Source organism: Mustela erminea, chromosome 13 (assembly GCF_009829155.1).
Source record: "Mustela erminea isolate mMusErm1 chromosome 13, mMusErm1.Pri, whole genome shotgun sequence".
NCBI classification, from domain to species: Eukaryota; Metazoa; Chordata; class Mammalia; order Carnivora; family Mustelidae; genus Mustela; species Mustela erminea.
In genome coordinates, this window is record NC_045626.1 from 39656730 (window position 1) to 39800908 (window position 144179).

Below are 144179 nucleotides of genomic sequence, written 5' to 3' on the forward strand. Positions count from 1 at the left end.
GAAGAGAGGTGCACAGGGAGAGGGAGAGGGAGGGGGAAGAATCTCAAGCAAACTCCACGCTGGACACAGAACCCAATGTGGGGCTCAATCTCACCACCCTGAGATCATGACCTGAGTCAAAACCAAGAGTGTGACGCTTAACTGACTGAGCCACCCAGACACCCCATTTGGTCATTCTATTTTTTAATATCAGTATAATTAACATAAGTGTTATTTCACTTCAGATATATAATATAGTGATTCAACCATTCTATACATTAGCCAGTGATCATTACAGTAAGTGCACTCTGAATCCCCTTCCCCTCTTTCACCCATCCCCCAACCACCTCCCCTCTGGTAACCACCAGTGTTGTTCTCTATAGTTAAGAATCTCTTTCTCGATTTGTCTTTGTGTGTTTGTTTTGTTTCTTAAATTCCACCTATGAGTGAATTCATACGGTATTTTCTTTCTCTGGCTGATTTTTTTCACTTACCATTGTACTGTCTAGATCCATCCATGTTGTCACAAATGGCAAGAACTCATTCCTTCTTATGGCCAAGTAGTATTCTGTTGGATCTATATACCTCATTTTCTTTATCCATTCATCTATTGATGGACACTTGGGTTGCTTCCGTATCTTGACTATTGTAAATAATGCTGCAATAAACATAGGGGTACATATATCTTTTCAAATCAATGTTTTTGTATTCTTTGGGTAAACACCCAGCAGTGGAATTACTGGATCACATGGTAGTTCTATTTTTAATTTTTGAGGAACCTACAGCAATGGCTGCCGGGGTTTGCATTCCCACCTACCATGCACCTGCTGCAGGCCACAAAAGCCCAGAACTAAGATTCTAGTCTCCGGGCTCTAGGTGGGGTTTGGACGGTGGCTTCCAGATAAAGCCCCAGCCGTTGCTCCTCTTCATTCATCATCCACTCCTCAGGAACATCTGAATTTAAAAATACTGTGTTTAAAATAGCATGCGATTCTTGTTATTTGTTTTGTGATCTTGTTATAATTGTGTGATAAATCTATTGGCTTTAATACATTGGAATATTTACATACATACAATAGCCACGGATTATTTGGATCATTTTTTAAAAATAAAATAAGGGGACCTGAGTGGCCGCGTTGGTTAAGCATCTGACCCCTGGTTTTAGCTCAGGTCGTGATCTCGGGGTCCTGGGGTTGAGCTCCGATTCAGGCTGCACACTCAGGGCAGAGCCTGCTTGAGATTCTCCCCTCCCTCTCTCGTTTGGGCACATGCTGCTCTCTCTCTCAAATAATAAATAAATCTTTAACAGACAAAAAAAAAAAAAAAATAGACCACCACCTAAATCTCTCATCATACCCAAACCAGCATATACTGTATAATCTCAGAAGTTCAGCTGCACCAAGTCACTGCCCTCTTCAAAGACCTTTAGTGCCTCCAGGTTCAAGGACAGATGTTTGGCTTGGCTTCTAGGGAGTCCTCTGCTCTTCGCATCTCCCTCTCTGCCTTATCTCCTGCCACACCCTCCATGACCTTTGTTCCATCCACTCTTCTCTTTTTACTGTCCTCTGAGCACACCTTCCCGAGCCTGTTCTTGGCCCCCCGCTCTAAGAACAGACCCCTCCCTGCCCCTTATTATCTAGATGTGATTCACGTTCCAAAGTCCAGGTCAATGGCACTCTCCTGTGAATGTTTCAACATCAAAGAAGTGATCTCTCCCTGATCTGGGATTCTACAGCATTTATTTCTGCCATTCTTCATTCAGTATGGTTTTATGGACATGTCGTCTTTTCCCACTAAGTTACAAGTTTCTTGAAAGCAAGATGATACAGTAACATTTGCCCTATCTAAAGGCATTGTTCTTAGCCCAGTGTGTGTGTCTGGGGAAAGGTGATTTTGCTAAAATTTAATTTTGATTTGTTAGGTACTAAACAAAAGCTATGTTTTAAGTAGTATACAAATGGTTTACTATAACATTTCCTTTTAATTACTCCAGTAATTCCCTATTTTCATGCGGTTCAGGCTTATCTTTTGAATTCTTTTTGGGCAGGTTGGGTTTGTAATGTACCTACTCTGTGCACAGTACTGGAAATAGGAGTTCAGACGGCATGTTTGCCCTCCACAACTTTGCCTTCCGGTCATCAGTTTCATGGTATTCTTATTTTTACTAAAATTTCGCATTCCTCTTAGAACAACTGGTGTTCAAATCACTAGAAGGCCATGTGGACATGGTATCAGTTTGGATCAAAGCTGAGGAAGATGGGACACCTGGGTGGCTCAGTCAGTTAAGCCACTGCCTTCAGCTCAGGTCATGATCCCAGTGTCTTGGAATCGAGTCCCACATCAGGCTCCTTGCTCGGCAGGGAGCCTGCTTCTCTCTCTGCCTCTGCCTGCTTGTACTCTCTCTCTCGCTCTCTGACAAATAAATAATGATAAATAAAATCTTTTTTAAAATGTGCATTTCTTTAGTCAACCTTAAAACAACAACAACAACAATAACAACAAACCCTGAGGAAGAGATCCTGAGTCTCCTGGACCCTTGGATGTGGTAGGTTTGCTCTGAGAAGAGGCAGAGAAGTGGGCATTCTCTTTTCTCTTGTTGCTTTTTACCCATCTACACTATGTTGACTAGTGTGTGATTCTCCGCACCATGACCCTCTCTGACCTCTACACTGTGCTGAATTTTTGCCCTGCTGCTAAGTCTGCACCTTCTTTTCCCTGGATGCTTTAGCTATGTTTTCCTTCAGTTCAGTTTAGTAAACATACATTGAGCACCTACTGCATGCAAGGAAGGATAGAAACCACTGGTTCCCTGATTTATCAGTGTATGTTATATATTTTTATAACACATGAGACATATTTATATATAACTATATGCACATTTATGAAAGTGTATTTTCTTAAGCAGGGTAGAGTAACATAATATAAGAGGGTTAAGTTCAAAAGTAAATTCATTAGGTGAAAATCCAATAAAAGCACAATTACCTTCAGGAAATCCTTAAATAGTCTATGAAAGCGTGAGGTACATGGTAGAAAGGAAGTGAGGGCCACCTGAAGATGGCCAAGTCGGGCATGAAACATCCCAGACTCACTAAGGGGCTTCTTGAGAGTAAGGGGGACTCAATGTGCATTTGTGAGACTGCGTCTGGGTGTGTACGTGTGTGCTGGCCTGTGATTCCAGGGAAGACAAAATTATAAAGATGTACGCAGTAAGGACTACAATCTCTTTCTCTCTTCTGATTTTGAATTGCTCCACTCTACCTGCCCTCCCTTCACTCCAGAGTGCTCCGAGGCGTTGGGTCTGCGAGTTTGATCCGGAATGTCCTGGTTCTAAGCTGCCACCTTGTGGCTGTTCTGTGTCTGTGCATCCGCCGGCCTTAGCCAGCGCGCGCAATTGGATGCCGTGCCTCCTACCTCCTGCCTTTTGTCACTACAGCGAAATCCATCTGGCATTTAGGAGCAGTGTGTTACTTATGTGACAGATAAAAAGTAGAACAAAAAACATGGAGGACATGGGGAGTTAGAGAGAAGGGGGTTGGGGTAAATTGGAAGGGGAGGTGAATCATGAGAGACTATGGACTCTGAAAAACAATCTGAGGGGTTTGAAGTGGCGGTGGGGGGGGCGAGGGGGAGTGGGAGGTCGGGGTACCAGGTGGTGGGTATTAGAGAGGGCACGGATTGCATGGAGCACTAGGTATGGTGAAAAAATAATGATACGGTTATGCTGAAAATAAATAAATGGGAAAAAAAGTGCATGAGAATAAAAGTTACTAAAAGAAAAAAAAAAAAAAAAGTAGAAATATGTGCTTCCTTCCCCCCAGAGCTGCCAGTTTTCCTGTCACAGAATCATGAGCGTGTGTTACAATACTTTTATATCTTTCAGGACCACAGCTTGCCCATGACTTAGGAGTCTACACATAAGTATCATTGTCCTTATTCCCAGCTGCCCTGTTATCTTTCTTCTATAATAGTGGCATCCCACAAGCAATGACAACTTCCTTTCCCAGGCGTTGGCTGAGCGCTTCTGAGCTGCGGCCTTGCGCTCCCAGCCTTGTGAAGAGACACTCTGGGCAGGGGGACAGTCGCGGGAATGCAATCCCCTACACCCGGGGGCTGGGGAAGAGTCCTGGACTCTCTCTAAAGGGGTCAGTGATGTCTTCATAGAAGAATCTAGGCTGAGGGTAAGCCAGGAGGTCACGGAGGTGGGGAGAGGTTAGGCAGTCCAGGCCGAGGGAAGGAAGACCACCCACAGCCCATGTCTGGGACTTCAGTCCCAGAGTTTTGACTCTTGAGTGCCCGAGTAGCGCTCCAGAATCTTGCCTGTCACACGCTGGTTTAAACTTCTTAGGGAAACTGCCCCTCCTGCCTATTTTCTAACGAAATCTTACACTGAACCATAGCAGATCCTGAGATACATAGTTTGACCAACCAACTGCATTACCCAATGCTTGTTTTCTCTTTCCTTAATATAATTTTCCCGTTGCAAAATGATTGGGTGTCAAGCAACAACCACCCACCCACTGAAACTGGACTGGAAACCAGCTGAGACTAATGTCTGCAGAAAGTGGCTGCAAAATGCGCTTCTGGTACTTAGTAGGGGAGGGTAAAAGAGAGAAGAGAAAGGTCTCGCTCTCTCTTTGACCCGTCGTAGATGCCCACAAATTGGCTCAGGGAAGGAGCACCCTTTCTGGGCACCAACCCAGAAAGCCTTGGAGACTATAAGGAGGCCGCACATTGTAGCAAGTATTGCCTATATAGTCAGGAATTAATATCCCACGGAAATAGAAATACGGTTCAACTGTATGAAAGTGTTGAGAGATTCGTGCATTATAAATCCATGCAGAGTCGTTGCTGGATTAGCCGCAGTGCGTATTTCATCGGCCATAAAAATCTGCCATCCCCCGTCATGTGGGGAGGTCTGAGAAACCTTCTGAAGTTTGCAAAGAGTTTGCAATGCTGGAAAGGACTGGAAGAACTAGTGTAAATCTTTACCCTGTTTTCTTCCCCCTCCCCCAAATATTTATTTATTTGAGAGAGAGTGAGAGAGAGCATGATGGGGGGAGAAGGTCAGAGGGAGAAGCAGACTCCCCAAGGAGCTGGGAGTTGGATGCGGACTCGATCCCAGGACTCTGGGATCATGACCTGAGCAAAAGGCAGTCGCTTAACCAACTGAGCCACCCTGTTTTGAACTGGTTTCAACTGAATCTCTTCTCTGGGACATAATCAAACCCTGCGAGTTTGTGCCTTTACCCCGAAAAGCTTATCACAGTTGCAGTGCGGGACTTGCGTCAGTATTTAATGTCTGTCTCTCACCTGCTGCTCTAAAATGTCAGAGGGGCAGGACTGTGTCTTTCTACTCCCAACTGTCTGCCAGCGTGCAGGACACATCCTGGCCTATATGAGTCGCTCATTAAATATAAATTGTTCACTAAACAAGTAAGTACAATATGTTTTAAAGTCCTGAGTCTTGGTCCTGGGAGATAATTATAAAGAAGGTACGTAAAAATATATCATTTTAGGGCCTTGGTGGTTGCTAAGTCCTTGAAGGGGAGACCCAGAGTTGTAGAAGAAAGAGAATATGGACTAAATGGAGTTAAGTGTATTCCCCTAGACAATGAAACTCAAGGGACATTAATCTTTTGTGAACAGCCAGTGTGTTGGAAAGAGCATTGGATTAAGAACTAGGGACAAGATTCTAGTCCTTGCTCTACCTACCGTCAAGCTGGAATATAATCCTGGACTGTCACCCAAACTCATCTACCATGACTCAGATTCCTCATCTGTGAAGTGGGAATGATATTTGCCCTATCTGCACCATCGTTGTGAACCTCAAGCAAGACAGTGGGCCCCAAAGTACATTAAAATTGTAAGTATTTAATAAGCACAGGGGTGGTATTTTTAAACTATTTTTCTTTTTTTTTCCCATTTTATTTTATTTTTTTATTTCATTTTTTAATTTATTTTCAGTGTTCCAAAATTCATTGTTTATGCACCACACCCATGTGGTGTTCCATGCAATACCTGCCTTCCATAATGCCCACCACCAGGCTCACCCAACCCCCACCCGCCTCCCCTCCAAAACCCTCAGTTTGTTTCTCAGAGTCCACAGTCTCTCGTGGTTTGTCTTCCCCTCCGATTTTTTTAAAACTGTTTTTCTTTCATGATTCTCCTCTTCACCATCTCCTAATACATAATTTATTCTTTATCTTTCCTTTTCCAAGGTTTAACTTCAGGGTTTTTCTCAAGTCTCTTCATAAAATGCTTTCTATAGTTTTTCTGGATATCATCTTTTTAAAAAAAATCTTATTTGCATTTATTTTATGCAAGATTTATTCCCAGGCTGGAAGTTTTTGGTTCTTCAGTTTCTTCTGGGATAACTTTTTTCTTCTGTGCAACCTCCTCTTCTGGCTTAGGAACAATCTGCTCTTTTCAGGAAGGAGCAACTCAGTGTGGCAGGGAGGGCTCATGTGTGGGTTCATCCGGCCACAAGCCCTGTAAGTTCAACACCACACCTTGGGGGCTTTGTTTACCTGAATGTGCTCAATGACCAGAGTATCTTCATCTAACCCTTTTAAGTGCAGCATTACTCTCTGCATTTTTAAGCCTGTGCAGTAACAATTCAGCCCTCTTGTGGGGCCCCTGACCCTGTCTGTGTCCTGCCCCTCTGTTTGGCCTGGGGTGCACCTGTCAGCTCCACCACTACAGCAATGGCGTGGCACGTATTGTTTCTGCTAAGTGACATCCTTCAGATACTTGGTGGCTTTTCAGATATGCATACCCTGGATGGCCTTGGCAGCTTTACGTGTGTTCTTAGAGTGGCCCTGAAGATTTGAACCTCTCGCTTGCATGATTTCGCAGGGTTTTCTGAGTCAAGTGAACAGCAGACCATTTTCAGAGATTACCTCAGGGAAGAGCTGGATATTGTCTATTACATTTTTATTGATCGTGCATCTTAATCATTATCTAAAATGCATGCAAGGGGTGCCTGGGTGGCTCAGTGGGTTGAAGCCTCTGCCTTCAGCTCAGGTCATGATCCCAGGGTCCTGGGATTGAGCCCCACATGGGGCTCTCTGCTCAGCAGGGAGCCTGCTTCCCCTCCCCCCCACCTGCCTCTCTGCCTACTTGTGATCTGTCTGTCAAATGAATAAATAAAATCTTTAAAAAAATAAATAAAATAAAATGAATCCAATTTCTTAAAGTCTCCATCCATCTCAACATCTTAGTCCCTCAACAAAGGGAGAGCACATCCATTTCTCTCTACTGTCACGAAAGAGTTCAACAAACACGTATTCACTGCCCACACCGTGTGTTAGGTGTTGGCAATGCCACGTGAGGATCATAATCAAAAATTTCAGTCTAGTTTGGTGCAGTGTTTGAAGATGTACTTATTTGAGAGAGTGAGAGCACGAGCACGTGCACATGAGTGGGGGGACAGGCAGAAAATTTTAAGCAAACTCCACATGGAGCCTGACAAGGGGCTCAATCTTACGACTCTGAGATCAGAGCCTGAGCTGAAACCAGGAGTCAGATGCTTAACCAACTGCACTACCCAGCCGTCCCCAGTGCAGTGATTCTTAACCCTGGCAGTATATTAGAATCATGTGGGCCTTCCCCCAAACCAAATAAATCAAAATTTCTAGAGATGGCACCTGGAATGCTTGTTTATGCGAAGTTTTTCAGGTGATCTTATTGAGCAGGCAGTGTTAAAAAACAACTGGTCTAGTTGGGAAGGAGACTGAATACAAATTAATTGTGATGTTTTGTTAGGGGTACAAACAGATTAATTACAAATTAATCTCTAATCCAGACCTCTGATACAGTAACTTAGAAGTTAGGGTCAGCAATCTGTGTTTTAACAAGACCTCTAGGTGATTCCTATGCAGCCCAAATTGTAAGAACCGCTGAAGTAAACCTGGGCATGAGGAGGAGAGAGCTAGCATGAGCTCAAGATGCCTGCAAGAAAACTAGGAACGCTGAGCAGGTATCGGAGACATGGGTCTGGTGCTCAGAGGAGAGGGGCGGATGAAAATTCGAGACTGGTTAACAAAGATGGTACCTGAAACCTGTACAAATGTGATCACTGAGGTACAAAAATGAGATGCTTGATTAGGGATTAAGTCTGTAATGAGAGAAGAGAAGGGACAGGACTGAGCCTTTCCTGAATAAAGTAAGTACTATCTCTGAGACTGCCGTCCAGGAAATAAGGGACGTTTCAACACGAAGGTTCTCAGGATACAAATCTGACTTCCATCTTTTCTGCTAAGGAAAATATTTACCATAAACATGGTTAATAGAGAATGGAAGCTCGAGATACCGGAGTACAAGTAAACAGCTACTTCGTGTGAACTCCTCTAATTCCAGATAAACTGCACCTCGGTTTAAGAGTGACAATCCCAGGGTGCCTGGGTGGCTGAGTGGGTTAAAGCCTCTGCCTTTGGCTCAAGTCATGATCCCAGGGAACTGGGATTGAGCCCCACATCGGGCTCTCTGCTTGGCAGGAAGCTTGCTTCCCCCCTTCTCTGTGTCTGCCTCTCTGCCTACTTGTGATGGATGTCTGTTGAATAAATAAATAAATAAATCTTAAAAAAAAAAAAAAAACACAATACAGTGACAACCCCATGATAATGGTTGAGAGCCTCCCACATGAAAGCTTCACATCCAGACTCAGACAAGAATGAAAGGAGTGCCTGTGCTTAGAGGATCTCCTGATGCTAAGGTTTGCCTGAACCTAACTCACACCACAGCATACTCGTGCTTCATCACTTCTTTTCTTGCTCTGGGTCTGCTTCTATGACTAGAAGCATCTCCATACCCCAACCAGTTCATTTTAGTTTATCTCTACCCTCTTGGCTCAGTGCTTTTGACCTGGTCACCCACGAACTGACCTCTGGCTTCACCTCAAGATTTTGATTTTTGGACCTGGCTCCACAGATAACCTAAGACACACGCACAACCCAGAGGGAGAAGGTGGGCTGAATATCAGTCTATGATGGTTATGACACTAACGACTTTTAAATTTGTGATGTTATGATAGATCTATGGCAAATAATCCTTGAGCGATAATAAAGGCAAAATAAGAGACAAGTAAACCAGTAATTTCCAGGTTTATTTTCTTTTTAAAAGCAGTATCTATGCCCGACCCGGGGCTTGAACTCACTAACTCCAGATGAAGTCACATGCTTCACTGAATGGGCCAAGTGCCCCCAGTAAGTCCCAGGTTTCGAATAACAAAGACACAGCCTCCATCGATTTCATGTGCACATTTCCACCCCTGGATTAAATGATGTGATATCTTAAACCCAATTCAAACTGCTATAAAACAAATATAACTTTTGTTGTATTATAGCTTTAACAAACCCCAGATCAACTTGCCTCCTTAACATATTCGGCCATACCACATAACCACCAGCAAGGTCATTTATCAGGAATATGAAAGCAGTAAGCCTGCAGATAGAATCTTCCCTTCTATTTAAACATGCTTCCACTGAGAAGTGTTATATTCATACCACAAGCCCTCAATAAGCACCACTCAGGACCCAAGAAACCCTACCTAGATCAAACGGCTCCCAAATTTTGTGCAAGAAATACTTCTTCAGAATCAGAATGTCCTCCCTAATATTCAAGTCCTAAGTAACAAATGGAAGATACAAAAACTTCCAACTCTATTGAAATAATACACCTATGATGACTGAAGACCAAACAACATTCCACATGTAGTCCCCTTTAAGCATTCCTGATAGAATTTTCCAAAGAGAAATTGCCAGTGAGAGTTAAGTTGCTTGACAAAATTCTAGAGCAGCTAGCTTGTAAGCAATTAGAAAAGAAAATAGTAATTAAAGGACCCACTGTATATTCACTAAGTCAAATTGAACTAAATACATTTATTTCATATTTTAGCACATTTAATGGACTGGTAGATGAAGAATTGTTAGTCTTGTGAACAATATGCAAGAGCTGGAGACTAGAATGTTTAAGCGTATTCATAAGTGGCTTGATAACTGTACTCAATTAGTAATAGATGAAATCTGACTAAAGCAGTCTTTAATGATTTGCTCCTGGGCTGCTTTGGTTGTGTGCAGTAGGGTCAAGGCCTTGTTTATCCAATTTGCAAATGAGTCTTGGAGTGATAGCTAATGTGTTGAATGCCAAAATTAAAATTCAAAATACGAAAGTAGCAACAAGCCAAAACTACAAAAAGAAAAAAGAAAATTTACTAGTCATAAACGGATAGTCCTAAATTATGAAAAACATTTTAGAGGTTATAACTGATACTAATTGCTATGAATGCTCATATACTCTTGAACAGTTTTGGTGAAAATATGGTTTCTAATACAATGCATATAATAGGGGTGCCTGCGTGGCTCAGTCCATTTAGCATCCATTCAGCTCAGATGATGATCCCGGTGTCCTAGGATCAGTCCTGCATCAGCCTCGCCGCTCAGCGGGAAGTCTGTTTCTCCCTCTGACCCTCCCCCTTCTCATGCTCTTTCTCTCTCACACTCTGTCAAATAAATAGAAGTTGTTTTTTTTTTTAATTAAAGATGACAAGTTTTGGTGAGGATATGGAGAAAAGGATGCCTTTGTGCACTGTTAGTGGGAATTGCTAAAGCAGTATAGTCATTATGAAAAACATTATGGAGTTTTCTCAAAAAATTAAAAATATAACTGTCACATAATCCAGAAATTCCATTTCTGGGTATATATCCAGAGGAAATAAAATCAGGATCTCAAAAATATATCTGCACTCCCATTTCACTGGAGCATTTCTAATAGCCAAGACATGGAACAACCTAAGTGTGGAAACACACACACACACACACACACACACACACACACAGTTACTCAGCCACCAAAAATGGAAATCTTGCCATTTCCAACAACATGTATAGAAGTTGAGGGCATTACGCTAAGTGAAATAGGTCAGAGAACGACATATACTGTATGATCTTACTTCTATGTGGAATCTAAAAAACAAAAACCAAACTCATAAATTGAGAACAGACTGGTGGTTGCGAAGAGATGAGGGAGATGGGCAAAAATGGGTGAAGGTGATCTAACAGTACAAACTTCCAGTTATAAAACGAGCAAGTCATGGCAATGTAATGTACAGTATGGTGACTATAGTTAATAATACTGTGCTGTATATATGAAAGTTGCTAAAAGAATAAATCTTAAGTTCTCATCACAAGAAAAAAAATTTGCAACTATGTGATGGACGTTAACCAGACTTATTGTGGTGAACATTTCACAATATAAATATTTAATGACTATGTTGTACACTTGAAACTAATGTTATGTCAATTTTATCTCAATTAAAAAGACACAAAATCAGAAGTAGTAATTTTGTTATTTTTGATCAGATTAAAATGTAGAATTATGAAATTATTTTGTGGAGATCCCTTAGATGGGATGTCATCAGGCCAGAGCCTGAAAACATTCTGGAAAATCTCAGTAGCTCAGAAAGTGCTCCTCTTGGCTCCACAGCACTAACTTCACAGACTTAATCTTTTTTTTTTTTTTTTTTTTTGCTAAGCCATACTTTCTATTCAGCTTAATCTTCCCCATAAATTGCCAGAGTTCTGCAGCTTGCCAACTAAAGACAGCTTAAATTTCAAAAATCAGGGTGCAAAAAAGCAAAAAAAAAAAAAAAAAAAGCTTTCTTGGGAACTTTAATTTGCCTAATCTGGTATAAATTACTTGTTTTTCTGTGGTATCCCTAAAGCACCTTCTTGAAGTATCCAAACTGCAAAAAGCGCCAGCTAGTACACAAGAATGAACTTTTCCACAACAAACAGGTAGACAATGAAGCATGTTGGATTAAAAGATTTTTACTTTACATATAGTTTTTAAAAGAAACAATACAATTTGCTTAAGGATGTTACTTTAGTAAGATGTTTGTTAGAAGGGCTTTTTGGTTTTTGGTTCTTTTTTGTTTTTAAGGAATAAACTTATATTAGGAAACATCTTGATTAGATTCCAGGTGAAGGAATAGCCAGTCATAGGTGGGAAGTATGTCTGTCAGTTCTACAAGAGCATTTTCTACGACTATGTTAATACAGCCCAACTACATAAATGTTTAGAAAATTACTGTTTTCATATATTTAGGATCATATGCTATGGCAGAATTTTTTTTACACCAATAATTGGGAGTGTCATGGGGACCCGAGACCAAGAAGGCTGAGAACTGTTGGTCTAATGGACCTAAAATTACTTTATAAACAAAAAAAATGCTCTTAAGGTGCAATATATCAATTCTATCTAGAAAGAGAACAATGAAATTAGCATAAAGTAATGTCAACACTGATGAATATTTCAAAAAGTTCAGAAAAACTAAACCCTTTAAGACTACTGAATAACCAAACATATATAAGCTATTAAAGTAATTTAATAATATTACAAAATAAATTTTCTTCTAGACAGTGGTTTCTTCATGTTAATTATTGGCTAAAAACTAGGCATGTTAAAAATAAAATGGGTCATAATGCTCAAAGTGAGGACTATAAACACTGCTATACAACATCTGAAAGTTGAGAGTAAATCGCAAGTTATCATTACAAGGGGGTTAAACCCCCCATTTTTCTGTACGTATAGATAGGTGTTAACTAAACTTACTGTGGTAATCATTTCACGATACTGGCCAATCAGTAATTATGCTATACACCTTCTACAGTGTTGTATGTCAATTTTATCACAATAAAATGGGGGGGCTGAATAAATTTCTCATCAATAAATCCTGGGCATACATTACTTAGTATGATTATCCCCTGATTATTCTTCATAATGATTATTCTAAAAGACATACTGTTTTTATTTAGAAAGCCTCATTGTCTATTGAGTGTTTGTACATCTTGGAAACAAACACAATGTGTCAAATCTTCCTGCAAAAGTTGAGGATAACAAAAACTAATAACCCTTTAGGATCTATACTGGGAAAGGAGGAAAACATTACTTGACTTTCCTGGCAGGACTGATTGAGAGACCGGACAGATATAAGCATAATTGGTAGATTTGGACTGAATACACGGGAACAGTAAAGATAACAAGCACTTTGTGTGTTAGCACACTGAATCCTCACAACCCACAGAAGTGAGAGGCTAAGTAATTTGTCCAAAACCATGTTAAGTGTCAACCTGCAGGATCATCAAAAACATTCTAACCCAAGAAATTAGGCTTCTTTTGTATCCTCTGTAACCCCCCTTTAGTTTCTGTTGGTGCATTACGCAATTCCCAGGAAATAGAATGCTTTGTAAAATCCGCTGCCTACAAATGCTCTGCAAAGAGAACATCCTACATGCAGCTTCGGAAAAAGGTCAAATAAGAGCTGTGGAAGGCCACTGCCTCCTCTCTTTACCTGTCTTTCCCGTTATAGTGGGGCAGGGCGGGGCGGTGGGCCAGTTTTCAGTTTTTACCTAGATCGGCTCCTGTGAGTGCCAGCATTCATGAAAAGAACCATTTGCAATGTATCTAACAATTCACAAAAGCTACTGTTCAGCTTTTTTTTCTGGACAAAAGAAAAGTTACTGTAGGCAGCAGCTGATGTACATACGAAAACCTCAAAACAATGTTAAGCAAAAATAGCCAGATATAATTTTTACTGTCCTTCCTTATAAAAAGTATAAAAGCAGGCAAAACAACCTGTGGTATTAAAAGTTTGTGATGGTAACGAGTTATGACTGCAAGTAGAAATAAGGGGATTTACGGGATTCTAGTGATGTTTTTCTTGACCTAAGTTCTGATTACTAAGGCCACTGTTCACTTTGTGCACATTATCATGCATTATTTTGCCACACTGACAGATAATTTCTTTCATTCACCTTTCCTGTGTTTCTTCTCCCTCTCCATAGAATAGCTGTAATTCATCTGATTGGGTCTAATCCATATCCACTCCCAGGCCCTGCTCATTTTGAATTCTGTAATCATATGTCCTTGACCATTATACTCTCAAGAATTCCTATTAACATAGGAAACTGTATGGTATAGCGAATGCAAGTTTGCCAGGTAACTACATAATGGAATACACACATTTATCTTTCTCATTTCAAGGGTGGGAGTGTGGCAACGGTCACCTCAGCCCCAGGATTGGACAACTGCTGTCAGATTAGAGGGGGAATGCAGGTGGGAATACTCATTTTTAGAGGATCCTGTATTCTTTTAATTTCTTAACATTAACTCCTTCCCATTCCACGCTTTTTTCGAATTGTACTGCATAATCAGAAAATTATATTGACACTAAATGGTATCATGGAATGAGTACTTTATTCATATTTCTATCATCAGTTTTATACTACATGTATTTACATGTTCTCTGGGTCACAAAGGCTAAAATGTCATCAGCTCCTCAAAAGGTTTATTCTTTTGAGCAGCAGCCGTAACAGATTTCCATAAAAGTTATGATTCAATGAAGATTATAGTTAATACTTCTTAAGCAACCCAAAAGGTATATGACATTGTATTTGGCAAGATGTTCTTAAAACCCTGGTATCATACTTAAGGGCAACTTCTCCATATAAAAGTGTTTATTAACCAGTTAACTAGCTTTCTGCCTGGTTGCTAACAGGACTTGAAAATCTTGCGGCATAAACACTTGACAAATAACCTTATAAATTGATTAACATTTGAAATGAAGATAGAATAGGTTTATAAAGTTAAATGCAACATATAGCATCAGCATGTGGTAGCTTTCTCCTATCCACTTTTTCAAGAGCAAAATAATGAGTTATCTCCTACATGTCTTCCAGGGTGAGTTATGAGAATTAAATGCTATCGTGTTTGCCTCTAGACAAAATTTTAATTAGACACACAAGTAGGAGAAAACCACTTTTAATTGAAAAATAAAGCAATACATCTCAAATAAGACTCTGTTTAACAACATAAACTGTAACTTGCTGAGGGAAATCGCCTTCCTAGAAGTGGTATTGTGAAATTTGGGTATCAGCAATCAATAGTTTCCCTCCTTTATTTTGACTCAGCTATAGGCATATTAAAAATAAGGACTTCCTCATTAATTTAAACTGTAAATCTGTAAAGCTTGTCCCTATTCCTAACCCACTGACAAAAGGTGAGATTAAACAAACATTTCCATACTGAGGAGTTCCCAGGTAATAGCAAATAGGCAATATTTTCCTTAAGAAAAGTTTATAGGAAAGACACACAAGACTATTATTGATATTTAACTAATCCACAAACTTCCAAACACAATTTCATCAAGATGATCTCTACTACAATTTTCCTTTAAAGAAGTTCTCAAATCTCAGAATGGTTTAAAACTTGATATACTGGAAGTATTAACTTTGAAAGAAAGTAGTAAAGTTATTGCTTTAAACTGGAAAAACCTATGGTCAAAAATCTTTTTAAAAAGAGTTCATTAAACAGCTATTCTTACAATTACACTCATGTAACTGCAGAGAAAATGTTCAAGCACATAGTAAACATCACTCTTTCGAATGACAGAACAAAGGCATATGCTTATCAAGATGTATGGCTTTTTTGGTGATTGTTATTACTACCATAGTCATTGTTTGACTGAAAAAGGTTCTTACAAAACTCCACTTTCAAAATTAACATTTTTATTAAATCAAGTTAAAAAAAATGTTCACTGTAGAAAAGTCAACAAGGGTTTTAACAAAACCAAAATATACCCTTTTCATACAATATATGTATATATTAGCAGCAAACTACTTCTGAGATTTTCTTTTATGTTCTTTTAGTTATTTTAAAGAAAGCATAAACAATGCATATTAGTATGGAATGTCAGCTAATACACACTTCCTCTTTCATTCTGTGATTTAGGCCTTCTAGTACAAATTATTTTATGATTCTTATTAATAAATACTAAGAACAAACCCAGTGTTGACTAAGAAGTAGTGAAACAGAGTGGCTGGTGGCATCCATCTCATTACTTCATAGTCATGCATTATCTTTGAGAGTAACAAATGAGCACCATATAAACAAGGTAATTATGTGTGTAAATTCAACTTTAAGGTGTAACAGTAGCCAACTAAACCACTTAGCATTTGGCCATTGCTTTTTAAAAATTTGGTGATATAAAAAATTTTAATCAAATCAGATATTCAATCCCATATTGCTTGTCCATTTTTAAAATCTTAATAGAAATTCTGTATATAACCTGACAAATTGCATGCATATGTTGTGTGTGTAAATACACATAAAAAAGTATATGCATATATACATACACATCTTTAGCTTTGAATGAGTTTCTAAACTGAAATGAAACCAAACCTCTCATTTAAACATACCTGTAGAATATGATATCACCAACTGGAGTTTCTAATCAAAGTTTCATCTTAGCAAAAGAGAAATACTGGCTAGAAAATTCTGAGGACAAAGAGCCATAATTTGGCTTAATATACTTTAGGCTTACAAATTAGTCGGCCAAACAAGATTTGAAATCACCAACCTCCCACCTAAGAAATAAATTTTTCTCTTAGTACTTCCTTCTAAGGCAAAAAGAAAATACCTTTACGATGAACTTTCACTTTTTAAAGAGTTATAATTATTAAAGAAATCTCACTAGTCTTCAAAAATACTAAACATTATATAAATACAATTTTCTTATAGTTGGATTCTTCAGCTAGAATCTGTATTAAAAAAGTTTCCTTTGGATTGTTTCATTTAGCACTTCAAGTCTCCATTCTGCAACTCTGGTAACTGGCTCAGATTTAGTAGGTTTCTATCAATCACATCTTTCAGAGTGTGCTACTGTGTGTTACCTGTATACAAGAACGTCCATGGGAGGAACTGCACCAAATTCCAAAAGCAATGTAAGGAAAAATTTAAGACTGTATAATATAAAAAAAGAGAAGTATAACATGGAATCCCTTTTGTCCATTTCAATATTTTTAAAGATAATGTCCTAACTTTCATTTTTAACTTATCAAAAAGATGAAGTTTTCAGATGGCCCACCTTTATTTTTTAATTAAAAACCTAAATCAATAGACTGAATTACTTTTATTAATATACACGTCAAGTTACTGAAACGGTGACTTCATGTAGTTTTCCCCTTGAAGATGGCACTTGCAGGTACAAAGATGCAGAGATGTCTATAGCCTTCAGATGTTTACTTGAAAAGATTCTTCAACAGCAGTTTGATACTGGGTTTCCTCATCTAGCTGAAGATTCTAAAAACAATGACATTAACGTATCAATAGGAAAGATATACTCCACTACTCAATACTTTGCCCAATATATTAACACACTTAAAATGGTTTATGTTACAATATATACTATCCTTTAAAACATAAGATTTAAATGTCTGAACTTTAGTAATTAAGTTCAGTTGTAATTATTTAAATATAATTGATAAACAACAAATTAGGATCAGCAGAAAATGAAATTTGAAAGGTATAGTGCTTTAAGATGAGGTAGTTAATTAAAAGTACAGTTAAAGGTAACCCACAATTTTAAGTGATAATAAATGTGTCATCTCTAGAAAACAATGTCAAACTATCTAAAAAATTTAATTTTAAATAAGCATTTATTGAATTAAGAGAACTAAATAGCAACTTCTTAATCCTAACATGAAGCTAAAAACTATAGCTTCCTCAATCTTAGTTACACCAGCCTCCTTCACTTAATTCTACTTGCTGCTATCAGTTATGTTTTATGGGTTTGCTTTAAAATGGGCTTCCACTTGACAATCTCGAATAATTAAAATTACATACTCTTCTTTCGCAAAATAAAACTGGACAACTGATCAAAATAGATCACAATATCACAATAGATCAAAAGCGGTTTATAAAATATATTTTCATTTTTACAAATCATATTGTCCACAGTAAACTTTCTTAAAATGAGAATTTAAGAATCTGTATTTCATAAAAATGCTAAAATCATAAAAGTACACATGAATTTTACACATTTGAGGTGTTACTTTAAAACAATATAACTAAAAATGAAAATTCCACAAAATAAAAAAAAATTTATCGATAATGATATAATTTCAACACTGGAGAACAGAGAAAAAAATAAATTCTGTTCATGTCATTGTCAGAACTGCACATGCCTGTGCTTACCTAAACTGGAAAATAAGTATCAGCCATTCTTTATCAGGATTAATATTGAATTAGATATGGTTTTAATTCATTGCAGTTGAATAAAATGTAATTTCACAATAAAACAAAAAGTCATCTAATTTCTTTGAAAAATTATAATGACACATTTGGGAGGTAGAAAGTAACCCCATTTTTGCTTTAGGGATCTTTTTTATATAACTTCTCTCATGCCTGTTAAAGCTATCGTCTAAGACCAGAATCTACTCAATCTGGCTTTATTTAATAATTATGCTCCCTCATTTTTAACAAGGATGTGGGCACCTGGCTGGCTCAGTTGGTTGGGAGTCTGCATTTGACTCTGGTAATGATCCCATGGTCCCAGAGTCCTGGGATCAAGCCCCCTTTAAGGCTCCCTGTTCAGCAGGGAGCCTGCACCTCCCTCTCCTCCTGTCCCTCCCCGACCTTGTGATCTCTCTCGCTCTCTCAGTCACCCAATCTCTCAAATAAAATCTTTAAAAAAAATAATGTGTCTCATATGTAGATATGAAAAATCTATTATAATAAGCAACTTATACTACATGAGAACAACATTCTCCTCCCATCTGTTGCACCAGTTTCACTTCTCTAAACAGGTATAATTATCCCTTAAATCTAGACAGTTTTCACATAAATAGTCATTTTGTTCAATCTGGGGGTTTACTCATCTTACCTTAATTATCTCTCTAGTACAAGGAGGTAAACAGTAAATTTAACTTGTACCACTTCCACAAATATAGAACCAAAGTTCACCTATATTATATAAACAACCCTGGGGTGCCTGGGTGGCTCAGTCATTAGGCATCGCCTTTGGCTCAAGTCATGATCCCAGCATCTTGGGATCGAGCCCCATATGGGGTTCCCTGCTCAACAGGGAGCCTGCTTCTCCCCCTCTAGCTCTCCCATGCTTATGTTCCCTCTCTCAATATCACTCTCTGTAATAAAATCTTTTAAAATAATAATAAATAAATAAATAAATAATAAAAACAATAGCTTGTTAAAAACTCAAGTCTAGACTGAAAAAGTTAATTTAACTTGAATATTTACAGGGCATTTTCTTAAGCTTAAAGAATTTCACTTACCACAAATTCTCCATAATCAAACTGATGTCTTTGATTTAGATGACTAACGAAATTTCTAGTAATCTGGCTAGGATCTCCCCAAGGAAGAGACACACAAATAGGACATGTCTATGAGAAACAGAATGTTTTAAATATAATGAAAATATCCAAGCATACTAATTACTGGAAGTATTAAAACAACACAAGCTTATGTTACTGAAAATGTCTATATAAAAATCATTTCTGGGGTGCCTAGGTGGCTCAGTGGGTTAAGCTTCTGCCTTCAGATCAGGTCATGATCTCAGAGTCCTGGGATCGAGCCCCGCATCAGGCTCTCTGCTCAGTGGGGAGCCTGCTTCCCCCTCTCTCTCTGCTTACCTCTGCCTACCTGCGATCTCTGTCGAATAAATAAAATCTTTAAAAAAAAAATCACTTCTAAGGTCCAAATTTCAAGAAATCATCATTTCCTGACCAAAGTACCTCAGATAAAGTATAGTAATCTAACACAATAAAAAAGAGAGATACATTCTATTATTTATATCTCTGACCACAAAGATTTGTTTGAACAGAAACATCACAGTCAGCCTTTAATAATGCCACAGTTGCTATCATTAGCCAGCATGTAATCTCATTTGAACCACAAATAACTATAATCACTATTAGCTTAATTTTATTTATAAGTAAAATGAAAGTGAAGTAAACTTCAAATCATATCCTTAAGGTTTTAAATGAAGGACATGCTAAAAAGTGAATGGATGATACACTCGAATCAAGTAAGAAGAAACTTTTAACTGGACTCTAACCAAAGTTTGTGCTGTTTTGAAAATAATGCAGAACAAAAATTGGCCAATGCAATATAAAACAAATCAAGTATCTTAAATGTGAGATTTTTTTTCCTGAAGAGATCTTTGGCAATTGTATTTGTTTATTAACTGACTGTCCCCTAATGAATGAAGTAGGTGATGTGTCTCCCTTTGTGCTATGTAAGAGTTTAAGTGTAGTCTCAGTAGTTACTGAGGCATATCTTTCACAACTTTTCTAGCACTACCAACTAAATCTGCTTAGAAATACCTATAATCCTTATTTTATTTATTAAATGTTCTTTCTACTCTTATTTCTGAAGAAAATATATATCAAAATGTACAGCTGAAAAGGAAGTATCTCTTCCAGCTCAGTTTCTCCTGTACCATCCACAGCTGAAATCACTTACCTGTGTAACTCATGTTCCAAAAGAGGACTTGTAGGACCATTAACACAATGCTGGAATCCTGCAGTCCACTGTCTCCCTCATTCATCAAAAAGGTCTCCCCCTTTCTTACACAGCCTCAAAATGGCATCAAAAAGATATGTATGCATCAAAAAGAAAGTATGATTCTTTTCCTTCCGTGCTTTATGCATTCATATACTAGATTCTGCAAGGATACAATTAAAAACACCTACTGACTTCATTCTTATTTATAAATGCTTTCACCTACAACAGGTCCACCAGGCCAGATCCAGCTGCCTGAATCCTACAGATTAAGAGATTGAGAGGTCCCAGTAGAGGTTGGTTCTGCCATTCCTCAAATGAAAATCCCCAGTTCACCTTTCATGATTTCACTCTCCTCCAGCCTATTCTCTTACGTCACCCTTATAATAACCATCTCCCTTTCTATAAGTGAGTTAGTGGAATTTTAAATATCTTATTTTGCTTCTGGTCATCAATTTTTTGTTGACAAAAGTCTACCTTATTGATAATGCCCATTCCAAGTTTAAATCAACTACTTTCCCTTATACACATAAAGTAAAATGGAAGAGCATATTTAAACAGAAGACTGTCTTTAACATAGGTACTTACCACAGGAACTATCTGAAATAGGTGATTACTGTTACAATGATCCAGTAAACGCTGTCTGGTAAAATTTGATTCTTGACACAAGGGACACTTAAAAGTAGGATGCCCAGAAGAACTATAAAATAATTTTAAATGAAATGTACTTAAGGTGAAATCGTAACAAAAATGATGCTTTTCTATTCTTTGACCAATTATTTTAAGTTTCGTTTTTTAAAAGTATACTTATTATTCAAAGATTTCCTCATTTTGCAAAAACTATTTTCAGTAAATGATCTACAACAGATGTTCCCAAACAATCTCAGTTTACAGTACCCTTAAAATGTTTCAGGACATTTTTTCGTGGCGCCTTTAGCTTAAACGAAAACAAACCTAGCTGCCCGATATGTTAAGCAGTTACGTCCAAACAACTTAAATTTAGTCATTTGTGTAAGGCCAACAGATGTCTCTGTAACTCTCCTGAAAGTTGTAAACACCCTGTGGTGTCCCATATCTAGGACGTCAAAACTTTTTATTAAAAAGATTCCCATCAAGGTCAGATCCTTAGTCTATCCCAATCTTTAGGAATCTAACATCCAAAATTCATAGGAAAAGTGAAAAACAATAGTGTCAATCATCAGAACAATGAACATTTCAAAACATTTTGAGGATCATGCATCACTGAAGTTTAATACCTCAGAATTTCAGCAAGGGACAGTTTAATACTGACATCTCTACCTAAATTATGCATGGAAGAAACCGGACCACAGTAAAAGAGGAGATCTACACTATTCTAATTTAACGTGATCTGTAAAAGCATCTGTAGCATTTATTTAATTGCTAGTCTAGCATTATGCCTGATGATTTCATTTTATAAAAAAATTTTAGGGGTGCCTGGGTGGCTCAGTGGGTTAAAGCCTCTGCCTTTGGCTCATCTCAGGGTCCTGGGATTGAGCCCCACATTGGTCTCTCTGCTCAGCAGGAATCCTGCTTCCTCCTCTCACTCTGCCTGCCTCTCTGCCTACTTGTGATCTCTGTCTGTCAAGTAAATTAATTAATTAATTAATTAATTAAAAAATCTATTATAAAGTGACAGATATTATATACTAAAGTAGTAAAATTTTCAAAAGCTTACCTTGTATTCTCTTGATAAGTTTCTGTGTTATCAGATGTAGATGTTTCACTCCTATTACTTAAGAAGAATAGAGGGGGGGAAACGTTAATACCTCAAAAAAAAAAGCACATTACAGATTCACTAACTTGAATTGCTAATGAAATGACTAGTTTGAATTTTTTTAAAAGCCTGAACTTCAGGATGCCTGGGTGGCTCAGCCAGTTAAGCATCTAATTCTTGATTTTGGCTCAGGTCATGATCTCAGCATTATGAGACTGCGCCCCATATAGGTTCTGTGCTGAGCACGGACACTGCTAGAGATTCTCTCTCTCCCCCTCTTCACTCCCCCAACTCGCACATGCACACCCTCTTTTAAAAAAAAATAAAAGAAAAAAAAAAAAAGCCTGAACTTCAAATAGTTCTGAACTATGAAATAATTATAGCATTACTTTTTAAATAAATTCTGGTAAGAAAACTGCTTATTAAATCTTTACTTACATCCTTTTCAAATTAGCTTATGCAGTTACAAATATATAGAGAATATAGAATTTTGCAGAATTATCTTAAATTCCTAGCATGATAGTATTTCCCCAGGTTCTTCAGACTTTCAAAGAGACTCTTCCACCTAGACTACCTAGTTTTTTAAAGCTGAGGTAGAAGCAAGAATCTGTGAACTTTCTGACTTGTAACTAGAATGTGGTTTAAAGATGCAGCCTCCAAAGCAGAGTAGTTTTAAGAGAAGATTTAAATGTTCATTATGTTCTTATTTTCCAAAAAAGGAACTAGACTTTCCAACATTTAATATACAGAACAATTTGACATCTTCAGAGGGACCCTGTCCTGGAGCCAAATGTCATATGCAGTATTAGAGAAATCCAGAGGGATGAGTTGCTATGTTCCAAATGGGGACTGTCACTTATGCATTACAGAATATTATCAGAGTGGTCAATTTTATAGAAACAAATCCTTTTAATAGCAGAAACATTAACAGAAATGAGACAGGTAGTGGGCAAAGAACTGTACCATGCAGAAGTCTGCTTTTATATCTCAATACCAGAATTAAAAGAGTTGTTAAACCTAGAAAAATGCTTATTCATTTTTTATAAAAAACAAAACCGTTACTATACCAGCTGCCTAACAAATGTTCTTTTCTTTTTGAATTTTCCTTTTTTGATTTTTCATAATAGAGCTAATACAACAAGGTTTATTTGGTGTAGACACCCTCCCAAAGACTGTCCCTTCTATGAAAATAACCATGTTCTCTCTCCACACACATCTATCCAATGCTGAGCCAGCAAGCGAGCTTCCCAGTTTTCACACCCAAAGAGCAAACTAGTAAACCATTCTTTTCTGTACCTTTCCGGCAGATACTAATCTGTCTCTTCAGGTAAAGGTGGCATTTTAACAATGTGAAGACTAAACACCTTTTTAAAATAAACTCAAATTATGGAAACTGCATTTATTAAAGAGTTATTCTGAATTTGTCAATGAAAACAGTATGTGCCACCTATTTTTTAAAAATCTCATATCTGTATCTTTAAACTTGGTAACAGATTTTTCTAATTGTTTTTTTAAATCTTTTTAAAATCTTTCAAATAGGGGTGCCTGACTCGCTCAGTCGGTACATCATATGACTCTTAATCTCAGGGATCTGAGTTCAAGTCCCAAACTGGGCACTGAGCTTACTTAAAAAACTAAAAAATAAAAAACAAATAAAATCTTCCAAATAAATATAATCACTGGGTTTTGAATGTGTCCTTTAAAAACACTGTAACGACTTCTAGTTGGTTTATAAGAACAACTGTAACATCATTAGGGAAGATGAAAATTTCAACAAAGCTCTTTTGACATTTAATGAATGGAACTGAAAATTTTAGTAAGCTCAACCTGTGACATACTTCTTCTATTTGGATCTATAAGCTTTTGTATGGTAAATATCTTTTTCAGCCATGACAGTCAGCAAAATCAGTATCGCTGTAAAAAGAACTTAGTTTCAAATCTTTGATTATGTCATAGTGTTAAACTAAGATTTAAAAAATTTTAGGGGGCACCTGGGTGGCTTAGTCAGTTAAGCATCCAACTCTTGATTTTGGCTCAGGTCATGACTTTGGGGTAGTGAGACTGACCCCCTGCTTGAGATTCTCTCCTTTCCTCTCTTGCGTCTACCCCGCAACTCATGCACATGTGTGTGTGCTCTAAGTAAATCTTTTAAAAAAATTTCTAGAAAGTATAGTCAACAATACTAGTTTTAGTAAAAGTATTAATAAAACATTAATAAAAATATCTCATACCATTAAGCAAAATTTATTTTTAAAGTAACAATTTCATCTTTAGCTCACTTAAATTTTGCATGCTTTAAATGTACATAAAGTATTCGTACTGTAAAATACATGCATGTTTTTAATTATTTTATTTTTACTTTAAGATTTGTGTATTCATTTTAGAGTGAAAGAGAGAGGGTGAGTGAGAGTACAGGGAGAGGCAAAGGGAAAGAAGCAGTTTCCTGTTGAGCTAGGAACCTGATGCAGAGCTAGATCTCACAACCTGGAGACCATGACCTGAGCCAAAACCAAGAGTCAGACACTTAACCAGCTGAGCCACCCAGGTGCCCCAGATGCATAGTTTTAAAATAAACATACATGTACTAGGAATGCATTCTTTATTTTTTTCACTGATGGGGTATACAACCACAAAAGTGATTTAAAACATTTTAATATCAAATTTAATGCCCTTTTCAAATGCTTTCTCCCTTGCCTCTCCCATTACAGTTCTCTATTTTCCATTATAACTGTCATTATCATCACTCTAGCCCTTCCTAATCATCCTGTACCATGTCTGGGCTACTACTGGTAGCCTGTTCATTTACTCCAGAAATGCATGAATGGGTTCAACAACAGAAAATCTATTACTGGTACCATATTATCAATTAAAATTTTTAAAAGATCATTTCATTTGATGCAGAATAACCATTCAATAAGATGCAACCTCCATAATGAAAACAAAAACAAAAACAAAAAATCCTGATCGTTCACAATACTTCTAAAAATACAAATGCCTACACCTTAAGTACCAAAATATCTGGGAATTGTGTCAAATGTATATAAGTTTTAATTCCATAAAAGATTCCATTTTTTAAAAAAATTTTATTTGGGCGCCTGGGTGGCTCAGTGGGTTAAGCCGCTGCCTTCGGCTCAGGTCATGATCTCAGGGTCCTGGGATCAAGTCCCGCATCGGGCTCTCTGCTCAGCAGGGGGCCTGCTTCCCTTCCACTCTCTCTGTGATCTATTCCCTTCCTCTCTCCTACTGTGATCTCTCTCTGTCAATAAATAAATAAAATCTAAAAAATAAATAAATAAAAAATAAAAGATTTTTATTTATTTGACAGACAGAGATCACAAGTAGGCAGAGAGGCAGGCAGAGAGAGAGAGGAGGAAGCAGGCTCCCTGCTGAGCAGAGAGCCCGATGTGGGGTTCAATCCCAGGACCCTGAGATCATGACCTGAGCGGAAGGCAGAGGCTTCAACCCACTGAACCACCCAGGCGCCCCAAAAGATCCCATTTTGAACAGAACCATTTAATGGGGAAATCTTAAATTCAGAGTGATATCATTATGACACAGATAAAAAATACCTATGTTAAAAAACTACAGTAAACATAATACTTAATAATAAAATTTTAGATGCATTCCCACTTAAAATCAAGAACAAGAGAAAGGTGTCTCCTACTTAATATTGGATAGAGATCCTAGTTAATGCAATAAATTATGACATGAAGCACTAAGACATAAAATTACATTAAAAAAAAAATTTCCACATAGTAAGTCCAAGAGAATCTACAGGTAAATTATTTGGAACTATGAGAACTAATAAGTCAACAGTTGCTAATACAATCTTAACGTAAAAATCTGGACTATTCCTACGCACTAGTAATAATCACTTAGATTACAAAACAGGAAAAAACATCCATATGTATACAACAGAAGTTTTACTAGGAAAAGATACAACAAAACATATTTACACATGCTCTAAATGGAATTTTTCAGCACATTTTTTTAAAAAATGCTCTTTTAAAAAAAGAGATGGGGCACCTGGGTGGCTCAGTTGGTTAAGGGGTCTGCCTTCAGCTCAGGTCATGATCTCAGGGTCCTCAGATGGAGCTCCAGGGTGGGCTCCCTGCTTCTCCCTCTCCCTCCGTGCCACCTCCGCCCTCCACATTCCTGCCCTGTCTTTCTCAAATGAATTAAAATAAAACTTTAAAAAAAAAAAAGGGAGAGAGGGGTGCCTGGGTGACTCAGTGGGTTAAAGCCTCTGCCTTCAGCCCAGGTCACAGTCTCAGGGTCCTGGGATCCAGCCCTGAGTCAGGCTCTCTGCTCAGCAGGGAGCCTGCTTCCCCTCCTCTCTCTCTGCCTGCCTCTCTGCCTACTTGTGATCTCTCTTTCTGTCAAATAAAAAAATAAAATCTGTAAAAAAAAAAAAAAAAAAAAAGGGGGTGGTGGTGGTGGTGCCTGGGTGGCTCAGTCACTAAGCATCTGCCTTCAGCTCAGGTCATGATCCCATTGTCTGTGGATCGAGCCCCACATGGGGCTGCCTGCTCAGTGGGGAGCTTGCCTCTCCTTCTAGAGCTCCCCCACGCTTGTGTTCTTTCTCTTGCTATCTCTGTCAAATAAATAAACAAAAATCTTTTCTAAAAAATCACATTAAAAAAACTGGGGAAGACAAGCTGTTTCCCTGTTTAATGTAAACAGGGAAAGTCAGGATCATATGATGTCAGTTCCCTACAAATCTATGATTTCAATGAATTCAACCTCTATAATGCTTCTGATCAAAATCTCTACAGAGATTTTCAGGAGACTCAAAAGTCTGATTCTAAAATTTATGTGGAATATCAAGGGGACAAGAATAGTAGAAACAATTTTATAAGTAAACCAAGGAAGGAAATTTTCCTTACCTGACATTAAAACTTATTGTTGAAGCAATAATAATTAAGATAGCCTGATATCAGAGAAATAAGCAAATGAACAGAACAGAACAGAACACAGAGAGATGTGTAGGACTGAAATGGCACTGTAAATCTGTGAGGAAAAAATTGACCCACTGAATGGTACTGGACAAATGGCTAACCACATGGGGAAATTTTTTCTACCTCACATTATACATTCAAAATAAATGTGAAAAGCAGAGCTTTAAAATGTTCAAAGAAGAAAATATCTTATAACCTTGACATAGGAAAAAATTTCTCAACATGATACAAAATGCAAAAATCATTTAAAAAATTATATATATATATACATACAAATAAAAATAACACATTTTTGTTTGTCAAAAGATACTATAACAAGAGTAGCCAAAAACTGAGCAAAGACATTTGCAATCAGGAAATAAAAGCAAAAATAGACAAGTAGGACTACCTAACTTAAAAAGCTTCATCACAGCAAAGGAAACAACCGAAAGAGTGAAAAGATGACCTATGGAATGAGAGAATATATTTATAAACCACGTATCTGATAAAGGGTTAATCTTCAAAATATATAAGGAACTCCTACAACTTAACAGCAAAGAAACTACCAACCCTATTACAAAATAGGGGCTAAAAACTTGAATAATTCTCCAAAGATGAGATAGAAATGGCCAACAGGTATATAGAAAGATGCTCAAGGTCACTAATCAACAGGGAAATGCAAATCAAAATCACAACGAGCTGTCATCTCATACCTGTTATGACAGCTATTATCAAAAAAGCATATAAGACGAGTATTAGTGAGGGTGTGGGAAAAAACTGGAACCTATGTACACTGTAGGTGGGAACAAAAATGTTACCACCACTTTGGAAAACAGTAGGAAGGTTCCCCCTCAAAAAACAAACAAAACTACCATGATTCAGGATTCTTACTTGTGGGTATTTACCCAAAACAACTGAAATCAAGATCATGAAGAAATATTAGAGGGACGCCTGGGTGGCTCAGTTGGTTAAGCAGCTGCCTTCGGCTCGGGTCATGATGCCAGCGTCCTGGGATTGAGTCCCACATCGGGCTCCTTGCTCAGCAGGGAGCCTTCTTCTCCCTCTGCCTCTGCCTGCCATTCTGTCTGCCTGTGCTCGCTCTCTCCCCCTCTCTCTCTCTGATAAATAAATAAAATCTTTAAAAAAAAAAAAAAAAGAAATATTAGCATTCCCATGTTCACTGTGGGGCTATTCATAAAAGCCAGGAGGCAGAAACAATCTTGTGAATGTATAAAGACACAAAGATACGAATAGATAAAGAAAATGTGGCATATACATACAACTGATTTTTCAACCTTAAAGGAAATCCTGTAAATGAATGAATCCTGAAAATGACAACATGAATGAACCTTGAGAATGTTCTAAGTTAAATAAGCCAGTCACAGCACAAATATTCCATGATTTCACTTATATGAACTATGCAAAATAGTCAAACTCATAGAAGCAAAGAACAGAATTGTGGTTGCCAAAGACTAAGAGACAGTGAAATCAGGAGTTACTAATCAATATGTATAAAACATTAGTTATGCAAGACAGGTTCTAGAGATTTGTTGTACAACACTGTGACAATAGATAAGAACACTATATTATACACTTAAAAATCTGTTAAGAGGATAGCTAGCTAGCTCATGTTACGCATCCTTTCCAAAATTTAAAAAAAAAAAAGGAAAGGGGCCCCTGGCTGCTCAGTTGGAAGAGTGTACAAATTTTGATCTTGGGGTTGTGAGCCCCAAGTAAATAGAGATTACTTAAATAAATAAAACATTTTTAAAAAGGAAGAAAAAGAATTAAAATTATGTATGACTATGCCATTTAATGCTAAATTAAGTTGCAATATTCCTTAAAGCAAAATTTTCAAAATGCTTAAGTATCTCATTTCTAGTCTTTTAAAAATATGAAGAAAAATCCCAAAGTCTATACTTATGTGTTTTACAAAATGGCAAAAAAAAAAAATTTTTTTTTGAGGAAAAAAAAAAATTAAAAAAAATATATATATACTTGTAATACATGGAATAAAGGATTGGCATCTAAAATATATAAAGAATGTTTATAAATAAGGAAAAGTCACTTTACCTAATACTTATACCAGATTCCTTAATAAAGAGCTATTTAGCAGGGTGTCTGGAAGGCTCAGTTGGTTAAGCGTCGGAGTCTTGATTTTGGCTCAGGTCATGATCTCAGAGTCAAAAGATTGAGGCCTGCATTGGGCTCTTCACTTGACATGGAGCCTGCTTAAGATTCTTTCTCTCTCTCCCTTTCACTCTGCCCCCCTCCATGTCCCATATACATGTCCTCTCTCAAGAAAAAACAAACAAAAACGAAACCAAAGAAAGTTATTTAGCCACTTAAAATGTTCAACATCTTGGAAAGAAATCTGTTAGGAACAACCTAAGACTGCTTGTAACTTTCAGTCTTTCAGTCTCTCTGAAGGGCTGTATTGGACTAAACTATATGCACCTACTGATATCTACTGATTAATATTTTCAAAGAGTCAAAATTAGTAAGAAAAACCTACAACCAGACCAAACAATTTCCAAGGAAGATAAAATGTGTCTGGTATCTCAATGATTATATGCATCTTTCCTCCCTATCCTCCTCTTCCTCACTTCTAGTGGCTAAAGAAAACAGCATACACTCTTCTATGTTAAAACCAGAATTTTATTAGTATCAACTAGAGAGGGCCTTAAACAACCAGGACTGCTATATAATTATGACAAACTACCCCATACTAATGCAATAATTTTATTAAACATCCTCTAACATTTATTACTTTATAGTAAATAATTATACCCTGAATGATCTGACTGAAACTAGTGGGCTAGTTTATCTTGGATTATTCAACTGGAAGTTAAACTGTTTATATATAGAAAAGGGGACTGTGTTTTACTCATTCCTGTGTATTCTAGAACATGTAGAGTGTGCCCAGTAGTTTAAAAGTACAATAAATCTATGTTGAATTAATAAAACGATCAACGGATTTATTTTGAATTTTTTTTTTTTTTAAACTGCTGAGATAGGTACATGCAGACACCACTTTAAGAATTTCCACAGCCGGGCGCCTGGGTGGCTCACTGGGTTAAGCCTCTGCCTTCAGCTCAGGTCATGATCTCAGGGTTCTGGGATCAAGGCCCGCATCGGGCCCTCTGCTCAGTGGGGAGTCTGCTTCCCCCCCATCCACCGCCTGCCTCTCTGCCTACTTGTGATCTCTGTCAAATAAATAAATAAAATCTTAAAAAAAAAAAAAAAAAAGAATTTCCACAGCCATGAAGTTCAGAGTTTAAATCATCCATTTGTACTTACAAGGGAATACTGAAAACTGTATTCTGAGAAAACACCTGCTCTACTCTCTTAGGTAGTCCTTTGACTCTGCCACAAAGAGGTCTTATTAAAGCAATGAATTTTCATAAAATGCCACCAAATCCTGCTTAGCTGTTAATTACATGATTCTGTTCTTTTTTTTTTTTAAGATTTTATTTATTTATTTGACAGAGATCACAAGTAGGCAGAGAGGCTGGCAGACAGAGAGAGAGAGGGAAGCAGGCTCCCTGCTGAGCAGAGAGCCCGATGCGGAACTCGATCTCAGGACCCTGAGATCATGACCTGAGCCGAAGGCAGCGGCTTAACCCACTGAGCCACCTAGGCGCCCCATGATTCTGTTCTTAATCAGCAATATAAAATGTATCTGTTCTCCAGTAACTTGACAAAGAGTAAGACCTTAAATTCTCCAAACTGAGCTGTTTAAAAAAGCTTAGCTGCTAGCAATGATCTTCATGGAGAACTGCATGAATTTATAGATCCTCTCCATTCTACCAATACACCTAGATTAATTAATCCAGCATATCAGAGAAAAGACCCTGGAAGAAAAGTTTTAACAACAATAAGGCATTATCATATGCTACCTTGAAGGGGGCCTTTAAATTACAGCCCTATGTACCTTGTTTTGTATTTACCACAGGAAAGATGACGTTTAACCGCACAGTTTTCTTTAAGGGTGCTATAGGCAAAATCATTTCAGTATCATTTCTTTTCTTTTTTTTTTTTTTAAAGATTTTATTTATTTGACAGACAGAGATCACAAGTAGACAGAGAGGCAGGCAGAGAAAGAGGAGGAAGCAGGCTCCCTGAGGAGCAGAGAGCCCGATGCGGGGCTCGATCCCAGAACCCTGGGATCATGACCTGAGCGGAAGGCAGAGGCTTTAATCCACTGAGCCACCCCGGCATCCCTCAGTATCATTTCTTTTAGTATCAGGAATAGCTGTGTTTTTCATTAGAAACATTTTGTTTATAATATCACAGACAATGTTAATAACATAATGGATGTTTTCTTCTTTGTAGTAGCTACTTGGAGGCTATGAAACATAGTTGATAGGATATTACAATATATTTGGCTACTAACTGAAATCTTAATATGCTGGGTTATCTTCTGTCCCTCCAGATCTTCTGTCCTCCATTTTTCACCATGCTTTGTGTACTGAGAGACTAACCTGCATCAATAGGCTCCCCTCTCTGCTTTCCAGTTGGGTGCAGCCCAGCAGGCAATTGGGAGGGTAAAACAAGAGGAGAGTTAGGGTATTTATTTCCCAGACTCCTTCCTACCAAAACTGCCTCAGCTGGCTGCATTCCTCCGAGCTGCCCTCTCTATACAGCTCACTTTCTCCAAGTTCTGTTGTCTACTTCCTCCCCTCCCCTGCTTTCAGCAGACCCAGAGTACATCGCTAACTACTTGTGATTTCCAGCTGCTCACATAGTGTACCCAAACACCTTTGAAAATAGTCCCCTTACTAAATTCTCCTCAAAATACCTAATTTGAGCGCATTATCTCCCTCCTCTAGGCGGAGAGGAGATATGAAGCCTTACTCTGGCTTCATATCTTCCTACCTCCTACATTAAAAAACAAAAACAGGGCGCCTGGATGGCTCAGTGGGTTAAGCCGCTGCCTTCGGCTCAGGTCATGATCTCAGAGTCCTGGGATCGAGTCCCGCATCGGGCTCTCTGCTCAGCGGAGAGCCTGCTTCCCTCTCTCTCTCTCTCTGGCTGCCTCTCCGTCTACTTGTGATTTCTCTCTGTCAAATTAATAAATAAAATCTTTAAAAAAAAACAAAAAAAACAAACAACCTTCTTTTCCTTCCTTCACCAATTTCCTTACTAATAATTCATACACAAACCCAATTTTTCCCATTACAATTATAATTTTTCACAGGACATAAAAATGAATAAGACCAAGAAGTCCATTCTAGATTTTAAAAAGAAAGGCAGTAAACAAATAAATATATCAAGTCTTAGAGGACCTAGTTGGAGAATAAAGAAAGGGCATACCAAAAGGAAGAAATTCTAGAGGTCAGGGAAGATTTTACAGAGTGATTAACACTTGGTCTAAATCTTCAAAGAAAAGAAAAAGTCCACTGACTGGCAAAGTGTGGGTTAGGGTGGTGGGAAAAGGGACTACTACTTGTAAAAGTATGGAGGTGAGGGAATGATGAGAGTGATAATTAAAAACTACCCTTTTGGAGCACCTGGGTAGCTCCATTGGTTGGGGGACTGCCTTCAGCTCAGGTCATGATCCTGGAGTCCCAGGATCGAATCCCGCATCGGGCTCCCAGCTCCACAGTGAGTCTGCTTCTACCTCTGACCTTCTCCCCTCTCATGCTCTCTCTCATGCTCTCTCTCTCTCTCAAATGGATAAATAAAATCGTTAAAAAATAAAAAAATTAAAACTACCATTTACCAAGCAAGGTACGATTCAATATACTTTGCCTTTATTAACCTATTTAATGGCTCCCAACCCCGTAAGGTACTAATAGTATTATTACCATCCCCCCTTTTAAAACAGAGGAGAAAACTGAGATACAGTTTCTTGCCAAGATCATATAATTAGTAGACCCAGGTAGTTTGACTCCAACAGTTCATTTTTTAAAACTGCTAACTTATACTGCTTCTTAAGGATGGCGAGGAAATGGTACAAATAATTCAATGTAGCTAAGACATATGATATAATGATGGTTAGCCAAGAAAGAGAAAGGCTAAAAAATGCAAGGCAAGTTCCAGATCAGAAAGGGCTTTAGAATAAAGAATTCTGTCTGATAAAACAGTTGTTGGATCCTCTTGAGAATCTCAACATTCTTTCCCCAGAAAAACACACATACACAAAATATTTGGCAGTTTAGGTAGTTCAGAGTCCTTACTGGCCCATGCAATTCAGAATGAGAAGCACTGCTATGGAGTCACGCTATGGATTTCCAAGGTACAAGGAGTAAGGTATAAGGACAGGGAGAAAGAGATCAGAGTTGCACTTGTGAAATACCACTTTGGCAACAGCATATAGGACAGGTTAGAGGAGGACCACCAATAAAAAGACTACCGTAATAGTTCAAGTGAGAGATGATGAAGGCTCGAGCTAGGGAAGTGACAATAGTGTTAGAAGAAAAGCACAGATGAGGAATACTGCTATCAGTAATCAAACTGGATCTGAGAGGTAAAGGAGAAGGCAACAAGACTTCTGAGGAGAAACTCTGGTCCTTTAACAAGCAGTGATTACACAAATCATACATACCAGCAACTTTGCCAAGAACTGGAAATACAATGTTAAACAAGACAAACACCACCTCACACTTAAGAATAATCTATTCAGTTAATAAAAAATTGCTGAATAATTGCAATATAGCAGAGGTACAATAATAAAGAAAGCACAGGGATGAAGGAACCTGAGGAGACTTTTTTTTTTAATTACAAAACAGGAGTGACCCATTTCATCCAATGATGCTAAGTCAAGTAAAATGAGAATCTAAAAGAATTTTGCAGACTGGGCAATCAGAAAATTCCTAAAGACTAGACCAGTTTCATATGAGTAGAGAAGCCTACAGTACATAAGCCTAAGTACTTAAGAGCAGTTAATTACTGAAAATTAGCAACACATGAAATGAAATGCTACTGAAATAAAATCTTAAGATACTCTGCTTAATCCAGTCTCCTGGGAGCCTTTCCACACTACTGCCAATACTGCCTTTTCCTTACACAAAAACTATGTGTGTACTTGCTATTATTGAGTGTTTAAAAACTAAGTTAAAAATTAAGCACTTTATGTCTAGGGATACATGCATAGATGGTAATATTACAAAGAAAAGCAATGGAATGAATAACCTAAAAAGGAGGAGAGTGGCTACCTCTGGGAATATGGGATATAATATATAGGGCTATGGACTCTGAAAAACAATCTGAGAGGTATGAAGTGGCAGGGGGGTGGGAAGTTGGGGTACCAGGTGGTGGGTATTATAGAGGGCACGGATTGCATGGAGCACTGGGTGTGGTGAAAAAATAATGAATACTGTTTTTCTGAAAATAAATAAATTAATTTAATTAAAAAAAAAAGAATATGGGCTCACAAGGAGATTCTAAGACCCTAAAGAATGTTCTATTTTTCAATCTGGGTTATAGTGGTTAACTGGATATTTGTTTTAACACTATTTTAAAAATCATACATGTACATTTTGGTCACTACTCTGTGTAAAGTACATTTCATAGAAATGTTTAATACATACACATCAGAGACAATAAGATAAAGCAAACCAAGATCTAGTTTAAAAAGGGGAGGGGACTAAAATAGAACTAAGAATTTAGTAGTACCACATCTCACTTTTACATGACATCTTATTATGAGAATTAAAATTTTTAACAACTCTATTTCTCAGATAGCAAATAAAGATTTTAGTTGAAAGGGATTTTCTTTGGTTTTCAAGTAATTTCAGTTGCAAAAGAAAACAGGCTTCAACTCTGTTTTTTATTTAAAGAAATGTAGATTTTTTTCCTTAGAATTATTTTTAAATAAAACAAGCTTAAGTACATTATAAAGATGCTCTCCCAGATGCAATCTTACATGAGTTAAACAAGCTTGAAGACAAATGTTATAAATCTGTTACCTGGAAAAATACTTTAAACACACATACATACCCGCAAACAAAAAACACTTTATCATATAGTTCTCCAAACAATTCTACTTGAACTATAAAAATTCTCTTTTTATAAATAAATATTGCTTACCTGTTCCCTACTGAATCTTGAGAGATCTGAAAGTTTGGAATGATAGAGGAAACACCATATTCATCTTGATACTTCTTACAAGATTTGTAATGATGTCTCATGCGATAGAATTTAATCTGTAAATTATTGATCAAAATGTAATGTGACTTTTAATTTCAAACAGAAGTTGTAAGATTTGAGATATTGTCAACAGAAGAAAAGCAAGATAAACATAACCAACCAAATATTCCATTTAATTTAAGTAAATGATTTAATTCTTAAGAAGCTGAAAATAAGTAATAAGTTTCTGTCCATTAGATGCAGATGTGAACTCACTGCAAAAAAATATTAACAATAATTTTGTACTTGAAACTATGCTACTAATAATAGACCAAAAACGAGTAAATTAAAAGCAGTAATGGGTTTGCCTTATTGTACTGGGCATTTCTTTATTCTTTATTGCACTGAGAGAGTTAGAAAGTGCTTTTAAAAAAAAATTAGGTTCCCAGGTTAACACCTGGAACATTTTTCAGTTTCTCACAGAGAAGCAGAGCCTGAATCTCTCAAGTGTACTTTCTGGCTTCACTTCACTGCCCTGTCAGTTAACACCTCCCTCAAAGAGATGGAAAAGCAGATCTGACTTGTGTGAATGCATGAAAAAGCAACTGGTTTTGCTCACTGACTTTATTAGCTATTTGAAAAAGTGGCAGCAATAAATCCATAAATACATGGATATACTCAAAGCCTAACCACCCCTCACCACTTCTCTCCCTCTTCAAATGAACAGACTGGAGAATTAATGCCAGTTATTTGCCAACACCTGATTTTCTCACCTGTTCCTTAAAAATTAATTAGTTTTCCGCAAAATATTCTGTGATTTTTTTTTTTAGACACAAACACAAGTAAAGTGGGCAGCTAGAGAGCTCCTTGACTACATAAATCCATCTGGCCCATTTCTGTGTACAAAATTGCATTACTGATGCTGTTACCATCACAATTTGTACCAGAATGGGGTTTAAATGAGTTAAATGCCAGTTTGTTCATTTAGTTCATTTAGTAGGTAATCAATGAGCAATTACTTTGAGAAAAATACCATACTAAAAATTATGACAAATTCACAGACTGTATCTTTCAGTCTGTTCTCAATAAGTTTATGATCTATCAAGATCTATAACCAGGTTTTTTGGCCTTTCTACCCAACTTAAGTAACTTCTTTCTCTTCAAACCAGCACCTACCAAGAAAATTCAAATAGGAATTTGATTTTCAAAGTAGAGTAGAACCTTCATTTTCAAAGAAGAGCTATGTTGCATTTACTCTACCTGTTTTGCACAGCATCTGCAGCTACCAGAAAACTTCCTCATGATATTTTCAAGGTCTAAGGCCCGTTCAGGACATGCTCTCTCTCTTCTAGTCACATTTCCACGACAGAGGGGACAATGTATTCCGCTTTCTCTCATTGCAGTCAGGAAACATTTTCTACAGAAACTAAACCAAACATTTGTGACATGTTAACTACAGAAAAAAGACTTCATTTCTATGATTAAACACACTCAAGCAGTTATAGATATATATTCAAGCTAAATGAGTTAGGCTATTCATATGTACACAACCTGCGGAATTTTAAAAACTATACATGTATTTCTCGGAGTCTAAGGCTAATAATTGGGCTAAATAGGAATATAAAAGAAACTACACTCAATTATGCTTTAAACTTTTTAACATAATATATGAAAAGTAAGTATTAACATTACATAACATTATCAGAGGAAGTGTCCACAAAGGAATGACTGGCTTATCCTGTGTCATTTATTAGCAGTGTGATCTTAGGTAACACACTGAACAAAACTGGATCTCTATTTCCTCCCCTTATGAAATGAAAGAACAAACCACATCAGTTTTTGTCTCAAACTCATGTACTTTGAGATAGTCCACAAGATATGAATAGGTCTACCACCAAACAGTGCACAAAATGATTTGGGAAATTCTAGGATAAACCAGTTAAAGGTTTCTCCGCTAACGATAACATTAAGTAGTACCCAAACTTATGTTGTCAGGAAATATGAAAATTTCCCAAAACAGTGTGCAATGGAACAGAATCTGAGAAATATTTAAGGATCCTTCCAGCTCTGAATTTATGTCTAAACATTCTAATTAGAACCAAACTCACTAAAATCTTTATTTCCTCTCTCCTAACCCAATCAAATACCAAACTTGATCATTCTGCTGTTAAAAAAAAAAAAATTAGATAAATCATAGACATCTGCATTTGGGATCCAAAGTACATATAAATTTAATCCAATCCCCTATAAATGCAAATATTCAATCTTCCTCCTCTAACAAAAAGGGAAAGCTTGTAGTATAATAACAGATCATAGAAAATGAGTTTCCTAACTATGTAGCATTGAACAAGTCACATTTCCCCTCTACAATCAGCTTTCTCATTCATAATAAACCTATAGCTGAAACAGTTGTTCAAAGGATTAAAATGGGTAGTAAGTAAAATGCTTATCACAGTACTTTTGAGTTACAAAGTACTCCATAAATAGTAGCTAATATCAAACATGGCATTTGATATGATTACCAATTAAGACCAGAAGTTAAAATATTAAAAATATTCATCACAGTAAAAAAAATAATAATTCATCAAGAAAATGCAAAGTAAACATGGCTGAGATACCATCTTTCAGCTATCAAACTAAAAACTAGCTTTAAAAATAATAACCACTGTTAGAAGATATATAAAGAAATGAGTATTGTGTTTCTGGCTAACAATTTGTCAGTACTTATCAAAATCCTTAAAGAGAGGACATCCCGAAAGTCTGAGTGCCACTTTCAGCTTTAATAATTTCGGAAAGCATGAAAATTACAAAGTTACAAAACTATCATTTGTAAGTTCAATTATTAAAAATCTGAAATTTAATTGTCTATATATTTTGTAAATTTTGAATATTAAATGTTTAACTTAAATTCTTTGTTTTAGTCAGTGTTTGCATTCCATAATCAAAGGGACCGTAAAAGAGAAAAAAAAGAAAGATGAGTCAGAAAACACAAAAACAAAAAAAGCAAGACCAACTGGAGCAGTAGCCTCAACCATGAAAAGGTCTACAGTAAGGCAGGGGTAGAAGAAACCGAGGTTCTCTATTTCAGAGACACAGTTCTCAGTTTGACTGTGTATATAGGGAGCTTCCTATGTTAACAAATCCAACAGAATGTTATGACAATCGTGGGAAGATAAGAAAGATAAGCATTTCTATCCTAGAAGACTGAATAAAAGGTGACTGGATTCATCAAGTTAAGAAACATTGGAAGAGTTGGTTTGACAGAGGAAAGATGGGTGCAAGTTCAAAGTACCTACAAAAATCTCAATGCGTGATATCCAGTAAACAACTGCAAATACAGACCTTGAAATTAGGGAGAAAAATATGGAGAGCTGTTCAAGTGCCAAGAGCACTACAGAAACAATCTAGAGAAATATAAGCACTTACAGGAGTGTTCAGAGAGGAGGAGCCAAAGAAAAAGAAAGACTAAGTAATATTACAGAAGCCAAGTCTAATAAGCTATCAAAGAGAAATAACATAAAGATGAAAGTAAACTGTCACCAAACTATTAAGCTAAACTTTCTTCTTTAAATAAGGAATCAAAACCCATCAACAAAATTCACAACAGTAAAATTCATTACAAAGAAATAATCATGCATAAAAATGATGATACTTGAGTGAAAGAAATGAAGTAGAACACTATTGGAAGGTAAATTAGTCAAATACACTGGCTAATTTAACAATTAATTATAAATAAAACATAAACATAGAATATTAAAAGATCTTGAGCAACCAAGATGCACAAATGAACACTGTATTTAGACGGAAGAGATAAAATAAAGCAAAATTTCAAAGCCCACTCGCTGATTAAATAACTAAAATAGTAAAAATGTGGTAACACCACATACCAACCAGAGCTACTAAAATGAAAAAGGTAGAAAATACAAGTATTGAGAAGGATGTGAACCCACCCATTTGATCTATGATAATGCAAACTGATACAAAACCATTTGGAAACTGACAGTATCTACTATAAACCAGTAATTTCATTCTAAGTTTATACCCAACAGAACTGCATATATAATCAGAAGAAATTTCTAAGAAGTTCACAGCCACAATACCGGTAACAGCCAAAAGCTGAAAATTATACAAATGTCCATCAAAAGAAGAATGAATAAATTGTAGCATATTCATAAAATTAAAACTGTAAGATATTGTAATGAGAATGAATATGGATGAATGTAATGTTGAGTTAAAGAAGCCAGATGTTAAGGGTACAACTACATGCTTCTATTTTTATGAAGTATAAAACATGCTTAAATGTTGAATGGATTTTTACTAAAAAGTAGAAACAGTAATTTCAATTCACCACTTTCAAAATATTGGCAGTGGCTATAAAAATAAGACTTAAAGGCATAAAATATAGAAAAGCAAGAAATAAAAATTACTTTAGAAGATAAACTGTTTTGTTAGAAAATACTCAAATAGCCCCCAAAATAATAACACATAACAACTGTACAATACAAACTCTCCAAATAATAATTACATTACTAAAGATCGATAGTGTCAAAAAATGAAAAATATTCATATAAAAAACAAAAAAAATGTATTCAGTTAAAATTAGCTTTACTTTTAAATTTTTTTTAAATTTTATTTTAGGACTTTATTCAAAATGTAGACATAAATGAAGAAACAAAAATCTCTAGTGGAAACAAACAAAGTAATAAAGGCAAAGCAGGGTTTTATTAAAAAGATACTGAAACATCTTATACACTGGCAAGAATATATCTTAAAAAGCAAAAATGGGGGCACCTGGGTGGCTCAATGGGTTAAAGCCTCTGCCTTCAGCTCAGGTCATGATCTCAGGGTCCTGGGATCGAGCCCAGTGTCGGGCTCTGCTCAGGAAGGAGCTTGCTTCCCCCTCCCTCTCTGCCTGCCTCTCTGCCTACTACTTGTGATCTCTTGCTCTCTCTGTCAAATAAATAAATTCTAAAAAAGAAAGAAAAAAAGAAAAGAAAGAAAAGCAAAAATGATTGGGGTGCCTGCTGAGTCAATTCGTAGAGCACATGACTTAGTCTCAGGCTGTCAAGCCTCATGCATGGCACAGAATTTACTTAAAATTAAAAAAAAAAAACTTTAAGCAAAAATTATTAACAAAGGTGCAAAAGTGATTTAACAGAGGAAAAGACAAACTTCAATAAATGATGCTAGAGCTATTTGATGTCCATAGGCACAAAAATGAACCTCAATCTAAGTCTGCCACCTTATACAAAAATTAACTTGAAACAGGTTAGACAGCAGTAAACTGGGAAATTGGCATACAAAGATACACTCACTTTCTAATGCCCAGAAAAAGTGAGTATTACCTTATAGTACAACAGTTCTGATTAAAATTAAGGATTTGGGAATGGGGAAATTAGGTGGGATTATCCAGATGGGTTCTAAATGCCATCACAAGTATCTCTGTAAGAGAGGCAAAGGGAGATTTGACACAGACACCTGGGAGAAGGCCATGTTCAGATGAAAGGAGAGATTAGAATGGTGTGACCCCCAGGGCTTCAGAAGACCTTTGTCACACCTTGATTTGGGCCCAATGCAATTAGTTTCAGACTTCTACTCTCTAGAACTATGAGAAAATAAATTTCTGGGGACAGCTGGTTAAGCATCTGCCTTCAGCTCAGGTCATGATGCCAGGGTCCTGGGATTGAGTCCCACATCAGGCTCCTCACTCAGCCAGGAGCCTGCTTCTACCCCTGCTTAATGCTTTCCCTTTGTACTCTCCCTCTCTGGCAACTAAATAAATAAAATCTTAAAAAAAATAAAAAAAACTGAAGAAGAGAAATTTCTGTTGTTATAAGCCACCAAGGTTGTGCTTTGTTACAGCAGCCCTAGGAAACTAATACACAGAATTAAATGTAAAACATTAAACTACAAAACTTTTAGAAAAAAAAAAAAATAGAAAATATTCACAATCACAAAGTCAGATTTTCTATTTAGAATAGAAAATAGATTTTAAATAGAAAAAAATGATAAAGTAGACTTCATAAAAACTGAGAACATTTGCTAAGCAAAAGACTTTAGTAGATCACTAAAAGGATAAAAAGATAAACTATAGACTGGAAACATTTTGAACTCACCTAACAAAGGTACAGTTATCTACAATACGTAAGTAAGTCTCAAAGCTCAACAGTGAAAAAGTAAACAACCTAGGGGTGCCTGGGTGGCTCAGTCAACTGAGCTTCCTAGTCTTGATTTTGGCTCAGGTCGTGTATCTCAGGGTCCTGATATCAACCACCACAGGATGGGCTCCATGCTCAGTGGTGAGTCTGCCAGAGATTCTCTCTCCCTCCCTCTGTGCCCCTCCCCCCACTCACTGTCACTCACTCTCTCAAATGAATAAATCTTTTTTTAAAAAAGGCAATCTATGGGATGCCTGGGTGGCTCAGTCAGTTAATTATCTGTGTTTGGCCTGGGTCATGATCCCAGGGTCCTGGGTCCAAGTCCCACATCAGGCTCCCTGCTCAGTGGGGAGTCTACTTCTCCCTCTGCCTGCCACTCCCCCTGCTTGTGCACTCTCTCTCTCTCTGGCAAATAAATACGCAAAATATTTTAAAGAAATAAAAAATAAAAAGGCAAACTAATTAAAACATGGGCAAAAGATATGAGGAGACAAGATTTTACATTAAGACACTACAGATGATAAGTACACGAAAAGATGTTCAACATCATTAGCCTTTAGGGAAATACAATAAAATCATGAGTATCACTATACACCTACTGAAATGGCTAAAATTTTAAAATACAACATAAAATGCTGGTGAGGATATAAAGAAACTGGATCACTCATACAATGCTGGTGGGAGGGGCGCCTGGGTGGCTCAGTGGGTTAAAGCCTCTGCCTTCGGCTCGGGTCATGATCCCAGAGTCCTGGGATCGAGCCCTGCATCGGGCTCTCTGCTCCTCAGGGAGCCTGCTTCCCCCCTCTCTCTCTGCCTGCCTCTCTGCCTACTTGTGATCTCTGTCTGTCAAATAAATAAATAAAATCTTAAAAAAAAAAAAAAACCAATGCTGGTGGGAATGTAAAATGGTTCAGACACTATGGAAAATAGTTTGGCATTTAAAAAACAAAACAAAACAACATACAACTACCACATGACCCAATAATTGCATTCTTCAGCATTTATCCCAGAGAAACAAAGGCTTACTTTCACACAAAAACTTGTACCTGAATATTTATAGCAACTCTATTTGTAACGGTAAAAAACTGGCTATTCCAGACGTCCTTTGGTGGGTGAATGGTTAATTAAAGGTGGTACATTCATACCAGGCATACATGTATACTCAGCAAAAAGGAACAACTGATACACACAACAACCTGAATCTCCAAAAAATTATGCTGAGTGAAAAGAGAAATCCCAAAAGGTTTCATAGTATCTGATTACACTTACATAACATTACAGCACATAACATTCTTTTTTGGTAATAGCTCTATTGAGATATAATTCACGTACCATATAATCACCCATTTTGTACTAATATTTACAGACTTGTTCAATACATAAGATTCTTTTTTATTAATAAAGATTTTATTTATTTGACAAAAAGAGAGACAGTGAGAGAGGGAACGCGAGCAAGGGGAGTGGGAGAGGGAGAAGCAGGCTCCCAGCTGAGCAGGAAACCCACCATGGAGCTCCATCCCAGGATCCAGAGATCCTGACTTGAGACAAAGGCAGACGCTTAATGACCATCCAGGCACCCCAATACATAAGATTCTTGAAATGACAAAATTGTGGAAATAGAGAACACAAGAATGTTAGTGCTTGCCAAAGGTTAAGGAAGGGCGGGGCGACAGGAAGTGGGTGTAGCCCCTTTTGGCCACCCCAAAAGGGCTTTATGAAGGATCTTTGTGGTGATGGAAATGTTCAAAATCTTTACTCCACTGGAACAGATATTCTAATTATATTTATAAGATGTTACCATTGGGAGAAACTGGGTCACAGTACATAGGATTTCTGTATAATTCCTTACAACTATATGTGAACCTACAATGATTTCAAATAAATTATATAAACTTAAAATTATATAAAATTATATAAACTTAAAATTCAAATAAATTACATAAACTTAAATTATATAAACTTAAAAATTAAAAATTATATAAAAAAGAAAAATAAACCCATCCTACCAGACTTCTAAAAATTATGCCCATAGACTATAAAGCATACTACTAACTCAATAAAAATGTATTAAGTACTTACTACACAACAGACATCGGGCTTCTAATAGGCAACAGAAGTGACAAAATCCCTACCCCAAATGGTGCTTATAGCATTATGTGTACGCAGGTACTTGTAGCAGGATTTTGTGTATACACTATATCCCCCCTCAAAATGTAATAAGTAATATTAAAAACAGAAAAAATAATGAAAGGGAAAAATCTCCAATAATCAAATTATTTTAAGAATTCAAATATACTAAAGATAAATATCATATGATTTCACTCATGTGGAATTTAAGAAACAAATGAGCACTGGGGGAAAAAAAGGAGGAAACTAAGAAACAACCTTTTTTTAAAAAAGATTTTATTTATTTGACAGAGACAGACAGCAAGAGAAGGAACAGAAATAGGGGGAGTGGAGAGGGAGAAGCAGCCTTCCCGCCCAGCAGGGAGCTCGATGCAGGGGCTCGATCCCAGGACCCCGAGGGATCATAACCCGAGCCAAAGGCAGGTGCTTAATGACTAAGCCACCCAGGCACCCCAAGAAACAAACTCTTACCTACAGAGAACAACTGATAACTACTAAAGGGGAGGTTAGTGGGAGGATAGGTGATAAGGATTAAGGAGTGCACTTGTTGTGATGAGCACAGGACGTTGTATGAAGCATTGAATCACTGTAGTGTATATGTGAATCTAATATTACACTGTTACCTAAGTGGAATTTAAATAAAATCTAAACAAATAAATAAATTTTTTTTAATATATTCTTTATTTATTTGACAGACAGAGATCACAAGTAGAAGAGAGGCAGGCAGAGAGAGAGAAGGAAGCAGGCTCCCTGCTGAGCAGAAAGCCCAATCCAGGGCTTGATCCCAGGATCCTGGAATCATGACCTGAGCCGAAGGCAGAGGCAATAAATAAATTTTTAAAAAAGAATTCAAATATACTAAAAAGACTTTTTAAAACAATGGGAAAAAAATGCTTGAAGAAATACTGAAGTGAAATGAGTAAGAATGGCAAATTAAGATTCAAAGGCACACACATTAAATATTTCAGTAAACTCCAAGTAGGTACAAAATTGGAAAAAATTTTTAAGAGATTCAACAAATAAAATCGAGTATCATCATAAACTTAAAAAGAATCAACTATCTCAAATCTGAATATATAAAATATAATACACAAAAGCGAAGCATTAAATAGAAAACCATCTCCAATCTGAATGTATAAGATGATGTAATACACAAAAGGAAAGCCCTAAATAGAAAAAACAATGTAAAGCAATAAATATAAAATAATCACTAAAATATAGTCATAGAAATGATCACAATATACTTAGAGCACTCTGGGAATAGTAAAAATATAAAAACTTAATATAGAAAAATGCACAAAGCCTTGCCAGCGACCAAAAAAACAGATTTTAAAGTAACTTCTAGACACCATTTTGAGGGGTGCCTGGGTAGCTCATTTGGTTATGTGTCTGCCTTTGGCTCAGGTCATGACCCCAGGGTCCTGGGATACAGTCCCCCATCAGGCTCTCTGCTCAGCAGGAAGTCTGCTTCTCCCTCTCCCCTTCCCTCTGCTCCTGCCTGCTCTTTCCTTCTCTCTCAATAAAATCTTTTTTAAAAAACAGACACCTCGGGGCGCCTGGGTGGCTCAGTGGGTTAAAGCCTCTGCCTTCGGCTAGGGTTGTGATCCCAGGGTTCTGGGATCGAGCCCCACATCGGGCTCTCTGCTCAGCGGGGAACCTGCTTCCTCCTCTCTCTCTGCCTGCCTTTCTGCCTACTTGTGATCTCTGCCTATCAAATAAATAAATAAAGTCTTAAAAAAAAAAAGACACCATTTTGTACTTTCCTTTTTTTAAAAGATTTTATTTATTTATTTGGTACAAAGAGAGAGACAGCTCCTAGGAGAAGGGAGAAGGGACAGAGGGAGAGGGAAAAGCAGACTCTCTACTGAGCAGGGAGCCCCACAAGGGGCTCAATCTCAGGATCCTGAGATCATGAGCTGAGCAGAAGGCAAAGGCTTAACCCACTGAACCACCCAGTGCTCCTAGAAAAAAATGCTTAAAAATGCGGGGGGTGGCGGGGTGGCGGGGGGGGGGGGTGGCGCCTGGGTGGCTCAGTGGGTTAAGCCTCTGCCTTTGGCTCAGGTCATCATTTCAGGATCCTGGGGTCGAGCCCGGCATCGGGCTCTCTGCTCAGCAGGGAGGCTGCTTCCTCCTCTCTCTCTGCCTGCCTCTCCGCCTACTTGTGATCTCAGTCTGTCAAATAAATAAAATAAAATAATTTTTTTTAAAAAGTTGGCAAAGATGTCAGAATATAGATATACTTTAATCATACTAATGGCATTTTGCAAGTTACCCCAATTTTGTGCAAGAATTATAATTTATACAAATAACAGTAACTATTTATTGAGTACTCAAAATGTGGTAAGCAGAATTCAAGATACTTTACATTTATTACCTTGAATTCTTTAAAAATAATACTGTAAATATTTTAAATGGTCCTTTATTTTACAGTTGAGGAAACTAAGGCTTAAAAAATGAAAGGTTAAGAAGCCTGTAAGAGGGTGAAGGCTAAAAGATACTTCTTCATTAAAATACAAGGCCCTGTGCATTCCCCTCCACTTCAGGGTCTTTGCCTAGAATGTTCCCTCTCCCCAGAATTTTTTTACACAAACATACCCCTCCACAAATTAACACCAAACATCACTTAGATCTCAGAAATGGTCTTTAATTACCTATCCATCCACCCACCAACCTCCCTAGATCTGGTCTCCTTCTTATTCTCTCTCCCTCTCAAAACCCGTGAGTTTGTAATTACAAGTTTATCTGAGTGTTTATTTGAATTAAAATATGTCTTATCAACATCAGCTTCAAGGGGAGTTATCATATCTCTCTGTTCACCACTGTATGCCCAGCACTATAACACAGCTGAGCACCTAGGAGGCATTCATTAATATTGTTAAAGCAATGAATGTCAATCTACCTTAATCCCAAAACTGTTAAATCCCTTAACTCAAAAGACAGAATCCAGTTTTCAAATCAAAACCATAAGCACCTTCCATGTACAAAACACTCCCCTAGAGTTACAATCATCCTGTGTGACATAGCTGACAAATTCCCTGTATTTATTCTTTGACCCAGCAATTTCACACTTAAGAGAATTTATCTTACAGGAAAAACTCCCTGTGAGTTTTGCTATGTGAAATGGCATTTACACAAGTTTAATCACTGCAGCATTTGAAACAGCAAAAGACTAGAGATAACCTAATATTCATCAATATGAAATTGGATAAATAAAGATACATCAAACAGGGATGCCTGGGTGGCTCAGCCAGTTAAACATCTGCCTTGGGCTCAGGTCATGATCCCAGGATCCTGGAATCAAATCCCACATCAGGCTCTCTGCTTAGTGCAGAGCCTGTTTCTCCCCTCCCTCATCTTGTGCTCACATGCTCGCTCTCTCTGACAAATAAATAAAACCTTTAAAAAAACTGACACATCAAACCATGTAATACCAGAACACTAAATATGTTCCATGAAGTCAGTGATTTTTTATCTCATTTGTTGAATATTATAGCCCTAGCATCTACAATACTACTAGCTCATAATGGCCACTCGATGTTGGTTGAATAAATGAAGAAAACTACAACCAAAATATCTATACATGTACTGATATAGAATGATCTCCAAAATGACATGAAAATAGCATGGTACAAAAGAATGCATACAGAATGCTGTTCTTTCTGTGAAAAACAAAAAAATATATTTATAATCTCGTTTATATACACATCTCTGGAAGGATATGTAAGGTAATAGTGATTGTGGGAAAGAGATGATTATTTCCTATTGTACCTTTAAAACTGTGAATTACAATATTCTCTGTTCACAATAATGCCTTTGGTATTAAATGTCTGGACCAAAAAACTTGAAACAGATTCCTTTCCACTTATGATAAATCTAGCTTTTGGTGTTAGATATTATAGTTATCAAACTAACCATAATTTTACACTTGTATAGCTTTTGAAAACTGTAAAACAAGTAACAAGATTATTATTTTTCACAAACATTACCTAATTTGGTCCTTGCAACAATCCTGTGAATATATGTTGTTTCTACCCATTTTACAGACAAGAAAATAGGCTGAAAAGAAGTTAAACAACTTGAAGTAACACAGATAATAAGCTATGGCCTCCTAAGACAAACCCATCTATTCCTCTACTCAATACAAAATGTGTATAGTAGACTCCAGTAGGAAAAAGGAGACATCTGCTGCTGCCTTTATAGAGCTAACAGTGAGAAGGACATTAGTCAAATCATCTGATTCCAAAAATGTTATGATTATAAACTGTGAAGAGTGCAAAGGAGAATTACTGAGGTCTTTTGTCTCCAATTCTAGCATTTCTTCCTCTGTACTACCAAGCACCAAGTTTCCTCAAATACAAAACTTGCTTATTTCTCATCTCCCTTTGGCTAGACTGCTTGAATTTGCTAAATAGAACCTGTTTCAAAACAAAGTAGAAGGTGCAGGAAAAAGAGGCAAATCAAAATTACCACAATTATTTTGATGTATCAAGGCTTGCATCTTTAGGATAGTGCATTAGCCAGAAACAACTTGAAAGGTTATTTTTAAGTTTCCTTCAATTTTAAAATAACAGACACCAGATGAATTTCTATTCTTACTCACTCTCCTAACAAAAGGCGGATAAACAGACATTGGAAGAGAAAAACTTTCCCATCTATCACGTTCCTGAATTTAGTACTAATTAAAAATTTAGCATTTTTTTAATAGTTAAAATTTGTAAGGACAAATATACCAGACTATCACAGGAAAAAGTTATAGGCGCCTGGGTGACTGAATCAGTTAAGTGTCCAACCAGGTCATGATCTCAGGGTTGTGAGACTGAGCCCCAGTGGGCTCACACTAAGCATGGAGCCTGCTTGGGGTTCTCTCTCTCCCTCTCCCCCTCCCTTCTCCTGCGCGTGTGCACACTCTCTCTGTTAAAAAGAAAAAAAAGAAAGAAAAAGGTCATAAAACAGTACCTGTAATATCATCCCACCTAGTCGATCAAATATTAATAGGTACATGACAGAAAAATAAAGATACATAAATCAGTTAAACTCATCAGTCAACCAGCCAACCTTTAGAAAGGATACACCACATTGCTCACAGCTTCCATCAGGATGCTGTGACTGTGAGTTTCACTTCATTCCTTACATCTTTTTGCATTATGTCACTTTTTTTTTTTTTTAAGATTTTATTTATTTATTCGACAGAGAGAGATCACAAGCAGGCAGAGAGAGAGGAGGAAGCAGGCTCGCGGCTGAGCAGAGAGCCCGATGCGGGGCTCGATCCCAGGACCCTGGGATCATGACCTGAACCGAAGGCAGCGGCTTAACCCACTGAGCCACCCAGGCGCCCCTGCATTATGTCACTTTTATAAATAGAAAAATAAAACTTCTAATTTTGGAAAGAAAAAAGTTGCAATTATCAAAGTAAGTTTTTGGTATTCTTGAGAATGGGTTTTTTGGTTTCTTATACTACTAAAGAATAGTTGACATAAAATGTTATATGGTCTTAGGTATACAACATAATGATTGGATACATTACTCAGTGCCTACCACAATAAATATAGTCACCATCTGTCTCCACACAGTATTATTACATTATTATTGACTATATTCCCTATGCTGTACTTTTCAACCCCAGGACTTATTTTCTAACTAGAAGTTGTACCTCTTAATCCTCCCTACACTTATATCGGCCATCTCGCAACGGCAACCAGTTTGTTCTCTGTATCTATGGGTCTATTATTATTTATATGTACTTTTGTCTCTTAGATTCCACATGTAAGTAAAATCATATGGTATTTGTCTTTGTCTTATTTCATTTAGCATAATACCTCTAGGTCGATCCATATAGTCACAAATGGCAAGATCTTATCCTTTTTTATGGCTGAATAATACTATTTGTGTATTTTTATATACACAAATGTCTACATATACATACCTATAATGCAGACACACACACCTTATTTAAAAATCTAGCATGTTTTATCTTCCTAATCAAACAAACTTATGAAAAAAAAATCAGTTTGTCTTTGGGGCTTAAAACTAAGTCAACCTTGTTACACAAGTTAAGTAGCACAGTTGTTTCCTAATTATGTCATTTTATAAATATTTGTTAAGCAAATTTGGATAAAGTCTTAAAACACTTAAGAAAAAAGTCTGGAGCAGCATTTATTAAATCAGCAAGAACCTATCTGTTTGACTTTAAGAATTACAAGTCCACAGGAAAGAAGAAATTTTAAAAGTACGTATTTAGAGCATGACTACTCAAACAACAAGGTATCAATAAAGTTGTTAAAATGATAAGAAATGTGGGGTACCTGGGTGGCTCCGTTGGTTCAGCCTGTGCCTTAGGCTCAGGTCATGATCCCAGGGTCCTAGGATTAAGTCCTCCATCCCTACTCCCTTCTTAGCGGGAAGCCAGCTTCTCCTTCTCCTTCTGACCCTCCCCACCCCACATTCTCTAGTGCATGCATATGTGTTCATGCGCACTCTCTCTCTCTCAAATAAATAAAATTTTTAAAAATAAATAAAATAAAATGACAAGAAATATATACTGAAAATTTAGGAGTTGGACAACCCAAAGCAGGTGGATAGAGAATCATACAGTAAGTGCCTAGTAAGAAGTGATAGCTGATTTATATAGCTCATCTCATTTTTAAAGATGCCTCCTAACAGAGATGCCCCAAAACAGATCAGAGTCCATCTTTAAGGGGTGCCTGGGTGGCTTAGCTGGTTAAGCATCTGCCTTTGGCTGAGGTCATGATCCCAGGGTCTTGGAATCCAGCCCCACTTCAAGGTCCCTGCCTCACTGGGAGCCTGCCTCATTCCTCTCCCTCTGCTCTTCCATACCCCCTTGTTCTCTTGTCTTGCTCACTCTCTCTTTCAATAAATAAATTCTTTTATTTTTTAAGATTTTATTTATTTATTTGATAGAGATCACAAATAGGCAGAGAGGCAGGCAGAGAGAGAGGAGGAAGCAGGCTTCCTGCTGAGCAGAGAGCTCCATGCAGGCCTGAGCCGAAGGCAGAGGCTTTAACCCACGGAGCCACCCTGGTGCCCCTCAATAAACAAATTCGTTAAAAAAAAAAAAAAAAAAAAAAAAGATTCCATCTGCAAGGCATCAACTTATTACATGTAATTTTCATTGTGATGGAGCTTACTTTTAACCATGTACAAAAGTTATTCCCTTAACCACTCAAAACAGGAAAGAGGAGAGGTTTGGTTCAAGGAGACTTTGAAGATTACAAATGAAAACAGAGAAAGAAATACCTTTCGACTATGCCAGTTTGTACCTTCTTCTGAAACCTTGCTTTGACTACCTGGTCAACTTTAATATTCCCCCCTTTTTTTTTTAAAGATTTTATTTATTTATTAGAGAGAGAGCACATGAGCAGCGGAGAGGGAGAAGAACATGAGCAAAGGGAGAGGGAGAAGCAGGCTCCCTGTTGAGGGACCCTGGAATCATGATCTAAGCTGAAGGTAAACAGACTGACAGCCATCCAGGCACCCCTCAAGTTTAATATTCTTACTTCATCTTTACTTGCTTTCTAAAATACTATGACTGATCCCTCTAAAGTAACTAACATTGCTTCCTTAAAATTCTTCTGTTTCCATACTGTCACCCTCTATGCTGGATTTCTTCCTATCCTGTCCATTCCTCCTCAGGCTGCATTTTTCTCCACTCCAGATTTAAATATGCGTTCTCCAGCACTTTGTCCTATCTAGGCCCTCTGCTATCTTACAACTTACAGACCTCCCTCAGTGGCTCATACTCACATACTCATCCATATTCACAGCTTTAGTTCCATGTATTCCAAATCCACATACACACACTTAACTACTGGGCATCATCAGATCTTACGTGATCTCTTTAAAATGTCCGGAATCTCTCCTCTCCATTCTCAACTATCATTACCTGGATTTAGGTTCTAACCCCCTCTTCTCTCAGACACAGCAATGAATCATCTATCCCTTCACTAGTCTCACCACTACATCAAGCTGGGGTCTTGCTAATAAAGTGAACTTTCTAAAACTGAAACATGATCGTGCTGCTCCTCTGACAAAAATTATTGAATATGTTTCTATGACTTTCAGGAAAAAGCTCAAACTGGCTTACACAGAAAGTTCCTGCCAGTATCTCTAAACTCTATCTCTACTACACTCATCCTTTGGCTTCAACCTGAAAACAGGCATCCTGTGTAACCTGCTCCGTGTGTCTGCATATGATGTAAACCCAATCAGGGTATTCCCCAACAAACCCTGAATAACTAATTCTGACCTAAAGTATTACCACATTCAGGAAATCTCCCCTTTAGTTATAGGCTGATTTAGAAGCTGCTCTCTATGCTTACATAAAATTTTCCTCCTAAGTCACTTCCGTATCAGTCACATTCATGCTTAGGTCTTCTCCATTAGACTATTAACAGTCCCCAGGGAAACAGCACTTTGTATTCTTTGTACCTGACATACAAAAACACTCAGCAATTGCTATTTGAAGGAATAAATGGGGACTATATAGAAATTTATTATTATGGTGAAGTTATTCTAATGATAATGAACTTGTTCCTTTCATTAGAATAGTCAGTGAAATCCTCTGCTGTCATTGAAAAAGCGATGAAAATTTTTCATTTTCTAACAGATCCACAGTGACCCAAAACACTTACCACCTCATTTCTTACTATCTATGAATCAAAAACTGATTTTGAAACTAAATATATTTTTAAAGGCACAAGTTTGTCCTTTGTGAAAAGGAAGAGCAAATGACATAATAAAACTAGATTATTTTAAATAATCCAAACTCCTTCCAATCAGTCAACTTCCGGTTCCTCCATGATCATCTCTTCCAAATTAAACTCCCCCCACCCTGCTTTCTTTAATTCATTGAACCTTAAAGCAACTGTGTGTGTTTGGGGCTCCCATTGATAAAGGAGGGGGATGGAGGAGGGTGATAAGGCAGTTGAGTTTCCATTCTTCTTATCAAGAAAATCTACTCTACATTTCACTTCCCCATCTACTCTAATCACATCCAAGTCCAAGGAGATGATTAGAAAAGGTCCTCAACAATCATGTCCACTCTCTTTTCCATACGGTTGATGTCAAGCCAAATTAGACTGATTTAAAATGTCCCAAAAGGGAAGTGAACTAGAGAAAACTGCATGGAATTTTAAGGAGAGCTGAAGATTACAATGAGTTCTATGAGGTCAATGACCCAAAGGGTAACTGAAAGGATTCTGTCCAGAAACACCTACTTCCTCTCACTCTGACCTCCAACCTTCCTTTTTGTCCACCTACTGCCAGCACAACCACAGGAAAGGCATCAAGTTGTAATAATGCATACTGACATTAAAGGCCAAAAAGTTATACACTGTGCACTGAACAGCTCAAAATATTTCTCTAAACAATCTGCATTTGTGGAATCAAATAACAAAGCAATTTCAGGCTGTCATTCATCTCCCATACCAGCAAAACATAACTGGCACAACTCCTATAATGAAGTCACATACTCCTAGCTCACACAACTACCGCAGAATAGGAATAAGGTAAAAAGTGCAGTCAAGATTGATGATAAGAGTGAGGAAAATGGCTATCAAACAATAAAAATCAAATACCTGATTAAGAATCCCAAATTCAATCCATTTTTTACAAAATTACAGAACCTATCTCTCAAAAAGAAAAAAAAAAAAAAAGGTCAAAGGAGATACATTTATAAACTTGTTCCACTCTTTTCAGCTATTTCCAAGCACCCAGAACTTTCCAATCTGAGTGTATTTTTTCAAATAAAGATTTCCAGGCTTCACCTGCCAGAAATTCTTTTGTAAATTTGGAATGGAGCCTGGGTATTGGTATGTTTACTTAAAAAGTTCCCCCAAGGACTCTGATCAGCAGCCAGGTTTGTCAGATGTGCTATGGATCTTTACAAGAAGGGCTCCTGCCAACCCTTACTGACATTCTAGCCGACTGTAAAATTATCGAAGTTCTTCCTATAAATATGCCAAATCCAACAGCACCATGCCACCTCACCTAATCCCTGTGTTCTCGCTCACCCCTGGAGTTACTGCCTTATCTTCTGTTCATTCCATGAAACTGCAATCTTCCTTTCCTATCTCCACCTCGTTGTAGTGACCAAGTAATAAGCAGGAGGGTAAAACAAAGGGAAACTATCACTTCAATACCCGGAAATCCTGTCAGTTCCAACATAGGAGAGAAGAAAACCCATTCTAGATCATGCCCACATGTACCCAATTTTAAAGGAAAAAGAACATTTTCAAGGGTGGTCCGTGAGGCAGGGTTGAAGGGTAAGTTAGGTAAGACTTCTTGGATCTGAAAAGAATAGCCCCAGGTTCTGAAAGAAGGGAAAACTTTAAAGCCGGGCAGGTCACAGACAGGAGGCAGTAGCGGGGAGCGGGCCCGTGCCGGCACCTTCGGCCGGTTTTGACACTCGACACCCCAGCCTTCACTCAGGTTGCTAAGAAACAAAAAGGCTCCACGTTCCCTGCAATTCCTCCCGGGCCTGGAGGAGAGAGGGGCCTCTGGGGCCTGAAGACACGACCGGGACGAGCCCGGCCACCACCCCGGGGGCGCGAAAGCAAGGGAGGGATACCCGGGGGACAGGGGGCTCGGGCAGAGGGGCCGGCCCAGGAAGCTGGCCCCGAGCTCGGGAGGAGGGCGGGTCGGAACGCGTCCTCCGCGCTGAGGGGCGCTCCGGCAGGTCCCGGTGGGCTTTGCTCCAGCCAGGCCGCAGTCGAGGGTCCCGGGCTGGATGCGGGGCCTAAACGACCACCCGGCTCCGCGCGGGGGAGGACGCGTCTACTCACACGTGCTGACAGGCCGCGGTCCTCACAGGCGTTTTGAGCACCTCCTGACAGACAGGGCAGTAGAAATCATCTTCCGTGTACGACGTGGCCGCGGAGAGTTCCTCGGCCATGGCGGGGGATGGGGGATCAAGGAGATGGCGGCAGCAGCGGCGGCGACAGCGGCCGAGCTGGCGGTGTCGGCCCGGGGCCCGACTCTACGCGAACCCGGAGGGGGAGGGGAATCGCGTCAGGAAGCGGCTCGCGCCAGGAAGGGGGCGGGGCGGGGCGGGGCGGGGCCGAACGCCGAGACGCTAGGTCCGCACGCGCCGGGCGAGGGCCGGCCCCTGGGGCTGCCCCTCCCGACGGGGGCAGGCCAGGAAGGCGGTGCCAGGCGGGAGGCGGCGGTGGAGAAACCGGCCGGTGGCTTCACTTTCGCTTCCACCCCGGCTCGGAGCCCCTCCACCCGGGAAAGAAGGCAACCGCCCAGCCGTCCCCAGCTGGCGGTCGCCCGCACGCGCCGCTCCCTTACCTGCCTCCACTAGGCGGCCGCGGTTCCGCCCTCGGCCGTCTTCTCCGCCTCGGACTCCTTTGCCCCCACCCCCACCCCGCCCCCCGGCCCCCGGCCCCAACCCCAACCCCAGCCCCAGCCCCAGCCCCAGCCCCAGCCCCAGCCGGCACAGCCCGCACAGCTGTCCCACTGCGGGCCTCTACCCACCCAGTTCGGCGACTGCCTGCCCCGCCCCACACCGCCTCCACCCCGCCCCGCCCTTCCACTCTGCTTGCGTAAAGGCTCACTTAGGTGTCCCGAAGTCGCGCCGCGGAGAGATCCGTTTTCCGGGCGCGGTTGATGGAGAAGTGGCCTTGCGCCGTCCCCGGGCTTCTTGTCCGGCCGCTGCAGCCTTCGCCGCGGAGGCCGGGAGGGGAATGGTGAGCGGGGTGGTCCGTGTTCATCGGCCCGAAAGGGGGCCGGGCCCGAGGCTCATGGTGCACCGGGATCCCACCGCCCCCTCCAGCAGCTCTCCCGCGGCATTGCGCTGCCCGCAGCCAGCCCGGGGTTGTCACCGAACACAGGAGGGCGACGAACAGGGGGACAGAGGAGTGAGGAGAGGGCGGGGTGGGGAGGGCGGCCTCCATAGCAACCGGCGCGTGGCACCCGCAGCAGGTTGTGACATAAACCGCTGGGTGCCCACCTGTACCCACCTCCCGCAGATTCCCTCCAGCGGGATTCCATTTCTCACCGCTTCTATTAAATATATTGGGGTTTTCAGGAATTTTTCCTAAAAAAATACCGTCTAATGTTAAAGGTATGGATGGATGGTCCTTACCCTATACAGAATGTATGTCAAGATGTGTTTCGAAGCCCAAGTAAAACCCGTTACGGGATTTTGATCCTTTGGGGCACAAGAACTAAAAATAAGCTCCCTTGAGAGGGTTTGAACTTTCACCCTTAACACAGTCTGAGGAGTTACAGTCTCAGATGCAGTCTTCCGCCACCAACACCTTTGCTTTTTGATAGCTTTGAAGAAAAGTGAGGTAGGAGCACGGATCTAAGCATTTCACTAATTAGTTATTCACTAATTTAAATGTTTCTATTTTTTTCAGTGGGCCCTTGGTTCCCAGATATATCCACACGAATGATAAATCGGGAACGTGGGGTCGCAACCACATGAAAGGAGCCGAGGAATATCTGGAACATCACAAAGCATCCTCAATTCGCTTCGGAAAAGAAAAAAAGATTTCAATTCCATGCTTCATTTCCACCACAGTTTCAGTGAATCATAAACAGAAGCCGTTGAATAGTTAATTCAATTCTGTCATTCATTGTCTACATTGTCCTTAGAACTGTTAGATGTTATGCTGGTGTCATGAACTTCGTTTTCAACTAGTTTACACTCTGGAGTGCCTAACGCTATAAAAGAACGAAAAATGGTATTTGCTAAAGTGTTGCTTTTCATAAACATGACAATAATGAGGACAGGAAGTGAGATGATTGCATTGCTATGGGTTTAGAGAAAATCTGATGAAGGAAATAGGTCTTCATGTGCATCTTAAAATGACAATTCCTAGAAAAATACAGAATTGTTTGTCCAATGAACAGCTAATTCCCTTTACCAAAATACAACATTTTGTATTTTTGTTCCCTTTCTTCCAAGCAAGAATAGTGGAAGCAGACCAGGAAAGCTAATTTTAGCTTCACATTTCCTGGGAGGAGAAAGAGCACTAGACAGGAGGGACACCAAATAGCAGTAGTCTAGGTACTTTTCAAATTCATTTATAAAAATGGTTCTTGGATTTCAAACTTCATCTTTTTCACCTTATGTCCAATCATATCTCACTCATTTTGACCCCTTTAGAAAAAAGTGTATTTTCTGTTCAATAGCGTGTTTCCCATTACTCACTGGGAATCCTTAACCAGAACTTAATTTTGTGACTTGAATTTTATTTGCTTCATTGTTCCTCTGGCAGCTTTACTCATGCCCTAATCCTAACATGTTTGTGTTACTTCCTTATACATTCTAAGAAGTCATTTTGGGGGTACGTGTAAGCATATAGTTGTTAGTATGTGGAAATCCATAAAAAATGTGGGTATAACGAAGATGTGGTTACCCTCTGAGTGTTAAGCTTAGACAAATAAACTGTAATGGCCAAAAGACACAATCTGCTGTCTTGGCAGCATTTCCTATGAAAAATTACTTGGTATTTTTATGGCAATGTCACAGATTTACTCAAAATCCCTTCAGCTGTGTAAATAAAATATCCTCAGCCTTTGGGTAAAAGGGGGAAAACTCTACATATTATACAACTTGACAAACTTAGTCTGTTGCAATAATTTAATCCATTCCTTTACATTTTGGTTAAAACACTTAAGCTTTTAATATGCCATCTCTCTCAGTCTGCTCCTCTCAAAATGGCATCTGGAAGGATAAGAGGGAGGACAAGGGACAGCTGACACAAACTTGAGACATTATTGGAGAATCTCAGTCCTGACATCTGCAAGGTCTCCTTTGAATTTTTGCTGGACTATTCTGCAGAGAGGTTGTTGACTCCTCTCTGAGATGCAATGTGTGCTGGCCATTCTGCTGATGGTGGTACCTGCTAGTAAAGACTACTCCTGCCTGCCTCAGCTGGGTCAAGGCCCTGGTTGATTCAGGATTCAGCTTCACCAACACTATAGAACCCTATGAATCTCTCCTGCAGTCATCTTCCAGTTCTTGGTCCTCAATATGGAAGGTCCCTCTTGCTCTGCTCTCAACACAGCTACTGTCCATGGCATCCCTTGGGGCCCTCTACACACTCACTCTGGGAGGGAAAGTCATTCCTTCTAAACATCCCGTGTCACTGAATTTGCGTGAAGTGGTGACCCCTAGTTTGGTTCTACATGACCTATAAGGCGATGTGCTTTCTGCTCCCCAGCCCTCACCACTCCCCTCAACCTATCTAATACACCTTTCCCCTATTCCACCTCTCTTTTCCAACCACAGTCCCTTGGCCTGGAAAGAATGGACCATTCTACCTTGCTGCTTCCTGCTGATTACCAGTAATGCTCCCTTGCAAAACTCTTTAGCCAAGTCGGATGGCCAGGTAATTAACATACTAAAAGAGGAGCTGGATGAATTTAGAAAATTAATTTCTTTCTTCACAAAGCCTGACTTTGTCTTACTACTACAGGGCCTCAAAAGTCTGTTTTGCTGGTAAAAGTGGTTGCTTGCCTTTAAAGAAGTGATCTGGGAAGCTGGGGATGGAGGGGGAGGGAGGCTTATGTTTCTCTGTCTATCCTTTGGTATCTTTTTTAATTGGTACCATGTGCGGTGTCGACTTTCAGCTGGTTTGCACCAGCATAGCTCTGTGAGTCCTTTTCAGCTTGCCTATTCTGGTTGGGCATTAGTCTGTCCTGGTTGGCCAGTGCCCATTTGGTTCCAGTTGTTAAATATTCTTAACGTTAATCCTGACCATGTACATAAATAATCTATTTGCTGAAGACATATAACTTAATTGTTTAAGCCTGTTTTGGAAATGTTCTTTAAAAAAATGTTTTAAAAAAACATTCTTTACATTCCTGATGAATTAATCCTAATTTCTTCTTTTCCCCACCTCACCCCAACACACACACACAGGCCGATGGATGCCTCAGGCTGAGTAGGAAGGAGGTCAAGTGAATAAAAATGTGAAAGGGAAACCATACAGGGCACAATGTTCCCATCAACAAACATTTATAAACCCTGTTCCCATCCCCCACTCTAATAAATCATGATTTTTATTCAGTTTTCTTTTCTTTTTTTTTTTTTTTTTTTTTTTTTTGGCTATGTCCTTTAGGAAGACATTCTCAGCTCAAGGGCAACTACCATGATTGAGAGGAACCAGTTTGAATGGGTCATGTCTTCTAGCCAGTAGTTTAAGCTGGGCATATGATTCAGTTATGACCAAGCATGTGTGAGGAGAATTCTTCTGAAGGCCTTCAGCAAGTGCCTTTCTTCACTGATTTAAAAAGAAACAAACAGGAATAAACACTTCCATTCTACATCTGAATGTTTTCTTGATCATCTGTGCTGGGTCTCTGGGTCTCTGCAACCGTCATGAAACCATGAAAAGAACAAGCCAAAAAATAAGCCAATATGCTGACCGTGGTGGAGTGAAAGATAGAAGGATGCACAACCTTAATGTAGTTGAACCATTCTAATAATCTAATTAACCTTGAAACTGTCCTACCTACTGTTAAGCCTTTCTACTCGAAACTGGTCCCAGTCAGCTCTTTTGCTACTTGTAGCTCAAAGTATCTGAGCCAGACATTTGGGGGATGACCATCAGATCTGTTTCCCTCCCTGTCACCTGTTCTGGCGTGTATTGCTGGAGCTAACCGTTACAGACAGCTTCCCGTTTCCCCTTGCCAACTGACTTCTGTCTATATTCAGCCAATGTCAGGTACTGGTAAGACACTGGAAGGAAGAAGCCAAGGTATTTTTCCCTCCCTCTCTCTGCTTCTGGCTGTGTCTTCATTTCTTCCATGTTTTCAACTTCTGGAAGACCACCCTTCCCTTTCAGGTCCTAGAGCCTGCTGGGCAGTCCCTGTTTTTTCTCAGCGGTTTCTGTGTTTGCCTTGCTGTCACACATGGTCTTTCAGCTTCCCTGACATCTTTGTAATTGTTTTCCATATTAAACATACTCTTTTGAACTACTTACGGAGAGCTCTGTTTCCTGATTGGACCTCAGTGGACTTTCCTAACAGAATCAACACTTTAGGAGGAGAAAGGAAGGCAAAGGAGGATGAAACACTGCACAAGTGGTTCCTCCTCCCCCAGAGACCAGGAACCAAGTTACTTGTCATTGTGAGTTTAAATCCTCTCCTCATAATTCTACAAATTAACACAAACAGAAACTCAAAAGTAAGATTAATAATATCAAGTATGGAAAATAAGGGAATTTACCCATTTTTAGTCCACCCCAGTTTGGGATGGTTACATTTCAAAATCTTTCATAGGGATTTTCATAAATCCCTATGAATATGCATTTTTCATGCTATTTAATAACATTTAATTTCCTATCAGCAGTATTTTACATACTATTGGACAGCTATCATTTTTTTTTTTTTTAGATTTTATTTATTTATTTGAGAGAGCAAGTGAAAGAGAGCATGAGAAGGTAGAAGATCAGAGGGAGAAACAGACTCCCTGCAGAGCTGGGAGCCCGCTGCAGGACTTGATCCCAGGACTCCAGGGTCATGACCTGAGCTGAAGGCAGTCGCTTAACCAACTGAGCCACCCAGGCGCCCAGACAGCTCTCATTTTTACTAATATTTCTATTCGTAACTCTAAGGGCCTTTTGATCCTACAGAACCCGGCTTCCATGATACATTTGAATAAAATAGAGGGGATATAGTACAAACATGTGCCAGTTACACTCTCTCCCAAGAAGGTAGAATTGAGATTCCTCTGTTCTAGTCAGTCTCTATTAGTGCCTTACCTTAGTAAGTATATTAACATGATAGACAGTACCCTTTTCCTTTGCCCAAGCAGAGAAAGCCGCTCAGTAGAGAAACCCAGCCAAAAACAAAACAGGTATTTTGAATGCAGCTGAAACTGTTTCATGGACTGAACTATGCTGTCCTAAGAAGCAGAGCTATGGATTAGACCAGAAATGGCAAAAGAGTCCAACAAATTAACTCACCTTTCAACTTTTGTTTGATGTTGCTGGGCTGCTGGGTTTTTTTCATCTTTGAGAGAAATTCAAAATTTTAAATTAAAACCTCTCCTTTTCTTTTCTTCTCCCCTGCCTTTTTTCTTTTTCTTACCCTTTCCTCTTTTACTTCACACCTTTATTGACATCCTTTGGGAACACAGCTTGGATAAAGGCAACTATAACAAGATTAGTTCCAGTGTAACAGTAGAGACAAAAGCCTGACACCAGTTTTAAAAAGCAAACAGCCTGATTTTTAGAGAAATAGAAGAACCCTCCAGCGGAAAGATACACCTTTATTTCTTTTTTTAAAGATTTTTATTTATTTATTTGACAGACAGAGATCACAAGTAGGCAAGGACGCAGGCAGAGAGAGGGGAAGCAGGCTCCCCGAGATGCAGGGCTTGATCCCAGAGCCCCGGGATCATGACCTGAGCCGAAATCAGAGGCTGTAACCCACTGAGCCACCCAGGCACCCTACACCTTTCTTTCTATACCTAAAGTTGAATTATTCAGTCCATTCATCCTTAATACATACACATATATTACTTCTTCAGGACACAATCTAAAGTACCATCCAGCTATGATCCTAGAGGCAATGTCATGAGACCACTGTTTTTCCAGTCCAGTGTCTCATAATTTATTTATTTATTTTTAAAGATTTCATTTTATTTATTTGACACAGAGAGAGAGCACACAAGTAGGCAGAGTGGCAGGCAGAGTGAGAGGGAGAAGACGACTCCCTGCTGAGCAGGGAGCCCAATGTGGGGCTCAATCCCAGGACCATGGGATCATGACCTCAGCGGAAAGCAGCCGCTTAACCGACTGAGCAACCCAGGCTCCCCTCATAATTTATTTTAAATAATTTATTTATTCCTTTAGTTAAGTCTTAATCTGATCCAATTGTAATACCTCATGATCCTGTCGCCTTAGACTAAATCATAAATGTAATCCCTATGAACTACCTTTTATGTACCACAATGCAGAACAAATACAACTAGTACGAAAACTTCCATTTAGAACATGGAAAGGGGAAGAAATCACAGGGTGTGTACCATTTGCTGCTGGTCAGAGTTGATGAAGTGAAGCTGAGAACCATTGAGTTTCATTGGCATCATTTAACTTGGCAGTGGTGAGAGTTCTGTTGTCACTAATACAGCTCTCTGATATTGTGTGCTAGAATCGTTCCTATCACTAAGGGATAGGAACACCTAAAAGGCCATTAGAGTAAACAACCTGTTTGGGGAAAGAGGAGGGGCATATTTCATTTGCAATTCATTTGTTAAAAGTACGGGATGGAAAAATGGCCTGAGGCCATCTAAGGAGTTTGGACATTCTGTGCCATTGATTTCAGTGCATCACAGGCCTGTTACATAGTTTGGTTTTTGCTGGTGCTACAAATTCGAATAAAACCACAGTCACCTGTCTTATCAGTTTCATTTTAGGTAAACTTCCTAAAAATTAAACACCAAAAACTTTATCAGGTCAGCATAGCTGCTCAGTGGAACAGCCAAGGCTGGGCTATAACTCACAGATTTTCTGTTCAATAGCAGCAACTTTGGGATCCACACATATACAACACACTCTGTTTGACAAACTTTATTTCAGGACAGTATGGGTGAAGAAACTGTCTGGGCTGGCAGAGAATTCTTCTTTCTCTTCTAGAATAGCACCCTGCTCCCAAACTGAATTCCAGGCCAGTGTAGTTTGCACTGGAAATGTCATCCTGTTTGTCGGGAGGGGAGCCAGGGTGAGGCCCTGTGGTGGGGCCCTGTGTATCCAGGTACCCCACATTCTCCATTAATCCCACCCCTTTGTAGTTGACAAGATCTCCCACTTTCTCAGTCAGCATTTCAGTCTTACACAGAGAAGATGAGGCAAGTCAGAGAACTTGATCTCTCTGTCCTTGGGTCTGTCTTGCTTTGGACCTCCGCCTTATTAGTTCCCAATTCCTCTTTCTTTCTGCTCACATTCAGGAAAATCTTGATGGCTGCAGGCAAATTTTTTTGTTGTACCTTATTGGAGGTACTCAGGAAAAATCAGAATAATCTGATGTATCACTCTGGGTACAATTCAGAGAGAGAAATTACACAGTAATTTGACCAGAGAAACTTTAATATAAAGTTTTTTCCCTCTAATAGGGGATTGGTATAAGGAGTAAAGAGGAACGTGAAGAATATAAGCTCGAATCCTTGCTTTAGCAGTACATGTCCCAAAATTAGAACCATACGGAGATTAGCAAGGCCCTTGCACAAGGATGACATGAAAATTCATGAAGCATTCATATTAAAAAAAAAAAAATTAAAAGAGAGTTGAAATAGAGTACCCAGAGAAGGGCCCCACCACTCTGGATGGAGATCCAGACCTTGCTGGAAAGGAGGACCCAGCTGTGGTTCACCAGATGGCAGAAATATCTCTGTGGTATCATGCTGGTAGAACTGGCTGGAAACATATCCCCTAGGATGCAAGGGAAAGCTGTTCACAGAGACATGTCTCATGGAGACATTCTGTTGCAAAACCATCCAGGGGGACTTTGGAGGAAAATGTGGTCTGGCAGATGCAGCTGGGCAGTGCACACAGCCGAAGCCGGGGTTGGCTCTGTGCGCCATGGGAAGCAAGCAAACGAGAACTGGGAAACAAAACCCTTTTCCTCCTGCAATTTCTCTCTAGTGCCCTCTGTTGGAAAAGCTGACAACTATTATTATTATTGTGCCAGCTGGCAAAGGCAAAACATTTAAGGGCCCAGATCTATTTTCACGCAGCAAGCAAAAAGTGTAAATTTAGAACTTCGAATTAACAGACCAGTAACTGGCAGACTGACCCAGTGACATTTTGCTACTAAATTTTCTAAAGCTTTAAACTTTATACCCATATGCCTTAAGCCCAAGAAACTTAAGGATATAGTGTTGGCAATTGCTTTGTTTCTACATACAAAATCTTAAATTTCTCACCTTACAATGCAGGAATCTGTACCTGCCCCAGCCCACCATGGAACCACAGCTCAGCTAGTACTGCATTTTCTCTGATGATCTGAAACAATGATCCCACTTCTGGTATTGATGTCTATATCACTCGGGACACTAAGGTTGTTAATTAGAGAATCCAACCTGAACTAGGTAATGGGGGATATACATTTTAAGAATGCAGAAATATTGCACAGAAGCCATAGGAGTCAATTTTCTTTTTGCACAGGAAATGATAGAAATCAAAGTATTAAAACGGCTTAAGCAATAAATAGAATTCTCTAGTTCACATAATTCCAGTGATAAAGCCAAGATGATATGTGTTTGAAGCCAGACACTCAAAAGATAGCATCAGGATTTAGTTTTTCACTTCCTCTTGGCTCTGCTTTTCTTGAATTCACTTTAGCCTTAGGCATACTTCCCTCATAGTGGTCCCCCAGTGCTAAATTATTTGAGCTTAACATACTCAGTGTGGGGGGGGGGGGCGGGTAACAACAGCACCAGCAACAAGAACAAAAACTGCCTTCTTAAGAGTTCCATCAACAATCCCATAATGAAGTGATATGAACCCAGATTGGTGACTCATAACAATAAATATCTAAGAGAGCGTACAACCATTGCAAATAGGGGGGAAAAGAAGCAAACAAAGCTGTCTGCCTTAAACTTTATCCCAAGTCTGGAGAGAGAGCAGTGGGTGGAAAAAATAGCAACAGGGAGGAGAGTTGTTCAGTCTCTATATTTAAATAGTTTATTTTTGAAATCTCAAGAACTTTACCAGTGTGATACTTCTTTCCTAAATTTCACTGACAATTATAATTTTCCAGACTGGGTGGCACAGAATTATATATAGACCATGGTATTTGGTTTATCCACACACTAATTTTGTTTGTTTGCTTGTTGTGGTAAAAAAAACATATAAAATTTACCATTTTAGCCATTTTCAAGTGCATAGTTTACTAGTGTTAACCATATGCACCTTGTTATGCAATGGGTCTCTAGAACCTTTTCACCTTTTCAAATTGAAGCTCTAAATCCATTGACCAATAACTCCCCCTCCCTCTTGCCCCTAACAACCACCATTCTATTTTTTTTTCAATTTTTAATTTTTTTTAAAAAGATTTTATTTATTTATTTGACAGGCAGAGATCACAAGTAGGCAGAGAGGCAGGCAGAGAGAGAGGAAGAAGCAGGCTCCCTGCTGAGCAGAGAGCCCAATGTGGGACTCGATCCCAAGACCCTGGGATCATGACCTGAGCCGAAGGCAGCAGCTTTAACCCACTGAGTCACCCAGGCACCCCAATTTTTAATTTTTTAAAAAAGATTTTATTTATTTATTTGACAGAGAGAGACAACATAAGCACAAGCATGGGGAGCAGCAGGCAGAGGGGGAAGCAGGCTCCCCACTGAGCAGGGAGCCGAACATGAGGCTCAAACCCAGGACCCTGGGCTCATGACCTGAGCTGAAGGCAGACATTTAACCGACGAAGCCACCCAGGTACCCCACCATTCTATTTTCTGTTCCTTAGAGTTTGACTAGATGATTACGATATTTTTTTAAAGATTTTATTTATTTGACAGACAGAGATCACAAGTAGGCAGAGAGGCAGGCAGAGAGAGAGGAGGAAGCAGGCTCCCTGCAGAGCAGAGAGCCCGACGTGGGGCTCGATCCCAAGACCCTGGAATCATGACCTGAGCCGAAGGCAGAGGCTTTAACCCACAGAGCCACCCAGGCGCCCCGATTACGATTTTTTATTAGAAAGTTATTGTTTCTCTCTTTAAGATAGTTTTCAAACCAGCATGCCTTAAGACTGAGTATTTAAAGAACACACTTTCGAAATACTGTCAAAGGACAGTATGGGTTTACTTGTAAGATTTTGACCTTTTTTTTTTTTAAAGATTTTTTAAATTACTCATTAAAAAGGCTAAAGGGAGAAGGTCAGAGGGAGAGGAAGAAGCAGACTCTCTGCTGAGCAGGGAGCCTGACCTAGGGCTTGATCCCAGGACCCTGGGATCATGACCTGAATCAAAGGCAGACACTTAACTGATAGAGCCACCAGGTGCCCCAGATTTTGACCTTTTTGCATACATTATTAAGAATGTATCAAAGGGACAAAAAATCAAATAACCCTTAGTATATTAAATCTTATATGTTTATGTTTAGAAACATGTTTCTGTATATGTTTATATATATATGTATGTATGTGTGTGTGTGTGTATATATAAATATATAAAATATCAAATTCCTCATGATGGGGTTCGTGCCCTTATAAGAGAATGCTCGTGCTCTGTTTCTGCCACTTGAGAGTACAGCAAGAAGGTGGCCATCTGGGGTGCCTGGGTGGCTCAGTGGGTTAAGCCGCTGCCTTCGGCTCAGGTCATGATCTCAGGGTCCTGGGATCAAGTCCCACATCGGGCTCTCTGCTCAGCAGGGAGCCTGCTTCCTCCTCTCTCTCTCTGCCTGCCTCTCTGCCTACTTGTAATCTCTCTCTGTCAAATAAATAAATAAATCTTTAAAAAAAAAAAAAAAAGAAGAAGAAGGTGGCCATCTGCAAGCCAGGAAGAGAGCTCTCACTAGAAACCAAACCCTGAGGGAACTTGATGTTGGACCTTCTAGGCTCCAGAACTACAACAAAATACCATTTCTGTTCTTTAAGCCACTCAGTATAAGGTATTTTACTACAACAGCCCTAACAGCCTAAGACATATATATTGATTAAATTTATAGTGAGGCTCTTTGGAGATAAAGATAAATGCCATTTCCTGCCCTCAAGGAATTTCAGTCTTGAGAGCATTTGGCCTATACACAAAGAAATATGATGACTGTAGCAATGAAGGTGAGGTTGAGGGACAGATAAAAAGGATAGTGTCATTGACTCTACCTGGATGGCTCAAAAGAGTCTTTACAGAGAAATCATGAAATTTATTTTACACTAAGTGGAAAAAGTATACAAAATCACCAAGGCATGAAACCATATGATGGCTTGGGGTTAGGAGAACTGGAACAATAAAATATTTCTTAAGAGCTTAGAAATGGGGCGGGCACCTGGGTGGCTCAGTGGGTTAAAGCCTCTGCCTTCGGCTCAGGTTATGATCCCAGGGTCCTGGGATCGAGTCCCGCGTCAGGCTCTCTGCTCAGCAGGGAGCCTGCTTCCCTCTCTCTCCCTCTGCCTGTCTCTCTGCCTACTTGCGATCTCTGTCTTTCAAATAAATAAATAAAAAATCTTAAAAAAGAGCTTAGAAATGGGGGTGCCTACTATTTACCCTAAAGATACAAACGTAGTGATCCAAAGGGGTACGTGCACCCGAATGTTTATAGCAGCAATGTCCACAATAGCCAAACTATGGAAAGAAACTAGATGTCCATCAACAGATGAATGGATCAAGAAGATGTGGTATATATGCACAATGGAATACTATGCAGCCATCAAAAGAAATGAAATCTTGCCATTTGTGACAACATGGATGGAACTAGAGCGTATCATGCTTAGCGAAATAAGTCAAGCAGAGAAAGACAACTATCATATGATCTCCCTGATATGAGGAAGTGGTGATGCAACATGGGGGCTTAAGTGGGTAGAAGAAGAATCAATGAAACAAGATGGAATTGGGAGGGAGACAAACCATAAGTGACTCTTAATCTCACAAAACAAACTGAGGGTTGCTGGGGGGAGGGGGTGGGATTATGGACATTGGGGAGGGTATGTGCTTTGGTGAGTGCTGTTAAGTGTGTAAACCTGGTGATTCACAGACCTGTACCCCTGGGGATAAAAATGTATGTTTATAAAAAATAAAAAATTAAAAAAAAAAAAGAAATGGGGGTGCCTGGGTGGCTTAGTGGGTTAAAGTCTCTGCCTTTGGCTCGGGTCACGATCTCAGGGTCCTGGGATTGAGCACCCCCTGGGGCTCTCTGCTCAGCAGGGAGCCTGCTTCCCTTCCTCTCTCTCTGCCTGCCTCTCTGCCTACTTGTGATCTCTGTCTGTCAAATAAATAAAATCTTTAAAAAAAAAAAAAAGCTTTTAAAAGAGCTTAGAAATGGGGCGCCTGGGTGGCTCAGTGAGTTAAGCCGCTGTCTTCGGCTCAGGTCTTGATCTCAGGGTCCTGGGATCGAGCCCCGCATCGGGCTCTCTGCTCAGCAGGGAGCCTGCTTCCTCCTCTCTCTCTCTCTCTGCCTGCCTCTCTGCCTGCTTGTGGTCTCTCTGTGTCAAATAAATAAATAAAATCTTTAAAAAAAAAAAAAAGAGCTTAGAAATAATTTAACTCTCTGGGAGTTAAAACTAATCAGAGTTGACAGGGTTTAAATGTGATAATTTAGATATAAATTCTGCCCAGGCTGACCTGACAGTAAACTGAATGATATATTAACATATTTAGTGACAGTGTCGATCAAAAGGCCACATTTTTAAAAACGATTGGCCTGGGGGTGCCTGGCTGACTCACTCAGTAGAGCACGTGACTCTTGGTCTCTGGGCTGTGAGTTCAAACCTCATGTTGGGCATAGAGATTACTTTTTAAAAAAAGCAAAATACAAAAAAAAAAAAAAAACCAAAAAAGAGGTCTTTAAAAAATAATAATAAAAATAGGGGTGTCTGGGTGGCTCAGTCATTAAAAAGTGTCTGTCTTCAGCTCAGGTCATGATCTCAGGGTCCTGGCATAGAGCTCCACATCGGGCTCTGCTCAGCGGGAAGCCTGCTTCTCCCTCTCCCACTCCCCCTGCTTGTGTTCCCTCTCTTGCTGCGTCTCTGTCAAATGAATAAATAAAAAAGAATAAAAATAATAAAAAATAAAAATATTGGACTCTTAATTTATGCACATTTTTTGTGTGAATGGCACTGCAATAAATATGATCCTGCATATAGGTTCCATTTTGGAGTAGGAGTGCCAGGAAATATTTCCAGAAGTAGAATTATTATGTCCAGAGGTAAGATACCACTACCAAATTGCTTTGGAATTTGTAAATTATACCACTAAACCACCATAGTATGCCAGCTCCACCACAGTTTTCTTGTGTGAAGAACTATCAATTGAGAAATTTTGCTGACAGACTGATTCAAAAAATATATGAGAGATCATACTATGTCAGACATTGTGTTGAGAAAAATAGTATCATTATAGTACTCAATATCTCTGCTAACCAGTAATGTTTGCATGTTTTATATATATATGCTTAACAATGTTTATTAACTATATATTTGCATTCATTGCATATTTATTGTTACAGATGAAATGTTATCTCCCAGAATTCATGTTAAAAGTCCTTACTCCTTTTAATGAAAAGGAAAAAGTGACTCAAAAGACAAAATTACTGTTTTATGTTTGAGAAACTGAAACATCTTTCATTTGGTAAAATAATCCTAAATTTTGAGTAAAGTTAAGCAAAACAATGGCAAAATGAGTATGAGTTTATGTTTCTAAAAAGGTAGTCTTTTTTCGGCATTTTGTCTCTCCTGGCTCAAATTCATGACCCCGAGATCATGCTCTACCCACTGAGCCAGTCAGGCGCCCCTCCACACGTGTTTGTAATACCCTTTCGCTGTGGACCTCCTGGTCTCTGTCAGCTCTTCCTAGCTTTCTGCTCCCATGGTCAGCATTACTATTATATCCCAATATTCAGTTCTCTTCTACCTAAGTTAGATTGCATTTCTCCCAGTGGCTTGAAATTACATCTGGCCGTGACTTGCCTTGGCAAATGAAATATGAGTGGAAATGACCTGTGTAACCAACTCTCCAGCCCACTGTGGTAAGGGGTGGTGGGGAAGCACGAGGTAGTATACAAATGCCATGAAATCAAAACAATCTGGGATTCTGAGTCTGGAAAACAGCTGTCTGGAGAATAGCCAGGAAACACAGGAAACTTTGGGTGAGCGCAGGGTTTGGGGCTGTTTGTAATCACAGGATGACCTAATCTATCTTGACCAATCTCTCACTTTTTCTGGGCTCTCATATGGCTGCTTTGCAGCAATGATTAGCCTTAATCAAGATCCATGGGTGGCCTTCTCTGAAACCATGATTAAAAAAACAGATTATTTTCCAGTAAAAAAAAAAAAAAAGTAGAAATTTAAATATTTCTTAACTTCAAGGATCTCAGGCATACATTTCCCTCTGGAAATATTTTGTCTTATCTTCAGTAAAGATAACCTAGGTGATAAAGATAAGTCTTCTTAACCCATTCTGAGTTGCCTGTACCTTTTACTTTCAGTAAACAATCATGAGAGGTCAAGTCAGTAACGTATGTGTTCTGGCCTTCACCTCTTCTTGTGAAAAATCCAAGCTCTTATATATGTTTGAACATATTCTGATCTGGGGTAAACATGATAGCTATTGCCACCCAAAATTTCATATGTATTTAGTAAGGAGTAGGATTTAGAGAGTCCATTTACATCTTACCTTTTAAATTTCAATGAAGCCCCTTGTAAACAGAACTAGTACTAAGTCCATGAGGCTCAGCATTACCGTGGCCTAAATCTGGGCTTCTAAACCTCAGCACTACTGACATTTTGGGCAGGGTAGTTCTTTGCTGTTGAGAGCTGTCCTATGCACTGGAGATGTGGGGCAGGATCTCTGGTCTCTACCCACTTCCCTGCAAATAGTACACCCCAGTTACGACAACCAAAAACGTATCTGAACATTGCACTGTCCTCTGGGACGCAAAATCACCCCTATTCGAGAATTACTGGCCTAAAATGAAGGTATATGTTTACGATAGATATTGCCAATGATGATAATTTTAAAAGCGAAGTTTGTAAACAATTATCAAATCCATACTTAAGAACAGACACAGTGGATATTTGAATGAAAGCAATGGTCCTGCCATTCTTTATTTCTAACAATACTACGTATTTACAGAAGGAAAAGAATTATACATTTTAAATTCTGATCATTACACAGATTTGTTGTTGCAACTGAATAATAAAAGAACAAATCTCTTAGTGACTTTTTAAAATAACTTCAATGTTCAAAGGTACACATGATGATATCATAAACTTTCCATAGCTGGAGTAAGCTCACTTCAAAATGAAAGACACCTAGCACCAGGAAAAGAAATGAAGCAACAAAGGATCTCTTAGGAGATCTGATCTGAAGCTCTGTTTATCATAGAGGCACTATCCAATTTTTTCAACCTACATTTTAGAAACTTGAGGAAAAAACACATGAAGAAAATCTCTGTAGGTTTTTATTGGGTTAGAAGACTTTAGCTTTTAAAGAGTAACATGTGAATCAGTTTTTCCCTTTATAAGGCCTTGAAAAAAATGCATCTTGAGGTGCTATAAAGAAAATGAGTGAAACTTTTTTGTTAGTAGTCAACAGCTTCAAATATTGGTTTTCATCCCCCTCCCCTTTATTGAGAAATAATTGACACAGATCAGTGTATAAGGTTTAAGGTGTACAGTATGATGGTTTGGTCTGTGGTTTTCCCTTTTTAAAACAATTAATTATAAATTCCTTTTTATAAAAGGTTAAAGGCACAGTGAAACAATGAATATTTGCACTTCACCATTTTAGAACTCAAAATAATTCAGAAGGCAAAATAATTCAGGTGGCCAGCACCTCATTTGTCCTGTAGGTGGCAAAATTATCCTAAGAGGAATCCAGGGAGAGGCTGCGGATTTGCTGCACTGAGGTTAATAGTGGTAGATGACTTTTTCAAGCTTTACTTAAAAGCCAGGTTTTAAAGTTTCAAAGTTTTTTCAAGTTTTACAGATTTAAGAATGCCTTTTGTGTAGCTCTGAACTAACGAAGACTTATTTTCTGGATAGTCAGTACTCAAACTCAGAAATACATTGTTTTATTTTTTAGGGATTAGATTTTCAATCTGATTATCTCTGAAAAATTCCTCTCTTTTTGCACTTGTCCAGCGGGTTTTGCTTTATTGGATAACCCATCCAAATTGCAGGACAAGAGCTTGTAAAACTAAAAATCTGTTTTTACTTGTCTGCAGCTGTGAAAAGCAAGCTTGAAACCAGTATCTAAAAGGCAGGGAATAAGGTTCTTCAGATTTCATCTGGGTTTACCTTTTTCTAAATACTTCACAGTGGATGGCAGAATAGTAATCAAGTCTTTAAAGAAGGAAAGGATAATTTATTATAAAAAATTAGGGGCACCGTGACTATGACTATATTTATGTGTAAGGAACTAAGTCCATAAATGATGACAATTAAAAAGCTAACTACGGCCAAGTATTTTATCCTCAGTTGTTATCACTAGTCTTCATAGCTTCCTTTGCTTGCTTACACTACAGAGACGTCATTCTGCATCCTGGATGTGTCATTAAAGAGCCAGACATGAGAAATAGAGCCATCAGATAATCACTAGTAGCAAGCACTGACTATACAGTTACTCGAAGAACTAAGACTAAATAGGGGTTAGAAGGGAGAGAGTATAGTATGTAATACCAGTATGTTCTGGAAATGCTGACATTGTATGACTTCTGAAAACAGAGAATGGGAAAGGCAAATGGAAAAATTTTAATTGTTTCAGTTATCAAATTGGTGGTGATTGTATTAGCATTGTTATTCTGAGGCTGCTGCATGTGTAAGGTAAGTAAAGGAAATGAGTAATTGTGGGATATTCTAACTCTATCATGCCCTATATAGATCCTTGAAAACCAGGATTCTCAGTATAGAAAATGGAAATACAGTTGTATTAGAAGCATTAAGAAAAACTGTGTAGTACTCAATTTGATTTGGAAGTTTCACAATAAACTCACGTGTTTTATTGTACTAAAAAATAGAGATTTCCTAGCACTCTCCTAGAAACAGTGGCCAATCTAACAGCAATGAGCATTCTCAGAGCCCTGATTATGGTTTTGAAATACCATTTCTTACTGAAAGTAACCAGGCTTCTTAGAGAAATGGCTCATTCCATGTCTGGGGCAGGAAACACACCAAGTTGAGCCTGGAATATCTTGTCTTCCAGATAGCAAGGAAGGTAATAAAGACAGTTAGTGTAGTGTCAAAATGACTCAGAGGCAACTTGGTAAGGCTCCCAATGGCAAAAGATGGGGACAATTTGAACTTAAATAAGGTAATATTTGAAATGGGTTGAAGCCTATCAAATACGTTTGAAGCCATGAGTTCGTAACACTGAAAAAAAAGTGATCTCTGGAAGGTAATTGGAAACAAGTTTATTATCTTGAAAATTAGTAAATGAGAGGAAAATACAAATATTTAGTTTCCCTTTCTTATACAAACTTGACCAGTGGTAAACCAAATAGTGGATGTGGGGAAACATCTCTTTATAAAAATGTTCTAACTAATAAATGAAAGAGAGATGATAGAATTAGAATATCCTCCAACTCACAATAAATCAGTGAGTGGATCTAGACACTGAGTATCAACTTCAGCAGACATCACAAATAGAGAGAACCAGACATTATGTACCCTCTGGCGAAAGAACACACCTTAACCTATAGTCTTGCCAAAAAGGACTGAACCTGAGTCTATTCAAACATCTAGATCCACGTGTCAACATCCAGAGGAAAGAGGAACATGCTGAGTAGTCAGCAAAATACAGCAAAAATACAGATTGTGGGAAACTCTATAGGTCATGAGATGAAGTTCTTCAGTAAATTCTAAGGAAAAGAAAGAAGGGAGAACCTATAGGTTAAAAAGATATAAGAGATGTAGCCAATAAAACAATTTTAAATAGATTAAGATTAAAATATAGTGTGCAAAGATACACACTTGGGTAATAATAAAGAAATGCAAGGAGGTGATTACAATGGGTATCACTGTAGTGGTTACTTCTGTGGAATTTGGGAAGATGGTTGATAAATGTGACTGGACACACAGAGGATAACCGAGTCGCTGTCAGAGTTCTAAAACAGTGTTTCCTTATAATGATGTAAAAAGCTACATTTTGTTTGGTTTTCAGTATTTATATTTTGTATTTTTTCTAAAGGAAAAGAAGTAAAAAAAATCAAAGCCCTTAGGGTTTTCCACTAAAAAGTATGGATGTGAACACTTCTACTATAAATATCAGGTTCTTAAGAAACTGCCTACCTTGTAGAAATAGTTCTAAATAATAAGCTACAAATATTTGAAAAATATAGTATTAGATTCTTACTGTGCATAGTTATAAAATTCAAAGAATTAAGTATACATTCCTAACACAAAATTTATTTTGTTACAGTATTATGTTTTACAATGTGGTTAAGTGGACTTTGTTGACTTCCAAAATTTTCCTTATCTACTCTAATATAAGGCTACTTATATTATCCTATTAGAGATTAGATGTGCACTAGAACAGATTTTGTATTTCCTTGAATGTCCACACTTGGTTTTATTCTCCATCTTTTTACAAAGAACAAAGATTAGTTATCTTGCTCAACCATGATAGCAGATATTAACATATAACATTACACACAGTATCATTCAATTTGCAAATAAAGACCTTTCACCCACATATCCTGCCTTATGTTCTCTTCCATATACTAATGGCTGATGGAGACTACTTTCTGTTAAGTTTCTAAAAAACTCAAGAATGTAAAAACAGATTTAAGCCATCAAAATGAAAGCAGTTTTAAAACGAAATATAACAAGAACCATGGACAAACGTGTAACTGTGTTGTACATTTTCACCCATCGAACATTGACAATTCCCCTCCACTTGTTCAAGCAGCATCTTAACAAATGGTGCAAGTGTATGGTCTCCTTCTCTTTCCTTTTAATAAAATTATGTGGTGTTTGAATGATTCACATATTCCAGAAGTGACCGGTCTAAGACCCTTCGGATAAGAGCTTCTTCAATTATATTAAAATCCTACAATAAAGAAAAATAATTAAAACATATAATCAGAAATGATAGTTTTCCGCAACTGGAGGATAAAGGTCAAGGCAGTGCCTCATTTGGCGGGAAAGTAGAGCCCTGAATTTAGCGACCAGTCCAAGTTTCCACAAAAACTATCATAAATACCCAGGACTTCTGTTCTGGGGCTAGTGCATTTTCTATTTAATTCTACTGCCTAATAACTAACTCGTTATTGTCATAGTAAAATAGTCTTGATGTGGAATTTAAATTAGTAATTCTAGTCAACATTATAAATCGCAGTTACAGTGCTATGTTCCAAATAAACATGTAATACAGAGTAAAGTCAAGACATTGCTGCAGAATTCACCAATCTCAGGAGTACTACTGAGTATCTATTTCTGAAAAATATGTTGAACACAAAACTCTCTTTGTCCCTGCCTCCCTATGGCCAAAATGGCTTTCAAAACTTTAAGTCAGCACATTCTGTAAATAAAACAAAAACTATTAAGAGCCCTATTCTCTGCAATCCATCTCCTCTTCTGCAATAAATCGAACAAATAGAAAAAAATAAAATCTCTTTTGGAAATCCATTCTGAAACATAAAAGTATAAAGGTAAATCAACAAAATCCAAAGGAAAGCCATAAAGCCCAGGACAGCACAAGATCTGGAGTGAATCCTGGCTTTTTCGTAGGCAAATATTAACCTTTGAGCTTAAGAGGTTTCATGCTAAGTGAGGACAGTGACACAACACTCACTTCACAGAAGCTGCTGTAAGGAATAAAATAAGACACTATACTTAAGGTGCGCAGTCTAGTACCCAGTAGCTTGGGAAACCAAAAGTCCAAACAAACAATATGGCTTCCACCTCACTGCCACATCCAAGTGGCAACCAGTTTTGAGTGGGCTAAAAGGACTCTCATCAAAGTTGCTTCCTCCTGACCAGTCCTGGATCATACTTTGGAAAATCCTGAGAAGAATGGAGAGAACATAATAGCTGGGACAGATATGAAATCAACCTGGTTTTTAGAACATCTCATGGAGCGAAGGTAGAGGAAGCCCTACGAGGTTGTAAAAAATGAGAACCTAGAGACTAGAACAAGCCTCTGCTGAGTCCATGTGTGCTTCAGGTTCCCAGAAAAGATATTGTTTGAGCATTGGAGCCTGTGTTGTGGCACCTGCTCGGCTCTTCAAGTGATCCTAGTACCTCCATTTACCTTTACCCCTTTTCCAGGTGGCCTAATGTCCTTGCCCAAATCGTGCAAATCACTTTACGTGCACTGTCACATTTAATTCTCAACAAGAGCTCTGGGGCTGGAGTGCTTTTCCTCTCCTCACTTCACACATGAACAGACAGGTTCCGTGGTTAAGTACCTTGCCCACAGTCACAGAGCTGTGACCGAGACAGAGCTGTTACTCAAACCCAGGTCAGAACCCAAGCTCCTTGTGTTCAATCTGGATACAGGGGGCAGATCAGAAAGCAAGGAGACATTTTCAAGGGACAATCTTCAACAATTATTAAATTCTATCTTGAAATTGCGTAAAAAGACAGCAGTCAAAAATCATGTGAAAATTACATGCAAAGTTAAATTTAGCTCTTAACACTTCATGTATTTAGATAGCGGTGACAATAATAATGCACTACTTCACAACATGGCTATGAGGGATTTTCCTTCCATAATAGGCAATACCACTTTGCTCAAAGGGACTCAGGAGATAACACATTACCCTCACATGGCAACACATGGAGCAAAGCAGAACAAAGGCTACATTAACTTTTCACTTGTTATTCTCATTCCTGATCATGGGAAATACAGTCATAAGTTAGAACTATTCATACTACATCTAACTTTTCTTCTATCCTAAAGAAACAAAACAAAATAAAACCTACGTTAGAGCTATTAATACTACATCTAACTTTTCCTCTATCTTAAAAAAAAAAATCTTGGGTTGGGGGAGGGAGCATGGGAGGAAAAGGCGTCAAAAGGCACAAACTTCCCCTTGTAAGTTAAATAAATATTGGGGATGTAATGTACTACATGAGGACTCTAGTTAACACTAATGTATGGCATGTTCGAAAGCTGATAAGAGAGCAAATCCTAAAAATTCTCATCACAAAGAAAAAAAATTTTTGGTATCTTTAGGAGATGATGGATGTTACATTATTGTGGTGATAATGTCACACTACGTTAAGTCAAGCCATTATACCATGTACCTTCAACTTACACAGTGCTACATGTCAATTATTTCTCAATAAAACAGAAAAATGGTTAATATAATGAGATTGGCCATTAGTTGGTAGTTATTGATGGGTAGTTACTGATACATGGGGGTCCGTGGTACTATGTTGTCTGCTTTTGTATACATTTATGATTTTTCATAATACAGTTTTTTCAGTTTAAAAACATTCAGTAGACACGAGTTTTGTGTCTCATGTAATTTAAATTAAAGATGAGGCTTGTATGTCTTACTACACTGATAATGCCGTATCTGTTTTTAGCCATTCAATGCAGTATAATAGCAAGATGCAGAACAAACTCTGAGCCATTTTGTTACTGATGTGATTTCATCTCATCTCAGCTACCTAAGTTTTCAACTTCATAAAAATTACAACTATATATAGGGACGGGCCTAGACTAGAAATTAAAACAATTTGAAAGTGAAATCTAGTACCGTATACAATCACTAATTACCCAGATCACAAAGAAAATAATTTTGTCTAAGGCAGATGATATCAATAGTCAAGTTTATAAACATTGTATTTTTATAATTACTTGCTTAATGCTAATACTTAACTTCAGGTCTATACATATTTTTTTCTGCTGTAATTTTATTCACTTGGATTTAAAAAGGTAAGCTTAACACACAACAAACAGAAACAAAATGTAAAAGTAAAATAATATACTTACTATGAAATCATCATAAAACAAAGTGTGATTGACTTGCAGATGTCTTATTAAACTGCCATTAAAGCTGCCTGGATTCTCATTAGGTAGTAAACGGCAAAGTGGACAGAACTGGAAATAAAGAAAATCAGGAGTTCAAGAAAGAATTTAAAATAATAGTGTCAGAATTAAAAAATTAAATAACCATTCAACAAAATGAAGTTTAACTTTATGAATCTACTGGCCATTTCTCAGCATAATATTTAAAAACTGCGTAAATATTAACAATATTAACCAAATAAAATTGCATTTATTTCTTCATATGCATTTCCTGTACTTAACAGTATAGCTATTTATTTCATATTCATCAATCTATTATTTAACTAATATTGCAGTTAGCAGATGTACTATAACTTACTTAATTAGTTGCCACCTTTTTTAAATACTTAATGGCGTTAAAAAACAATCTTTTTAATTTTCAAGTATTTATAAACTCAGGAGAAATTACAAAAATAATGCAAGATTTCCCATGACTCCATCATCCAGCTTCCTCAGTGCTAATACTTTGTAAGTGCAGTACTTTACTGAAACCAGGAAATTAGCAATTAACTAGACTACAAACCTTAGTTAGATCTCACCAGTTTTTGCATGAACTCCATTTTTTTGGGTGTATGTGACGAAAGACTCTGGGCACCTGGGTGGCTCAGTCGGTTAACTGTCTGCCTTTGACTCAGATCATGATATCTGGGTCCTAGGATCAAGCTCCATGTTGAGCTCCTTCCTTGGTGGGGAATCTGCTTCTCCCTCTCCCTCTGCCCCTACCTCACATGCACCTGTGCTCTCTCTCACTAATAAATAAAATCTTTAAAAAAATATATACTACTTTATTACTTTTTTTTTTTTTTTACTTCTTTATTACATTTTAACCTAGGGTTTTTAAAATTCTATTTCTTCATATTTTCCTTTTTTAGAATATGAGATGCAGCACCATTACTGACAGCCAGGTGTGTGTTAGGCATTAAATTAGGGGGTATTCTCATCTGATTCTCACAACAATCTAGTGAATTATCCTATTTCTTCCATGAGCCCAATCTCAGAAAGAAAAAAAAAATTAGCTTAAATTTATACCACCGTATATCCGAACTGGGATCTAGGCCTCCTAATAGACAATTCAACATTCTTTTCATATTGTAATAGAGCTTAATTTATCTGTCTGGATGGTAACATCTCTCTTTAAATTTAAAAGAGGCTTTCTTGTAATTCTTAATTGTTTTATAGTGGTCTCAGTTTCGGTATGCTCAGTTATCTAAACATAGTTCAACTTCCCCATCTTGCTTTACTCCATTAATCTTTGTCTTATTTTGAATAGAATCACATCATTTAAGTTACTCCTGCTTTATAGTCACTTACGATTTTCTAAAGCTCTAGCTATCTCGGTTACTTGCCAACACTGGCTATCTCCGAGATAGCACTTAAATCTACCCTGAGATCCCCAGGTGGTAATGAGAACACAGCTGAGACCAAGAAATATTTTAACAAAAAAGCAACATCAATTTTTTTGTGATGTGACGGAAGGGACACTAGTATAGAAATTTGTTCACTCAGTACTCTTTAGGGCGCCCTCTACTATATGCTGCGCACCTGGAATATGGAAACCAGTGAAGACACAGTTGTGTTGCATGACCTGTGAAGTCAGAAAGCCTTCGAATCCCAGCACCAGCTCTTACCAGCTGTGTGACTGACTTCAGCACATGAACTTCCCTCTTGCGTCAAGTGGAGATACCACCACCTAACTTGTAGAGTCGTTAGGATGTTTAGAGAGAATGTCCTCTATGTGCCAGGTACATACTAGGCCTTTAATAAACACCATGTGTTTACTACTGTTTGATCCTTGTTTCTGAAGAGCTGGAGCTCCATGAGGGAAGAAAGCTCAAGTGTCCTGTTCACTCCTGCATTCCTAGGACCGGGAAAATAGTTTCCAATTTCATCTCTGCCTCTCACTGACTTGGTCTCGGCAAGTCCTTAATCTTAACCTGCAACAGGAGACTTAGCTCTGCTTTGCAGAGCTGTTTGTATATTTAAAAGATGCCATTTAACATTATGAAGCTCAGTGATTCTATTAGCTCAGTCCTTGGCACAAATCATAAATGGTTGCTATTGTTATCATGTAAGCAGATACTTTGAATACTGCATAGCAAGTGCTATACCCAAGATGTTACACCATATATTCAAATGTTATTCTCAAAAAGGCATTTCAAGACCTAAAAAAGGAATCATGAATTTTGCCCAGGAAATCAGGAAAGGCGTCAGCCAAGCTGCTGGTAACTGAAACGAGTCTTGCAGAATGAGCCAGCAAAGCCAGAGTGAGAAGCATCACAGGCAGAGAAACTAAAGTGGGAAAAGGACAGGCCTGCTTAGGGAATGGGAAAAGCTCTGAGAAGCTGAAGGCAGGGCATATTGGGGGAAGTGGTAGGGAACAAGTTTGGAAGGGTAAGTTGGGACCAGTTCTGCTCAACAGATATTTGAGCACCTATTACGGTTTCCGGAGGACCCACGACAAGAGTCAGAGGAACAGGGACACCTGGGTGGCTCAGTTGGTTGGACGACTGCCTTTGGCTCAGGTCATGATCCTGGAGTCCCTCATCGGGCTCCCAGCTCCACAGAGAGTCTGCTTCTCTCTCTGACCTTCTCCTCGCTCATGCTCTCTCTCACTGTCTCTCTCTCAAATAAATAAAATAAAATCTTAAAAAAAAAAAAAATAGCGGAACAGAGATGCTAAGCCCCGATCCAACTATTAAGGAGATTCCAGATCTAGATAAAGAGAAAGATACAGAAAACCTGGAACTTTAAGCCAAGTAGTTTTTGTTTTCAGTCTGATGTTGACTGGAGGTAGTGGAGACTTTGATCTTCTGCTGCACATAGTATTTAGTTGTGTAACTCAAGAGATTTCTTCCAGAAGGACACTGGAAAACAACAGGTGACTATCTGTACTACTCTAAGGATTTATTTTGTGTCCTAAATCGAGGGATCTGAACTGAGGGAGGAGTAAGAAATGGTAAGAGACTGACTAATCATCGCCAAGTACCCAAGTGTTCACCTACATTCTCCCTAACATTAGCAATTTGCTACCATCAGCTCATCCTTTATCATGTGCCTCCACTCAATGCTCCCAAGGCCATGATACTCGTATTAGCAATCAATCAGTGCACAGTGTATATTCAAAGGATGCTGACCTCACCTCAGTATGGACTTTATCTGGTGGTGAACTCCACAGGTGAGAATAGCCACCATACCAGAAGTTACCACCAACTTCAATCCTTCAGAACATTTATTACAAGGAAAACCTAGTTTTATCTATGGTTTAGATTAACCTTCACAGCAACTATCTAATGGCTAGTGCCATTTCGGGAAGAAATTCAAAATTCCTAAATCCAAAAAAAGAGAAAGATACATGCGCTAAAATAATTACAGGCAAATATGTAACCAAAATTAAGGTACCAGATTGCACATCTAATTTAGCAAGAGTCTGAAAGCAAATTTAATAAAGATTTTTCTTCCTTCCAAAACATTTATGCACATACACTCCCACAGCCTAGTCGACTCACAGATATTCTAAATACCCACAGAAATAAACCACTGTGGGACAGGTGGTTCAGGCTCTAGTCACCATAGTTTATGTTCCAAACCAATAAAAGTCCTGTCCCTTCCCTTAAGAAGTGAATCTTGGGAGCAAGGCAGAAAATAAGAGACTATTGGAACACTTGAATGTGGGTGAATGGAATTGTGTTTTTCTTCAGTATTTTCTTTTTCATTATCACTATAGCCACCCATGCGCTAGGTTCTCCACCAAGAGGTGGGCAGGCAGTGTCATTGAACAAGGAAGTTGAGTTCCATGACTTCATGTACCTGACAGCTTATAAGGAGAGACAGACATGAAATGAACACATGATTACAAATTGTGACAAATGAGAAAAAAAGAGGGGAGGAAAGCAAGAGCTGAAAGTAACTTGAACATCATGGAGGGCTTCCCTGAGAAGGAAGATTTCAGCAGAGTTCTAAAGGATGAATAGGAGCCAACCACTGAAAGAAAGAACACTCTACGGAGAGAACAGCCAGAAACAGTGGCTCTTGCTGAAACAGCTTCTCTCTCTGAAACAAAATACCAAATTTCCCTCAAAAGTGGTCTCTCAATTTAATCTGAAGCATGCTGCTTATGTCACTGGTCTCCTGTGAGTTTAATATTCCACAGACACAAATTTTCAAAAAATAAAACATGGCAGGCGTGCCTGGGTGGCTCAGTCGGTTAATGAGTTTCGGCTCAGGTCATGATCTCGGGATCCTGGGATGAAGCACCGAGTAGCCTCAGAGCTCAGGGAGGGAGCGGTCTGCTTCTCCCTCTCCCTCTGCCTGCCCCTCTATAACAACGCTCACTCCCATGAACGTTCTCTCACTCTCTAATAAACAGATGAATCTTTAAAAAAATAAAACATGATAGAAATAATTACTATGTGACAGAAAGGAGCTGTCGGTTCTTAAAGCTGCATTTAAGAAAAGTCAAAATTCATGTTCTTAACCTGTTACCCCAGTTGTGAGCAGCTCAGAAAGATTAGTTGCTCAGGGTTTGACCTCAGAATTACCTAATTTTATCTAGAAGGCAAAATCACTTGCTCAAATCTCCAACGGTCATGAAACTTCTTACACTAATTAATTCAGATGAGGTCACTGATCTTATCTGCAAGCAATCCCAACAACCCAGCCCCTCAGAGCAATAATTCCTGGCTAACTTCCGCACCAATCCAGAATTAGCCTTGGATCTAGAACTTCTCCTGGAGTGTTTTTGCCAACATATCCCTGCTGGGCATCCCAAGGCATGCGGACCCCAAATATGCCACAGTATCTACTTCCAGCCTTTTCATAATCAAAGCACATATCCTGAATTCTAGTGGTTCCAGATCCTTCAGAGTGACACGTGGCTCAAGTTTCTACTCAAGGATGAAACATTAGCAGGAAAACTGAAGGTTTTCTGTTCTAGAGACCACCTCTAGACAGCCCTCAAGTATTACAGAACCACAGATTTTGTGAACAATCTGCTCCTGCCTCAAGGCCATGACAGTATCCTGGTCTTTTGAAATTCACCATTTCACTCCCCTACCTTTCCAGCTTGGGTTCCCCAGCTGCAAGAGTACACGGCTTTTCCTCAAAATCTCTAGTCTTGGTTTTATGTAGTTGCTAAAGTGGTAGTAGCCCACCATTAACTCCTGACTCATTCACTGCTACCCTGTGAAAAGGGCATCATTATCATCCCCCCCATTCTACAAATGATGAAACAGAGGCAAAGACACTGGCATTGGTACCAAAGTTTATCCCCTCCAAAGACTAGGTTTTTGACTATTAATTCTATGGGCAAACCGATTCCACCATTCTTGGTTTATTTCTTCCCTCAGATCCACTTTCTTCAGTGTCCTCTATCACCTCTAAATCAAGGAAGACCTAGCTTTCATGGGCCACCTTCAATCTGATGGTCAAACTGAGCAGCACGGGAACTGGGATTCCTGCTGGAACAGGTGCCCAGTACCAATGGCCAGCCCAGTACCTGACCTGCCCCAGAGTGCGGTTGCCATGAAGCCCAAGACCACAGTCCCAAGCAGCTGGTGTTCTTCCAGCCAGAGCAGCACCTGGGTCCTAGTGGTTAGGGCTCAGGTTTTCTGGCTAATACCTTCTTAGGGTTGCTAGGAGACAAAGGAGCACTTAGAACTCAGTTAAGTGGTCACTATTATTATGCCATTCTAACGCTTTCTTCTAACTTCCTCTAGCTCCCCAGGGACCTGTCATAAAACAGCTCTGTAATCCAGTTCCTCCCACAGAGCAACTACAGCAGTAGAAGCCCATGATAATCTCTCTTGCTCTCCCAACCCACATCAAGCCGTTCCAAGAACCGAAACCCCTAAAACATTAGGATTAGTAACAAATTCTTTCGACTGTACCATGTGGCTTTTCTTGGGAACTTTCTAGTAGAGCACAGGGGTGTCACCATGCTTAGGGGCTAGACTACTGTGTTCAGACTGGCTCAGCTATTTTCCAGCTGTGTGAACTTATAAGACTTAATTAACTTCTCTGAGCCTCAATTTATCATTTGTAAAATGGAAGCAATCACACCTATCTTCTAGGACTGTGAGAACTATCCTTGTTGGTAAATTATCTATCTATCTAGTAGATTAACTATGTTTCACTCTCATCACTTTCCAAGAGGATTTTATAGAAAAAGAAAATCCTTAATACTCAAATTAAAAAAAAACCTCATATCTATACTAACGAAACACATACGCATATGTCTTTGTATACAGACATATACACATACATACATATATACAAATATATGCGGCATTTTTATAACAAAATTTATAACATAGAACATTTTCTATCTCCTAAGGCTTTATTTTAATTTTAAAATTAATATACCCAGTATCAGCTAGGTTAAGATGAAAGTGGTTTACTCCTAAACTACAGACACAAATATAAATTGACACAACCTTTTTGGAATGCATTTAGAAGTGTATTTCAAAAGCTATTAAAAAGTTTGCAGTTTCTTGGTCCAGAAGATAAATCTAAGGAATTTCCTCTTGGGGGAAAAAAATCCAACAGAAGGAAAAGTTCAAATGTACAAAATGATTTAAAATCCTAAAATTGGTAACAAGTGTACAAAAAATAGTAATGGTTAAGTAAATGAGGATGTACCCAGAACCACCCTGCCTTCCTTCACAACTATACAAAAATGAAAATTATCAAAGCCACACTGCAAAGTAGAACTAAAATGCCAGGCTGAAAAGAAAAAAAAAGGAAGCATCACAATGAACTAGGAAATGATGAACAGTACGTATGGGTAAATACTCAGACTATGAAATAAAACAATAAACTGAGTAAGGTGAGTAACTTTCTACTTTTCATTTCTAATAAACTGTCATGCTATCCCTATTTGTATTATTATTTTTCAAAGATTGTGTTTATTTTTTTGACAGAGATCACAGGTAGGCAGAGAGGCAGGCAGAGAGAGAAGGGGAATATATATATGTGTACATATTTATAACATAAATATGCTGAGCAGAGAGCCCGATGTGGGGCTCCATCCCAGGACCCTGGGATCATGACCTGAGCCAAAGGCAGAGGCTTTAACCCACTGAGCCACCCAGGAGGCCCCCTATTTGTATTATTAAAAAATGTTTTTTACTTAAAATGTGATCAAGGTTAGTATACTTAAGTTGGATCTAAGCTATGTATTTTGGATCTTCTTAATTGATAATGCCCGTAATTATGTGTAAGAGAGAATGTCTAAGTTCATAAATGAAAGAACGACTTCACATTAGTAATTCTTGCCACTTTCAATTCAACCCCTTCGCAAATCATTAACAGTCTCGGAATTATCACAACCTTGACATAAACTATCCTTTAGAACTATGAGTAGAAGCCTACTCAATGATTTCTAGTATATATTACACGCAGACATTACAGAAATGTCTAGTAATGGAATTCCTTACCACAGACCTCCTTTCTGATCTGTGATGAGTAATACAGTGATCCAGCAAGCTCTCTTCTTCCAACTCCCTCTGACAAAATGGACACACACACCTGGAAATCGCACAGAATACAAAACTTACTAACATTGTCAGCATTTAACTTAAAGGTAAAAAATAGAATGCACGCAGATCTAGTTCCCAGGCCTCGTACTTTCTGATTTGACATTACTTTTCCATTCTGATAATGGGCAGGTGCCCACGTTTTTTCTCGTGAGAAAAGTTAAGTATCCCCATAGGGACAGGACAGAGAAACAGTTAAATAAACTGAACATGAAGCACTTCATTCTCTTCGGAAGAGAAGCACAGACTGAGCTCCCACTGACTGAGAAACTCGGGGATCACATCACCCAGCTGTCCCTGGGTTACTTTTTCTGTTTCTTTTTTTCCCTCCCTTTCCTAATTCAGGTCACACAACTGGGTGTTACTTGTTCTCCAGCTTCACCAAGCATCTGTAACTACCGAGGTAGTTAAGGAGTATTTGTCCCTTACACTGTGCTGTCCACTACAGGAGCCTGTAGCCACGTATGTCTACTGGTACTTGAAATGTGGCTACTGAAATTGAGTTATGCTGGAAGTACAGAATGCACAATGAGTTTCAGAGGCTTAATATTAAAAAAGGAGTAAAATATCTCAATAATGTTGATATCGATTATATTTTCAAATGATTGTATTTAAGCTATCCAGTTAAATAAAAATACTAAAAATTAATTTCACTGCTTCTTTTTACTTTTTTAGTGTGGCTATGGGAAAATATGAAATTACCTATCTGTTCTATTGGACAGTGCTGCCTTAAACTCTTAGGGACATTATGGAGGCTTGGAATTTTTTGCTCACTTTCCATCATAGACACAACCTCTTGTTTCCTGACACTTGTACTCCAGATAAGCTGCCTGTGTTAAGAATTTTAAAAATTTCAATTATGTACTAATAACTTCTTTTATAAACAAAGATTTCTACCTTTGATGCAAATATTAATTTATCTTCTAAGACTGATTAATCAAAACCCCTCCTCATTTTCTGTTATTTTAATTCTTTATTATCAATTCTAATTAGCAGAAGAAATTAGGATTTAAATGAGCTCACATATATTTTTAAATCTTCATGAAGCCTATCAACCTTACAATCAAACCCACACCTTTTCGTAGCCCATTTATTATCCTTCCTTCTTACTGGTCCTAACAGAATTCATACTCTGCTTTGAGCTAAAACCCTCATTTAAATTTATAACATCACAGTATAAAACTAACCCTACAATAAAGAATACATGTGCAAAGCAATATCTAGTAAAACAAAAGGAATTATGGCCATCTTTTAGACTTTCTGGCTACGAAATTTATGCTTTGAGTGTATTTTCTTAAATAATGAAGACTAACATTTGCCTTCAGGAGAGAGAAAAAGAAAATCACACTCCTACTGAAATACCACTATTTTTAACTGAGCTTATAAGGAGATTTAATGGTTTCCAAGCCATTAGCCGATGTAGGGAAATACAAATCACTTCCTTATTTTGTTGGGAGAGAGACTCCAAACTTTGCAATTATAGGACAGGTTACGGCCTAGCAGGATAGTAATGGCCCAGATTCATTTCTCTCTCTGTCTCTTTTTTTTTTTTTTTAAGGAAAAACAAATAATCATCAATATTCTCCACTGCCCCTACTAACCACCTCCATCCTTCCTCCAGCCCCATAAAGATTACCCACCAAAAAGTACCAGATTCAGGATGCCTGGCCCAGGCCTGTTCTTCCCTGCTAGACTATATACTGAGATGTCACTTCCTACCTTCTAAAGCCAAACCAGCAATATCAGGGGAAAGGAGCGGTGGCAGTGGAAGGGTGAAAAAGAAAAGGCTCTGAACCAGGACCGACTTCAAGCCATTAGTCAGAAAGCAGAGCCTTGAGGAACTTGGACAGTTCCACATTCTATTTTTGGATCTTCCTTAATGCAAACTTGTCTGAGGAAGTTCTCCCAATCTCTCCCAGCACTCGGTTGGTTCCCCTCATGAAATGTTTTTTAAGTAGAGAAAGCAAAATTCTTTCACAATTATTGCATTTAACAAATGACTACCAACAGTAGGTGTTATGGTTCAGAGCCTAATTATTACTCCATACATATGTTCACAATAAAAAGGTTAGCCTGTCCAGCCTATTAACTTATTTACAGGCAAATCAAGTTTAACAGTCAACTACATTGTGTCAAAACAAACCTGGTTGTGGTCTCCCCAAGTTCCTGCAGCGGTCCATACTTATCTATATACTTCTCACAAGATCTTATGTGTGCTCTCATTTCGCTGAGGCAAACCTATATAAAAAGCAAATTCAAAATAAAGTCCCTGTTGAAAAGGGGCTCAATGAAGTCTTTTGTGATCCAGCTTTATTACTTTCATTATTGCAAATAAGGTCATAGCAATCGATCAGCTGATTAAAAGGATATATTCCTGACAAAAGTAAAACAAAGTTAAGGCATTATCAAGAATAACACTTTACAAATGTTTCTAGTACTTAGAAGACCCCAATGTTGAGTTCTTGAGTTTGTTCTTCTAGAAAGCATTTTTTTAATTTTATTTTTATTTTTAGAATATTTATTTATTTGAGAAAGAGAGCAAGCGCACACATGCCTCAGCAGGGAGAGCAGCAGAGGGAGAGGGAGAAAGACTCCTCAAGCTAACTCCAAGCTGAGCACAGAGCCTGATGCAGGGCTCCATCCTAGGACCTGAGATCATGACCTAAGCCAAAATCAAGAGACAGATGCTTAACGGACTGAACCACCCAGGCTACCCTAGAAAGCATATGTTTTTTAAAGTGGAAAGACAGGGCACCTGGGTGGCTCAGTCAGCTGGGCGTCTGCCCTCGGTCAGTTCATGATCCCAGGGTCCTGGCCTCAAGTCCCACACTGGCCTCCCTGCTCAGTGAGGAGCCTGCTTCTCCCTCTCCCTGTGCTTCTCCCTCTCCCTCTGCCCCTTCTTACTGCTCATGCTCTCTCTCAAATAAATAAATAAAATCTTTAACAACAACAACAAATAAAGTGGAAAGACGTATTAACTCAAATTTACTTTTTTTGGACACCATTACCTAACTTGGTGATGGTAAGAAGTGAGAAAGAGAAAGGGGAGAGGGGAAAGAGATCAAGCAAGATGGAAGGGGGGGAAAGAAGTGAGAAGAGACGGAAAGGGAAAGAGAGATAAAGAGAACCAATAGATGCATTTTAATTTTAAAGATGGCCATAGGAAGTAAAAGGAAATCCTGTGCCTCGGGGAAGGATATAAATACCACGGTTTTATACTATATCCAGCAGTACTACATGAATTCACAATACACAGTATACTTAATGACCCCATTAAGAGCAAACATAAAAGACAGCTCTTAGAGTTCATTTTTACCAAGGCAGAATAAAGAGCCCTTGTTCCTCCAGATATACATTCGGAGATCCTCACCATGAGGGATCTGTGGCTAAATAACACAGTCTACTAAATGTTTCATTAGAAACTCTGATAAGATCTTGCACTAAAGGAAGCTTTGCATAGCTGTGGTAAGGTGGTCCACCCACCCTGCTTTATTTTGCTTGAGCTACGGAAGTTAAACCTCAAACATGAAATCTACCCAGTCAAGGAAACTGTTATGATTGCTTAACAAAAGACAAAAATAAGAGCAAGTGGAAAAGTGAAATAAATCCTTGTTTTACCAATATCCACCTAGGCCGCATTGAGGTAGCTGCCTTAAACACACAGTTTTCCAAGCTTTCATATCCAGCTTTGCTCATCAATTCTCCCGCATCTCTATTACTTTTCTTAAAAGTACCTTTCTTCCTCTTTGTATTCCTTGAACAACAAAAGATAAGCAAGCATTTTTTTTTTTTAAAGCAAGCATTCTTGATACAAATTAGAAATCATGGCATGTCTAGACACAAAGTTATAGAAGACATTGTAAGAGATGGCAGAGGAAACATAAGCCACTGTGCTTGCTCTAAAGGGGCTTATCACCTAATAGAGGGGGGGAACCACACCTGGACAAGTAGAGAGGAAACTGTTTGGTACTGGGGACCAAATACTAGGAATGGAGACCTCGCCGGGACTCTGAAGAATAGAGAGAGTCTGAACATTTGATTCTAGAAGGAATGGCAATATTCCTGGAAGAGGAGTAACATAAAAAGGAAGGGACGGATATAAGAAACACTTTAAAGGAAAAATAAAAATACTTGTGAATAATCAGATATAAAGAGTGAAAAAAGGAAGGGGCTCTCTACTCAGGATAATTTGAGAGAATATCCCCGTTTCTGACAGCCACCAAAGGTGGAACGAAACACTGGATGACAGAATGCTATAGTGAGTTTGACTTTGTGCGTGTTGAATTTTATATGATGACAAAATAATACCAATGCAAAAAGTAATAATCTATTATTATGAATGTAAAAAGCTATTGATTTTGAGCATTTACCATGTTCCAGACAGTGCTACGAGCATTATATATTTTATCATTTTCCCTTATAACTATTCGCCATTGTGTGACATGAATGTTATCTTTTCCCTCCTTTTATAAAAAGATGAACAAAAACTTAGATAATAACGTCCCTACATCACAAATAATGAGGGAGGGAATTGACGTTTGATCCCAGGAAGTCTGACTCCAAAGACCGCGTATACATTCTGTGGTCAGACAGCCCTGAGTTGGTTACTAAGTCTTTGATAAATATTCAAAAACTGTATCAAGCACTAACTATGTGCCAGTCCCCGTTCAAAGGGCTGGGTTCACACCCAGTCTCCAGTAAAACAAACACAGTCCTAACCCTCATGGAACATAACTTTGGTGGGGTAACTGACGTATATAAGCTTAAAAATCACAAAAGCGTAATTCCAAATGGTGACAAATAGTACGTAAAGAAAGCGCAGGGTCCTCAGAAAGCATAATGGGCTGTGATATCGATTAACAATCAAGAAAGTTTCTTTGAAAAAATTCAGACCCTTAACACATCATCTCATTCTTGATCTCTATAGACTCCCTATGATAGTTATCTTCCCATTAGCAGTTCAAAGGTTAACATATTTAAAAATTGGTGGATTCTTCCCCAAATCTGCTTTCCGTCTCAGCACCCGTCTCACCTATACCTACACGTCAGAAACCTAGGAGGTATTTTTGACACTGTCTACTCTCATTTGGTCCACATCCAATCTGTTACCAATTTCCTTCAATTCTCTCCTAAGTGCCCCTTAAAAGAACCTCTAATTCCCTGCCCAATGCTCTCACCCTAATCCAGCTTCTTTACCTGACCCATCCCAATAGTCACTGAACTGGCTCCACCAATCCTGCTCTTGACCCTCGGAGCCATTCTCCATGCACATGAGAGAGCAGTTATCTTAAAAATAGATACCTGATCTGGGGCGCCTGGGTGGTCTTAGATGGTTAACCGTCTGCCTTCAGCTCAGGTCATGATCTCAGGATCCCGGGTTCGAGCCCCACATCAGGCTCCCTGCTCAGCAAGGGAAGTCTTCCTCTCTCTCTCTGCCCCTCCACCCCCCAGCTTGTGCTCTCTCTCTCTCAGATAAACAAATAAAATCTTGATAAAAATAGATGTATAAACCTGATTAAAAGCATATACTCTTTCTATGACTCACTAATGCATTTAGGATAAAATCTAGACTCTTTTCGACAGCCTCCCAAGACTTCACATGATCTAACCAGGCTAGTACAGCATCAAAGGAGGGAACTCGCAACCAGAGGGACAAGATCAACACAGAGAAATACTGCGAAGTCCAGAATATAGAAGGAATTATGCCGCCAGATGTAATAATAAAGCTATTCATGGATAGGCTGCAAAGGGGTAGCAGGACAGGTGGCCACATGATGGAGGGGGTGGGTTGGTCACGGGAGTGATGGGAAGGGAAGAGATGGTGGTGGTTGGTGAAAGCATTTGTTTGTAAAATGAGGAGATGGTAGGAGTCGGGTGCCAAGTTCACCACAGCCTACCCATACAAACTTGGAGAAAAGGCAGGGGAGAGGCAGAGACAATAAACCTGAGAAAGATGGGGTAGGATGAAGCCAAAGGCACAGGTGAAATGATTTGCTGGTGACAATCTTCTCAGCGGTCCAATAACCTTGTGCACAGGCAGAAGGAGGGTCACATACCGGGGTGTCACACTCAGTGCACTTCTGGTACTCGGATTTCATTCTTTTCGCTACATCAGTTGCTGGAACTCCTTCCGAAGGAAGATAGGCCCGGCAATAAGGACAGGTCCATTTGTTGTTCTTTAGACTGGTAGCAATACAGGAACGGCAGAATCTGCCCAAAACAAACCGAAAATATGTTATTTTCCTTAAAAGGTACAAGGGAGCCGGCACTATGTGTTCCTCTGTGTAAAGGGTATTTTAATGACACCTTGTACACTAGGAGCTGTGTTGTCAAGTTCACGGTGCATTTGCACCCTCAAGCCTCTTACCTTCCCAGGAAGACTGCTTTGGAGTCACACGTTCTCACTACACGCACGGCAAGCGTTTGAACAGAAGGGCACAAAGTGGTGAAAAGAGCATTCTGATATGCAGGATTAAAACTATAACCTAAAGGATAGCTAATGTGTTCTGCCTATTTTAATATTTTAATTCTAATCCTACTGTAACCCAAACGTGGTGGGGGGGGGGCTGGAAATAGGTCTTTGCACTGTGGGATTTTGTATGTTAGATAAGAAAATAGCAAGAGGCTAAGGAGGCAAAATACCATGCATGTTATCCATCTTGTTAACAATTTTCATGTCCTCCCCAGGTACAGAAATTTCTCTAATCCAAATGACCACTATTAGGAATGTCCTCTGAGTCAAGAAATTTATTCTCCGGTATATTTAAAGATGATCATTATAAAATCTTAACACAATCAACAGAGTTCACAGACAATCTGGACTTCTTTATAAGATCTGTTGAAGGCTAAGTATGCACAAATGTAAAAATGACATTTAGATAAGTTATACACATTAGAGTGATTTGAGAGCTCTTAAGATACTCACCATATACTATCTATCTGGGAGCATTACTATATGGCAAAAGTTAAGCTTTTTAAAAATTTAAATATACCGGGGCACCTGGGTAGCTCAGTTGGTTAAGCATCTGCCTTTGGATCAGGTCATAATCTCAAGGTCCTAGGATCGAGTCCCATAATGGGTTCCCTGCTCAGCAGCGAGTCTGCTTCTCCCTCTGCCTCTTCCCACCCCTTGCTTTCTCTCCCTTTCTCTCTGTGCCAAATAAGTAAATCTTTAAAAAAATTTAAATATACGATATATACTGAAATCTTCACATACCAGAGGTATATAGCTCATTGAAATTTCCTAAACTGAACTCTCAAGTGTATTAGCCATGACTGATGACACTTAAAAGAACTCTCTTCTGCATCTGTTATAAAATTCTTATATGCACACAGAAGATGCTGACATTTGCACTGTTGTTCTTGAGGCATCTGCTTGATGTTTATGTCTGTCCAGCATCCATTTCCTCTTTTTCTTGCAACAGCACCCTGATTTCACTCTGCAGGAACTGTACCTCTTATAGAAGATACAATCTGGTGGGACCTCAGTCAAGGGGCCCACAATGCTCTGCTGAAGACGAAGATCTGAGTCCTCTGCTGTCTTCCACTTCTCTGTGCTTCAAGTGATGAACAAGTTCTAAGACACAATCTGCCCTTGCAGAAGTGGCCCTCAGAGTGTAGTCTTGATGATGACAAAAAATATCAAGCAAAAATAAGTAATAATCTATTATCATGAATCTCTTGTATTACAAGCGGTTCAGATGCTCAAGTTGTAACCCTCATACAACATCTCGGGTTCTGACATGAATTACTCGTTTACATGATGTAGGGGCAAGCAGATGATACTTTGTTTTCTTGGTGAATGAAAAAGTCTTCCCCTTTCCTCACAACTTACTCGAGTTTTATACCAATACAAACAGAAGATATTGGTGTCGAGCCCTGTGGTGGGTGCTGATGGACATGATCTGGTATCACTCTCAAGAGTGATCCTAACATGCTGCTCTGCTCTCTCCTCACCTGACTGGAGGCGAACAGACGTTCAGAGATGGAAAAATTTGCCGCGTTTACACAGCCTGAAGACAGCAAGTACAGTGAACCTCGCACAGCTTCAGAAGAGACTCAAAAAGTATGAGGGGAAAGTCCCCAACTTACAATGGTTCCACTTAGGATTTTTTGACTTTATGGTGATGCAAACGATCCTCATTCATTAGAAACTGTATTTCAATTTTTGAATTTTGAGCTTCTCCTGGTTGGCAGTAAATCCTCTTCTCTCCAGGCTGGGTGGCCCCTGGCCAGCCCTGCAGATGAGCAACGGCTATGCTTGCAACCACTCTACACCCATCCAACCGTTCTGCCTTCTACTTTCACTACAGTAGTCAACACATTACACAAAATACTAGTTGCAAATCCTATAGAGCAGTCAATTAGCTGTACCCATTTTAACAAAAGTGATTATTAAATGGAGAAAACACATCAAGACTTAAGGTGTTTTGGGAAAGACTGAACTTGCTGGTTATGAGTTACATAAAAACCATGACTTTTTATTTTATTTATTTTCTTTAAAGATTTTATTTATTTATTTGACAGAGAGAGATGACAAGCAGGCAGAGAGGCAGGCAGAGAGAGAGGAGGAAGCAGGCTCCCCGCTAAGGAGAGCCCAATGCGAGGCTCAATCCCAGGACCCTGAGATCATGACCTGAGCTGAAGGCAGCAGCTTAACCCACTGAGCCACCGAGGCGCCCCCAAACCATGACTTTTTAAAGTGTTACCAATAAGGAGAGGAATGGATGCCACTGCAGCTTAAGTCTCGGTTTTTGGGGTGCAGAATGAGACTGCAGAATCACTTAGTTCAAAAAAATCTGAGGTTAAAAGTCTCCCATTAGAGGTATAGTTACCAAATTCAAGTCTTGTGAACAGGAGAATTTAACATCCTTACTCTGGTACATTAGCATACTAAGTATGTAAGTGATCAAACATTAAATGAATTGTCTAATTAGAATCAGGGCTATTCAGGTTTAGGTTGTGTGTGTGTGTGTGTGTGTGTGTGTGTGCGCGCACGTGCGCATGCATACACGCATGCTATATAACAAGGTACAAAACAAGATAACTCAAAAATAAAATCTCTTGGAAAGCAAACTGGTGCAGCCACTCCGGAAAACCGTATGGAGGTGCCTCAAAAAGTTAAAAACAGAGCTACCCAATGATCCAGCAACTGCACTACTAGGTATTTATCCAAAGGATATAAAAATAGTGATTCAAAGGGACACCTGCAGCCCGATGTTTATAGCAGCAATGTCCACAAAAGCCAAACTATGGAAAGAGTCCAGAAGTCCAGAAGTCTATCAACCAATGAATGGATAAAGAAGCCCGGGTGGCTCAGTCGGTTGAGCGTCTGCCTTTAGTTCAGGTCATGATCCTGAGGTCCTGGGATCAAGCCCCACACTGGGCTCCCCACTTGGTGGGGAACCAGCTTGTCCCTCTCCCTCTGCCTTCCACTCTGCCTACTGTGTTCTATCTCTCTGTCAAGTAAATTTTAAATTTAAAAAGATGTGGTGTGTCTATACACATACACACACACACACAGGAATATTATGCAGCCATCGAAAATGAAATTTTGTATTTGCAACGACATGGATAGAACTAGAGTATATTATGCTAAGCAAAATAAGCCAGTCAGGGAAAGACAAATACCATATGATTTTACTCCTATGTGTAATTTAAGAAACAAAACTGATGAATACAGGGGAAGGGAAGGAAAAAAAACAGGATAAAAACAAAGAGGGAGACAAACCATAAGAGACTCTTAATCTCAGGACAAACTGACAATTGCTGGAGGGGAGGTGAGTGGGGAATGGGGAAACTGGGTGATGGACATTAAGGAGGGTACTTACTGGGATGAGCTCCTGGTATTTTATGCAACTGAGGAATCACTAAATTCTAAGCCCAAATTAATCATACACTGTAAGTTAACTAATCTGAATTTAAACAAAACAAAAAGAAAACAAAGTATAGAAATATATATATATATTAAATGAGCTATTTATAGGTTTACAAATGTATAAAAACATCGAAAAAGATTTAAAAAAAAGAACATTTACCTACCTTTTGGAGAAATGAGAACTAGAAGAAGAGGTGGATATGTGATAGAAATAAAAAAGAACATTTACCCAGGTTTTTTTTTTTTTTTTTTTTTGAAAAATAGGAATGGGAAGGAAGAGGTGGGTACTGTCATTGTCAAATTTCAAGTTTGAACTCTATGGCCATATCACCTACAAAATAAATGATCCTTTAACAAGTGAATCACCAATAATCACTTGGGATAAATGGTCTGGTAGTTTTTTATAAAACAAAATATATAGGCATCCTTTGGTCTTGCAATACCAAGCCCATGTATTCATTAAATAAAAAGAAATGAAAACACATGTCTCTTTGTACAAGAATATTAATAAGGAATGTATTTACAACAGCCCCAAACTGGAAATAACCCCAGTGTCCATTAACAAGAAAATGAATTAGCAAACTGGGACAAATCCCTACAATGGAACACCACACAGCAATTAAAAAAAATAACAAATTACTAATATACACAGCAAATGGATGAACCTCAAAGACATACTGAGTGAAAGAAGCCAGACACAACCGAGCACAGTCTGTATAATGCCACTGAGACGATGTTCTTGAACAGGCAAAACTGATCTATGGTAAAGAAAAAAATCACAATGGCTCCTGTGGGGATATATGGACAGGGACTGGCTGGAAAGGGACATGAGGGAACTATCTGGGGGTAATGAAAATATTTTATATCTCATGGGCGTTATACTTAGGATGTGTTCATTTCAGTACATGTGTAATTTACCTTAAAAATAACGAAGTCTGGTTAATAATATGCAACTTTTAAAAAAGATTTTATTTATTTATTTGAGATAGATAAAGAGAGAGAGAGAGCAATTGAGAGCGAGAACATAAGCTGGGGGACAGAGGGAGACAGAGAAACTGGCTCCCTATTGAGCAGGGAGCCCAATGTGGGGCTCCACCCCAGGACCCCAGATTCATGATCTGAGCCAAAGGCACATGCTTAATCGACTGAGCCACCCAGGTGCTCCAATACTGTGTATCTTGATATAAGAAGGAAACAGAATGTGCTGATCATCGTAACCTACTCTGAAATGCATCCAAAAGAAGATGAATGGATGATGGGTAGGTATGTGATAAAATGAGAGAAAAAAGCAACATAGCAAAATTGATAATTGTAGAATCTAGGTAGTGAATATATAGTTGTTCACTGTACATTCAACTTAGCTCTACGTTTAAAATTTTTCATAATAAGATGTTAGGGGGAAAATGTTAGAAAAATTAATCACCTTACTATGACTTAAATTTTCTTTACTCCTGAGAAAAACTGTGTTGTAAAATTAGGAAGGGAAATGTTTGGAGGGTAAGAGGCCTGAAATTTTTAATGGAACATGAAGAGAAAAACATCTAAAATAATATTTTTAAGGGCATTCAAATTCAGTGTGAGGAAAAGATTACACTGTGTTTATGATTATTTAAATGAACACAAAGAACAGAACAATTTTGCATATAATAAAGGGCTGAGGAGAGAAAATATAAACCATCTAAAATTGGGTATGTGTAGCTTTTAGCAAGAACAGTTAATCCATGGTTCTAGTGAAGACTATGAGAGAATATATAAAAGTGCACAAACATCCCTAGACCCACCCAAATCAGCATTCATGCACTGGTGAAACGTTTAGCAAGAGCTTACTACTGACAGCTTACATCACGCCAGGGACGAAACTGTGGCAGTGCCTAAGGTCCCTGCTCTCTAGAGTTCTAGAATGAGGTGGGAGGCATTACGATTACAGATCAGCAAATGATAAATCCTTTGAGAAGAAAACATCTGACCATGAAAATAGAGTGAGGGGGGCAAGGGGAGCATTTAGATGGGTGGTTCCTGAGATGATATTTGCAGGCACCCCTCTAAGGAAGATCTGGGAATGGTTTTCCAAACTGAAAACAAAGGGTACAAAAGATAGGGACCATCCTGTTGAGATACAGAAAGCCAGCATGCTTGAAAGGCAAAGGGCCCCAGGGAGAGTAAATGGAGATTGTGGGAGGGGGAGTAAAGTGGACAGGAGACAGAGCATTAAGCCATAACTCAGGGTGATGGATAGGTACTTGGACGGTTTTAAATAGGAGGGTGACACAGTTTGATTTACATTACATGGATCACTCTGGTTCTTGTGTAAAGAACAGATTACAGGGGTACAAGAGCCACAGCAGTGAGCTCAGGTTTAAGCCACTGGAAGAGTCAATTCAAGAGAGGATGATGGCTTCAACCAACAAAGTGACAAGAGGAAGTGTAAGTGGTCAGACAGATTTAGGATTTATTTTGGAAGTGAGGCAAAGGGACTTACAACATACCAAATGACAACAAACACATTATACTAAGTGAGAAAAGTCAAACACAAAAAAGACTACTTATTGTATGATTCCAAAACTTAGTGACAGAAAACAGATGGGGTTGTTGGAGCCAGGGGCTTTGGGAGGGGATTGTGCACAACAGATTTGAAGGAACTTTTGGTGGTAATGGAATTAACTGTTCTAGATCTCGTGTGTGTGGAAGAAGTTATATAATTACCAAAACTCCTCGACTTACACACTTCGTATGAATTATACTATATCACCTCAATAAAACTGAAAAACAACACAACCAAACAATAATGCCCCAGTGACAACAGGCCAGAAATAACCGTTGCATGAAGCAGATCACAGAAATACACACAGCTCAGAACCATTCAGAATCTTGCTGGTCTCCCTCCTCCACCACTCCAGGCACAGAGTAGTTACTCAGTAAATTCAAATAACTGAAGCAGTTACGTGGAACAGATCAAAGGAGCATTTCCTGGATAGGACCAACATTCACATTAATAAGGAAGAGCATAAGAGTGCTGGGCCCTTCTGAAAGAACCCAAGGGATAGAAATGAACACAAACCGAGGCGCCTGGGTGGCTCATTGAGTTCAAGCCTCTGCCTTCGGCTCAGGTCATGATCTCAGGGTCCTGGGATCAAGTCCCGCATCGGGCTCTCTGCTCAGCAGAGAGCCTGCTTCCTCCTCCTCTCTTTCTGCCTGCATCTCTGTCTACTTGTGATCTCTCTCTCTGTCAAATAAATAAATAAAATCTTTAAAAAAAAAATGAACACAAACCCAATGAGATAAGAGATTCCCATTTTTCTCCCCCTTTTCCACCTTCATAAGGAGGCTGAGAATGATGAATGAGGAGAAGGAGGAGAAATTAGGTGAAAGAAGCTGAGAATAGAAGTCAATTACTTGGGTGGCTCAGTGGGTTAAGCCGCTGCTTTTGGCTCAGGTCATGATCTCAGGGTTCTGAGATCTAGTCCCGTATCAGGCTCTCTGCTCAGCAGGGAGCCTGCTTCCTCCTCTCTCTCTCTGCCTCTCTTCCTACTTGTGATCTCTCTCTGTCAAATAAATAATTAAAAAAGAAAAAGTCAATTACTTTTTTTTTTTAGACCAGTTCAATGTTTTTAAAAATTCTGAGTTGCCATTGCTTTAATATTAGATTTTGTGGGGTGTCCGGGGTCTTAGGCTTTGTGGTGGGTGTGGAGCCTGCTTAAGATTCTCTTTCCCTCTCCCTCTGTCCTATTTCACCTAAAAATTAAAAAAAAAAAAATCAGATTTTACAACTAAACTTCTGGCTTCTTTTAAAAGCTAGTCTTCTCCAACTCTGGACTCAATTCCCATGTGGTCCCATGGGCGGGCACCCCCATCCTGTGGAGGACTCATCCTCCACATTCATTTATATCACCTGGCAGTCTGCAGCTCCTGAAGACCTGAATTAGGAACTGGATAATGACTCTATGAACTTTGAAACCAGATGGAAACTTAAATACCCCACTCCCTTTGATAATTTTATTAGCCCCTTTCTGTTTCCCTAAATTAAGTGATTATCAATAAAAACCCTTCTATAATGAAGAGATCAGCAAAGCACTGTAGAAAAATGAGGAAAAGCTTGCTGAGGACACTGGGTAAAATTATGCATCCAATCTTAGGAGGTAAAACTGAACCCTAAGTATTGTAAATTGAAGGCAGGAGGGATGCATTAGGGACTCCATGGATCTAGCACTAGACAGGCAAAATACGTATTCAGACATGGTTCCCAAATACGGCTCTGCAAAAGCCACTGGCGACATGAGGTCATGTAACATTTTATTTATATTCTCAACACTAGGCTGCCTCACTAGAGGGAGGCCAATAAGAAGCTGAATGGATACGAAGCCCTCAAGAAGGGGCTTCGTGAGCTTTAAACAGAATAAGGGGGATTGTTATTGTTATTCTAAGTGATGATAAAAGTCTCACACTAAAATATTCCAGTGTAAGGCAATAAACACACACACCCACACCCACACACACACACTCTCCCTCTTGGCCTGCAGGTCAGCCTGGACAGCCCTGAGTGCAGCTATTCCTAGAGCAAAGCCCTCCAGCCCCCCACTGCCCCTGAGATGTCCTTTGATGTTATTTCTGCATTCAGTTAGGTTCCAGAGTCCATCCTGGGACTCATTTAGCCTTCAAACCTCGACTCTGCATATTTCTACACGGCATTATGTGTTGATTTAAAATTTAACCCCTTTGGGGACACCTGGGTGGCTCAGTTGGTTAAGCAGCTGCCTTCGGCTCAGGTCATAATCCCAGCGTCCTGGGATCGAGTCCCACATCGGGCTCCTTGCTCCGCAGGGAGCCTGCTTCTCCCTCTGCCTCTGCCTGCCATCCTGTCTGCCTGTGCTCACTCTCTCTTCCTCGCTCTCTGACAAATAAATAAATAAAATCTTTAAAAAAAAAAATTTTTTTTAAATTAAAAAAAAAATTTAATCCCTTTGAGACGATTGTATTTCCTTTAACTTAAAATCTTAGCGGGGTGCCTCTCTAGAACCTTCAAACGTGGTCCTCAACTTGCTGTATTTTACTGCCAATTAAATAGGGTTAGCTAAAGTTGCGCTTCAAAAGTGAATATAAATCACCTGAACACCCTATTAAAATGCAGATTCTGATTTAGTAGGTGGGAGATGGGGCTCAAAATTCTACAATGCTGCTGGTCCGCGGGGCCTGTAGCCAAGTTCTAAGGAAAATCTGGGCATAAAACTCCATCTGCTACATTATTTAGGTTCTGTTTGTTAGAGAATACATAATTTAATAGATCACTAATATTTAATTTGCCTGTGACAATACTAATGTTACTAAATAAACATACAGCGGTCCAACGACCAGAGGAGGTAAATTTCAGGCCAGCTTAATTACATCTTTCTGAAATTCTCAGTAATCCAAGGACAGATGAGCAACCCCATAAAAAGAATGGAGGTCAGAAACTATCATGGGACTCCTATCTATTATTCAACCACAGGGCATCCGTTGGCTGGCCCTACAGAATGGCTGTCCTCGCTTGAGGGGCATTCACCAAAGTATTCCAACTGCATGGTATTTTGGAATCACCCATTAATTCAATGGATACTGAACACCCACTGAGCACCAGGCCCTGAAGGAGTGGCAATGTAGAAAGCAGCATTCCTTTCCTAGAGCAAAGGCTCACCAGAGTTTTTGGACCTTGAGGGTACCAAAGACTGTCACCACCCCATTTTAAGTGATACTTACCCAAGCACACTAGGAGGAGGAAGCATTCTATATTACATTTGTTTTAGCATCAGAGGCCTAGATGTTCATATTTAAACGTCAAAGTTTCATCTTGAAGTCAAGTCACAGGTCAAGTAATATGTCAATGGTAAGTGGAAATCAGATGGAAACTTCCACAACATTCCACCTCTTCAATTCAACTCTCTGCATCTGTGCCGCTTTAATGCCCTACATCCCATGAAATGGATGGACCGTCCATTCTCCTGCTAAGGCCAAACCCTCTCCTGGCCCCCAACCCCTGCTGCAATTCTCAGCTCCTCTCTCCTACTCAGGGGCATTGCTCCTAGAAGTTTCTCTTCTCCTGTGCATCAGTTTGCCTCTCCCTATTGGGTCATTTCCATAACCTTACAGAATATTCCATTTTCCTTCTCTTAAAAAAAAAATTTTTTTTTAAAGAAAACTCTTTTGATCCCACTTCTCCTTTCAGCTATTACCCAAATTCTCTTCTTCGCTTTGCTTCTCAACTCCAGGAAAGGGCCTTGCACGCTCCCTGTCTGTGGCTCCTGTGATCACTCACGAACCCACTCCCCTCCCCAAGCGGTGGGGCCCACCATCCCACTGAAACTGCGCTTCTCAAGGTCCCCAAAAGCCTCCATATTATGATATCCAGTGCTCAATTCTCTTGTATAGAAATCTGACAGGATAATTTCATGTCTGTTGAGTGTAATTAGTAATATTAAAAATGAGGGCTTGTATTTTATATAACTTTGTTTTTTAATTTTGTTTTTCCACAATACATTTTTTAAATATAAAATATTTTTATATATTTATATATCTTAAAAAATAAAATACTTATATATATAAAATATACTTATATATATTTTATTTTATAAAATATAAAATATAAAATAAAATATCAGCCAGCGATGGGCTGAAAACAACAAACCAAACCAAACCACACTGGTTTTTTCAGCTGATAATTTGAGAAACACTGCTCTAAATATCTTAAAATTGCTACTCCCCCACATACTTCCTATCACACTTCCTTACTCATTTTTTTTTTTTTTATCCTTTACACCTGTCACTATATAACAAGCGACATACTCCTGACTGGAATCTTGTTTATTGTCCACCTGCCGCATGAGAATGCAAACTCCAGGAAGGCAAGAAATTGTGTCTACGTGCTCAGCACAGAACAGGGCAGATTTGCTGCATCGATAAATGACAGCACTCCATGCAACAGCAGATCTAACCAAACAACCCATAAAAAACCAAAATGATAAGGATGAAGTAAATGAACAAAGATTTTATTTCAAAGAACACTTTGCCGATTCCTACTGTCTGCTTGAGTGTAGTGTGCACATGGGTGCCTGACAGCCAGACTTCTTAGAAGAATTCTAAAGGGCCTATCAGAAAGCCTGATAATGATCTAATTTTTGTTTTTGATTAATTTAAAAACTCGGTTGGTAGATGGGATGGTTAGTCTCCTGTGTCAACTTGGCAGGATATAGGACTCCGTTATTTAATCAAACACTTATCTAGGTGTAGCTGTGCAGGTATTTTGTAGGTATGGTTAACACCTATAATGGCCTGACTTTAAGTAAAGAGACTATTATCCTCAATAACAAAGCAATTCCTTAAAATTAGTCTTTCTCACACACGTGCGTGTGCGCACGCTATTGGTTGTTTCTCAGGAGAACCCTCACTAACAAATAACATCCGAGCGGTCCATAAGTATCTGTAATGATTAAAAAAACAAGTAGCTTTATAATCTTATGTGAAAAATGAAGTCTTTGGGATTATACACCTCCTGTAAGAACGAAAGGGGCAGCAAAATGGGCAAAAGGGGGTCAAAAGGTATAAACTTCCAGTTATAAATCAGCCATGGGGCTCTGAGGTACAGAATGGTGGCTGTAGTTAAGAAGACTGTGTTGTATATTTGAAAGCTGCTAAGACAATAGATCTTAATACGTTCTTGACACAAGAAAAAAATGTGTAACTATGTATGCTGACAGCTTGCTAGACTTTCTGTGGTGTTCGTCTTCCAGTATGTACAAAGTTCAATCATGATGTTGAATACCTGAAAACTAACATATGTCAATTACACCTTGACAGCATTTAAATAAAAAATAAAATATACTAAATTTTTAAAAAAGATTGAAAGCACTGTTGTTTATTTCTGGGTCAGCTGAAAACTCATCAGGAAACTCTCGGGCCCTCCTCAGAGAAGCCCTAATTTGATGCAGCCTGTACTTGACCACAAATGGAAAGTTTTAATCTGCTTACCTCAAAGTCCTTCAGAATTATCCTCAAGAGTTTCCTTTTAAAAATTAGGAAAATTCTGTGACTTAGAGCAATTTAATCCAACTCAATTCAGTGAATATGGCTCTTTGTACCTTCAAGTATGCCCCAGTCTGTACCTATTAGGTTTGCTAGACCCATTCTCAACCTCTGGATCCTTTTAGGTAACTCCCTAAGCTCCAGCTCTGACCTTCCCGCAAACCCATTCTCCCAGTATCTTGAGGATATTTCCATTTGGGTATCTCCCTATCAGACTACTATATACCTGACCAGCTGCATCACGAGTTCTATTATCTCCGGAGCCAAACTCTGCCCCACTTTATCTCTGTCACCTGTTAGGGAGTTGCCTTCCACGCCTTTCTCCCCCTTCTATCCTACCCAACTGGTCCACGCATTTCTTTATAAATACTTATTTTAAGCGTAAATCGGATTCCCTTTCAGTTTCACTTACACAGCTTCAACTTATCAGCACCCTCCTCCCTCCCACTGATAACGGAAGAAAAGGCAGAGGTAGGAAACCTTTTCCCCAAAATGTTTTAACAACTGATAAACAGAGATATGAATAAAGTCAATTTGAAATGACAGCACATTAAAACAGAACTTCTTAAATTAAAGGCCACCAAAGGAAAAAAGAACCAAGCTAAAAGGAAGGCTATCTGGGACATCTCAGAAATGTCAGAGGTCTATCTTTTGTGGCCGAGTTTTATTCCAAAAGAAATACAGATAAGACATAATACCCATTCCTGGATTTTTGCTTTGTGAGATGACTTTAAAAGAAACAGAAATTATGTGTTGAGTCTTTATGATGGGCCACTTTTACATTTTTTTAATACTCCTATAAAAATTCCATTATTCACCATATTTTACAAATGAAGAAACAATAAAAGAGATTAAGCAACATGGTGGTCACACAGCAGATCTGTGGCAGGGCTGAATTCAAATCCTGCTCTCCCTCAAGCCCACCATTTCTACAATTTATAGAGTGCTACATACATATTCATTCAATGCATTTTTACCATTATTAATAACTTGCTTGACTTGAAATAGGTTTCAACGGAAATCAGCATCAACAAAAGAGTTCAACAAGTTTGGAAATTAGCTTCAATATGGGATAATATAGAGAGATTTCATTTGCTTTTCTTCATTTTCCAATCTAAGGTCAATGGAAGGGAGTAATTCATTTAGGAAGTACAAATGGTGTTACTAACACTCACTCTCGCCAGTGCAGAAGGAACTCTAGTTAACTTTTATAAAGTGGAGGGGGCCCAAGTAAATTTGCCAAAAGGAGGAATATGGAAATTCTGCCCACAGCCAGAACAATGGACATAGATTTGTCAAAACAAAGAACAGTAAAGTGAGGGAAGGCCATTCGTCCAGCCCTTGTTGTGCTACTCCATGACTATTTTTCCAGTTGCTGGTTTCCTATTCAAACTCTAACAAAGAAAAAGATTAAACAAAAGATTTAACTTTTTACACATTTTACTATCCTTTAGCAGAGGCAAAAACACTGCAAACAGCAAGTTACAGCCTTCAAAATCCAAACCAGGGAAAACAATCCCCAATCAGACAACAATCTCCAGTAACAAAGTCACCCACTTCAGTTCTACAAAAGGAACCTTCAAGACTTCATGTGGATCTCTGGTGCAACTTAATGCTCATACAGACTAAATTTACCCACACTTACCAGGAGGTTATTACCACCCTGAACTAATCAATAGGTTACACTGTTACACAATGGTACCCTGGCTTCCATCTTGGCCTTGGGATTTATGTCAATGAGCTACATCTGGACCAGCTGGGAAACAACATCAGTCATCAGTCAGGAGGTCAATTAGACTGGAGTTTAAAGTACATAGCTGAAACAACAGGCCTTGAAAAAAGAGCCACAAAATAAGGACTAGGGCACTCGCTATTTAAACACTGTGTGGGCTGCGTTTTTCTTCCTGGATAGCAGCCGGTTTTTCCGTGGTGCTTCTCAGTTACTAGTCTATAGGTGTCAAGGACCACCTAAGTCCTCTGAAAAACCTTTTGTGCCCTTGCATTTTTAATATGGTATTTTTTTTTCCCCTGGTAAGCCAGAAGCACTTCCTAGCCATTACAGTATTGCCCCAGTCAGCCAAAGACATCAAGAGGGCTTCCACTCCCACTCTATGCAACTCCGCCAGCCCCCCCACCTCCGCCCACACCAACATGCACACACTCGGTGGCACACCCGTGCAGCCACGGCAAGAAAGCTTCTAAGTAAATCGAGAACACGAATCCAGAGATCCAACTCCCATTTCTAGTTACTCAAGCACGCATTAAGGGCGTGCCAATTTTATACAGGGATTCTGTTTTCAAACTCTTTTTAGAAACTACTCGTTTTTATCTGTTCTTTCCATCGATTTAGGGAAGCGCTGTGTAAGGCAGACTGTAGCCTCCTGTCACTTCGTGGTTGGATTTTAAGGGCTCATTCAAGGCTTGGTGCTAACGTTCAAGTCCCCATCACACCCTGACAGGTATTCAAACTCTAACGACTACAGAGTCTCTTGGACGTTCCAATTTGAATTGATCTTTGAGGGGCTTGAGTGTTTGTATTAGAAAAGGGAGGCGGGAATGGAAGGCCAGTTTGCACAGATCTGTATTTACTCAAGAGGCTAGCCTCAGTGGGCGTTCTGGAAGCGTGCAGAGAGCCAGCAAAATAAATCCGACCTGGGTGGGGGGGCGGTGAGGGAAGCACCTCGCAATTAACTGAGCTCAGCGGGTAACTGCTGTGCAGCAGCCTACTACCTTGTGCCCAAGCAGGTGCCGGCTGTCCGGCCAAGAGCACCTTCCCCCGCTGGTGAGCCCTAGCTCCTGGCGGGTCGTTCGCCTGGGAACCCCATCCCTGGGCTCTACACCTAGGCTTCGGGAACAAGCAGCGACCGGCGGAGGGGCCGGGGGCGGGGGACGAGGGATAGGGAGGCGGGAGGCGCTGCAGGGCCCGCTTGTTGCTGTCTTCGCCTCCTGAAATCCTGGGTCACCTTCCGACCGGTCATTTTTCCCGTGGTGTGGACTGCCCAGGTCCGGGCGTCTCCCTGCAGCAGCACCATTCGGGCGCGGGCTTCTGAAATCCCACCTCGCCCTCCCCAGAAGCGGGCGCGCAAGCCGAGCTCCCCCGGCACTTACACGTGGCCACAGCGGGTCCGGACAGGCTGGTGCAACACCTCGAGGCACACAGAACAGTCGAAGGACGTGACGGGCAGCTCGGGGTCCCCCTTGCGCTCCAGGGCCCGCGGGGCGGCCGAGGCGGGGGCGGATTTGCCGCTATCGCTGCTCAGCACGGAGCCCATCGCTGCGCTTCTCGCCCAGACAGCTGCCAAGAGCTCAGTGCCTGCTGCCGGTTGTTTTGTTGTCCTGCGGTAGAGGAAGGAAGTCCCGGCCCAGCTGTGATCGCCGCCTCCCAGCGCGTCCAGCTAGAGTGCCTAGCAGCAGCCTCAGCCCCGGCGCCCAACCTCCGTCTAGGGCAGACGAGTGCGCCGCCACGCCTGGAACTGGCTTTCGCTGGCTGCCTCGGCGGAGACGTGCAGGCGGAGGCGGCAGCCGCACGGTGCGCGATGCGACAGCCCGGGCTCCTGGGAGAATTGAAACCTGAAACCTCAACTGCCGAGCCAGGGACCTGGGCCGGGCGTGAGCCTTCCGGGCGTTCGCATACATCCTCCTTACAAGTTGGAGGGAATGTGGGTCTGGTCGTGCTTTACGGGAACCAGAACCCGCTGGTAAGGTGATGATCCTGTCCGCCCTGCACTGTTGTAATCATAAAAGGCAACGAAGACCATCTATGACGGGTGCGTCTCCTAAGACTGTGCTAACCAGGACTTGAACATCGGATCAATCAATACTCCATTAATGGAGAGGTAGCATGGGGCAGTGAAAAGGGTTCTGGAGACCCAGATTCGAAGCTCAACTCCAGGACAAGGAATCTAGTGCTAAATTCTATCACCCCAGTTTCCTCAGCTCACAGTATCCTGCTGTTGCTCCGAGTGCCTGCCCCAACCTCTTTTAGACATGACCAAATATATCATTTATTAAGTCACACATTTGGGCGCCTGGGTGGCTCAGTCGGCTAAGCGTCTGCCTACTGCTTGGTCACGATCTCCGGATCCTGGGATAGAGACCCACTTAAGGCTCCCTGCTCAGCCGGGAGTCCACTTCTCCCTCTTTTGCCCCCTCCCTCTAGTTCTCCCCCTCTGCTCTCTCTCTTTCTCTCAAATAAATAAATAAATAAATAAATAAATAAATAAATAAATTTTGGGGGGGGGTCCCATAAAGCATTTAATAAGATTTCTTTAGTACCCGCTGCATTCCAGTAATGGGAGCACAGTTCCTGACAAGGAGACCAAATCCCAGTTCTCACAGAACTTACTTTAAAAAAAACAAAAGCAAAAGCATTTCTTTTGAGATACAAATTCATACACTTATCATTTATACATAACACATATAATGTAACACATGTAATTATGTAATATACATATACCTAAATATACATATACATATGTGTAATATATGGTCCACACTATACATCATGCAGTAATACATGTAATATGTAACAATCCCATAAACTTTACCCGTTTTTCCCCAGATGTTACTTTTAATGAGAAGATGAAAGTAATCAACATAAACAAATGAACAAGATCATTTCACATGGTAAGAGCCGTGAAGAAGGTAAAACAGGGACTGAGGGTGGGAATGGGGAGAATAAGAAGGTCAGAGAATACTTTTTGGATAAGGCAACATTTGAGCAGTCATGAATAATGAAAAGGAGTCAGCCATTAAGAGATGTTGGAAAAAGCTTACGAAGCACTGGGACCAGTGAGTGAGCAAGGAACAAAGAACAGAAAGAAACCACGTAGAGACACAGCACGGGACCAGTACGGTAGAATGGGATCCCTTAAGATAGGAGAATGGCCGATTATATTCGATCTCATAGGTCAGGACCAAGAGTTTGGATTTTATTTCAAAACCATGATTTCATTTACTGTGACTGTTCTGTGGTTTCAAAAAGCTAAGAACAAAATAAGAATGGAAGCAGAGAAACCAATCAGAGGCGACTGAGTTAGCCCAAGTGAGGATGGTTCGAACCAAGGGGTTATCGGGGTCGAAGGCGAGAGATGGACAGATTTGGGATACATTTATGAGAAAGATGCAAAGGGGCTTACAAATGAATTGGATGTAGAGGTGAAGGGAAAATAGCCATCCCTATTTTTAAAGATTGATTTTATTTATTTATTTATGAGAGAGGGAGAGTGCATGCATGAGTGCGGAGGGATGGAGGAACAGAGGGGAACACAGAGGGATGCCCCACCATTCCTATCTTTAAAAGAAAAACAGGGGCACCTGGGTGGCTCAGTTGCTCTAGCGTTCAACTCTTGCTTTTGGTTCAGGTCATGATCTCAGGGTAGTGAGATGGAGCCCCACGCTGGGCTCCAAGCTGTGTGTCGAGCCTGCTTAAGATTCTTTCTTCTTCCTCTGCCCCTCCCCCACATTCATGTATGCATACGCTCACACATGATCTCTTTCCCTATAAAATAAATAAAATCTTAAAAAGAAAGAAATAAAAAGAAGCCCCTCCCTTTCTTAAAAAGAAAGAAATAAAAAGAGCTGTCCCTCAGCTCTTGCCCAATGTCCTCTTGAAGACCAAATTTCTTGACCTGCTTCTCCACCATCTGTGTCTCCATCTCTTAATTATCCTCTCTTTATCTAGTCTAGCCTGGGTTCTGAACCAACCACACCACTTCCCTCTGTCTAAAAGCTGCTTCATTACCAGTGTCACCAGTGGCCTTCTTGTGGCTGAAGCCAAAGAATCTTTTTAATCTTTTTCTTCTGTGACCTTTCAACTACATTTGTTGGTATAGAGCACTTCCTCCTTGTAGAAACTCTTTGGCTTTCCTTCTTTCTTTCTGGCTGTTCTTCTCCATCTCCTTTGCTGGCCTCTTCTTCTCCATGGAAAAGCTAAGTGCTAGGGGTCCTAGGATTCTGTCTTAGGACCTTTTCTCATTCCTTGCTCCCTCCCGAATCTCAAAGCTTACATAGATTCTGTTACCATCTTGGTTCCAAAAACTCCCAAGTCTTTATCTCTTCTCTGGCCACTCAAATGCCCAACTGCTTGCTTGACATAACCACCTGGTTGCTTCAGGCACCTTCATTCAACCTGTCCAATAATGAACTCATTGTAGTAAACTCCCACCTGCTCTACTTCCAGTTGTTTATCCCTCTCTTAGTAAATGGTGCTATAATCCAGCGGGTAGCTCAATCCAGATGCCTGGGCGCCATATTGATTTCTTCCCCTTCCTCATTCACATTGAATCAGTAACAGTCACAATCACAATTCTGCCTCCAGTGTGTCTCTTGGTAGCTCTTGAATGAGTTCTCTAACCCCATGGTAACCACATACTTTAAATCATTGCATTCTCTTTGTGGCCTGTTGCAATAGTTTCTATCTGCTACACCTGCTTCCACTTCCACATGCCATTGTCCAATCTATTATGCACATTGTAACTAAAGTGATCTTTTGAAAAGCAAAATTCATCCCATACTTAAAGCTTTTAATGGTTCTCCGTAACCCTTAGAATGAAATTCCAGATCGTTAATACGATCTACAAAGTCCTGTGTGATCTCTCTTTCAATAAATATAATAAAGATGTCTTTGGTGGTAGGGAAATTCAACAAAAACTGCCTGAATCAATAAGGATATTATCGAAGGTAAATTAGTCCAGAGGTGAGCATTTCCAGAGTTGGCTCAGTAGTTCAGTGATGTCCTCAAGGGTCCAGCTTCTTGCCATCGGTGGTGTATCAGCATTGCCTTCCTCAGGGTAGAAAGACTGCAAGAGCAGTTCCAACTATCACATCTACACAAAACAATCTCCAAGACCAGAAGGGAAAGATGGGGATTCTCCTTCTACCTCTGTCCTTTTATATGGGAGGAAAATGTTTCCTAGAGGCATTCTTTTGCAGATTTTGCCTTAAATCTCACTGATCCAGATTGGGTCCCATGATCATCCTTACACCAATCACTAGCAAAAGACTGAAATTCTATCTGAACAATACAACTGGGAGTTCTTTGACCAAGAAAGATGAGGATAGGTTAATTGGATATGCTAATAATAAGGCTTCCCCAAATAACCATTTTTGGCCCCATCTGCTATCACTCTCTCCCTTATTCTCCATGGTCCTAAATTTTCCTACTTCTTCCAGTTCCTTGAGTAACTAAGTCCTCTTTGACCTCTTTGGCCTTTACACATGTTTTTTTGTTCTGCCTGAACACTTCCTGCCAATACCCACCACTTTCAACTTCCTCTAGGTCAAAATTCAGGTCTTAGTTTAGTGACTACACCACATCCACTTCATATTATCCTTGATTTTCTCATTGTCTGCTGCATTTGCCTTCCTATTTATCTTGCTGGAGATACCTCTAACTATTTCATGAGTTAGAGATAATAGGTGTAAAGTAACTTACATGTAGGAGGTGACATATACAGCTCCATGTAAGGCTCCCACTCTGGGCTCAGTGGGGAATCTGCTCTTCTCCCTCTCATTCTGTCCCTCCCCGCTGCTTACACCAATGCACTTGTGAGTTCTTTCTCTCCCTGTCTAAAATAAATGAGTAAATCTTTTTAAAAATAAAAAATAAATAAAATAAAATAAAATCCATGTGCTTTTCACTAAGGAGCTTGTGTAGAGAATAGAAGCACTAAGAATCTTAGAAAAGAATAAGACAAAATTAAATAAAATAAAGCAGAAAAATGGAATATGGGAAGCTAGGTAAAAATGAAATGTCTGATATTATTTATAAGGGTCTTAATAAACTTATGAAGGCGACAATAATAATAATGATGATGATGGCATCAATGAGAAATAAATTCACAATCCAGATTCTAAGTCCTAGAAAGCATCAGTATAAATCAGTATAAAGGAAATTTCAAAGCCTTATGATCAACATCTCTGATATTACATGGAGTGGGAAGAAAGACTTGTACTATATGATCTTTTGCACATTTTGACATTGTATTGTGTATGTCCATTGCGATAGATAAAAATTGGCAATCTATACATACATATGTCCTTTAACTCAATAAATCTACTTCTTGAACCAATGTGTGGACAAACGTGACAAGAAGGCATAATCAGGAAAGTTCTTTGTAGCATTGTCTATAATACCAAAAATTTGCAACCAACAAGGTTTCCATTCATAAAGGAATGATTGAATATATTGTAGTCCATACATGTTGTAGAAGGCAATGTAATTTTTAAAAAGAACAAGCAAAAATTTTATAGAACTTAACTCTATACTAGATATCAATCCAAGTGTTTATATGTGTTAATTATTTTGTTGATGTTGTTGTTTGTTTTGTTTTGGTGGGCAGCAGTTTATTGAGAGTACAGTAAAGTACAGATAGTACAAAGCTCCCGAAGAGGGAGGGGACCCAAGAGGGTTGCCCTGTGTTAACTAATTTAATCTTCATAATATCCTAGGACATAGGTAACTAATATCCAGATTTCCAAGAAAGAGAGGTAAAGAGAGCTTAAAAACTTGCCTTAGATCACATTTATGGTAAAAAGCAGAGTTAAGAGTCCCACCCAGGATATCTGGTTCTTCAGGTCTACAAACTTCATCCAGTACTGGCCTTCCTCTATTGTGGATAACATGGAGGTATCTCTAAGACACTGTTAATAAAAAAGGATGCTGCTGAAGAAAAGGATGTTATTAAACCAAACAAAAATCAATATAGTGTATATTTCTCATGGAGAAAAAGCATTATATACTTCTCACTGAAGGAAGGCAGCACAGTATATTTTCAAGTTCCTAGCTTTTTCTCTTGCTCTCCCTTTTCTCCTTGTGCATGCTCTACATTACTGCTTTGGTCTTAGTTCCCTCAGTTGAAAAACACAGATAATGTTTACTTGTAGAATTGTGAAAGGCTGACTGCAATAGCATTGAAACCCTCACTCATTGCCTGACAGGCAGTGTTAGTTTTCCCCCTGATGTCATTCATTCTCCAAACATCTGGCAAGAACCTACTATGTGGCAGACTCTGCTGGGGACACTGGGGGCGCAATCAGGAGCAAGACTCAGTGAGGTGAGCAGCTGTTGTTTTCCACTGCTGAGCTTCTCCTCTTCATCTGTGACAGCACCACACACTCTTTCTTTGGAAGAAGTTTCCTTCCATCATCTCACGTGACTCTGGTGGGCTTGCCCATCACACAGTCTGCTTTTTACCCCTTATGGGTAGGAGTTCCTGTTGCTGTGATCTCCAGTTTCCCTGGTGTCTGTCCTTCCCAAGTATAGTTGACACACGTCCTTTTTATCTCCAAGCTATGCTGCATCTTACCAATACCTCCCTTTGTTCTTGATTAATTTATTCAAAGTTGAGTTTTGTTGCCTGCAACCAAACTCACTAACATATGTGTCCTGTGTCCTCAAGGACTTCCATCACTTAACAGGTAAGATGAACAGAGAAACAGAATTATATTTATAATTTGGTAAAACCCATGTGTAGACAGAGAAAGAATATAACAGAGGGGAACACTGCAGATAAGGGAACCTGGAATGAAGGAAAGAAAGGCAGAGCATTCTAGAAAGAGGGGACCTGATATGCACAGACAAGGAAGAAAGAAGGAGCGTGCTCTGTTTGAAGGGGGTACAAACATTTCCTTGTTCCTGGAATTATAAGCACACAGCGGGCGATGGGGACAGAACTGGAGTTCTGGTTACAGGCGAGGTCATGAAAGCTGTATGCAGGTTAAATATTTTCAACTTGCTTTGTGGTGTGGTGGAGCCACATCAGGAACTTAAGTAGAAGAAAGACGTGTCAATACCTGCAATTTTGACAAGTCACTTTGTATATGCCAAGAGTTCTCTGACTTGGGGTGCGTGGGTGGCTCGGTCAGTTAAGCATTTGCCTTCGGCTCAAGTCATGATCCCGGTGTCCTGGGATGGAGCCCTGCATTGGGCTCCCTGCTCAGCAGGGACTCTGCTTCTCCCTCTGCCTCTGCAGCAACCCCTGCTTGTACTCTCTCTCTCTCATACAAATAAATAAATAAAATCTTTTAAAAAATAAAATACAAAAAGGAAAAGTCCTCTCACTTAATCCAGCAACAGAATCACCTGAGTAGCTTATTAAAATGGCCCCATTCCAAGATATTTTAAAATGGTGGGCTGGGGTAAGCTACAGAAGCTGCACTATTTTTAAGAGGAAGCTCCACACCCAATTTTGGGGCTTGAACTCACAACCTGGAGATCAAGAACTACATGCTCTACAGACTGAGCCAGCCCAGAAGCTGCATTTTTAACAGTCCCCCAGCTGGTTCTAATGCAGGGTCAATGGATCATTCTTGGAGAAAGAGGATTCCACACGATGGGCAGCAGATGCTTCGGGTGACTTTGGCAAGATGCAGAGATGTCAGATTGGAGGAGAGAGTCACTTACATTCATTCCTAATGTAATCTGTCCATTACCACGGCCATGCCTCCTCAATACTGGAGTCATTACACTGGTTCATACTCTGGCACTGAAATATATATACTTCTGAACTCACCGAGACCATTAAAAAACTTCTAATCCATTAATCTGTGGAGAGTAATAAAGATTTATTATATTCTACAGAAATATAAATATCCAAGGACCGACCTTGAATAGTGTTTAGAAAACCTCCACCATCTGTTGTCTGATGGTAAGATGAGGCATTCTTCTATTCTTCAAGGGAGAAAGATGTCATCATAAATGAAGTTCTATTGAATGAAAGACCCAGGAGTTCAACCAGGGGAGTCAGTCAAGTGCCTGGATCCTCTACCTTGGTTTCAGTACAATTGGTTTTTCAAAGATAAATATTGTCTTCAGTTTTCCTGCAGGCTGGTCTCACTCCTAGTTGCTGCTAGTCTTCCCAGATAGCATTTTGGCAGCCATGCCATTCTGCCCATTACAGTTTCCTGGAGTTGTGAATAGTCCCACTACAGCATGTCTTCAAAACGTGTGCATTACTCCAGGAATGACTCTCAGTGAATACTGCTGTTGACTTTTAGTGGGCAGCACAACTATGTAATTAATCATTGAACCAAGTCCACATTTGGGGTGTTTTACTTCAGTGACTGTGAAGTCATGGCATGCTTGGAACAGGAAAGGGTCACAGAAGGCATCTGACCTAGTCCTCTCATCTTGCAGATGAGTAAACATTTCCAACGAGGTGAAAGCATTTGAGTTGCATCCTTCAGCCTTTCAAATGGACACATCTGAAAGAAAAATTAAGTCACTAAGTACATGGGAAGAGCTGGCCTGTTTATAAGAGATATAAGCTATTTCTGGAGGCAAGATCACAAAAGGTGAAAATAAAAATAACCATGAATGATTTAAATAGGAGCTTATTTTGTTTCTAAGATTTTATTTATTCATTTGACAGAGAGAGAGATCACAAGTAGGCAGAGGTAGGCAGAGAGAGGGGGAAGCAGGCTCCCTGCTGAGCAGAGAGCCCGATTCGGGGCTCAATCCTAGGACCCTGAGATCATGACCTGAGCCGAAGGCAGAGGTCCAACCCATTGAGCCACCCAGGCGCCCCTGAGCTTATTTTTAATTATATATATATATATATATATATATATATATATATATTTTTTTTTTTTTTTAAAGATTTTATTTATTTACTTGACAGAGATCACAAGTAGGCAGAGAGGCAGGCAGAGAGAGAGGGGGGAAGTAGGCTCTCCACCGAGCAGAGAGCCTGATGCGGGGCTCGATCTCAGGACCCTGAGATCATGACCTGAGCTTAACCCACTGAGCCACCCAGGCACCCCAAATTATATATATACTTTTAAGTAATCTCTACACCCAATGTGGGGCTCGGACTCCTGACCCAGAGATGAAGAGTCACATGTTCTGTGGACTGAGACAGCCAGGTGCCCCTACTTAAATAGTAGCTTAAAACAAAATTAGAAGCAATATAAGAAAATAGTTGTGATTGATTGTATACAAATATAAGATCTTTTTTGTGATTTTGCACAACACTGGTAATTATATAGATAGTTTGCCATTGGACATCCTTCTATTACCCATACAACTAGCCATCTTTTATCAAAGGAGAATGTTTATTCCTAAGCTTTAATTCCAAAACATGTAATTGCTTCCCATGCTGCCATTATAAAGGTTTAGTATCCAAAATCTATAAAGAACTTAGCAAACCCAACACCCAAAGAACAAATAATTCGATCAAGAAATGGGCAGAAGACATGAACAGACATTTCTGCAAAGAAGACATCCAAAACACATAAAAAAGTGCTCAACATCACTTGGCATCAAGGAAATACAAATCAAAACCTCAATGAGATACCACCTCACACCAGTCAGAATGGATAATAATTAAAAAGTCAGCAAGTGACAGATGTTGGTGAGGATGTGGAGAAAGGGGAACTCTCTTACACTGTTGGTGGGAATGCAAGCCAGTGCAGCCACTTTGGAGAACAGTTTGGAGGTTCCTCAAAAAGTTGAAAGGAGAGCTACCATACTACCCAGCAATTGCACTACCGGGTATTTACCCCAAAGATACAAATGTCATGATCCAAAGGGGCACGTGTACCCCAATGTTTAATAGCAGCAATGTCCACAATAGCCAAACTGTGGAAAGAGTCTAGATGTCCATTGACAGGTGAATGGATAAATAAGGTGTGAGATTATATACATATATATAATGGAATATTATGCAGCCATCAAAAATTGAAATCTTGCCATTTGCAATGATGTGGATGGAACTAGAGGGTATTATGCTAAGCAAAATAAGTCAGTCAGAGAAAGACAGTTATCATATGATCTCACTTGATATGTGGAATTTGAGAAAGCAGGCAGAGAGGATCATGGGAGAAGAGAGGAAAAAATCAAATGGGATGAAACCAGAGAGGAAGACAAACCATAAGAGACTCTCAATCTCAGGAAACAAACTGAGGGTTGCTGGAGTGGAGGGCGGTGGGAGGAATGGGATGGCAGGGTGATGGATATTGGGGAGGGCATGTGCTATGGTGAGTGCTTGCTGGGAATTGTAAGACTGATGAATCACAGACCTGTGCCCCTGAAACAAATAATACATCATATGTTAATTTAAAAATAAGCAAATAATATAGATAAATGTTGTCTTTTCACTTAGGGAGGAGATAGAAATACATTTTATCAGTATATACTAGTGTATGTAAATATGTTCCTATTATGGAAGGCTTCTTTAAGCTAGCAGGTAATAAAAAAAAACAAGAAATACTATTTTGATTACTATGGGTCATGCACAATGTTTAAAGCTATATATGTATGCAGTCGTGTATGTATGTGTTGATATTATAACAATTCAATCATGTATATATACATATAAGTACATGTGCATTTATATACATATGTGTGTATAGTTTAATGTTTATGACAATAGTTTTTTCTTATCCCCTTTTCAAAATTTAAGCTCAGAGAAAAACTTGCCCAAAGCCAAACAATCTCTATATGGTAGAGCCATAATTTGAAATCTTGTTGTTTTAGCCTCCTAAAAGTCTTTGCTTCTGACCACAGTACAAACATGGTACCAATTTTTTTGATCCTACCATCAGACATATAGGTTGGACTGAGTCTGTTCTGTTTATGTTGCTTGTTTTTTTAATATGTTAGAAGTTTAATATTCTGAATTCCCAAATCCCAGAAAATAACAGGATATAGTAAAAACTGGCAGATTGGATTTTCTTAAGGCACAACGTTGGTAACTTAAACTATCTTATAATATTGAAGATGTCCCTGGAATAAAACAGATGTAAAGTTTATTATACTTATTTCATAAATGGAAAACTCACGCAAATAAAGGGGTCTAAAATACCATTTACTTCTAGCCGATGCCCTCAAAATTGGAAACATAGGTCAGCTGAAAAATAAACACACAGAAATTATGGTAGAGGAGTGGATCTGGAGTGGCAATAACAATTAGGGTAGAGATTTTATGCAGAAATTTCTGGGAAACTTGGTGGTAAGAGCTATTCTTCTGTGACTCTAACTAAAAGATCAACTTCTTTTAAAAAACAGCATCATGGTTAAGAGCTGTGGACATCATTTTCTGACATTCTATCAAAACCCATATCAGCTGTATCCTGTGAAAGAACTGTGGCATCCTCAGATGTGGAAGTCAACAGCAAATTGTCTATAAGAAAGCGTTAGAACAATTGCATTTTGTGTGCTGTGTCTTCCCCTCTCCCTGTTTCTATTTGGTCTTTTGTTTCAACAGCTGGAAAAGTGGGGCAGGGTGGAGAGACATGGCTCACATGGGAATTAGGGGGCACGGACAAAAGTAGGTGCAGACCGGTGGACCAAGTGGGATGATGACATGGAGCGAGGCAACTCTCCAGATGCCGTGCCAGGTGCACAAACTTTTCTCACACCTGGTGCCCTGCCAGGGCAGGTGGCAAAATGGCTGGACGGAGTCACTCTCTGTCCCTTTACAATGAGCAAAAGCTGTTGAAGGAACAGATGTAGTGAATCAACGGACACTGGGTGAAACTTATTAATTTTACAACTTCAACTGGGATTACTAAAAGGGTAGAATTTCTCCAAACCCGGTACAATATTCCAAAACAACATTACTGGTAATGAGTTTATTAAAAGCACAATATCCAAGATTATAGGAAAAGGTCATACAAAGAGAATTAACTTAAATTCATAAATCTTTCTTCATGGCCCTGGGCAATTGGATACAGCGTGTCAAGAATTTTCCACGATTATTTTGTAATATATGTATATACCTCTAATAAATTGTATTGGCCTCTTTTCTTCTTCTAATTGATTTCAATAGAAAACTGGCTACCTATCACTCAGCATATGAAGAGGGATGTTATTAAAATGCCAACATGTATATCGTGAACAACTTTGTGGTCAGAAATGCATTAATATAGTCTGTCACATTTGAAGCTATTAATTTTGTAATTTACATATGAATCTAATCAAAGACCAGTCCACTTAAAGAAAAGTAAGCAGCTCTAAGTTTGCTTTTTTTTTTTAACCTTTATGTATAATTGCTAACCATAATACATAAACTAACAAACTCAGGAGACTTAATGACAATATTGCTCCATTAGATTTGCTATAGAGTATTATCTGGAACTCCATGCCAAGTGAGAACGAATAGCCAGAAGGTTTGGCCAAAACCTAAAGTTATTAAGAGTGATCTGTAGAGTAGCAGTCATACAAGGACAAGAGGGCTTTCAGTGGAATGACGTTTATGTTAAAGTAATATAAAATTCACATTCGTCAAAGGTTAACTCTACCTTAAACACAAAATTGCAGGAATAAAAACGAAGCAAAATATTTAAATGGAATCACAATGTCCCTGATACCTATAAGGCCTAATTCAGAAATAACGTCCTTTCCCACAGCAGAGCAGTGCCCTCTCTCTAGCTGGTCTCTGTGTTAGCAAAGTGAATACAGAAAAATCAGCTGATTCTAGGTCAGCAGCTGCAGAGGTAAGGGAAAAAAAAAAAAATCATTGTTTGTTTTTTTTTTTTTTTAAGGCTCTGGAGAATCCCCTTACAGGAGACAGGGGAAAAATCAATGCCAGATAGCTCTCAAGGAGATGCCACTAATGGTTCTTCTACTGCAAGTCCGTTGTGAAAAAAAAATCCTTCACAGCAAATCAATAGGGCAATGCAGCGCCAGAAGCCGCCTGTCTTGTGAACCACTGATGTCCCCAGCAGAGGACGGCGCCTTCCTCAGTCTCACCCCTCCTGGCCCAGCAGAGACCATTTCTGACAGCAACAGTGATTGATGACGTGGTTCAGACAAAGCAGCAGAAAAAGTCCCCCCGTCACTTCTTGTTGTTGAAATGGTATTTTAACCTACTTAAAGAAAATTTATAAATAATATTAGATGCCATTCATAAGGCGCTTACTGTGGGCCAGTAAAGTGTGAAGAGCATTGCCCTTTTTTACTGAAGTATAATGGACATACAAATATTTATTAATTTCAGGTGGATGATATGATGATTCAACCTTTGTATATATTATGGAATGAGCACCAGAGTAAGTCTATTCTCTGTCACCACACAAAGTTACAAAAATTTCTTTTCTTGAGACAAGAACTTTTAGGATTTGATTTTTTAGTTTTCTTTTTCCCTTCCTCCCTTCCTTCTGTCCATCCTTCCTTCCTGCTTTCCTGCTTTCCGTCTTCCTTTCTTTCTTATAAGCTCTATGCCCAGTGTGGAGTTTGAATTCACAAACTTGAGATCAAGAGTCGCATGTTGTACGGACTGAGCCAGCCAGACGCCCCTCTTAGCAACTTTCAAATTTGCGATATATTATCATTGACAATAGTCCCCATGTTGTACATTACTTATTTATTTTATGACTGGAAGTTTGTACCATTTGACCCGCTTTGCCTATTTCACACTCTGCTTCCCCCAAAACAACCAATCTATTCTTTGTATCTATGGGTTTTGTTTTGTTTGTTCATTTGTTTTATTTTCGATTCCACGTAGAAGTGAAATCATGCAGTTGTTGTCTTCTCTGACTTATTTCATTTAGCACAATACCATCTAAATTCATCTATGCCGGGGCGCCTGGGTGGCTCAGTGGGTTAAGGCCTCTGCCTTCAGCTCAGGTCATGATCTCAGAGTCCTGGGATCGATCCCTGTGTTGGGCTCTCTGCTCAGCAGGGAGCCTGCTTCCTCCTCTCTCTCTGCCTGCCTCTCTGCCTCCTTGTGATCTCTGTCAAATAAATACATAAAATCTTTAAAAAAAAAACTAAATAAATTCATCTATGTTGCTGCAAATGGCAAGGTTTCTTTCTTCTTGGGCGCCTGGATGGCTCAGTGGGGTAAGCCTTTGCCTTCAGCTCAGGTCATGGTCTTGAGGTCCTGGGATCAAGTCCCGCATCGGGCTCTCTGTTCAGCAGGGAGCCTGCTTCCCTCTCTCTCTGCCTGCCTCTCTACCGACTTGTGATATCTGTCTGTCAAATAAATAAATAAAATCTTAAAAAAGAAAAGATTTCTTTCTTCTTTATGGCTGATTAGCATTGTGTGTGTTTGTGTGTGTGAGAGACCACCCTTTTTTTTTTTTTTTAAAGATTTTTATTTATTCATTTGACAGACAGAGATCACAAGTAGGCAGAGAGGCAGACAGAGAGAGAGAGGAAGGGAAGCAGGCTCCCTGCCAAGCAGAGAGCCCGATGCGGGGCTCGATCCCATGAACCTGAGATCATGGCCTGAGCCGAAGGCAGAGGCTTTAACCCAATGAGCCACCCAGGTGCCCCCCCGCTTTAAAGTAGGTTCCACACCCGAAGTATATCCCAGTTTGGGGTTTGAACTTACAACCCTGCGATCAAGACCTGGGCTGAAGAGTCAGATGCTTAGCCGACTGAGCCAGCCAGGCGCCCCAGTAACACCTCCTTGATCCATTCATCCACCAGCAGACAGACACTGTGATTGTTTCCATAGCCTGACCATTGTGAATTACGCTGCAATTGAGATAGAGGAGCATAGATCTTTTCAAATAAGTATTTTCATTTTGTTCAGATAAATACCAGAAGTAGAATTATTGAATCTTATAGTAGTTCTATTTTTAATTTTTTCAGGGACTTGCATCCTGTTTTCCATAGTGGTTGCCCTAGTCTGCATGCCCACCAACAGGACACAAAAGTTCCTTTTCCTCCACATCCTCACCAACACTTGTTATTCCTTGTCCCTTTGATAACAGCCATTCTGACAGGTGTGAGGTGATGTTTCATTGTGGTTTTGATTTGCATGTCCCTGATGACTGACGGTGAGCATTTTTCATATGCCTGCTGGCCATCTGGATGTCTCATTTGGAAAAATGTCTATTCAGATCCTCTGCCCAGTTTTTTTTTTTTTTTTAAGATTTTATTTATTTATTTGACAGACGGAAATCACAAGTAGGCAGAGAAGCAGGCAGAGAGAGAGGGAAGCAGGCTCCCTGCTGAACAGAGAGCCCAATGCAGGGCTTGATCCCAGGACCCTGAGATCATGACCTGAGACGAAGGCAGAGGCTTTAACCCACTGGGCCACCCAGGTGCCCGCTCTGCCCATTTGTTTTTTTTTTTTTAAGATTTTATTTATTTAATTGACAGAGAGAGAGAGAGAGATCACAATTAGGCAGAGAGGCAGGCGGGGGGTGGGGGAGCAGGCTCCCTGCTGAGCAGAGAGCCCAATTTGGGGCTCGATCCCAGACCCTGAGATCATGACCTGAGCCGAAGGCAGAGGCTTTATTTAACCCACAGAGCCACCCAGGAGTCCCCCTCTGCCCATTGTTAAAATTGGATTGTTTGTGTTCTTGTTATTGGAACTCCTTCATCCTCCACTCTAGAATAGGTATTATTTTCTCCATTTGAAGTGATGTAAATGGCATGAGGCCGTGCAGCCTGCATATGGCGGAGCTGGAATGTAGACACACGCCTGTATGGCCCCGGTTTCTAACCACCACACTATATATTCTGTTCTAAGATACGAAGTTGAGAAGAAGAATTTCATAAATAATCCCATAGCCCTGGGAAGACTGCTTTCATTATCTTGCATTCCCTTTCTTTGTGGTTCATATGAATATTGCTGCAAACTTCTTTTTGGTTTATTGTTGCCACACACACTTCCCTTACCCCCCACTGTCTCCTTTCCGTTTAGCAAGAGTAACCGCTTTCCTAGAAGTGACTTTGTACCCAACACACCTCCCCAGCCACCAGTCGCTGTTTATTAGTTCAAGAGTGGCTACCTGTGCCAAGCTGGGCTTGGCAGTTTGTTTGGGAGGAGTTTTGAAATTTGGGCAGAGAGATGTCAAAAGCTAGAGAAGGAGGGAGAAATGGAGGGAGGAGAGGAAATGAATCCATTTCTCGCTGCTTTAGCTAGAGCATGTAAGTGTCAGAAGCTTTGCGCAGTCCCGTTCTTCACCGTGGCCTGCAGGGATAGAGGGCAGCCTTTGCACAGTGAGAAAAAGGCAGAGCACCAGAGAGAGAAGGAGAAGGAGGACCCTTGGACTCCCCACAGTGTTTCAGGCTTTGCTTTGTTCCCAAGGCCTGGCTGTGACTCTGTCCTTGGGTTCTGTGAAATGTGTCGATTTTCCAAGAAGGTCTCTCTCTTACTTAAGACAGTTACAGTCTGCTCTTGTCACTTGCCACAGACTTTGGAACTGATTTTTCATAACAAAAATAATACTAAAAAGTGTTCTAAGCATTTGCCCAGATGTCCATCTCAGAAACATGTCAACAGGTCTGGAGGGGAGACGGTGTCACTGAAGCGCACAGATATCCCTTGGATCAGCGGGGAGCATGGACAGTCTGACTCTCACACCGACTGGATCCAGAAGGAGACTCACCGGCTGCTGCAGCTGCAGGCTCAGAGCAAAGGCAGCGTTCTGGGGTGAGTTAATCCAAAGACAGTTGCACCATTTCCTTTTGCCTTGCCTCCTCCATGCCCATCTTCTTCTTAGGCCAGTAGTAGGACAACTGCCACCTGTGACTTAAGGAGGTTTTCCTACTGTCCCCAGTGTATTTTTGTGGCCCGTAGTTCTTGCTATAATTCCTGTGGCCAGGGTGGTGGCGTGTGCTCAGGGGAGGCCCGAGTTCCTGAACCAACATCTGGAATGTTGGATGCAGGATGGAGAATATGAAGATCATGACGGTTCCTGTAGGGCAGGCGCGGAACAGATGAGGGAGTTTCTTCCACAATGTCTGCTCAAAGTCCTTTGGGTAGACCAGCATCCTTGAACATGCGCCTTCCTCTTCCCTGCTGAGAAGCAATGGCTATGAACAATATTGGCTGTGGAGACAAGACTGCCAGAGATCTTTCAGATTTCTGGCTTTTCTCTGAATCTTCTTCCTGTCTTCAGCAGCACCTGCCGCTCTCACATTCCTTGCTTAAAAAACACTGGAGTCTTTGGTCTGCACTGTGGAACCTTGACATGGGTGATGATAGCCCCTTCTGAGACAGCCAGGGAGGCCGGGGAGGAGCCAGGGAGCTCTTCGGGGCTGGTAATCCTTGTGGCCCTGCGTGAGCTGAGCCCGCTGCCGAGCTTTATCTGGGCTCATCTGCTTCTTGTGACAACTTGCTATTTTTCTTGGCCCTGAATTTCTGAGCAGTAGTACTGGGTCTGGAGATGGCTGGCACATCATAAGTACTACCCAAGTAGCTGAGAGGCAGAACAGAACTCTCAAAACAGAATGCCTAGGCTTGTATCCCAGCTTGGACACTTACCAGCTATGTGACCTTGGACAGTCCACTGAACCTCTCTGTGCCCCATTCTCTTCATCTGTAAGACAGGGTTAATGATGGGTTAAGTAAGTTAATCTATGTGAATCATTCTGAAGAGTGACAGGTACATAGTAAGCCCTAAGTATTTGCTAACATTATTGTCATTATCATTTATTATCGGAGGTTGAATTCCCAGGGAACAGAGACTCTGAGACAGGAATTTAGGTAGAGTCACGTTAACCCGCAGTACTTTGCAATCAACCCCTGGGGTGAGATTGGGATTGCGCAGAGGGAGGAGTTGAGCTGTGATGCAGCTGTCACCCAGCCCAAAGGGAGAGGTGGGCAGGGCGTTGTCCCTTGAAGATTTTGTGCCGCTCCTCACTCCACCTCCCTACCCGCTGTGAGGAATGTTGGCTGCAGGCTTTCCCTGAGGACAGGTGTGACACAGAGGCAGCACAATTTCTAGGGTGAGACCTGGCTGTGAGCCACTGGCAGACCAGACTCTGGGTATGAGTGCTTCAGTCATGGAGGGGAGATGTGGGCGGTTCCCAGCAACCACCACATCTGTCTTCCTCCGGGGCCCACTTAAGAGAGGACTCAACCCAAAGACATTGAGCTGTGGTATCAGCACCGGCTTCAGCAAGCTGGGCATTATGTTGTCTTCTTTATGGATTCCAGCTATAGCTCCTCAGGGGGCCCGTATCTGAATTATAAATCACCCCCCCACCCCGTGTACAAAGAACATGACAACTATAAAAAGTTGTACATTGGGGGGCTGGGCAGCAACACACATTTCCAAACACATATCCTCTCCTGTTGGGTGGGAATAGCAGGAGCTCCAGGCCATGCATGGGGTGAGGTCCTTTGTTAGCCACACTGGCTATGGACACTTACCAGCTATGTGACCTTACAGCTGAAGCTGTGCTCCCAAGGGGACTGCCCTTTCTATTGCCTTTGTTGAGCCCAAGTTCTGTCCTCTGGGAGGAACTCTACTATTCAGTGTCCTCTCTGGCTATATCTGGAGTGAACATCAGCACAGAAATCCTCTCCTAAAGGATATATATCTATTAAGGAACCTGTTTCTGGATGGTAGGCTTTGCAGGTCATAGAATTACTTGGAGTTTGAATGGTCCCCAAAAGCCCCACAACAAACTTCCCTTATTGGCTTGAATCAAGTCAAATCTAGACTTAAAGTAAGAATGGTCTAAATAGCTTGGGCTTGAGATCCTGAATTAATGATTGGGAAAGGGGATGGGGTTTATCAGGTTGGGTATAGCCCTATAGAGGTCATCAGTTTCTCAAGCCCTGGGCTGCTAGCCAATGGGAAAGTGAAGCAATTGATGTTGGGCAGCAATCCATCTCTTGGCCCATTAGCAATTTAACTGGATCAACTGCTTGAAGAGGCAAGATATATAAAGCACTGATGAATTTTGAGAAATTTGCAAGCTGATCTCCTCCAGTCACACTCAAGAAGCCACAACTGTACCTTTAGCCTAAAAAAATTGCTTAAGGGAGCTGATCTATTCTAGAGTAAGGCTGAGGGATTTTACCAGCAGCAGAGAGGAACAATTAGCAAATCAATTATTTGGCCTTACTTATATCACTATCATATGATGGCTCATTGTTCATTTCAGAAATCATTAATCTCAAGGGTTACCTAAAACACAATTATCAAGTGCTTTGTCTGTCTCCCAGTTAGGGACCCGATCTCATTCAACCTTACAGATAATATCTAGTGGGTCTTAAACATGGTAGAAACATGATGAGAATCTGTTAAATAGCAAGGGGAGGTTCCTTGTATCTAGTCACTCCCAACAACTCCACAGTTACTGATACTTTTAAAATGAGCTTTGCTTGGAATGCAACCTTTTCTTCTCTCATCCGTCTGTATACTTAGCACAAAATGCAGGAATACAGAGAGTTTTTGAGAAATGGAATCATAATATTAATGTCAACATACCTTTAAAGCAAATGAAGTCTTCTAAATTATTTGTGATGGAAAACGGTTTGCTTTTTCAGGTGTATGAATATGTTAGCTATGTCGTGTCCTGATAAACTGTTCCTTATGGGAAAAGTAAAAACGTGTCTAGTTTTCCAAAGCCTTACCTGTTCACAAGCACATGGAAATGTACTCACAACTTCACCGATTCTCAGACCCGCAGTCAGTGATGCGGGAGCTCTTCCACCCCTTCCTCTATGAGCATCAGGGCTTCTGGGGTCCTTCGTCAGCCACATTGGTAGCCTGAAGCTGTTTCCCACACACACTCGCAACTGAGTCTCTTGCCATGGGGGCACCGTCACTGCCGCACAGTACCTTCTTTGTCAGATTGTACCACCCTTTGCTGGCTGCTGCTGGCTGTATACCCTGGCAGGGCTGTTCTGATTCTCTAACACAGGGTGGTTTGCCTGATACCTTTACCTACTCATTCCTGAGAGAGAGAGAGAGGGAGAAAGAGTGAGTGTAGGCGGGTGGGTGGGGAGCAGAGGGAGAAGAGAGAGACTCCGAAGCAGGCTCCATGCACAGTCCCGAGCCCAATGCTGAGCTCCATCTCATGACCCTGAGAGCATGACCTGAGCCAAAATCAAGAGTCGGATGCTTAACTGACTGAGTCACCCAGGCGCTCCTTACTTACACTCTTAATAGGTACCCTTCTCTCTGTTGGTTACTATCACTGATTCCATATTAATACATATAATTATATAGAATATTTTCTCTTGCTCATATTGTTATTTATGGACACATGAGAATTTGTATAGTTTTACTGCACATTTTCATGGCATTTTATGCATGGACTGTAACTGATGTAATGAATTCCCTATGACTGGACATTTGGTTATTTTCTTGTTATTATAAATAATGCTGCACTGAATATCCTTGCAGTCAAACCTGTCCCTTTCCTTAAATTTTGCTTTAGGGTCATAATAGCTAATTTAATCTGTTTTACATGCTTCTTAAAAACAAGGAAATGATTTCATAAGTAGTTCAAGGCCTGAACAGTTTTCAGAATTTAGAAGAGCAACTGACAAAAATAGAAAACACTAACAATCCTACCATGTATACCAGCTTAATTACCAGCTACAACAATTCAAGGAAGAGCTGTCCAATGGCCTAGAGCAACGATCTTCCTGGCGACTTTGGTTTTGTGTAGAAGCTGCTTACCATCAAGTAAACAATGTGGTTTTGAAATAATTTTCAGATGTTTTATTGCTTTTGCTTTAAATCTGTAATGAGCCATTTGAATCTAAAGAAAATACAACTGAATAAGAACTAAAGGAGCTCCTCTCCTTTTTACCATTTTTTACCTGGGTAAGTAGTACAAACATTTAAACAGGAGAGTAGAGTTTATAGAAGGGCAAACTCTGGAGAGACGAATCATGGGAAATCTAGTGAGGGTAAAGAAAGGACTTCAGGAAATTTCTAAAGCAGAGCTGGCTGTTTGATTTGCTAGGACTGTAGGAAAACTAGCTGAAAAGTGGAAATTAGGAAGGAGACTATAGGTGTCACCATTTATCTTAGTTCTACTTTGTTCGTTCTGCTGGTTTCCTCACTATCAACCAGAATCTAAATCTACTTTGTAAGAGGCAAATCCTAGGTCAACTATCCATCTCTTACTCCAGGGCTCTCTCCTTTTCCATAGTGGTTCTGTGCACCATGACCCTTACTCACTGATAGGAAATTTCTCTATATCCAGGTAGATCTCCCAGTCATGACCACCACTTACAAATTAGTTGTCTGCCTAAAATAATAATAGCCATTATTTTTACGTACCACATGCTTGAATAAGGTCTTTATTTTCATTATTTGATTTTACCCTCATAATAAACCTTGGTTCAAGCCTGCTTAAACAGTAAGAAATTGTACTGGTTTGTATTTTAAAAAATGCAAAAGTGGTATTGGCTTCGGCAAGGTTTTATCAGGGTTCTGTTTCCATTCTTCTGCAATTCTACTCAATTGTATGTCTGCTGTATTCTGAAGCTCAATTCCCTGGTTCTATGGAATGGGTGCTGGTGGTATTGGGGACTCCTTATATGCTTTTTTGAAACATTGTGGGGGAGGGCTTCAACAGATGAGTTCTGTGGGGACACATTTCAGTCCACAGTCTTTCGTATCTCCTTAGCCATCATCCCTGGCCCACTCATTAGAAGGAGAATGGGATTCTTTTTTTTTTTTTTTTTTTAGATATTATTTATTTATTTGACAGAGATCACAAGTAGGCAGAGAGGCAGGCAGAGAGAGAAAGAGGAGGAAGCAGGCTCCCTGCTGAGCAGAGAGCCCGAAGTGGGACTCGATCCCAGGACCCTGAGATCATGACATGAGCCGAAGGCAGCGGCTTAACCCACTGAGCCACCCAGGCGCCCCAGAGAATGGAATTCTTATCATTGCCTTAGATGGATCAGCTGAGATAAAAAGAATTTGGGGACGTCAACCACAAAGTATACGGTAAAGTAGGTACACTTTGCAAATGAGGAAACTGAATCTGAGATATGTTAGGTAAACGGCCAAGGTCATGCATATAATGAGTGAGAGAGTCAAGATTTTTAAACTTGATTGACTCTAAAGCCCTTGTTCTTTGCAGTCCATGACACTAGCATCTCTTGTTTGCTTTCCTAATTTGCAGTTTATCTGCTCCTTCTAATTTTAGCTGTGTGTCCTCTTTCCATAGCTGTTACCTTGTCCCAGCCTCACAACCTGAGTGGACAACCCAGGACCCTGAGCTCCATGCCCCACCTTGGGCTGCAGGGATGGAGGGTCAGGCCCAAAAAGTGAAAGGTGCCCCAGTGTCCTCTGGACTGCTACTTAAAAACTTTTTACCAAGTCCTTACTTTCTGAAGGCGTTTTAAGTGCTCCTTACTTAACTTTTTTGGTGGGATGCCACCCTTCTATTTTCCTGAAATCTCCATCAACTTTTAGATCTCCTACTACTTGTTCACCCCGTTCAACCTGACTGGAGGCCTCTGGCTGGATTTTGTGACCCTCCTGCTCGGAAAAAATAGAAATGTTGAAGTCAGATAACCATGATACTGTGATTTATAACGGGAAATATAGATTTGGTCTTCATCCTTGCTTCCGTTTCACAGACCTCCAAAAGCTCTTGGCATTTCCTAAGTGATAGGAGCACTGGGAACACCTTTTGTTATACCATTTGGTCTTTTATTCTTCATTCCTGAAATAGCTCGGGAGCCATAAAACTGTAAGGAATGTCTTGTTATTCATAACAAGCCCCTTTCAACCACACAGGAGCTTATGTTATTGCGGTGACATAAATACAGATGTGTTATTCTAGGGATGGGGGCTAGTTGCCCCGGGAACCAACCATGGTTACAGGATGGAACTTTTGGTCCCACCTTCCAGACTCCAGGAAGCAGAGAGGGGCTGCAGGTTGAATCCGTTGCGGGGCCAATAATTTTATCAATCATGCCTATGTCATGAAGTCTCCATAGAAGCTTAAAAGGACAGGGTTTGGAGAGCCTTCGGGTTGGGCTAAACCCAAGGAGGAGGTTTGGGGATGATGGTGTGTCCAGAGAGAGCAGGGAAGCTCTGCACCCCTTCCCACATAACTTGCCCCACGCATCTCTTCCATCCGGCTGTTCATGAGTTCTATCTTTTTTGAAATAAACCAGTAATCTAGCAAATAAATTGTTTTCCTGAGTTCTGTGAGCTGCTCTGGTAAATTAACCAAATCTGAGGAGGGATTGTGGGAAGTTCCAATTTGTAGCTGGTCAGTCAGAAGCAAAGGTAGCAAGCTGGACTTGTGATTGGCAAGGAAAGGGGGCGTGGGAGTTGGCAGTCTTGTGGGACTGAGACCTATTGAAATAAAACTGCTAGGTCCAAGATGGAGCCGCTCCTGCGTGGGTTGTCACATCAGCAACTAAAACTTGGATAATTTTCGCATCCCTGTAAATGCCTGCTTGTCCAGAATCGCTGTATATCCAGCCAGCCAATTCTCAATTGCCAAGAAATTATAATTATTTCCTTGTTCTAAATAAGGTCAGATATGTGACCTCAAGCAATCAACTTAAGCCAAATACTTCTTCCTGATTCTGATGGACCTGCTAGTCTTATTTATTTATTTATTTAATTTTTTATTTTTTATAAACATATGTTTTTATCCCCAGGGGTACAGGTCTGTGACCCCCCCCCCAGCAACCCTCAGTTTGTTTTGTGAGATTAAGAGTCACTTATGGTTTGTCTCCCTCCCAATCCCATCTTGTTTCATTGATTCTTCTCCTACCCACTTAAGCCCCCATGTTGCATCACCACTTCCTCATAGCAGGGAGATCATATGATAGTTGTCTTTCTCCGCTTGACTTATTTCGCTAAGCTAGTCTTATAAGGAAATCCCCGACCTCCTAGCCAATCATACCCAGTTTTCACGTTGCCTTTTCAAACATTTTCTAAAAATCGCTCTCTCCCAAACAGCCCTTGGAAAGAGTGCTCCACCCCTTGGGAGGCACGGGACTCCCCCAGCCATGGATTGCTTTCCAGTGCATAAAGGACATCAAACTTGTCACTAAATTGTTTTTATTTTTATCATTTGTCATCCCTTACTTAACTCATGGGATCTGATAGTATATGGGATCTGATCGATACCATCAGGATTGAGTAAAATTGTAGGACACCCTGGTAGTATCCCAGAATTGGTGGGTATATGGAAAACCCACCCCTTTGGTGTCAGAGTGAGATAGTATTGTCATCAGCTTTGGAGAATAGGGGAGACACAGAAGTAGGTTTTGTTTTTTGTTTTTTTTTTTGTTTTTTGTTTTTCTTTGCAGACACATGGGTTCAAGCCTTCTCTTCTATTTCCGGGCTGAGTTACTCAGAACAACTTGGTTAAACCTTCTAATCCTCAGTCTCCTCCCTTGTAGATTATGGATACTAATACCCATTTCACAAGGTTGTTCTGAGACATTAGAATCCATAAGCGAAAATGTCAGACAAGAAATACGTCCTTAATGAATGGGAAATCCTACTTCCTTCATAAATTTCCTTTCATCTCAACCTGAACTGGTTACTCTCTTGGAACTGTCATAAAAACCACAGCTAACACAACTGGTTTGACTGTTAACAGGGCACTATGTTGTGATAACTCTTCTGCTGCTGCCTTAGACTTCCATTTAAAACTCGTAACTACTTAACTTTCCAATTAGATTATAAGCAACTTACAGTCTCTGTAAGATGCAGCACAGGGTCTTGCCCATAGATTTGGAAAGAATACCCAGTGCAAAACTTCCTCTTCTTCAGGCATAGTTAACACTACTTTAATATGCTCAGTAAATACCAGTCATTCTCAGCTATGAGGCAGACAGTAGAAACACGGTGTAGGAAAACTATGTACCCCCCTGCATTTTGAAGGATGGCAGGAGTCATTGTGAATAAGGACACAGACCCTTATTGCTGTTCTGATGTGGATGTTGTTAGTACTGACTCTGAGATTCTCAGTAACCTCAAGAACAGTCCGTTCAAGCTCCCATGGGTGGTCTTGGGCCAGTTTCCATTTCAGGCTCCCTTTAATCCCAGTTTTTTTTTTTTTTTTTTTTTTTTTTCAAAGATAGCTTCTGCCTTGGTTCCTATTGCAAAAGTTGTTTTCCTGGTATCCTTCCAAGAATTCCATGCCAAGAATGACATGATTGTCATTTCTTGTCCCTAGTAGGAACTTCTTGATAATGAAAGGGGATGCTATTTATATTTACATTAAGGAAAGAGGCCTCACGCAGTACTAGTCTAGGCTAACTAACCATCCTTCTATCCTTGTACTGGTGTTTTGCCTTAAGCTTGCTTGTTTTTTCCTTGAGGACCAAGAAGAGCCTGTCACTGAAATCCAGGCTGGTTGGTGAGTAGAAGTCACCACCAAACAAACAACAGATATCCCAGACATGGATTACTTTACCTGAGGACACTATCTTTTGCCCTTCTGGCTGGACTCCTGTGGTCAGCTGAGTCAAAATCTCCCACCCCCTTCCCACAGGAGTAGACTGGGCCACATCCCAAGATTAGTCGGTGTTTTACTCAGAGAAAATAGCCACATTCCCATGCAATGGGGTGAGTGCTGGTTAACCAATTACCTGGTTAAGGTACAAACAGTCCTCATATAAGAGCGCAATAGACACGGTGCTTTGCACTTAGAGAACTCTTCCATTACCACGTGTGCCGTTATTTACAGCACTCTCAGCTCTGTACAAAGTAGGTCATTGGGTCAGAATGCTTTTGGGAAGTTCCAGCAAACCAGTGTGGCCTTGGCTGTGACTCCTAAGCAACTCCCCACCCACCCCAGGTTTTCTCCTGGGGGTCTTGTCATCTCTGCCAAGCCAAAAACTTGGGTTTTAAAAGCTAAGTGAATTGGTGGATATGCACTTTATAGTGATTCTTGTAAAGTGTAAGTATCTTAAATGAAGCAGTAAACCTTAAATATAATTTTTTTGTCAATTATACCTAAATAAACCTGAAGAAACAAACAAACAAAGAGCTTGGGTTTTTCTGACTCCTGGTTTTATTTATTTATTTGTTTGTTTGTTTGTTTGTTTTTGACTCCTATTAGACACCACTTGATGCCAAAACTTCCCAAGACATCTTTGCCTCTCATTATATTTGCTCCTTGAGGTAAAAGCACTTTCCCTAGAAGGCTATATTAAAATTGCACATTGGGCGCCTGGGTGGCTCAGTGGGTTAAGCCGCTGCCTTCGGCTCAGGTCATGATCTCAGGGTCCTGGGATCGAGTCCCGCATCGGGTTCTCTGCTCAGCGGGGAGCCTGCTTCCTCCTCTCTCTCTCTCTGCCTGCCTCTCTGCCTACTTGTGATCTCTCTGTGTCAAATGAATAAATAAAATCTTTAAAAAATAAAAATAAAAAAAAAATAAAATTGCACATTGACTTAAAGGGGAAGAACCTGAGTTAGGACACAGATGATGCCATTGCTTTTGGGTGATCAGAATACTAATACTTCAAAAGGCAGAGTTTTTAAGGTTGGGGGGGCGTTGGTCCCTAGATATGTTTGCCAAAGGGCTTATCAGTATAGTTTCACCTCCTTGATGGTATTTCTGTTAAATAGGAAGATAAGATCAGAAGACTCCAGTTAAAAGACCTTCCTTGAAGTAAGTTCAGTCCCCTTTTCTTGGCCTGTATTGCTCTTCAGTGATCTTTCTGCTTCTGAAAATTCAAATAAACTCAATTCAGTAAGCATTTAAAAAGGCTTTGTGCCTGGTATTTTAATAGGCACTTTTTGCATGGTATTTTAATATTAAAACTTTGTGCATGGTATTTTAATAGGCAGGCACTGGTGATACCAAGTAGAATGAGACATAGTCCTGGCCTTCTGGAAACTCAAAACTTGGGGACACTGGGTGGCTCGACAGGGTAAGCAGCTGCCTTGGGCTCAGGTCATGATCCTAACATCCTGGGATGGAGTTCCCGCATGGGGTTCCTTGCTCAGCGGGGAAGCCTGCTTCTTCTTCTTCCTCCTGCCCCCCCCCCCCCGCTTGTGTGCATGCTCTCTATGATTTGAAAAAAACAAAAAACAAAAAATCCTAAAAATCTGGTGGACCATCTGAGAGAACCATGTACCCCATAAAACTTATCACCCTCATTGTCAAAACTTCAGAGCTCCCATGTTATTTTTTTTTTTTAAGATTTATTTGAGTGAGTGTGTGTGAGAGAGACAGAGCATAAGAGTGACAGGCAGAGAAAACCTCAAGCAGAATGAGCACAGAGCCTGACGTGGGGCTCGGTCTCACAACCATGAGCTCACAACCTGAGTGGAAACCAAGACTCCAACGCTTAACCAACTGTGCCATCCAGGTGCCACACCATGTTTTTTATTTCCTTTCCACTAAAAACAATCCACCGTCCAAGGCTACCTGCTGAAAAAGAACAGATTATACACGCCTCTTTTAAGGAAAAATTCCCATTAGGTTGCAAATGTATTCTAATTCTCTATGTCTTTTAGAGATTTTTTTGGTTGTTCAGTCTCTGTATAAAGTAGATTAAGTACAACTAGATTCACATTTATAGTAAATTCTAATGCATACTTCTTCCCACCTGAAGGAGCCCAAGAAAAGACAAACATGGTGGAAAGGAATATCACAGCTATTTCCATAAAGCTGAAAAGCTGAAACCTGCACGGCAGATGTGCTCACTCAGGTTTTCTTCAAAAGACACGTGGGTCTGCATAAGCACCTATGGGCACATTTAGAAGGAACATTAGAAGGAACGTTAGCAAAGGTCTTCTAATTAAGTTTCCTGAAAATGGGAAGAGGTCCCATGAAGTAGTACATTCCTTTTCACTAAATTTTTTAAAATTTTATAAAAGATTTTATTTATTTATTTGCCAGAGGGAGAGTGCACAAGCAGGGGGAGTGGCAGGGAGAGGGAGAAGCAGGCTCCCCGCTCCCCGCCAAGGAGCCCAATGTGGGACTCTATCCCAGGACCCTGGGATCATGGCCTTAGCTGAAGGCAGACGCTTCACCCACTGAACCACCCACCCACTTTCACTAGCTTTACACAAAGTTGAAGCTAGACAACCTGTTGAAAGGGGTACTATAAGGTTGAAGATGCCTATATATTTTTTAATGAGGCATCTGGGGGCTGCACTCAAGGGAGGGAGGGACCCCCGGAGGATACTGGGCCAGTTTGAACTGAACATTTTGAAAACCAACTTTCTTGCTGTCCTCTAAAATATGAGTATGGTATATTTACTGAAAGAACCTCTTCTCTTGGGAGTGGAGGGAACTTGATAAAAGACAATATTATCTTATTATCTACAGGATTACGCAAGTTTGGAAGCTCTCAAGGAAATGAGGATCGCTGATCGTGTCCGCAGGTTTTGTCAACTTAGAAACCCACATCTGTTGGAGGGGTGACTCACTTTAGGCTGAAAGGCTGTTGCTTTAAAAAAGAGACACAATCTGGGACATTATTCAAGCATTTAGAGCAGAGTTTAAACCCAGATGGGGATCAGTGCTTGGGTATTCATCAACTTTGCAAATGAAAACAAAATAAGGGGTGTCTGGGTGACTCAGTCGGTTAAGCAGTGGCTGCCTTTGGCTCAGGTAAGGATCTGGGAGTCTCAGGACTGGCTTCCTGCTCGGCAGGGAGTCGGCTTCCTCCTCTTTCTCTCACCCCTCACCCCACTCATCCTCTCACTCTCAAATTAATGAAATCTTAAAAAAAAGTAACAAAATAAAATTGAGAACAGTCATAGGTATATTTGCCTTTTAAGATGTACTTTTAATAATGTTGCTAAATTGCCACTGATGACAATTTAGAGACAAGTTTTAAGCCAACTGCACATTTTCTTCACAACTGTTTTAAATAGGACTGTATCATTAATTAAAAAAACTGGTCACTGTGGTATTGTGATTTATAACAAGAAATATGCATGTGTTCTTTATCCCCCTTGCTTGTGCAGAGTTCCTAAAATGCTTGGGATTTTCTAAACTAAAAGGGCAATTAAAGTGTCTTTTGTTATGTTAAAGAAATGACTTTGGAAAGCGCCTAAGGAAGCTAGTTGGTTGCTGAATCCCTCGTCACTGGCCTTTGAGTTCATCAGTAATGTCTATGTAGGACTAAACCTTTAACCTGCGGGATCTGATGGTAACTCCTTGTAGATACGTCAGAATTGATTGATATCCAGTTGGGGTCCCAAGAAATGCTTGATGGTGTGGGGACCCACCCCCTCAGCCAACACTGGATTAGTATCAGAAGCTATTTAGATACCTTGTAGCCTCTCAAGTATTTACTTGGTTCACTGTCTGGAAAACTAGCATTCTTAGATTCAGAAATCTAAGTTATAAAAATATGAGATCTTCCAGTCTATCCCTGCATCATTTATAGAGTTGTTTCATCTACATAACAACTGTTCTTTAATGTTTCCTAAAAAAAAATTCATAATAATAGCTTATACTTACCCATATTCTAAGCCACGCACTGTTCTTTACATGCATTAACTCACTTAAGCAAGCCTACTTTCCAAGTTAACAATCTTAAGGAGAAAAATAGACCTTTTTCTTTTATAAGCAGTTCATATGTCCGTGATATATATAGCAGAAATGATCTTTCGTTTTTTGTTTTTGTTTTGTCTTGGGGTGTGTGTGTGTGTTTCTCAAGGGGACTGTCATGCTTCCCTTTTCTTGTGTCTCATCTCATAAGCTTCTGAAAAGGGAATTGATTCCAAGACTCTTAATACTCACTGTATCAGAATCTCTGCGGAGAGAGCAGTCCTCCTCTTCCGTTTCTCGGTTCTTCTCTGTCACTGCTGCTTCTACTCTGTTAGGCAAAATGGAAAACCTGCCTCATCCTGAGAAAATATATTTGGAGCCCTCTTCCTATATTTTTTTGTAATGCCATATGTTGGGGGAAGAGGTAGAAGAGAGAACACATACCCTAGGCAGAGATGGTTCTTATCAATAAGGTCAATCACTATAGCATATACATACGCCTTCAAGATTTGAACCTAGAGCTGTTCTTTCATTTCCCATAGATAGCATCACTAGCAGCTGCTTACAAAAGCAACACTTTTGTGTTTCTTGGTTTTTCAGATTTTCTCATCTCTCATAAACTATGTTTATTTATCCAGCTGGTAGCATACTAGGAATTTTGAAAAAGTAATACATGTTTGTGGTAGAAACAATTAAAATAGTACCAAAGGGCACACCGTGAAAAATAAGGGTTCCCCCACAGTAACACCCACCAACGGCATACCACTGTGGCCAGTTTATGGGGTATTTTCTAAGCATATTCCATGCACACCAAACATATAGATGTATATATAAATCCCTTTTGTATACAAAACAACATTCCATGTCTTCTTTTATTCACTGAATAGATCCTCTTTTTTCACTTCATGGTCAAAAGATGACACTGAGTTCTCTTTGATACTATGCTTATTCTGTTTCCAAGCTTTCTGAATTACATTTCCTTCAAGGTATGCTTCAATATAACCATAATGAAAAGGCTGAGGATTATCTGACCCCACTCTGTTATTTGGATCTATCCCAGGTAGATCTTTGGTTCAGTCAACAATATTGCACAGCTTACAGGTAGAAGGAAGCAGAAAAAGATACAGAGGAGGAGAAATGACTAAATCACACACCAGTACTCATTAGGGCAGGAGTTTACAACTGTAGATTGTGACCCACAGGGAGGTTGTGAAATCCATTTACGGGGTTTAAAAGTCCAGGATTCATTAGAATGCAAGAAAAGCAGGATAGAAAACAGGCACAGCACCTATAGAAAAGCTAAGTATTGTCTTACAAGACATTCCTGCCTGCGGTACATTCACAGGCATGTGTGTACTGGTTTCCGAAGCGAAATCTATCCCCCGACCTGAAGTCACAGAAAAAAAGAAAAAAAAGGAAAAACATTGTTTCCGAGTTTACTCCTTAGGAGAACAAGTCCATTACATCTTAAGAAAAAGTTTGAAAAAGTCTGAGAACCAGTTTGTTTTTTTTTTTTTTTTTTTTTTTTTTTTACCAGTTTGTTTTTTGGAGATTCAAAACTCATACTAGGAAGTTCTGCGGTGAAGCTCGTTTAACCAAAGGTTTCCCAAAGACGGGCTGCAGAACTCTTCCCTGTGTTCCAGAGATAGCGTGAACCTCCTCCAGCACCAGTGCAGGGAGAAGCACAATTTCATCTGTGTTGTCATGGCCTCCAGCTTCTACTGGCAAGCTGTCTTCTTTGAGAGTGCTAAGTCCTGTGCCCGATTTTGATCTCCTCCTGTCTAGCCCTGAATACTACAAAGAGGGCTAAGACTGCTTCTCAAGTTTCCTCCAATCTGGACATGCTAAGGTAAACAGTCTGGGGCCAGAATGCAAGAACCCAGGGTCTTCCCTTAGTAATTCCTTCTGAGGCTCTGCTGGTATTTACATAAGGAGCACTGGCTTAAGAGCTGAGTCCTAACATCAAGGAGTGGTGCAGTAACAACTAGTCGTCATCCTAGACAAGTTACTTAACTCCTCCATGTCTCCAGTTACCATATCTAAAATAAGGAGGCTGGACACTGATTTTGGAGGTCCCATTTTGCACAAGTGTTTGGGTCTTTATCTGGTATTTTAAATTTTCACAGTAATCCTGAAAACTTCTCTCCAGCCTATCTCCCCTGCCTTCCTTCTTCACTTACTTTCCAAAGTTTTATTGAGAGTCTGCTCTTTGCCAAGCATTCTATCAACTGCTGAAGATATGATGGTGCACAGATAATTTTTACATCCCGTTCCCAGCAATAATCTGCCTGGACAAAATGGTGTTTCCTTAACTCTGTCCAGTCTTGGCCCATGTGAATTTTGAGAAGGATATTCTTGCTCCGGATCCCTCTCATTACTACAGAAAACATCTACTTTGCTCAAAAATAAATAAGTAAATCTATGACTATATTTACATTAGAAAATAGATTGTGTCAGCTTTCTATTTGGGATACTTCTCCAATAATATCCCCATGTTCTGTTGGAGAAAGCCCATGATATCTGTAAGTGTTGCCACCATACAGTGGGTGGTCTCAGTTCTTCTTACATTCATGCTCTGAATAAGACCTATCCAGTGGAATTTTGTGCAGGCAAGAATCACTTCTGAACAGCTGACAGACTGACTTAAAATTAAGTGAAAATGCTTGCGGATGCTAATATAACCATTCCTTAAAAAGGGTGACATATCCATGTTAAACCTAAATATCAAATATACTGAGAAGGTGACCCAAAACTAAATGTCCCATAATCTTTAATTGTATATTCTGCAAGTTTTCTTTAAAACACACATACACACACACACAAACAGAAAAACAAAATAAGCAACATATGCTGGCTAATCTTTTAACATTCAGAAATACTTGTGGAATGCCTGCAACATACATGACAGTCACTGTAAAACCTTATTTTTAGAAAAATTCCTATGTGTTAAATGACATTAAAAAGGTATACTCTGGGGGGTGCATGGCTGACTCAGTCAAAGGAGCATGTGACTCTTGATCTCGGAGTTGTGAGTTTCAGACCCACGGGTAGAGATCACTAAAAAAAAAGCCAACCAGCCAAACAAACAAACAAAAAACAACCCAAACTTTAAAAATAAATACATAAAAAAAGTATACTCTCCAAAGGATGGAAGATGATCATTGTGTTGTACTTTGTACTGATCAGATCACATCTGGAATGCTGTTCAATTCTAACACAGAATTGCTCTATTTTTAGAGGATTACGGACAAATGAAAGTGTTCTCAGAGAAGCAGGGGATAATGGAAAAGAAACTTAAAGCCATGCCAAATTGGATCGTTAAAGAGGTGTATATTTTTAGTTTAGAGAAGAGCAGATTATAAGGGCACACAGTAGCTAGATGGCTGTCTTTGCATTTGTGAAAAAAGGTAGTATTTTTGCTATATATTGCTCTGGAAACCAAAATCCAGACAAAGGGTATAAGTCATGGGAGGCATGTTTCAGCTCACGCTCAGATGTGGATTAGACCTTTAGTTTGGTACTTGATCGCCAGGGGCAATCAAGCAGAGGCTAACCTATCACCTGCCTGGAGTATTGTAGCTTTTAATTCTATTTTCAATGTTAGGTTTTTATGTCCCTTCTTGCCCTTTTATCAGTCAGTGTGAAACCCAGAATCTGATCAAGGAACACACAATTCTGCAAGACATTTGAAGAGCTTTAGCTGGTACTAGTTGGTACAGAACCTCGGGTTTTTTTTTTGGAACCATGTTATTCGCAGTAAACTGACTGCAATGTTGTGCATGACCTCACTCATATTTCTGATGTGTATTTCCAAGCAGAAGTACTGTAAAATATCTCATCTTAGGACCTCAAGGACATAATTTCAAGATATGTATAACTCGCAGAGCCAGAAAAGCAGTCTTTTGGCTTTTTAAGAATCGAAACTTTAAGAGGATTTCCTTAAAATAGATGGAGTTCAACTTGCCCTGCAATTTTCTGAAGAAAACCTGTTACCAATTTTCAGAAAATCAGCCTGGAAAGTGCTCCCTGACTTTCAGGAGGAGGATGAAAATCACACCCCATGTGTATCGCATCCTGTGTGTGGGCAGAGGGATGCCATCAAGTGTCACTCATGGATACATGCCCTGAGTGAGAGTTGGGGAGTAGGGGGCAGGATGAAGCCAATGAGGGCATATGGCATAAGAAGAGAGAGTGGGGGAGGCCGTGCAGGAGGGTGGAGCTCTGCAGGAGACGTGAACGACTGGCATGGCCTCTGCAAGCAAGGCTTTCAGCATTCAGCAGAGCAGTGAGAGTAAGCACAGATCCATGCAAGGAGACTGGACAGAGTAAGAGTCCTTTCCTTTCCAGAAGGCATTTAAACTGCACGAAAGAATTGTGTAGTCTCAGATTTCAAGCCATTGGTATTGAAGAATAGAGAAGCCCACTGATTCTGATGGTAAAAATACGACTTTATATTTGAATACTACCTTTGAAACACTATTTTGAATTGTGTAGTATTTTGAATACTATTTTTCAAAGTTCTTTGTCATTTAATGGGACCAGATATAACACAGTAGAAACTTCAAGAGTCTTGAAATTTTTGGAATCCCAAACCTGACTAATGGCTACAAAATTCAGGGTATCAAATGTCTTGGTAAAGCCAGAGAATTTAGTGGATATCACTAATGCCTCTGCATTTTATTTTTGTAGTAACCTTTAAAAAGATCAAGTCCCATATTTCACTATTCTCGCCCATTGCGTATTTTGGAAGGTTAGAGTTAGTTTTGTGGTGCACAATTCTGTCCAGAGGGGAATTGGGCCAGGACATTGCTGCCATAGCTTAAAGGCATGAACAGCAGGTCCAAGATGTATTTTGTAAGTTTATTCTGGTATATTCTTTTTTTTTTTTTTAAGATTTTATTTATTTGACAGGCAGAGATCACAAGTAGGCAGAGAGGCAGGCAGAGAGAGAGAGGAGGAAGCAGGCTGCCCGCTGAGCAGAGAGCCCAATGCAGGGCTCAATCCCAGGACCCTGGGATCATGACCCGAGCCAAAGGCAGAGGCTTTAACCCACTGAGCCATCCAGGTGCCTCTAGAATAGCAATACTTTTTAGACATAAAATGGAAATGGAAATTTTGTAGAATAGTGAAATGACAGGATCTGAGTGTCCTTATTTTAGGGTAAAACACTTTCATAGTACTTCCTATTATCTATTTTAAGGGTCAAATACTGATTATTTTTAACATGGTAGAAAATTGAGACAATTGTTTGAAAAATTCAATTCTTTATTCATATACTTTTCTTGCTGATCCCCGAGTTTCCAAAATGAAGCAAACAAAATAAAACACAACCAAGTTAATCATAGTTATTTGGACAGTTCAGACCAAAGGGGTCATTTGGTTTTAATTATATGGTTTGCCTTCCCCAATTAATCCTTCTACCTTGCCTATGTATAGATAATTGTCTTAAGGTTGCTAGCTTAGAAAAACAAATGAGTGCATTTTCCAGAAGGTAAGATGACTCAAGTGACTCATTTAAACTCACCTTAGAATAACTCATCTTGCACTTAAATCAAGTACTAAGTATTAAGTGATACTGACTGAACTCTACACTAACAACTACAGAGTTTTTCTCTTTGCTTGCACCTTTCAAATTTCGTTTCAAATTCATGTTTACTCATGAATATTGACTCAAAGACATTGACTCATTAAAAACTATCTAATGCGTCAATCATAATCATGTAGAAAATGCTATTTGGCTACAGAAGTATTAAATTAGAAATCACAAACGAGAGCTCGGTATATTAGGTTGCTCAGGCTACTACAACAAAATACCATAGAGTAGGTGGCTTAAAGATTAAGGTGCCAGCAAATTTGGTTTCTGGTAAGTCCTCTCTTCTTGGCTTGTACATAGCCAACTTGTACTGTGTCCTCATATGGATGCATGAGGAGAGAGAGGAGAGGGGAGAGGGCTCTCTGATGTCTCTTCTTAGAAGGACACACTAATCCTACTGGATCAGCACCCCACCCTTATGACCTTATTTAACTTTTTTTTTTTTTTAACCTTATTTAACCTTAATTACTTTCTTAGAGTCCCATCTTCAAATATAGCTACACTGGAGGTTAGGGCTTCAACATATGAATTTTGGGAGGACACAAATGCTCAATCCATACTACTTGGAAAACCTCAAATATTTAGAAGTTAAAGAACAGGGGCACCTGGGTGGCTCAGTTGGTTAAGCAACTGCCTTGAGCTCAGGTCATGATCCCAGCATCCTGGGATGAAGTCCTACATTGGGTTCCCCCTGCTCTGCAGGGATTCTGCTTCTCCCTCTCCCCCTTCTGCTCAGCCTGCTGGTGCACTCCTCTCTCTGTCAAATAAATAAATAAAATCTTTGGGAAAAAAAAAAAAGACGTTGAAAAACAAACTTCTAAGTGTCCATAGATCAAATAAGAAAATACAGAAAATTGGAAAATATTTCAAACTGAGTAACAATGAAAATACAAGGTAGCCATTCTGGGAAGGATGCAACTAAGGCAGTGCTCAGAGAAACATTCATAGCTTTAAATTCTTTTTCTTTTTTTTTTTAAGTTCTATTTTTTTGAGACACAGAGAGAGAGAGCACGCACACACAAGCAGGGAGAGAGGGCAGAGGGAGAGGAGAGAAAGAATCTCCAGCAGACTCACTGCTGAGCATGAAGCTCCAATGCCAGGCTTGACGTGGGGTTTGATCTCACAACCCTGAGATCATGACTCCATCTGAAATCAAGAGCTGGATACTCAACCAACTTAACCACCCAGGGAACCCTATAGCTTTAAATTCCTATATTAAATACAAGAAAGGTCTGGGGTGTCTAAGTGGCTCAGTTGGTAGAGCATGCAACTCTTGATCCCCAGGTGAGACGTTAGAGCTCCACACTGGGCATAGAGTTAACTCAAAAATAAATAAATAAATAAATAGAAGAAAGGTCTAAGATCAGTGATCTAAGATTCTACCTTAACAACCTTAAAAACGGAAGGGCAAAGCAAACCCTAAAAGTGTAGAAGACAAGAAATAAAGCAAAGAGCAGAAATCAACGTAATAGGACACCTCAAACAAGAGAGAAAGTTAATAAATATAAGAGTTGATTTTACATTATTCACTAGTAACGCTAAAAAGGTTAGAATCATCAAGCCTTAAAAAAGCAATCAAGGGGAAAAAAGAAATAATACAGTACCATCAATAATAAGAATGATACAGTAATTACCAGAGATCCTATAGACATTGAAGTAACAATAAGAAGATATTATTAAAACATTTTACCAATACATTTGATGCATTATATAAAATGGAAAATTTCCTAGAAAAATATAACTTACTAAAACTGATGAAGATGAAATAATATTTCAATCCTGCTATACAGTAGTCCCCTCATCTTCAGGGTCTATGCTCCAAAACACACAGTGGCTGAAACTGAGGATAGTACCAAGCTCTATATATCTCCTGTTTTTTCTATACATACACACCTGTGACAAAGTTTAAATCATATTAGGCACAGCAAGATATTAGCAAGAGCTAATAAAATAGAACAATTACACTAATACTGTAACAAAAGTTACGTGAATGTGGTTTCTTGCTCTTTCTCAAAATATCTTATTATATCGTATTCATGCTTCTCATGATGATGTGAGATGATAAAATGCCTGTGTGACCAGATGAAGTGAGATGAGTGATGGAAGCATTGTGACATAGCATTGGGCTACTACTGACCTTCTGACCATGTCAGAAAGAGGGTCATCTGCTTCCATACTGCAACGGACTATAGGTAACTAAAACCATGGAAGGCAAAACAGACATAAGAGAGAACTACCTATCTATTAAGGGAATTGACTTTGTCATCAAAAACCTTTCCATGAGGGATGCCTGGGTGGCTCAGTTGGTTAAGCAGCTGCCTTCGGCTCAGATCATGATCCCAGTGTTCTGGGATCGAGTCCCACATTGGGCTCCTTGCTCAGCAGGGAGCTGCTTCTCCCTCTGCCTCTGCCTGCCTGTGCTCGCTTTCTCATTCTCCCACTCTCTGACAAATAAACAAATAAATAAATAAAATCTCTAAAAACAAAACAAAACAAAACAGAAAAACCTTTCCATGAAGAAAGCCCCAGTGTCAATGGTGAATACTGATATATTCAAGAAAGAGATAACACCAATCTTACATAAACTCTTTTAGAAACAGAGGAAGAAAAAACAGTTACTGATTTGTTTTATATGGCCAGCATAACCACAAATCAGACAAATATAAAAAAAAAAACTGAAGACTAACATCTTTCATGAACAAATACTTAAAAATTATTAATAATTAGTCAATAAAAGCCAACAATATGCAAAAGGGAAAATATATCATGATCAAGTAGGGTTCTACCATGGAATGCAAAATTGGTATAACACTTGGAAAATCAGTATCATTCACCATATTAACTGAATAGAGAATAAAAATAACATCATTTCAACAGATGCGGAAAATGTGTTAGACCAATCTCAATATGCACTTGTGATTCATTTAATACCTGAGTCATGAGCACAACCAATGGTTAAATAGTGAATGTTTTCCTTCTAAAGTTCAGGATCAAGTAAAGGACACTCTTCTTCATTACCTCCATTCAAACTTGTGATGGAAGTCTTAGTCATTGCATTAAGGAAAGAAAAATAAATATAAAACATGAAAATCAGGGATGGATAATGCTATCTTTGTTGATTAAGTGATTTTTTACTGGGGCGCCTGGGTGACTCAGTGGGTTAAGGCTCTGCCTTCAGCTCGGGTCATGGTCTTGGGGTCCTGGGATTGAGCCCCGCGTCAGGCTCTCTGCTCAGTGGGGAGCCTGCTTCCTCCTCTCTCTGCCTGCCTCTCTGCCTACTTGTGATCTCTGTCTGTCAAATAAATAAATAAAATCTTAAAAAAATGATTGTTTACTTATAAAATGCTAAAGAACACCAGCTAGAAATAAAGGAGTTTAGCAAGGTCATAAAGGTAAAATGTCAATACACAAAAGACAATTATATTTTTATACGCTAGTAGCAAACAATTGGAAATTGGAAAGGAAAATATTTCATTCACAATACTACTACAAAACATTAAACACCTAGGAATAAATTAAAAGATATGCAAGACTTTCTCACTGGAAGTCTCTTTGCTGAGAGAAATTAAAGACCTAAATAAATGTTGAAATATGCTCTGTTCAATATTGTTAAACTCTTAGTTCTCCCCAGATTGACGTGGAGAAGCAAAAGATCCCAACATCATTCTAGTGGGGTTATTTTTTGCAGAGATTAATGAGCTGATTCTAAAATATGACTTAGAACATCCAAAGTAAAAATTTTCAAATGCTCATTCTAGGAATATTTATTGATAGGTGCTATGGAACAAAGTAATTTTAAAACAAAAAGGACAAAATTGGAGGACTTCAGCAACCTGAGTCCAAGACCTACTATAAAGTTAGAGTAATCACCATGGTGCAGAATAAAGATTCCGGAATTAGAAAGTCAGATATATGGGAATTGATTTTCTACATAGTTGCCAAGGCGATTCAGTAGGAAAGGGAAGTACTTTTAACAAATGATGTTTTAATAACTTGATATCCTTATGAAAAAAAATAATGTCGACTCTG

General features: G+C 39.6%; 3 protein-coding genes and 1 pseudogene across 10 annotated transcripts; 2 read left to right on the forward strand and 2 right to left on the reverse strand.

The window, feature by feature from the left end:
* Window positions 1-14780: 14780 nt before the first annotated feature.
* On the reverse strand, window positions 14781-55027 carry RNF138 (ring finger protein 138). 6 transcript variants are annotated; one of them, XM_032309194.1, is made up of 8 exons: window positions 54938-55027; window positions 54164-54357; window positions 36340-36505; window positions 35041-35156; window positions 22031-22087; window positions 20923-21034; window positions 19107-19214; window positions 14781-17115 (listed from the first exon to the last, which is right to left on the reverse strand). In XM_032309194.1, the coding sequence occupies exons 2-8, from the start codon at window positions 54271-54273 to the stop codon at window positions 17047-17049; spliced, it is 738 nt and encodes a 245-aa protein (XP_032165085.1). In that variant the 5' UTR covers window positions 54274-54357; window positions 54938-55027; the 3' UTR covers window positions 14781-17046. The 6 variants fall into 6 exon arrangements, with proteins under 6 accessions (XP_032165085.1, XP_032165087.1, XP_032165088.1 ...); XM_032309196.1 differs by lacking the exon at window positions 54938-55027 and adding an exon at window positions 54672-54764; XM_032309197.1 differs by lacking the exon at window positions 19107-19214.
* LOC116571484 (vegetative cell wall protein gp1-like) lies at window positions 54272-57473 on the forward strand. The gene is made up of 3 exons (XM_032309454.1): window positions 54272-54388; window positions 54458-55446; window positions 55745-57473. The coding sequence occupies exons 1-2, from the start codon at window positions 54272-54274 to the stop codon at window positions 55421-55423; spliced, it is 1083 nt and encodes a 360-aa protein (XP_032165345.1). The 3' UTR covers window positions 55424-55446; window positions 55745-57473.
* Window positions 57474-61885: 4412 nt separating this feature from the next.
* RNF125 (ring finger protein 125) lies at window positions 61886-105943 on the reverse strand. 3 transcript variants are annotated; one of them, XM_032309203.1, is made up of 6 exons: window positions 105571-105943; window positions 90593-90746; window positions 86680-86774; window positions 84438-84528; window positions 76930-77037; window positions 61886-62303 (listed from the first exon to the last, which is right to left on the reverse strand). In XM_032309203.1, the coding sequence occupies exons 1-6, from the start codon at window positions 105732-105734 to the stop codon at window positions 62286-62288; spliced, it is 630 nt and encodes a 209-aa protein (XP_032165094.1). In that variant the 5' UTR covers window positions 105735-105943; the 3' UTR covers window positions 61886-62285. The 3 variants fall into 3 exon arrangements, with proteins under 3 accessions (XP_032165094.1, XP_032165093.1, XP_032165092.1); XM_032309202.1 differs by lacking the exon at window positions 61886-62303 and adding an exon at window positions 62308-62375; XM_032309201.1 differs by lacking the exon at window positions 61886-62303 and adding an exon at window positions 70061-74034 and having other exon boundaries at window positions 105571-105865.
* Window positions 62506-62605, forward strand: LOC116572536 (annotated as a pseudogene).
* Window positions 105944-144179: the final 38236 nt, after the last annotated feature.

Coding starts and splice junctions, on each gene's coding strand:
- LOC116571484 (XM_032309454.1), top strand. CDS start 54,272: ATGGCGGGGGATGGGGGATCAAGGAGATGGCGGCAGCAGCGGCGGCGA. Junction 54,389..54,457: donor CGGAGGGGGAGGGGAATCGC/GTCAGGAAGCGG, acceptor CCGAGACGCTAG/GTCCGCACGCGCCGGGCGAG.
- RNF138 (XM_032309194.1), bottom strand. CDS start 54,273: ATGGCCGAGGAACTCTCCGCGGCCACGTCGTACACGGAAGATGATTTC. Junction 36,506..54,163: donor ACCGCGGCCTGTCAGCACGT/GTGAGTAGACGC, acceptor TGTTTGGTTTAG/TTTCTGTAGAAAATGTTTCC. Junction 22,088..35,040: donor CAAGATTCAGTAGGGAACAG/GTAAGCAATATT, acceptor ATTCTTCTTAAG/TAATAGGAGTGAAACATCTA.
- RNF125 (XM_032309201.1), bottom strand. CDS start 105,734: ATGGGCTCCGTGCTGAGCAGCGATAGCGGCAAATCCGCCCCCGCCTCG. Junction 90,747..105,570: donor CGGACCCGCTGTGGCCACGT/GTAAGTGCCGGG, acceptor TGTTTTGGGCAG/ATTCTGCCGTTCCTGTATTG. Junction 74,035..76,929: donor TGTTTTATGATGATTTCATA/GTAAGTATATTA, acceptor TCTTTATTGTAG/GATTTTAATATAATTGAAGA.